Here is a 123,993-nt window from a genome sequence, read left to right on the forward strand (position 1 = left end):
ACCCCCCCCCCCCCCGACCCAACCACCACCAATGTTTCCCCCCCACCCCCCCCCCATCAATTTTAATTACCACTGAATACCATATCTGTAATAATTGAAGCATAAGCATAACAATATGAAGTTTTTGTTGTTCTTCTCCTTTTGAAAATCAGAAGTATGTACATTCAACCAAAGTATGTATTGCATATGATCTGTCATGTAGTTGGCTTATTTTCTGTTAATATGAGATGGAACCATTTCTGTTAATCCATAACATTTCGTTGATTTCTCCATTTTTTATCCCGTGCCCTGTAGTCTGGGAAGTCACTTATGTGTGATGTTGTGGGTGGCAGGTTGAACCAAAGAAGTTTGGAATGCTGGTTAATTGGCAGAGAGAGTACACTATGGAGGACATTCTGACTCAGCTGAGGAAAGAAATGGCTGCACCCCACAACCGGAAACTTGTTCAACCTCCAGAAGGGACCTATTTCTAGTTGAACCTACTTGTTTAGGACACCCCTTCTTAACAAGTTGGGCGTCCTGAAACAAAAGAACCTGAATGGCCTTATAATTCAGTACATAGTTTAATTATGTCTGCTCTTGATATGGAAATATTGAAGGAAAAAAGTCCCAATATTGCATGCTGATTGATTTCTTCAATCGGATTCCTTAGTGTGTGTTCTTGTAAAACAGCTTTTTAACTTTGAGACTTGAAAATGAAAATTCTAGTCAACTGAGCCACTAGTGTCTGTAATCTGTATGGTTAGCTGCTGAGCGAAGTGGTTAATTGCCGGCTTGCTGAAATAATTGATTTACTGTTTTTGATGCCATAGTATGCTTATGTGATTCTAGCTCTTTCCACTCTTAAAAACTGTTGACCATGTCTGTCTGTGTATGATACTACAAAGTATTTGAAAAGTTTGTGAGGAATCTGAACCTGCCTGCTTGCTTGTTGAACGTTTGATTTTTATTCAAATATTGTGAAATTTGAGCAGGATTATCTACTAGTTGATAATTGAGTATGATTAAAAGTTTCAACTTGAAATTTTCGAGTTGCCTGCGTGATGGTTCTGTGAGAACTTGAAAGATTTACAAGTAGAACATAAGGCTAAGTTGTGTTATTGTGTCATATATCACCCAGAGCTTGAAAGAAGTTGAAATGGGTAGGGAGTATATGATATATGAAGTATATAAAAGATAAATCTGGTTCATGTGCCTTGGTGTTAAGAGATAGTTGAAGCTTAAAATCCTGAAGAATGAAGAAAATTTGCGGTGTTTTTAGGGCATAGAATGCTAGTGAGGTAGATAAGCAGGCTACAGATTATACACAGTAGCAAACTATGATAGGAATGGCACTTCTATGTGTTAAGAGTCGGAAAAATGAGCGCATAAATTGCGTTACAGAGTAATTGATTATAACTATGTCATCATCAAGCTGATGCATCCCAGTTAGACATGTGAATACATAGACTTTCCAAAAACTTGGACAAAGAAACCTCAACCACCCGATCAAGCACTGGAGCATCTTCGATTATGGTCACTTGCTAATGCAGTTGGACATGTGAATACATTGACTTTCCAAATATTTGTTTTGTCGGAGTTCACAGCTAGTGTTGTACCACAGACGTTAAACACTGCACCGTGCATATAAAACTTAAGGTAATATTAGTTGATAATCAGTCCTCTATAGTAACACAACAAATCAGAAGCACCATTAACATCAGCAAGCTTCAAAAGCACATTCGCAACTTCGCTTTTCTAATTCAAAAGACAGCTGCTGATACATATATTAGATACAAATGGACAACACTTTGCCTACTTATTGCTACTTCAACACCTATAATCAGTCATTAAGTTTGTACTTAAATTTATTCTTTGGTGCATCATGGACTCATGGTTCAAGCTATGCAGTATGCACCGAGATATGGGACAACGAAACTAGATGCAATCTAAAATAGAACCAAAAGAAAAACAATAGACCAAGGCACAAGTGCAAGGAATACAATCACCATAGTAAGGCCAACTAGTATGGATTTCTTCTGTCAGAGAGTTTACATTGATTTATCGAGAAGCCTCGCAACCATTATCATTCTTCTTTAGTTACATACAAATGATACATCTACAAATCACCAACATTATAGAGAACTTCCTTGGAAGTGATTCCCAAAGAAGAATTGATGCAACACTACACTCAACTTGAAGACATCAAGGTGATATTTTCCTTGTTCTTCATCCTTTTCACTAAGCAAAATGTGTAAAATATACGTACAAGATGTACCATCTACTATCATGGTTCAAGCTTTAGTGATACAACACGCGACTGTCTGTTGCGTTTAGCCGCCTTGACAAAGACTACAGACAAGCAGGAAGGGGCCCACCATGGCCGACGAACCTTTTGCTCCCCTTTCAAGCAAGCCACTGAACAATATATAAAACGTCATGCAGTCAGCACATAAACCTGTACTTAAAAGCATTAATAATGAATTAGTTCGCCTATAATTAAGTTAATGTTGAGAAGAACCTTGTATTCTTGCAATAATTATAGAGCTTCAGCATTTCAATCACGAATTGTTCCAAAAATATGCTCTAATTCACAGCATAAATGATAAGCTAGATTCACATGCTTTTAATTCAAACTGAAGAAAGCAACTAATGTTCCACACATATGGATCGACAAAAATCTAATGATGTGGTTTGAAAAACATGCACCTGATGAAAATCGAGTAAAGTAAAAATAACATAATTTATACTTGATGACAAGTATGGCGAAAACCGTCATTACAGTTTTCTGCTAGTCAAAAGTTAAAGAAAGTTCTAAAAAGGTGAAACCTTTTTTTGACGAAAACTATGAAGATCTGAGAAGGCATTCTTTGCTTAACTAGAGTTAAAAGATATCCACTTTATAATTATGAGTTGTCCTCAATTACTCAAGCAACTAGCAAATGCTTTTCTTTTGCCTTCTTTGCCTCAAACCATGAAGCCAACACATGATTGGTTTTCAGACTTCTGATGCATAAAAGCAAGATCTTGTTACCATTTTGTGTTGCTTCTCTCTCTCTCTCTCACTCTCTCTCTCCCCACACACCCCCCCCCCCCCCGAAATAAATTGGGTGCTTTATGAAAATGGAAGATAAAAGATGTTGGAACCTTTTATTCGCCTCAATTCCTTGCAAAGTGTGATGAAGTCCCCCCATTTCATATGGCAGCGCCTAATAAACCTAAGTATCTGCTCTGTTGTGAACATGGACATTCCCTCCAAGTACTCTCCATTAACACCATTTTCCTTGAAAATTTGGCGGTAGCTACCAAGATTTATTTCTTCTAACCACATACCAACATCCTGCAAAGAAAAACATAAGCTGTATAAGAAGTACTGAGACTCTCTCCGGTAAAAAGAAAGAAACATATTGAGAGCAACTTGGTGTGCACAATTGAAATCATCATCAAAATTCAGCACATTGATGAGAGTAAGCATTAGAAACAAAAGCAGTAAAACATCAAGCAAACAGTCAAATAACAAAATATTTCAAGTTATCTTTATTCCTTGCATTTCTTAAAGTTCATCAATTGAAGCTCTGTGAAAGAGCAGTGCGTAATAAAAGAGAACACTCCAAGAAAATCAAACAAAGGAGAGGAGATCAAGCATTAAAAACGATAATGAATTAGCACAAGAAGCCATGCCCAAAAAAATCCTTGATCAAACCAATGACACTCCAATGAAGAACAAAGACAAATCAGCTTAACAAATTATAATGGAAAATCAAGCCAAACCAAAATCAAAACTTTGACCAGGTGTTTCCAGGACATATCATTTTTACAGGTTTTATGAATGTAATGAATATTATTAGAATTTTGGTTCAATGATGAGAATCATAAATGTTATCGAATACACAAATAATACTGCTTTTGTAAAAAATGGTGCAATGATTTAGTCAAAGAAACATAAGCCTTTTTCCCCAAAAAGTGATAACATTACATACAATGAGACCAAAGCCTAGCAAAGCTGAAATCAAACACGGAGTAGAACCCCATACAAAAAATAGTAAATATTACCAGGTCCTCTAGGTGAACTCATCCAGAAAAACTCAGGACAACAAAAGCCATAATGGAAGGAGATAAATCTGATAGCTCAATTTATAGTAGAATAAATGATGATCACTTTTGTATTCATGCAGTAGATTTACCAGACACTAAAAATCCTCAACAATCACCAAAAGTTAAGAAATGATTTTCTTTTATATAAAAAGTGGGACAAGTGTGTAATGGGTCGTATTCAGTTATTGTGTTTCCAGGTCTATAATCTCTTTACAGAACTGAGAAATCAGAAGTGTGTTGCTAAAAAATGGGGAAAAGGATATTATTGACCTAAAGGTCTAAGGCAAATTGAGCGTAGGAAGGAGAGGCAAGACAGTTGGTAGATAGTTAAGGGGTGTCTATGGCTCCATGCTCTGAAGTTAGTCAGTCATCGATGCTCTTGGCAAAAATTCGAGCAAGTGGAGGTCTACCAAATGATATTGGGAGGTGAAAGATCTAGACTTTAACTAAATTTGAATGGGGAAAGTCAATTCAACATATCCCTAGTACAACACCAGTTTGAAGAGCCAAAAAAACCTCTAATAATGTTCAAAGAATTAAAGCAGCAATATTGACAGCACATAGACATTATCTAACAAATAATCATCTCCAATCAGAAAGAGGCTTCCAAGTTCCAAATGTAATGTCCTTTATTCCAAAAGTTTGAGCTGAATAGACCATATGCATAAGGAAAACAGAAAATCATAAAGTCGCTTTAGAGTCAAACCCTCTTCCATTGTACCTTAAATTGAAAATGGATAAAGAAAGCATAAGCTAAAACCCTTCAAATTTTTTAACAAGTCTTCCATTCCACCTAATGGAACCATTATCATCAACGCGCCAACTAACATTCCTCATTTCTCGTCTCGAATCCTACTGAAGCTTATCAGTCGCCTCTCTTAACCAATAATACAATTCTCAATCCAGAGGTTCTATAATCTAAATTCAAACAACATTTAAACAGTTCGTAGCACACTTCCTCCTTTTTCTTCGGGAAACTTCGAATCATCCCTACTTTCGAAAGGCAAATCAGCTCAATGATCATATATAACATAATTAACACTTCATGTCACATTTTGCCAAGAGTTTAAAGTAGTACTCATGATTCATGAAGCAATGAAATTAACAACAAAGTACACATTAAAAATAAAGAATTAACATGAGAAACTTTATGAACAGTAAAAATTACACAAAAAATAATTCAAGATCCAACTCCAAATTTGGCGAAATTGAACACAGAAATCAATACCTCAACAGTCCAAATGAAGAAATCCAAAGGCTCAGGCGGCCGTTCGTTGTTCATCTCCCAAAAAAACACAAAACAAAAACCACAAACAAACCAGCAAAACCCTAATTTCACAATCACAAAAAATCAAAATTCAACATCAATTTTTTTTTTTTTAAAAAACCTAAAAATCATCGACAAAATCAAAATCAAAGAAACACAAAATCAGTACCAAAATTACCAGTTAAAGTTAGGGCAAAAAGATGATTATCCTCCACTCAACATTTGACGATGAACTTCAGTTGAGCACGAAAGAGGAGAGAGAAAAAAAGAGGAGAGAGAAAGTTAAAGGGAGTTGCAGTTTGTTTGATGAGGAGGAGAGAGAAAGAGAAAGAGTGAGGGAGTTAGGCGCGAGTGGGTTAATTCGCAAACTTCTAAAAAAAAAAGAAAAAAGAAAAGGTGGACCCCACCTTAAAAAAAAAAAAAAAAAAAAAAACTGATTTATATATAGTATCTGAGGAATATAGGATTTTTAAGTTAATAAAAAAAGAAATAAAAAGGTACGCTTTAGGTCCTACCACGTGTTGGTCTAAGCATAATCCTAATATCACGCCCCTTTATATTACACGCGCATTTCAGTTTGTAATTTGTTGAGTTGATTTGATTTACAATCATTGTTATGGAAAGATGCTATGAATATGATCCATATACTAATTGCTTACTTAAAAGGTTATAAGGACTAAAGAGTGTAGACTTATGTAGTTAGTATGCTGTTCCATCATCCAAAATTAAAGTTATGTTTAGTTCGCTTCGTTAAGTTACTAGCCATTGAAGTTGTTATGTATAGTTTGCGTCAATGAGAAATAAAAATTGAGAAGATAAACAAAGAATACAAAAACTTACGTGGTTAAGTTAAATTAGAGGTCATTACCTACTCATTAACCATTTAGGGTGGTTGTTAGGGAATAATGTGTAACAATATTATAAACAATGTAGAGAGAGAAAAATAAGGAGTGAGAAACACAATAACCTGGTTAAAGTTTTAATAGGCTTTCGTAACATGGTTATTGAATAAAATAGTATGCCCCATTTTGCAAGACTCCTCGCCTATATAATAGTTGATGATGTGGTAATGTGAGGATTTGACACAAATTATAATGATCAATAATCCAACAGTAAGATGCACTTGTGGATTTATGTGATTCGATAAAATTAGACATACATGCATCCACACGTGGAAAATTCAAAATTCAATGTAATGGAGAAAGAACAAGATATACAAGTAGTCTTAAATATTAATATTGGCTCAAAAAGGTGTCAAAAGGTGTGATCTCTAAATCTCTAATTGATCACCTAAATGGTCCTTAAATAACACAAGGGAACTCAAATAAAACCATAGAGACATAGAGTAGTCCCCAGTCATCTCTCAAAGAGTCGTGATATGGAGAAAGAGAATAAAAAAAAAACCCAGAGAATTGAATAACCTTGTCCGCTCGGTCTGACTAATCGACTTAGCCCGACCGGGCATGCCAACAAGCAAACCTGATATGACCATATTATGAAGCTTCCCTTATTGGCCTTATCTCGTAGAGAGAACTCGATTTGTAGGGCCTACCATGAACAAAACATATATACTTCCTTTATAACTAATACTTGATCTATAGACACCTATAAATGTCTCCCCGGCCGAAATACGATGATGAGTAAAAAATTTCATCGTCATTTGATTCAAGTAGAGTATTGGCCTGATTCCAATTGACCGAAATACGATGATGAGTAAAAAATTTCATCGTCAAATATTAACCTGATTCCAATTGGGTCGGAAAGTAGGCTTCTAGAGTTTTCCAACGATATATTATTTGTTTTAATTTGAATTCGAGATCAAAAGTTATGATAAGAACAAAACCACAAAAACTAGAATTCCCCCGCGGCACGACATGACGTGGCAGTGGTTGATGTGGCACGGTGATTTCGTGGGTTGCAAGCATCTTTTTCTGCTCTTTCTCCCTAATATATACTCTTATTCTCTTTATCTTCCATCTTTCTAGCTAAACCTTTAAAAATTTCCTATTCAAGTGTTGTTAATGCTTTAATTACTTAAAGCTCTATCGGCGGTCCACATTGTAAAAGGTTAATCATAAATTCTGAGGGTTTCAATCTAAACTCAATTAAAATTTTTTTTATTTAATTTAACGTAGTTTATTTGATTTTTATATTTTTATTGAAATTTACTGACGGTTTATTCATGATGTGGTTGCAAAGGTTCACAATCGAAGTAAGTCGATATAATTATTCTTTTATTTAATTAATTCTACAATATTTATACTTGCTGCTACCATCATGTCTAGGGTTATTTTCTAATTATTAATAGCATGTTTATGCGTTATATTAATCTTGTTAGTATAAAATTCTATTAATAATTTTGTTGTATCATGTTTAGAATGCTTTAATTCGTTCCTTTGATTATATTATCAAGTTGCTTCCAATATTTTTATGCATGCATGCTTATTTAATCTATTTGATTTATTTAATGTATTTTGATCACCCATATTGCATGATTAAGTAGGAATGTGTAATTGAAAATCATGCCTAATTAATAAGATAATTTGGACAACTGGTTTAGATTCCCATTAATTTTGTTGCTTAACTCAGTGATCACAATAATTAAATTGATGTGTGCATTAAATATTCAACCGACTTAGATTAATTAGTTTGGAGCGAATTGAATATTGTTTGTATGTCTTTTTGGTTGCAATTAATGAATTAATATATGTTGCTATAAAAATCGAGTAGAGGCCAATACGAGTGGCATTGGGTTCATGGCTCAATTTGTACTATCATCCCTGAATATCCAATTATGGTTTATTAAGACCACTATGCAGTTAGCTAGTATTATCATGGATTATGAATAGGGTGTAACCTTCATGGATCAAATCGTTTGTCGCCTTCGGACTTTTCGTGGTTGCTTTTAATAATCCATGAACGGTTTACAAGTTCCTTAAAAACTTGTTTTTAGCTCCCTACTTTTTTGTCATGTCAAATCCAACTTCGTTACTATAATTGCCAAACATATTCATGTATGCTCCACGTAGGCGACTTTGAGCGACGTCTACAACCTCACATTAATTGAGTCTCAGAATCTAAAATGCTAAACAAAGTACAAATATTATTTAATAAGCTAATTAACATTACTAAATAACAACTTGACTGGGATGGTAATTAATGCCCATGTTTTATAGAATATCTTTGGTTGTTTAAGTTGAGTATTTGAATCCCTTCCTCCATGTTTTAACACTCATAGTTACTTTCACTTTTATCTTGTTTTGTTTTATACCCATTGACAAGTTCTTTCATATCCTTTAATAAGTTTTTTTTTTTACTTTTATTTGATTTTTTTCCCCTTCATACCATTTGATAAATTTTCACCTTTTTATTAGTATTATTTTAAATTTTAGTGGATATATAAGAAAATACCTATTATTCATTTATATGACTAAAAAATGCAAAGTATTTAATTAAGATTAGAGGAAAATGTCTTCATATTTTTTGGAACAAGGCTCCCAAAAAGTTTAACACGGCCCTGCTAATAAAACCATAAAGTAGTTCCTACGCATATCTCAAATAACCGTCATTTGGAGAAAAAAAAAACTTGGAGTATTGAATAACCATGTTCGTCTGGTCTGGCTCGTCACGCTTATAAGAAAATATGATATGACCGTATATGAAGCTTCCGTTGTTCGCCTTCTCTGCCACGCCAATAAACAAATATGATATGACCGTATATGAAGCTTCCGTTGTTCGCCTGTCTGCGAGAGCAAACTCGCATTGGAGGGAAACCACAAACAAAACATATATACTTCATAATTAATACCTAATTCAAATCATATATTAACAAGAAGGAAAGTAAGAAATTGATCAAGAGTGCAAGTGGAATAGGGAATGGATAGGGTTGAAAGCATGAAACATGCATTATTATTAGAAAAAACCAAACATTAATAAGGGAGGAACGGGGTGAATGGTTTTTTTTTTTTTTAATTAACTTGAAAAGTTTGAAGCAAAGGATGATAAGGGTAGAAGAAACTCACTTTAGATTGATAAACCTATTATTATGTGTGTATTTACAATGTTGTCCCAAATTATAATCATATCCCAAAATAGAATTAGGGTATTATACTATATCCATGCAACATAAATATGTTGAATTGCATTAAATAGTTCATTGATAATGCTATTGTAAGCTAAGTTTTATATTATACGCTTAGCAAAATTGATCATCTTTCTTTTGCGGAAGGAAAAACAATGATGTATCATTATCTGGTAAAAAGTTTTCCCGCAAAAAAAAAAAAAATCTATAAATATGAATAATACAGTTGCATATGTATGAACTAGTTAAATATATTTGTCAACTAATGTAACCAGTGATTTTTATATATCATCCCTTAAAATAGGTGATGATGATTAAAAGATAATGTTCTATATAATCTACACATTATTAAGAAAAATTAATTCAATGAGGATATGCTTGATTTTTGAAATTGAGGCTATAACTAAGTTACCAATTCAACTTTTTTTTTTTAAATTTTAAATCGTGAAGATTAACATTGATATCAATCAAACAACCCATTAAACTTTTGACTTACTTGTTTCATTAACGATACAGTGTATTTTTTCCTTTGCCACTTTTCGATAATAATATCGATCGATCTTCTAATTTGAATTGTTGCAATACATCTTTTAAAAATAATTAATTTTTAAAATTTTTTAATTCAATGTATGTACTTGCTAATACGTTTATGAATTAAGGAGTGTTTTTGCAGTTTTTCGATTTAATTTTTTTGCAGATTTTAGTAAAAAAAATGTTTTCCATATAATTTAATACAAGATTTAGGTTTAGATTGTCTTAGTGTAATTTATGTGATTGTCTCATGCTTAATATTTTGTAGAATTAAGATTGTAGTTGTTTTTTTTTTAGAATTAAGATCGTAATAAATTTATTTGTTACTTCATTTCTTGATACTTTGTTAAAGTATTTAGTAAAATTTGAGATAATTTATGCATTGCATATTTTACTGTTTGTTATATGCCTAATTATCCAGAATTGTGAGTTTAAATGGTAGAAATGTGAGTTTAATTTCTTTATCAAATTGAACTCGACTACTCGAACATTGCATTTACTCAAAAATTTTAATCTCGGCAAAATGTTATAAGAATGTGCATTGAGTTATCACATCAGGTTATTTATAGCTGTTCATTTAATGTGACACACGGAACCAAAAAAAGGATATTTCTTTCTAAAAGGGACAAGTGGCACTCTATACTTAGCAAAAATAAAGAATGTCTTAAAAAATCAAATTTTATACTCCCTCTATCCCTTAATACATGACACAGTCAATGTAACACCTTGGAAATTCCTTTTCTTTTAAAATACATGTTTTGCTCTAGTAAAATACGAAATAGGAAAATCTAAGACATTACCGCCACCGTGAAAATGGCTAAGGCAGTTATCAAAGACGCATAGCGGAAGACTATCTTTAAAATCATTCAAAACAAGTCAACTTAAAAGAAAACCAACAAAAGTGTAGTCAAACCAAAGTCAAATGAGGTTAACCTACAACTTGGAACCATTGTAGGCCCTTAACAAAACCAAAATAAATGTTTAAAACCATTGTGTTAGTCTCACAAGCAAAAAGCGATAAACTATATCATATATATTCTTATAAACGCTAAGCATGATTAGCTATTCACTTATGCTCACATGCATATGCTTTATCACCTGAAAAACTTCTCTTTACTTTTCCTCCACTACTTGTCAAGTTGTCATTACAAATGGGTTGTCGTAGGGCCAAGATAAAGACAAAGCCAAACAAACATACAACACACAACCAACAATGCTGAGTACATAAGCATAAATGGATCACACTAGCATGCTTTAATCTATCATTACACAACTTACCTTATTGCACCTATACACAAGCATACAACATATGACACAACTAACTAACAATTTACTAAATTATTTATTTAGCATGATTACGCATCGAACGGGTTTCCCCCTAACCAACCCTAATAAAGGGGTACTAACACGGGAGCTAACCGTGCCAGTATAAAAGAACTACTCGTAAGTGGCGGAATTCCTGCATAATAAAAAGGAATATACAACGTCGTGTACTCTCAGTATAAGTTATGGTTAAATACAAAACTCCATAACTCCCTTCATATGCTCATACTCAAGGTATATACATACGTTCCAAGAGTTTTGGTGCATAATATCTTTCACTTTACGTTGTTTACATATTTTTTAGACTTGGTGATGACTCTTAAACTATAACACAATCAATCATTATAAATCATTCAAGAAATCAAACATACCAATTTAATTCTTGAATAATTAGTGACCATATAATTTAATATTGAACCCTTTTAAAACTACCTCGGTGTTAAATAACACCTTAAGTGCATAAAGCACCACAAATCCTATCCCTAGGTGTGTTAGAGCACCTTGAGTGCACGTAGACACCAAAATGTAATTTAATCCTCGTGTACATAGACACTTAAATAGCTCATTTCTCATGCTAATAGCATCAATAAAAATTATATGAACCATAATAAAATTTCCTTTCAATATTTAGATTAATTAAACAAGCTCTTTATCATGCCAATAATTAAAGTGTGATTCATATTCAACATGCCAACATAATTAATTCTGAACATCAATTCACCACAAATAATCCATACTTGGCAAATCAATCAGCAACGTCAGTCCAATCAACCATTCCAATATCAATAACTATAATGAATTACCTTGAAATTAATTAAACAAAGCCTAACATGCTTCTATACACTTAAATAATTACCAAGTACGCGAACGTACCTTGAATATGATTTTAAAATCGCCACAACTACACGAAATCTCCTATAACCCAAAATTTTAAAGAGACATTAATACCTATTCAATATAAATTTCTAGCAATATATACACTCTTTAAATCACTTTTAAACCATCTAAAACAAGCTAAAATTAATTTAAAACCCTTACATTTATTTTCAATTAATGGGTAATTAAAAATCCTTTCAAGAAACACAATTCTAACCTTTATATAAAAATGCCATCTTTATAAAAACCTGTTAAATTGTTGTAATTATGATTAAAAATATCTAATTTGATAGTTTCAATCATCTATAATCAATTCCCATCAATATACAATAATTTGGAAACCTAGGGTTTTTAATTTGGGGCTTTTTAATTCAAAAACTAAATATGAAAATTATATGCATAATAATTATAATCAAACATCATAAAAATCATCACACAATCGAAAAACAATAATTTAATCAAGGCTATATTAGGATTAAACAAAAAGAAGATTTTTTTTGTTCAAATACACGCACAACAAGGGGAGGGGAAGACGGATGCCGCTGCCTCTGATGGTTGCTGCCGGCGAGTGCTTACGATGGCCGACCGGTGATGGTGGTGGCAGTCGGCCACCCATGCATGGTGTGTGTGTGTGTGTCGTGTGATGTGAGAAGAGGGGGAGTTAAAGGAGAGAGAGAGAGAGAGTTTACCTTTGGGTATTCTCCACCTTGGGCAAGATCTAACTTGCTCATAAGATGGGTATTTATACCCCTTCTCTAAAACCCTCATAAGCTTAAATTCCCTTTCTATCTTTAATGATCCCTTCTCCAATTCAAACTAGTCATTCTTAAAAATTCCATTGACTTAAAAACTTCCTTTTATAACATTATGTGCCCCAAAGTTTCTAAATGATGAAATAAAATATTTTCAATGTTATTAAATAATAAAAATGGTCCTTTATTTAAATAAAACCTTTTTAAATTAATAAAATATCATAAATAATTCATTTCAAATTATTTAAATACTTTATGAAATACTTATTTAAATTAAAATACATGTAAAAATACGGGGTATTACAGTCAAACATTGCACATACCAATGCACTAGTTTGACTTTATTTTTATAATTAAATATTATTGAAAATTATTTTAAAATTATATTATGAAAATTTATATTAAAACTTATCTAATTAACAACATATTTTATGTTAAAATATATTTTTATTATGTTAGTAAGAAAATATAGTCAAACCTAACGCAATGAATAGTGAAAAAAAAATCCAACGTCTCGGGTATTATGGGACGGAGGGAGTATATGTTTACTCATGATATTCATCCTATTCAATTCTGTAATTGAAAATTTAGGTTCTTCACCTTTTTACTCCCCTCGTCCCTAATTTTCATTTCTATTTCTCTCTATTATGCAAGGAATAAATGCTAAAAGTAAGAATGTAATTTAGGGACGGAGGGAGTATATGATAAAGCACGTCACACCAAGAATATCGTTCCCAAACTTTTACGAAATACATAATGCTCCTCGGCAACTACTTCTCCATTGGTCCATCCTCAAATTTTTTGACCCATTGCTAAAAAATGGGTCAAACTTGTAAAACTTTGACCATCGATTTTCATTAATCTATAAGAAATAATATATTCGTGTGAGATCTGGTTGTATTCGTTACATTGCATATATTATTAATATAAAGTTTTTATAATTTTCATAAAAATAGAGATATATTCTTTTAAAGACGCGTCTTGAATACCGTGAAAAGTCAAATAAAACGAAAAAAATAGGGGCACTTTTTAGCAAGTTGGATACGTTTTTTATATAATTATTTTTTTTATTTTTTATTTTTTTTTCTTACAAGTACCATAAATGATGAATATTCAAATTAATAATGTACCTTAGATTAAATCTAGCTTGTAAGTACATATAAAAACATCAAAATACAAAGAGCAACCTTAGAGCTCCCCTCTAAGATTTAAGAGATTATGAGATCGATTCTCATCACATGCCCTTTGTGGCTCTCTAAACACCAAAATAATAATACAAATAACAACTATTATACATGAACATCATCGTGTTTCATGAAAAAAAAAACTTTAAAATTTTATACAAAAAATTGAAATTCAAACTACCTCTTCCTTTAACAACATATTCAATAATTTTTATTTCTTTCATCATTATTATTAGGGGTATGCCAAAAAGGACCGAGCTCGGAAATCAGACCGGATCGGACCATTGGATTCCGGGTCAGTCTTCGGTCCTCACAAATTGTTGATTCCAGGTTTCCGATCCAGTAAAAATCAGAATATTCTAATCCGAACTGGAATGGACCGAAAAATATATTTTTTTAAATTATTATTTGAGTGAAAATTTTAAATTTTATGTTTCAATTTCTAAAAAAATTTAGGTATTAAACTTGTAATTTATAAGTTCTAGGTGCAAAATAGGAAAGTATGCAAATAAAAACAAGACGGTAAAAAATGATGTATATAAAAAGATACGTTGTATTAAAATACAAAAAATATATAATAGTTTGGATCGGACCGAAATAAACATGTCTAGATCGAAACCCGGACCGGTTGATTATGATCCGATCCCTGGTTCTCAAAAGCAGGAAATTTTGGGTTCTGGTCCATTTTGGTCCGGTCCGGTCCGGTCTAGTTTTGGACCGATACACAACCCTAATTATGATTAATAAAATCATCAAAATTACAAACGAAATTGACAATCAAAATCGCTATAAAATTTGTAATTTGCCATAATCGTGCAGAACATAGTACCAACACTAATAATCTATAATAATAATTAAAACTAAAAAACAACCGCTGACATATCTTTTTTTTAAAATGTACACATGTCAGCTTCTCCTTAAATTTTTTCCCGCATAAACTTTTTTTTTTCTCTTCCAATTTTCTTTATTTATTTATTTTTTATTTAATTTTTATTTATTTTGGAAAAGCTAAATATTAACTGCAAAATACTTTTATGTTAAGTTACATATAGCTATGCTTCAAAAAAAAAAAAAGGTTACATATAGCTAATCTTAAAGAAAACAAATATTAACCATGTGTATATATATGTGATTACTCCATCTAATTACAAATTCCATTGAATTTTGTTGTAAACATGAATTTTTTTTTATACAAAGTACTATTTTTTTTTTTAGTTTGGTGTTGATATTACAAAGATTTTACATATTTTGAGTGATAATATGACTTGAAAATGCATGTATATAACTATAAACTCTTGTTATTATATCCGTTCATCGTGCGGGAGCTAATCTAGTTCTTTCTATAAAAAATTAAAAATTACAAAGTTTTTCTCATTTCAACCCACAACACAGTACGCACTGCTTTTCTCATACGGAATAAACCCTTTTTCATCTCACAATCTTTATTTCCTTTTATTGTAAAAAAAATAAAAAAAATCAATGCAAATGCAACAATATCCAATCTCCCAAGTATGAAGGTAAAATTTAGTTACCCTTCAACTTCAAAATTATTCTTAATTTGGAGAAACAATTAAAACTCTCAAATTAAGACATGCATGTAGAAAATCAAAGGTTTGGGTTTTTGTTTATTTACTCCCTCCATTTTTAAATACTTGCTTCACTTTCCTTTTTCTGCCATTTTTAAATACTACCTCCGTTAAATGTTATCTGCAACTTTTACTATTTTTATCCGTTAAACATTATGTACAACAAAAATATTTCTTTCCTCTTTTAGTAAAAAAAAAAACTAGTCAAATGTCAATTTTACCCTCATTTAAAAAATTAAAACACAATTTACTAACTATAATCAGATTTAATTAATCACTAATTTCTCACCCAATTTCACCCTAATTAACCCAATCTAATTCATCAACTTTCATCTTCAACTCACGAAACCCAAAACCCATCTTCATCTTCATTTATATTCATCATCATTCATCTTCGTCTTCCCCCATATTTTCTCTCTCCTCTTTCAATATCATTATCTCTCTTCATCTTTTTTTAGATCTTCTTTCTATCTCTTCTACTTTCAAAAATTTAAAGTGAGTTTCATGGATTTGAGATCTTCTTTCTCTTTCTTCAACTTTTAAGAAATTGAATTCTTGGGTTTGTTGAATTGGTGGTGATGATTTCGTGGGAGTTAGTTGAATTAGTGATGGGTTTTGTTTTTCAAGAAATTGAATACGTGATGGGGGTTTGTTGAATTCGTGATGGGTGTTGTTTTTCGCGGGGGTGGGTATCGTCGAGGTGGTTCTTGGGTTTTGTTGGGCTGGTGGCGTGGGTTTTGTATAGGTGGGTTTCGTGGGGTTGGTAGTGGTGGTGGTTTCGTGGGGGTTGGTAGTGGTGGTGGTTTTCATGAGGGTTGGTAGTGGTGGTGGTTTCTTGGGGGTTTCGTGGGGCTGGTGGTGGTTTTGTGGTGGTTTCGTGAGAATGGTGGTGGTGGTGGAATCCATCAGATCTAAAATGGTGGGGTATCGTGGTGGTATCGTGGGGTGGTAGTGGTGGTGGTGAATCTGGCGTTGAAGGCGGCGGTGGTGTTGGTGTAGGCGGTGCCGCGGTGGTGTGTTGGTGAAGGCGGTGTTGGATTGTTGGCTGGTCTTGGTGGTGGCACTGGGTGGTGTTGGCTGGTCTTGGGGTGGTAGTAGGTGGTTAATTAAATATTCAGATATTCTCTCTCCACCTTAATTACATACCCCTAAAATACATTAATCATCATTATCAAATTTTGCTTTGTGAATCGCAAACCCTCCCAAAGTTGCAGAAAACATTTAACGGAGATAGTAGTTGCTTCATTTCCTTATTTGAAACGCTTTTACAATATTTAATTAATTTCTCTCATCTAGTGAACCCAACATAAATCATATTTAATTAATTTCATATTCTCTCTCCTCTAATTCTCTTCATTACTTTTACTTTTTATAATATTTTTTCTTCTACTTACTCCACTACCTCCATATTTTATTACTTTCTCCAATTTTTCCAAAAACTCTGCTTTTGGAGAAATTGAGCAAGTATTTAAAAACGGAGGGAGTATTTATTTTCTCTGTAAATAATGGATTATTAATATCTCGATTAATTTAATTTTATTGTATCTGGAGAGAAAGATGATTAATATTTGGCTTTCATCATTTTTGATTCGTCATTGTAATGTTTGTCAATTAAGAGCAACTCTAATGGTTAAGGACTTGCTTGCAATTACAATAATTCCCTATCTATTAGCTTGACCATTGGAGCTAGAAACTCAATTAGTTTGGCAAAGCAAGGCAAAGCTAATTTGCTGGGGAATTAAACTTTCCAAAATGAAAATGCTCATTGCACCAATTAAGCTCTTTCTATTTATTTTCTATCCACAACTATTACTAAGCTAATAGCTAGCCATTAGAGCAAAAAGTAGCTACAATGATAATTAGCTTGCCATTGAAGTTGCTCTAATGGCAAGCTAATTTGACAACTAGCTTGACAAGCCACATAAGCTTTTAAGCTAATTGTTATTGTAGCTACTTTGAACTCTAATGACTAGCTATTAGCTCACAATCTAAATGAATTTCCCATCTTTTATTAACTTTTTATATTTTATTTTATTAATTCTATTTTATATTTTTTTGATAAGTTTTTCTCCAAGCAAATTAGCTTGACAAAGTTTGACAAAACTAATTTGCTTAGCCAAGCTAATTGCATTTTCTAGCTCCAATGGTCAAGCTAATAGCTCAGGATTATTTAATATTGTAAGCAAGTCCTTAGCTACAACCCGTATAGTATTATATTACACGGAGTATTAATATTACAGAGTATTAATAATACCCTGTATTGTATTATGTACTCCGTATTATTAATATTACAGTAGTAAATATACAGAGTAATTTTTAAAATTTTGTTTCAAATAAAAAAAATAAAATCAAAAAATCTTTTTTAACACGAAGTCTGACCTAGTTATTAAAGATATAGACTGTGATTTTATTTTTAACTATATCTCCTAATTATAAGGAATCTTAATCTACACATTGATCTAATTCCATGTAATCAGCAAAGTAGTTAATTTTATTATTATTTTTTGATTAAAAAAATAATAAAATAAATCCAAACATACCATCAAAATCACAAAATTTGCTGACTTGTACCCTTCCAAACTTATTCTACGAGTATAATGTTTTTAAAATAAAATTCTTTAGAAAATTATGTGTGAAATTATTACTGTAATTATCATTATGGGTTTTTGTTAAGGATTTAATGTGTAGACGCTAATTATAGACAAAATCAATTCAGTACGAGTAAGAATATGCAGGATGTTTGAAATTGAGGGTTGTGATTGAGTTGCCTCTTCAACTTTTTTTTTTTGGAGTTGAGAAGATTAATATAAAATCAAACAAGGGTTACATTTTCGGCTTATTTGTATTGTAAGTACTCCATGCCTTTTATTCATCACATTTTATAGTTTTATGTTATAATTTTTTTCAATTTTTAAATTGATTTTGTTGAAGTTTGGGTTTTTTTATGGTTTTGCATTTTTTATTGTTTAGTCTGGTATTTTTTTTTATAATAATAATATAATTTGAATTGTCTACTCCGTGTGTTTTTGCATTTTTAGGATGTAATTTTAAAGAAATTTGGTTAAAAACATGTCAAAATTGACACGAATGTAATTTATATAAAATGTGTTACTTTTCATTTTTTTTTTGATTGGTTAATTTAAGCATGTAGATTAAGATCCTAATTTTTCTTATACTTCATTTCTTGATACTTTATTTTGTATAAAGTTTTAGATGGTTTTTTTAGATGATTTATGCTTACTGTTTGTTATAGGGCTAATTACCCACATTTGCATTCTTAAAATGGCAGAATTGTGAGTTCAATTATATGATGGATTTGTCGAATTCAATGCAAATTGTGTCGAGTCGAATTCAGGAGGTAGAGCCTGAGCATGCCTCAAAGATTGTAGGATACTTGTTGTTACAAGACTTTGGTGATCAGGATATGATTCGCCTCGCGTTTAGCCCTGATAATGTAATTAGAGATGTGGCGAACAAAGTAAAACATACTCTTAGTTTGTCTTTGTCTAACCAACTGCTGCAGTGGCAGCAGCAGCAACTGCAACAGTTGCTACAGCAGCAGCAGCAGCAGCAGCAAATGTCGTTTGCTTCAGTGTCTTCTCAACTTAATAACCCCATTCAGTATAGCAATCCATATCAGGGTTTTCCTGATTTTCGGACTTACTCAAACTCAAACATGCCATTGAGTGCTTCTTGGAATGTTCAGGAGGCCAATGGTCTTGAAGAACAGGTTCCGCGGTCCTTGAAATTCAAGGATGATTACTTAAAGCTGAGTAACTCATTTGATTCAGAGTTGCACAGCAATTATAGTTACCCTGATCAGCCTGGTTTTAGTGGATTTGCTACTGACAGAGTCTCAAGAAGGTCGCGGAGTTTGATTGAATTCCCCCCAAAAGTCTGTCATTACTTCAGCAAGGGGATCTGCAAGCATGGTAACAACTGTAGGTTCTATCATAGTAATCCAATGACCCTTGAAAGTTTTTCTGAGTTGTTGGGTCTCGGATCAAACGATGTCAGGTTTGGGAATGGGAATGGGAATGGGAATGGGATTGATGATCATAGTATGTTCCCAGTAGGTTCACTTGAGAAACTTGAATTGGATCTGATTGAACTTCTGAGATCAAGAAATGGAAGCCCCATTTCAATTGCCACATTGCCAATGCTGTATTATGACAAATTTGGCAGGACTCTTCAGGCTGAAGGTTATCTTACCGAGAGCCAGAGACACGGTAAGGCTGGCTACAGCCTTACTAGGCTCCTTGCTCGGTTGAGAAACAGCATATGTCTCATTGACCGGTAAGGTTTAATATTATGTTCTGGTCTAAGTGATATATATATTTCTCCTGTTTTTCCTGTTCTCCTGATTGATTAGTGAGGTTTATTATGTTCTCTAGGCCTCATGGACAGCATTCAGTGATCTTGGCTGAAGATGCTCCAAAATACTCGGAGTATGCTAGTGATCGAAGTGAGAATGGTGGTATTGTTCCGGGGTCTAGACAAATTTATCTCACTTTTCCTGCAGAAAGTGCATTCTCTGAGATTGATGTGTCCAACTACTTCAAGTAAGAGATTGTTAAAGTTTACATTAGAAATTGCTATTCATGGTTGGAAATTCTTGAAAACTGATTTATTTCGTGTTACTGTATTATGTGCTGCAGCACCTACGGCCCTGTCCAGGATGTTAGGATTCCAAGTCAAGAGAGAAGGATGTTTGGATTTGTTACCTTTGTTTATCCAGAAACAGTTCGGAAAATCTTGGCCAAGGGGAACCCACATTTTGTTTGTGGTGCTCGCGTTCTTGTGAAACCATACAGGGAAAAGTCAAGGCTTGTTGACAGGTAGTGTGCTTTAGTGTTCTTCATTGGTACTTTGCTTTGATCTATGACAGTTTCTGTCCCTAATAATAGACCACATTATTCTTGTAAGTCATCTAAACCTATTGAATCATTGATTAAAAATCCTTGAAAAGTGTTGTCTATTATTATGTATGGACGTACTATTAATTGATTTAGCTCTTATATATATCTCTAATGACGCGATAATTAAGTGATCAATCATACTCATCTGTCAATGTCAATAACATAATTTTGCTCATAAGATACAACCATATAAGCAAAAGCTTTATACTTTATCATCAAAAAATATCTCAGGGCTCAGCTGGCATTGATTGACACAAAAATTGTTGATTTTCCATTTTGAAATTGATATTTAAGGATGACTTTTTGTAAGTTTTCATTTGTTCTGCACTAATTGAGTTTGACATATATGTACTACTTACATAGAAGGGTTACTTTCTCCCGCTTCCACATAGGGCTTCCTAGTGGAAATCTGATTAAGAAAAAGTTATGACATCCTAATATTAATCGCGTCGATTTGAAGTTTGGTGTGATTTAGATGTACGCGCTCTTACAGTCTTACTCCTTATAGTCACTACCGTTTAGACAATTAGATAAATCTGTGCTGTTAGGATATTTTGATTTATATTCGTCATATATATTTTTCAAATGTTTGTCTGTCTTATTCTCCAAATTTGTAGGAATCATGCAGAGAAGCTACAGTGCTCTATGCACGACTCACATCTTTGTGATGGGGACCTTGAATTCCAATCTTGTGAGTACAATGTCATTAAGAATAATCGCGTAACTGCCTCAGTTTGTTCTGACATTTGTTTCTCTATTTGGCAGTGGCAAGAGCCAGTGATTATCTAAGGTTAATGAGGCAGCAATTCATGAATGAACACAAGGAGGCACTTGAACAGGAGAAGCCTTGCTTTTCTGAATCACAATTACTGCCTGAACCATCAGCGCGACTCCAATACTTTGCCAACTCTATTGATGAGTTGAAGCTTGCTCAAGGTTTATACATACTCTTACCAAATCTATCTTAGCCATCAACTGTTTCGGGTCAGTGCATATTTTGTTGTTGCCATTATCATCGGACTGAGTAGTTGATGCTGAAAATGCAGAGTTTCCAACTTTGGAGCAGTTTAGTTCCAGGTTAAACGATCTGAACATTGGCTTTTCCAGTGAGGACAACTTCAGGAATGTGAACACTAATTATGACAGCGGAGAAAGGTACAAACTAATGCACTGCACTCAACTGTTAACTCCTATATCAATATTTTTGTACAACAGGACATATTTGCACTAAGCATGTTAAATAATTACACTCACAATTGCTAAATGTGTGGTTCGCGTTATAATTGGTGTTATGTTTGGACTCCATGCAGCAACCAGGTGCTTAACCTCCCAGATAACCCGTTTGCAACTTCAACAGTTTACGATACATAACAGGAAGATAGAAGTAAGGCATATAGAAGATCAGGTGTTGCAAATACTTAGAAGCATAAATGGCAAGACTTGATCATACAATTACAAGGTTTGTTTGTTAGAAGTGTGGATAAATAATAGGTCGGTAAGTTTCTATTTTTTTTTTCAAGACTTAGCGCCAATTGAGTGGCTTGCTCCCCAGAGAAATTCATCACAATTTTAAGTGGTGCAATACATGCTAATTACTAACTGATACATGGATTTCGTTACTCGTGGAAGGGAGTACTACAGAGTAGATTCATACAGAAATTGTCATACATCATATAAATTGAGAGGTTACATTACAGAGTTTAATTGCTTAGAACATTTCTTCATGTAGAATCATTATCTTGTTGAATGAAATATGAAGCAAGTTTCTTTAGTATACAAATATTATGTTATATGGTTGCCTGCTACCATCTTACTATTATAGATACATCATACATGTGTTACTTACCATTATCTATTGCTCATGTCATTCTACCATACCAATGCAACTTTGAATTTCTCAATCAATCGGCCATTCTAGTGTACCTTTTTAAATTATATTATCTGAACTTATTTAAACTTAATAAATTACGGTAGCAAAACTTGTATGTAAACAGTAAACTTAACATTTTTTATTTGAACTTATTATCTGTCTACTCGGGACAAGTTTGTTGAGAACTAGGGACCGACCATGAACTGATTATCTTATTAGCACAATCTTAGTTTTTTTTTTTAACTAAACTCCTGATATTGTCTCTGGCTTCTTAAAGAATACAGTTCAAAAATTGATAAAGAGCATTTTAAATAAAATGCAATCAATTTGACAGTACAACTGTGGAAATTTATCAACGGACCACATATTTTGAATTTATCTTACTATTTCAGTAAGATATACTACGTAGAATATCCTGTGGACCCCCTCTCAAAGCGCAATTAGAGCATGTAATTAGTGTTAATTATTGTTATCTAGGGGATAATTGCATCAAACTCACATGCAGTTGGCATTGTTATCTTATCATCAATAGATGAAATAAGAGATTTGTTTCATAATTTTGATCGGCTAATGTTGTTGATGTACAGTACTAATTACTTTATTATCAAGTGGAAATAGGATTAATTGATTCTTATTTTATTTTACGGAATTGTGTGGACTTCATGAAGATAAAAGTGGTCCCTAATAAGCTTGAAGCCTTGAATGTTATTTTTAAAAAAAATGTTTAGTGCAGAATTAATTCTTACATGTTTAAGGATTTTACCCGATTACAATAGTTGGTTAGCCATTATATTTTAAACACATGTTTAAGGATTTTACCCGACTACAATAGTTGGTTAGCCATTATATTTTAAACACATGTTTAAGAATTTTAAAGTATTTATCAAGTTGAAAGGCTAATCTGTCAGAGTTTGCCAATAGAAAATCATTTTAGTGGCTACAATAAAATTGTGACTATGGTATTAAATCTAACCACAGCTGGCTATGGTATTAAATCTAACCACAGCCGGTTATTTTTATTGATTAATGTATTGGTGATGGAGTTGACTTTTACTTTCATTTTTGAAAAACATTGGTCAAAAAATTTAAAAATCATACCACGTTTTTTCAGTGTTTACAGAGTAGTTTTTTCCTTTCCCGCTATTCAATATCGTTCGCTTCAATCCAATCCAAAAGAATTTTACAACTCCTCTCTTGGGAGTTAAAATCAGATCGAAATTCTTGCATGATATATTGGAACTGATTCAGTAAGTTTTAGTTTTGTCATATTTTCTTCTATTTCGACTCTCAAATATGTTTTTTTTTTTTATTTTTTTATTTTTTTTATTTTAAGAAAGGATAAATTCATGATTAGTTTAATGTATTAAAGTATTTTTCCTATAATTTTTAATGAAGTTGATTGTTGATGTTGTTTAGTTCTTAATTTCACAAGAGAGGCTATGGAAAATTCTTTAGGATTAGATTGACAAGAACAATATTGACTGACTATTGAGTAGAGGAAAGAAAAAAAAAATACCTATAAAAACACAAAGAACGTGGTATGATTTTTTTTTTTTTTTTTTTTTTATCATTTTTCAAAAATAAAAGAAAAGGTTTAACTCCATCAACATTTTACATTAGTCAATAAACATGAACTGCTGTACTTAAATTTAATATAATAGCCACAATTTTACTGTAATCATTTGAAAACAGTCCTAAAAACTACTCCGTAGAAGTTATAAAAGTTATTCTTCTTTAAAGAAATATTTTGATATTCAAAATCATTAATCTTTGTTGATTTTTTTATACTTTTGTCAAGCTAAACATGGACCGATATCAATATGGTATGATGATGTCACCCTCATAGCCATATAATAAGCTTTATGCACATAATTTATTAAACATTTGGAGTATATTTGATCTTACAAAATTATCAAACTGTAACAAAAAAAAAAAAAAAGAAAAGAAAAACCATCAATTAAAAGTTAAAACATGCTCTTAAGTTGATTCACAAATGCACCAAAAAATTTGAAATGCACCAAAAAGAGACTACATACATTAGTCATCAAATATGCGTGAGTTGATGAAATGAAAATGAATGAACAATTGACAAAAACTAGACAAATAAGGAGCACTTAGGTTCATTAAAAGCCCACGTGTAAGCCCAAAGTGCCCAAAGATAGGAAAGTAGGGACCCAATTAACCCAAGAATTTAGGAGTTGTTGGCCACTGTTCAGTTTGCAGCAAAGCAATAACTAATATGCTTATGTGGATCAATAAGGCAATTTACTTTTCCAAATTAGGTTATTTCTCTCTCTAAAGGTATTCTAGCCCACTATCGACTAATAAATCATTCAAAACATGTAATTATTATTTCCGAAATTAGAAAATGGTTTTTAACCGGTTGTACCTTACGTATGATATAACTAATAACTTATCACTGTAATTATTGTTACTATTATTATTTGTTAGGGTTGTGATTGCAAAGCGAAAATAAATCAAAGACGTGGAGAATAAAAGCAAACAAGATAATAGATGAAATAACGTGGGAAAAATACTCAATAAAGGCAAAGTACCCGTGAAAGACAAGCACCCGAAAATAATCAACTGCATTAAATTTATAGGAGTGTACCAAAAAGAATATTTAAAAAGGAATAGTTGATTTGTAGTAGAGAAGGTGGATGGTGTACAAGGAGGGTTAATGGATGGAAAGACTTGTATATGGGTATGAATGACTTCTTGTGTGCATATTATTATTGAATGTCCATCACCAATTGAAGGTGGCAGGTTGAAAGAAATGGCTAAAGTATTCCAAAACTCCTTTCATCATTATTGTAGTAATAATATTTGAGAATTTTAACGAACCATTTCTTCTAGTTGCTCTCTTGAACGTTTAAGGACCTTGGCGGCTTGCATATTACAAGCTAAGCTGCTAGAAAAATCTAGAGAAATAATGAGCAAAGAGTAACCTTGCTTTTTATTCGAAAGATTCTAGAATACGCATAAGCACTTTACTAAATCAATTGACCTATAAAATTTTGGATTACATACACCAATATTATCATTACTACTTGGTATGATTTACGAAGTATTTAAAATTGATTTGATGAATGTTTCGCGAACAAAGATCAATCTAAAGAGTTCGGATAACCTTGCTTTTATATTGTTTTGTATAAAAGCTTCTAAATAAATATTTGTACTAGTTCCGTTAAATAACTTGGAACTTCTTACATGAATTTCTAGTTCATATGTACCTCGCTCTAATCCACCTTAATTTTGGCTCTCTTGTCATCTAAAATTTTGGCACTTCGATGAAAATGTTCTTTTCTAGTCGTCCGTGTAGTTTCGAATCAAATTCTAATGTCAATCCATGTCTCAATAACGGTGCTCTCCTCGATATGAAAGTTGTCTCGTTGTTGTATTGTAATTTAAATTAAAGAAGGTTTTGTCATAACCTATGATATGGCCATTGGCTAAAGGTAGGGTCTTTATGTTTTGTTGCATGTTTGTATGCATTCATGAATTGTATGGCTTTATTGTATAATATAAATTATTTTTGGCCCTTCTCAACTCATTTAATTCAGTAGCAATAACAATTTAGTAAGAAATGACATTCATGCGTCTAAATAAATAGCCAATTCAGTCAAACATACTTTGTAGGAAGCAGTACTTTATCCCATACAATCAATTCCATTAATTTATAGCAAGCCAAAAAAGTTGTTTGGGTTGGTTTCTCACATAAACTATCACTTGCATTGTTGCATATATGGTTTTTATATGGATGAATAATTATGCAATTTTCTTTTTCGTCAAAAAACTTAGATTCACAATTTCTATTTTATTTTGTTATGGACCAAACAAACACTTATGGTCTGTTCTCTTACGTTGAAATTCAGTTCAGTTCACTTCACTTCACTTCAGTTCAGTTCACTTCAATTCAGTTCAGTTCCTAATTTCCTTCTCTTATAAAATATTCATTTCACTTCAATTCAGTTCAGCTGATTTCAGTCAATGACAACAGACCCTTAATTTCTCTAGAGCTTGTCTTGTTATTTAAAAAATAAAACATATTTTCCACAATATTTTCAAATATAAGTAAAAAAAATTGTCTATTAATACATAAAAGGTACTTTAATTGATTTCGAAACTAAATAATATAATCGATAATTGTCGGAATAAGGACAAGGCAAAATGCTTGAAAAGTCAAAACATATGATAACTTTGGCAGTTGTCATTTTATTGTTTGGAACTTCGATATATAGCTAGGCAAAAGTTTGAAATTTTAATAGTTTAAATTATCACTTTTTTCTTATCTTAGCTTCTTGGATGAAATTACTAACTAGATTAAATGAAATTATAAAATTGGTAAATTGCCGCATAATTTAGGTACACAAGTGCACCCTACGCGTAACTATCCATGGGAATGTTATGTGTGAATGTTTTTCTTGGCCTTGTTGGGATTAGGACATTACATTTTTCTTGTTGTGGTGAGTTGAGACATTATGTTGGCTTTAATTTGCGTTTTATGAATTTGTTTCATAAATAATAATGCGATAGAATATAAGATAATTCCGAAATTCAACCATCAGGTTACAATTAAGTTTTTGGTTGAGATGATCCGTTAACATGGTATTGGAGTTAGCGTGACACAAAGGTTACAATTTTGAATCTCATACGACCCCGCTTTTAAGTGAAATATTTCGCGTCGGATATACGGAGTCCATTAGCTTAAACTTTTGGTTGGATTGATCATTTAACATAAGGATCTTGCTAACGAGCGCCCCGGGGCGTTAGATAAGGATAAATTATATTGGTTGAAATGATATTAAGTTAGGAATTCATGACAAAATCACGCGTCGTTCGGTGTAATTAATGTTAATTTTACTCTAATATTTGCACTTTAATTCTCTTATATAACGCTCCGGGGGCGCTCATTAGCTTTTGCCTTAACATAATATGAAAGAAATACCAATAGGAAAGTAAAGCAAGTGATGAGATTCATATCCTGATATAGGTTATCAATGGGTTCGATGTGTGCAGGTTTATCCGAGATCAATTTTGTTTACCACCCTATCAAAAAAAATAAAAATAAAAATTGTTTACGACAATATATTTTGCGGTTCTCTATAAAATAATTAAGTATAATTAATAGTTATGAAACTGAAGTACGGAGTATATATTATTGTCATCTCTTGTTGAACCCATGAAAAATCCACATGTGAGTGAAAGTGTTGTCCCCATATTGAAAGAATATAAAAGTGAAGAGAAATATTGGGATGTATATCCCACATTGAAGAAAAGAGAAAGTCGTGTCCACTTTATAAGGCTAAGGGGCTACTCCCCTCATTGCCATATGGTTTTGAGGTGGAACCTCCTTGGTCGTATAAAGTGGACAGTTGTGACGGGTGTGACGCAGACCCGTTTATCATCTCTCTTGTCACCGCTCCAGAAAAAATAAGTTCAAATCAGATCGTCATTTTATGTACAATTTTTTATCACTAAATATCTTTAATTTCGTAATAAAAAAATTATGAAAATCACATATTAATACAAATTCTCGTAAACATTATTACGAATCTAGCAAGATTATCGTATATTTAAGGTCAAAGTTTGGTCAAATTGGTCATTCAAGTCAGACCATATCAGATCATACCAGATTAGGTTAGATAAGTAAAAATAAGGTGAACCAAATAAGCCCTTAGTTATAGTGTACTGTTAAATGATAAATAATATGCGCACGTGTGTTTGTTTTGTGCATTGTCTGCTGGTGAATTAAATTGGACTTTAGGGGTATTATAAATTTCATTTATATGAGCTTCTCTATACTTATACGAAGTATATAGAATAGTAATTTTTGTAGGGATGAACTTATACATAGTAGTTAACATGTTATAAGTGTTAGACCTTGTTTCTGTAAGCTTTTGAGTAGATTGAATAGGAAAATCAGTGTAGAGCAGGGCCCAGTAAAGCCGAATAACTCAAAAGAACATAGCCTTAATATGTTTAGCATTAGAAAAATTTGTCAGAAATAACCTTTTAAAGTATCCACTTTATTTAAAACAACCTTTTAAATTGTTTTTTGCAATTTCAGACCACATTATAAATTTTTTTTATCAAAAACAACCAAATGCTACTTTCCGGCGTTGACTCTATTTTTCCCGATGTTGACCACTAGTGTGCAACGCACATGAACTCGTATATTGCTTAATACACCAATTTTCCCTCCAATTCACTCATACTAAAAGAGGGATGAAAGAGAAGCAGGGGTTTTAATAGGAGTTAATTGGAGGGAAAAGGGGTGTATTAAGCAATATAGTAGGTCACGTGACTCGCACACTCGTGGTCAACATCGGGAAAAATAGAGTCAACGCCGGAAAGTAACATTTGGTTGTCTTTGATAAAAAAAAAATAATTATAATGTGGTCTGAAATTGCAAAATAAAAATTTAAAAGGTTGTTTTAAATAAACTGGACACTTTAAAAGGTTATTTCTGACAAATTTTCCATTATTATAGTTGTATATATACTCCATACATGTATTTTGCAGTAATCTTTTTATAATTATATAACTTTTTATATGGTATTAGTACAAGTTAAACTACAAAATTGAACAAATTATACCAATGATTGAGAAAATTACACTTTTAAAAAATACACGCCTTGATTAAAGTCGGTGATGCATTCCCACAGTTGAGAAATATGATGAAAATGTCATAATCATTATGATTATGTATGTTTCAATCTTAGTCTTCATATGGACTTTACACCAAACTACTTAAAAACCTATAGTTCCCTCCAAACTTTAAAAAACTCACCCCTTTTTAGTGCTTACTAATAACCTAATTGCTATTCTAATAAAAATAAATAAATAAATAAAAACCTAATCGTAATCGTGGCATATGTCAAAAAAAAAAAAACCACTAATCATAGCTATAAGTTCATAGGATTTGTTCTTTTCATCTTATTATAATGGCCAAATTAGAAAATAACACCTATTAAAAACCCCGATTTTGATAATAACACCTGTTGAAAAAAAAGTTTTATTATAACACCTACAAAAATCCCAAAATTTTGGTTTCACCACCCACTAACGGACTTTTGGATGGAAACCATTAGTGGGCCCCGCCATGTACACGTGTCAGCTGTGTATTGGTTTAAAAAAAAAAAAGAATTTTTTTTTAAAAAAAAAAAAACCTAACCCAGCCAGCCCCACCACCGGCAACACCTACCCCAGCCAAGCCAGCCGCCGGAACCCTCTTAACACCTAGCCAGTCCCAGAAACCTCCTCCCCTAACACCGACAACCCTTCCCTAACGCCGGCATCGCCCGATATCCCCTCCCCTAACACCAGCACCGCCCTAAACCCCATCCCCTAACACCGATAACCCCAAACCTCCTCCCCTAACACTGGCATTCCCCTAAACAGCCAATTTCGTTCGCCTCCACCACGAAATCGACAGATTTGGGGCTTCTAAGGTCGATTTCGGCCGGTTTGAAGGTGAAGGATAATTCCAAGGGTGGTTTTCGGCGAAGGGGCTAGGTGGTTTTCGACGAGGGGGCGAAGGGGCTAGGTGGTTTTCGTGGGGGGCTGTGGTGGGTGGGGGTGATTTTTCGGGGAGAGGGAAGGGGGAAGGGGATATGCGGGGGTGCTAATGTCGGTGGGGGTGATGGCTGGTGATTCCGCCAGTGAAGGAAGGGTTTCCGGCGGCAGTGGGGGTCTTTGGCGGTGGAGTGACGGCCGCCGGTGGTGGCTGGGTTAGGGTTTAGGGGTTTTTCTTTTTTTTTTTTTTTAATTTTTCTTTTTTTTTATTTATCTTTTTTTTAAACCAATACCTTATTGACACGTGTACATGGCGAGCCCCACTAACGGTTTCCATCCAAAAGTCCGTTAGTGGGTGGTGAAACCAAAATTTTGGGATTTTTGTAGGTGTTATAATAAAACTTTTTTTTCAACAGGTGTTATTATCAAAATCGGGGTTTTTAGCAGGTGTTATTTTCTAATTTGGCCTATTATAATAAGTTTTCTAGACAAATAAGTACTATTACTATCCAAATGACAACTTTGACGCATCCTAAAGTTACTACTCCATATAACTTACATTGTAGCTAGTCCAACATTTATTAGTCATTTTATATGTTCAAGTAACAATCAACTAATTTTTTCTGAACATTTTTATACCACAAGCTACTACGGAGTACAATTATAACTGATATTCATCAAAACATCTACTCCGAGAGAAGTAGGAATGTAATTTAGGGACGGATGGAGTAGGATAACTAGCTAGTCAAATCAGTCAATGCAATTACCTCTTAAGTCTTAACCACTATTACACACTAATTAATTACCAAACATGGCTTGTATTTAAGTTTGATGAAAATAAATTCAAACTAAATAAGATTTAGCTTAGTTAAGTAGAACAACAATAGCTTTTCAAAAAAAAAAAAAAAAAAAAAAAAAAGTAGAACAACAATAAGTTAATTTTTCGCACAATTAAGTGTTTGTTTTTGGACATTAGCATAATTAAGTTGAGGAATATGAAGTTTTATAGTGATGACTGATGAGTAGGTTTCATGGCTTTGTTTTGTAGCCAAATTGAGTGAAGGACGAAAGTATTAAAATTTTGAAGACGTTTAGTTGTAGACTTGTAGCATGGTTTAATTTGTCAATCTCATACATAGATGGAGTAATTGTGGGTCCTTTTAAGTTTAAAGCACTTTTATTAGAGCTATAATCTAATAAGGGTCTGTTGGTTTCGACGTATTTTCAGTTCAGCTCTAAAGTTCGGTTCAGTTCTGTTCTTAATTTCCTTCTCTCATAAAATATTAGTTCAGTTCATTTTAGTTCAATTCAATTTAGTTCAATTAAGCTCATATCAGTAAATCAAAACAGGCCTTAAATAACAAACTACGAGTAATTAATAATAGACCCTAAGGGCCTATTTATTATGACTAGAGATATGAAGCTAGAGTTCACTAATGCAATATTACTAAACCTTAATGGCGGATTTGATAATTGATAATAGTCGAATTATAGATGACAAATTGACAACAATAGTACTCCATAATACTCTTACTTGTATGTAAATTTATAAAAATAATTCCACACCCTCTTTTATAAAAGCTTGGTTTTCTTAAATAAGTTTAATTACAATATATTACAATTTTAAAGTGTATTATATTTTTGTCGGATTGATATCGAGATTACACATATAGAATATTAATGTAGTGTAAACATGATGTAGATTCTTAATTTCACCTTACAACTTTATCAATTAAATTAGTTAATATTTTATATGTGGAGTATGTATGCAGTGGTAAGACCGTATGATATTAAATAGAAATAGAAAAATAGTACAATAAAGTATAATAAATTTATAGTCGACAAGCACTATCATGGCCGATGACAAGTAACTTTTTCATACAAAATCATAATGTATAACGTAAACATATTACAAATCATTGTAACCTTTCTTAATTATCGATTAGTTATTAATTACTGTAGGTATGGACAATGGAGTATAACTTATAACTTTACAAACTCAACGTGTATAGTTAACATTTTGAAGATTTTCTATTCTTTTTAGAGTTGATCAAAATCGGTAATTTTTAGGTACATTGTATTTATATCAACAAAAATGAAGCATAAACTTTAGGATATGATATGAGTGTGAGGTGTGACAATATGATTCTTCTCTCTCTTAATTAACATAGTTTAATAAATTAATCATGTTTCAGATTTAAATTATCGATGAATATAGCTAATTGTAGCAAAAGATGTTTAAGTGGAAGTAGCGAATTTTGTCCGTTGCAAAAAACACCATAACTTGAAAAAGTAAGAATCATATTTAGGACGTCTGAAGATCAATCTAAACGTAATGTGTCAATCAAGTCTTGATTGTGTCGTTTCCTATGTCTAAGGGCGTGCATCTACCTCTTGGTGGACCTTCGTTAGTACACACGTGGAGAACATTGAAGGACACAACCCTACATTTTTTTTTTCCATGTAAACGAAGTTTAAACTTGCTTTATTACTCTATAGAATGTTAAAAAAGTAATAAAGCCCTCTCTTTTGAACTTATGAGCAAAATATACTGCCTCTTTTTATATTATTACAATGATTAGACATACTCTCTGTTAGTTGAAACGATTAATACAAGAGGAGGGGTGAATTGTATAGAGTTCCTAATGACTACTTTTTGCGGATAAATAAACAATGCGTATAGGAACTTAATAAAACACACAGATTTTACGAGGAAACCTTCCAGGGCCCAACTGGAAGTAAAACCTCAACCCTACCTTAGGGATTTCAAACACAAAACACTTCACTATAATAGGGCAAACACCAAGTTACAACCTATTAGACACAGACCTTTATTTCACAAGTTCCTCACTGGACTTGCTACTTGATAGGACCCTATCCTACCCAATCTAAGCACCACACTTAGATTCACTCGTACCACCAAAATACTACACGTACTGTCAAAGTACCAAATACCTGTACCACCCCAGTATACAACTCACAACCTCACCAAGAAGCTAACACAAAACTGTATGTAACACAAACTATAAATTTCACCCAAATAACCCAACCAATACAAATATAAGACGCCTATTATGATAGGTAAGCAATGCACGAAATCCGAAACTAATATGATAAGTTAAAAGCTTGGTAAACTTACTCAATTAAAGCACTGTGATTTCTCCACGCATAAACTCACAAAAAACCTAAATCATTTTGCCCTCTACTATTTATACAAGTAACACTCGTATAGAAAGTAGGTTTTCTGAAAAGATAAATATGTTAACTTAACTTATCTTTTAAACACGGTTTTAGCAAATCAAGTGGAATAAAATCTTTTCCGAAAATAAGTTTAAAAGGATATTTATTAAGAAGACTTATCTTTTTAATAAAACGACTTTAGAGAAAATAATCTTTTTAGAAAATATTTTCCTAAAATCTATCTTTTATTATTTTCCATATTTATTTTATTTACCAAGCAAACTTATCACGTTTCTAATAAATTTCGTGCACTAACCTACTTACCATATTAACAATAATTTCTAAGATAAAACCTTAACTATTATTGCTACGCCGTACTTTGATCAGGTAAATTACTTGGGCTCCAAGCATATCAAGTTCCACCAAAGAACTTAACTGCTAGTCTTCAAGTTCCTGTTAAGGAACGTTCCTGTTAGGGAACTTAGTTCTTGTTAGAGAACTCTTCCTCTGATTTGTTTAACTTCTTCAATAAAGATCTTCTTCATGTCTTCTTAGATTCAGATGGTTCTTCAATCACCAAGATTATTCTGCACCTTGACTAATCACACACTAGAGAATCTTTATTAGTTGAGTTTGCTTTTAGTTCAAGTTCCTCATCATTAAAACCATTATGCTTCAACACTTTCTTTCTATTTTATGTCAAATTGTTGCAAATAATATGAAACGGATGTAACTGTAGATTTTAGCAGACTAGAGTAGAGCTTCTAACACACTGTAGAGTAAAGTAGAGCAGATATCAGTAAATCAGCTTAAAAAAAATAGGACATAACCTATCCTAATTAAAGTTGTTATGGAAACCAGAAAAAAACAAAATGAAACTAGGGCTGTTATAAATTAATGAATGGAACTAAACTGATTGGAACTGAATTGTTTATGAGAAAAGGAAATCAGAAACTGAACTGAAATTAAGTTGAAGAGAATAGACCCTTATCTTGGTGTTGCGATATACCAAGTTAATATATGTCATGTTGTGGCGAATCACTGCCTTAAAAGACGATTTTAGATAATCCAGTGCAATAGATGTCAAATGGTTGCCCTCCAAGATTAGCACAGCATCGAATTTGCTGTACAATTTATAAATCGAATGGAGTTCATAAAACTTGTTTAAAAATGGATGTAGTATTGAGAAAAAAATATTGCGAGATGTTTTATGTAAGTTTTTTTTTTTTTTTTTTTTTTTTTTTTTTTTTTTTTTTTTTTTTTGAAAAAAAAAAATTATAAGGCAGGAAAAATATACTCCCTCCGTGCCAAATTACTCGTGGCAGTTTGAATTTTTGCACTACTTGCACATTTTATTTTGACCATATCTTTTTGAAATCTTTTTCTCTATTATATAAAAGCAAAAACTTTTTATAACTTAAATAAATATTTAACAAAGATTTTAATAGTCAAATATACGAATCAACATGTGTCTAACCTTATGTTTCAAGGACACTGAAACGACGAGAATGTATAAAGAATCAATAAAAGAGTATACAATCAGCCAACAGTTATAAAATTGTTGTAACAATAATTAGCAATCCAAATTAGGAAGTGTTATTTCGGATGATATACTACAAGAGGGGGGGGGGGGGTGAATTGTAGTATGTTCCTAGTGCCTACTTTTTGCGGAATATAAAACTGATTGCTGTTAGGAACTTAGACAATGCAAAGCGGATTTTACGAGGAAACCATCCAGGGCCCAACTAGAAGTAAAACCTCGACCCTACCTTAGGGATTTCAAACACAAACCACTTCACTATAATAGGGCAAACACCAAGTTACAACCTATTAGACACGGACCTTTATTTCACAAGTTCCTCACTGGACTTGCTACTTGATAGGACCCTATCCTACCCAATCTAAGTACCACACTTAGATTCACTCGTACCACCAAAAAAATACACGTACTGCCAAAGTACAAACTACTTGTACCACCTAAGTACAAAACTACTCATACTACCAAAGTACTACCCACTCGGCCTCACACTAGAAGCTCAATCGGCCTCACCTAGAAGCTCACACATTGCACTCTTACAATATAATTATAAAGAGAATCCTCATGAACTCTCACACCCCAATACATAAAACACTCAAAACCCTTTTTCCCAATTACAAGATCTCAAAGAGTAACTCTAAATACATACCAATGAATAAAGAGATAAAACTAATATGCTGGACACTCGAGATCTGTCTGGAACTTACTGGACGAACTGTAACCGGAACCTGACTGGAACTTCGACCTGGAGGTTTGACTTAGCTTCGTGGTGAAGGATGAAACCATTAAGCACGACCACTGCACTTCGTCAACCTCAACTTTGAATGAATACATATGAGCATATTTATAGTACACCCAAATTATTCTTTTCATAAAAGATAAGTTTTATTAAAAGATAGAAATAAAAAATATTTTCCAAAAATAAGTTTTCCAAAAATATATCTTTTGTTAAGAATATATTTCATCAATAATAATAAGATATATTTATCATAAAATCAGATTTTATCTAAATCTTATATTTTCCAAATATACTAATATATCTTTTAACAAAAGTATAATTACCATATCTTTTTACAAAAGATATACTTGCCATATCTTTTTATAAAAGATATACTTACCATATCTTTTTACAAAAGATACATTTACCATATCTTTTAACAAAAGATATACTTGCCATAAAATTAGATTTTATTTAAAACTTATTTTACTGAAAATATTTTCCAAAAATAACTTATCGTTTTCCAAAAGGGATTTATTAGAAAATAAATATTTTTATTCTGTAAAACCAAATCCCTAAAAGATATACACGTATTAGGTAAATATTTATATCATTAAATTCGACCTGCGACCTTTAACGACGTGCAGACCTAAGTTCTGATTAGGTTTCGGAACTCTGACAGTCTCTGAGTTCCCGACAAGTCAGTAACTCTAATTTCATTGACTATCATGAGTTCACCTTGGTTCTTTAGACTTGTTCCAGACTGACTTTTATGTCCAACATAATTACATGAATCCTAGAGCGATATACTTCGATTTCTCCGTCTTCATGTTGTTTCTTTGAAACTCTTGTTCTGGAATCTTGTAGTATTGATGTATTCTAGATCTCGGGGCAACGTTAAGTTCCTGTTAGGGAACTAAGTTTCTTTTAGGGAACTCTTCATGTACCTGTTGGGGAACATGAAACTCTTCATGTACCTGTTAGGGAACATGCTCCGGCTCTCGTGGGAAAGCCCGCCAAAGGTTCCTTCTGCATCTCGTTAGAGAATATCTTCTGGTTCTTTCGTGGTTTGGTTCTTGTGGGAGAACTTGCTTTAGGTTCATTCATTCCCTCTTGTTCCTCATGAAGTCTTCTATGTTCCAACCCATTGACTTCACCTAAGTCAGTTCCTGTCTTCATATGAACACTTAAGAGAAACATTAGATTGAAGTTTGTTTGTCATAAACAAACTTCAAGTGAGAGAACTAATGTAACACCCCAATAATTCTCTCTTAAAACCTATAAATACCCTGAACAAAATCCAAGAGAATTACTAGCGTGCTACCGCCACGTGTTCAAACGTTAAGGCTCTATAAGAAAATAGCAGCGGAAAAACTAACTCAGTTATAAATAAGTTTCAAAACCAATAACCAAAACTAAATTAAATGATACAAGCTGGAACCATTAAGGCCCTTATTCAAAACCCAAAAAAAGTAGTAAATAAATAAAACCAGAGTTTAAATAAATTCAAACTTATGAAAATAAATAAACTGCGAATAATAACCAACTCTCTACTCAAAATCCCACAACCCTGATGCGAATGCTGCGTATCTAAGAACCTGTGGTTAATCTGCTCCCCAATATTACAAGAGTAAAAATTGGATCGTCATAGGGTCATTGAAAATGCGAAGGCCATGACCAAAGAAAGACACATAAAGCACGCAATCAGCAAAGCTGAGTACATACAAGCTGAAAAAACATAAAAGAAATCCCTAACATGCTACTAATAATCAAGCATAAGCATTATTAAATTATAGACTCGGCACATGACTCAACCATCAAATTTATTAAGACTTCACTAGTTAATATTAATTAACTCATTTATTTATTTCATTGGATTTGTCAATAGACAAGGTTGTCCAACCCATGTCCTATTTGGAACATCAATAAAAGAAAAACCCCATGCCTCCTTTCGGAAACATCAATAAACATCCAACGACTACGGGCGCGACTCCGTGACCGTAGTTAGTATGATATCTCATCTAACTCCTAGTTTTGAAAAATATTTGAAATAGGAGACTCGTAGATCAGACGACCTCGATAAAAGTACACGGCTAATACCCCGTGTACCCCAACCCCTTATTGTCATTACTCCAAAAGTGCACCAATCCATAGTTTTATTGCTCATCCATCTTGCACTTTACGTGATTTACAGGTTTAGACTCGGTGATGACTCATATGCAAACAATACAATCAATCCAATATCAATTCAATCAAGTAAAACAACTTTTCTGTTTAGGGTATTTTTACCCAAGACACGTGGACCAATGAGAGGTCGCCACGTGTCTAGCTCAGGATGGCTCATGTGGCTCAGCATCCTCTTGACACGTGGACCAATGAGAGGTTGCCACGTGTCAAGCTCAGGATGGCCCATGTGGCTCAACGTCCTCTTGACACTTGGCGCCCTTAGATATGTTTCTGAAATGGCGGCTTCCAAAGGCCCAAAATCCTAGGAGCGCCGTAAAACGGCGCAGCCCACTAAAATCTAGGTCAAGTGACCTAGGTAGGGGCACTTTTCCCAACGACCCTATAAATACAGGGATATTTCCCCATTTTGGGGACAAATTGAATCATTTATTACACACTTATTCTCTTACATCAGAGAAAGACCTGAGCTTGGATTCCGAGCAGATACCCACCTAAATTTCCGTTCTCTCTATTTCGTTTCAAGTTACTAACTTGTGCGTCGGAGGCGGAGCACCACCCAACCGGTGTCTCCGTTTGTTTTGCAGGTACAGCTCACAGCGGATCATTTTTCGTGTTGTAACTCTCCCAAGGGACAAAAACACCCAAAACATTTGGCGCCGTCTGTGGGGAGAGTACCTCGAATATGGTTCAAGAGTCTGTACGACCCTCTAACCGTCTGGGCGATGACCCAGAAGTTTTTACAGACCATGAGGAGGATGAAGACCCTCAGGTCGAAGCTTTTACAGCCGAAGACGGATCTCTCAGAACTAAACGCATCCGGCCCAGAGACACTCTGGAGCGGGGTGCCTCCCAGGCGGGTCCAAGTCGACCCTCTGGGCAGCCGGAAGGGGAAACCCAAACGGCCGCTGGATCAGCCCCTGTCACTCGAGACGAACTCATGAGATTCATGACAAGTTTCAAGGGTGAAATTACAGAGCTGATCACCAAGAGCCGGGCTGGCCCAAGTAAAGGCCAGTCGGCGAAGAAGACTCCTCCAGAGAAGGGGAAGTCAGTCAGAAACCGGCAGCCCACTCCCTATCCAAAGGAGAAGGCAGCCGGGACCATTGATTGGTCAAAAAATCTCCTTCCTGGAAGGAACACCAATAACACTCGCCGGCCTCAGCAGCCGATGAGAAGTAAAAAATCAACTACTGATGCCCGGGAGATCATCAACTGGAAGAGAAACCTGAGTCGGCTTCAACGTCGAATTTTCTAGATAGCTTCAACAACATTTCTGCAGGGAGTGCACCCTCCTTGCATGAGAGTCAGACAGGCGGTAATACCGTCCATTCTGGCCCTCATATGATTGGAGCTGTCCCGTATGTGCCTACTCCGGCTTACGGGGCAGTATCCTCCTCACTTCATGCAGCCGGCCTTCTTTGGGGGTCAGGCGACATATCCAAATGTCCAGCCATTGGACTGGCAGCTTCGTCTGCTGCGCCTGGGTGAACAACCTTCTGCGTTCACTCGGGAGATAACCGAGGCGGCTCAGCCGACCAAGGTTAAGAATGTGTTGGTTGGTACCTATGATGGTACCACCAATCCGGAAGATCACCTCATGGCTTACACCAACCTCATGTATCTGCAGGGGTTGGATGATGCCACTTGGTGTCGATGCTTCCCGGCTACATTGAAGGGCATTTCCCAACAATGGTTTGGCAATCTGCCAGCCGGGTCCATAGATAGATTCAGGAAGCTTGCCTTCCTGTTTGCTTCCAAGTTCTCAATGAACATCCCTGCTAAGAAAACAAGCCTTGATTTGAGCACTGTTAAGCAGGGAGAGAGAGAAGGGCTGCGCTCATATGTCAGGCGGTTCAACCTGATCAGAATTCAGATTTAGGGGCTGTCTGATGAGGTAGCTTTTATAGACTTTTTTAAAGGTCTGAGAGACGGGTCGACCTTTAAGTTCGACCTAGTCAGAAAAGGGGCTTTCACCCTACAGGCGGCCCTGAGAGAGGCGAAAAGCTACATTCAAGCTACCGACCTCTGCTCTCCTGGTAGCCAGTCGGACTCTAAGAAGTCTGACAAGCAGAAAGACAACCGGCCTGCTCAGCCGGCAAAAAAGAAAGAAGAGAGCAAGAAGAGAAAAGAGGTCTGGGCGGTTAGTGACTCTGACCAGCCGTCCCAGAAGAAGAAGAAAGAATTTAAACCGTACGTCCCAAAGTACGAGTTTAACAAGGACTGCAACTCCATCCTCATGGAGATAAAGGATCGGCTGTCCCTTGAGAAGTCGAATCCAATGAAAAGTTCCGGTCAATCTAGGAGCAAAAATAAATTTTGTCAATATCATGAGGAAGTTGGCCATGACACCAACGACTGCTTCAGCCTACAGCGGACGTTGGACCGTCTGGATGACAAGGGGATGCTGAAGTCCTATATTTCTAAGTCCCCAGCTGGGGCAAAAAAGAAAAACAAGGGTCAGTCCTCCAAGACTACCCCCAGCCTACTAGTAGTTCGGATACCGACAAGGAGCCGGTCTACACTATAGCAGGCGGGTTTTCATGTGGTGGCCCTACCATAAGGGGCAACAAGAGCCATCTTCGTAAGATGGACAAAGATGATGATGAGTAGGCAGAAGCCAGCTCCTCCTTCCCAGACTTCTTGATCACTGAGAAGGACAGGGGCAGCGTTCGCCGCCCGCATGATGACCCGGTGGTCATTGAATGTAAGGTTGCCAACTAGCTGGTTGGACGAATCCTTATTGGCACCGACAGCTCATCAGACATCATCAGCCTCCGGTGCCTGCAGAAGCTGAAATACAATATCAGCAGCATGCATCCGGTCACCCACCCCTTGGTAGGTTTTGGGGGTGGGATGGTCTACCCAGCCGGAAGAATTGACTTACCCATCCGGCTGGGAGAGAATGGCCAAGGGCGACATATCGTCGTCAGGTTCTTGGTCGTTGAGGAGTTGACCGCCTACAACATTATCCTTGGCAGGCCAACCCTCAACGTAGCCAAGGCGGTAATCATCCCATCTCTCATGCTCATCAAGTATGAGAAGGATGATGGCACTGTTGGTTCCCTGAATGGGGATCAGAAGACAGCTCGAGAGTGCTACCTCACAGCCGTTAGGGACATCGTAACCCCAGGCGTCCAGGAACCAATAGACCTTGACAATGTCAAGGATGCCGATCCAGCACCTGCCCCACCAGCAGCCGGTAAGAAAAGAAAGGAACCTCTGCTGGTGGAGGTGAAGAAGGAGAAAAATTAGCAATCAGTGACCGGTGAACGGTCAGATGAGCTCCGTCCCCAACCGGCTGTCGAAAGCATTGATCTCGTTCTGGATGACAGCCGTCCAGAACGTACTGTTAAGGTTGGAATGGTTGCACATGCTACTTTGGGTGCAAGCTTGCACCTCCTGCTTAAGGAATTCAAAGACATCTTTGCCTTTGAAGTGTAAGAGATGCCAGACGTCAGCCCGGATCTCGCTGTCCACAAACTCGTCGTGGATCCCAAAAAGAAGCCCATCCGGCAAAAGAAAAGAAACCACGGCGAGGAAAGAAGTCAGGCGGCATCTGCCGAAGTCAAAATGCTGCTAGACGCCAGGTTCATTCGGCCTTGTAATTTTCCCGACTGGGTGGCCAATGTGGTCCTTGTTAAGAAACCGAATGGGACCTGGCGCATGTGTGTTGATTACACAGACCTCAACAAGGCGTGTCCAAAGGACAGTTATCCGCTTCCAAAGATCGACAGTCTGGTCGACTCAACAGCCGGTCACGCCTTGATGAGTTTTATGGATGCCTACTCCGGCTGCCATCAGATACCCCTGTGGAAGAAAGATCAAGAGAAGACGACCTTCGTCACTGATCAGGGGCTATTCTGTTACACGGTGATGCCGTTTGGCTTGAAAAATGCGCCGGCTACGTTCCAACGGATGATTAATACTGTCTTTGTTAATCAAATTGGGAGGAATGTAGAGGCATACATTGATGACATGATAGTCAAATCCAAACAGCTGACGGATCACCTTGCTGATCTCCGAGAAACCTTCACCACACTCAGGCGGCATAAGGTCATGTTAAATCCTAAGAAATGCGTCTTTGGTGTTGAGTCTGGGAAGTTTCTCAGATTCCTGATTGATCAAAGGGGGATAGAGGCTAACCCTGAGAAGATACAGGCGGTAATTGACATGAAGTCACCCCGCACTGTCAAGGAAGCGCAGAGACTAACTGGTTGCCTGGATGCTCTGGGGAGATTCCTCAGCCGGTCAGGTGACAAATTCCTTTACTTCTTCCAAGAAATCAGGTAGAAGACCAGATTTGAATGGGGGGATGAGGCTGAGGCGGCCTTTCAACGGCTGAAAGAACACCTCTACTCTTTGCCAAGACTTGTCAGTCCATTGCCTAGGGAGGTGTTATACATGTACTTAGCTGTCTCAGATCATGCCCTCAGTGCCGTTCTCCTTGCTGAGAGAGGCGGTGTTCAGCTTCCGGTCTATTTCATTAGCCATGTTTTTAAAAATGCTGAGCTCCGGTACCCCATAGTAGAAAAATTTGGCCTCGCTCTGTATATGGCTTTCAAGAAATTGAAGCCATATTTTCTGGCTCATCCGGTGGTAATCTACACCGACCAGCCCCTCAAGCGGCCAATGTCTACTTTGGAGTCATCCGGAAGAATGTTGAAATGGGCTATTGAAATGCAAAGTCTTGAAATCACTTTCGAACCTAGAAAAGCAGTGAAAGGTCAGGCGTTTGCCGACTTCATTGTTGAAATGACCCGACCGGTGCAACCGGATAATCTTGAACAGGTTTGGAAAGTGTATGTAGACGGAAGCTTAACAAAGAGCGGCTGTGGTGCAGGAATTATATATGAGTCCCCAGAGAGGGACAAATTTGAATATGCACTGCGGTTTAAGTTTCAAGCCTCAAATAATGAGGCGGAATATGAAGCCCTGCTAGCCGGAATCCGCATGTGTAAGGCAGCAGGGGCAACGAAGATTGACGCCTATTCTGATTCACAATTGGTCGTTAGCCAGTATGAGGGAGCATATGAGGCAACTCATCCGGCTATGATCAAATATCTTCAGGCAGTCAAGGAAGAGACTGGGGCACTTGAGGAATTCCGTCTGAATCAAGTGCCCAGGTCAGATAACAACCAGGCGGATGCCTTGTCCAAATTGGCTTCATCCGCCTGCTGTGATACTCCTCGGTCGGTCTTTTGGGAAGTTCTTGAAAAGAGAAGCATATATGAAGAGCCCATTCGAACCTTAGACCGAAGCTCCACCTGGATGGATGCCATCCGGGCCTATCTTTCAAACGGCACACTTCCTGATTCACCACAGGAAGCAGCCGTCCTGAAGAAGCGAGCTGCAAGTTTCGAGTTGAAAAATGGAGAACTCTTCAAGGCATGATTTCTTAAGCCCCTGTTGAAGTGTATCACCCCAGAAAAGGGGAAGGAAGTTCTCAAAGACTTGCACTCGGGATTCTGCGCCTCTCATATAGGCGGCAGGTCCCTAGCCGTCAGAGCCAAACGACATTACTTTTGGTCCACTCTTGAGGCAGACGCCAAGGAATTGGTGAAGAAATGTGACAAGTGCCAAAAGTTTGGTAAACTCATTCACCGTCCGGCTACTGATCTGACGGCCATCCACAGCCCAATCCCGTTTGCAAAATGGGGCATGGACATTCTAGGTCCTTACACGCCTGCTCCAGGCGGAAAACGTTACATTTTGGTGGCTGTGGATTATTTCACCAAGTGGGTGGAGGCTGAGGCGGTTAAAAACATCAAGACCTCAGACGTAATTTCCTTCATTTGGAAGAACATTATCACCCGATATGGGGTACCTATGTCTATGGTGTTTGATAATGGTCCTCAGTTTGAGACGCCTCAGCTAAAAACTTGGTTGGGAGATCAGGGGATCTCAAGCTATTTTGCATCTGTTGGCCGGCCCCAAGCAAACGGCCAAGTTGAAGCCTTCAACAAACTTATCTCAGACGGCATTAAAAAGAAAAAAGAAAGAGCCGGTGGCTTATGGGCAGAAGAATTAATCCATGTCCTATGGGCCATCCGGACAACAGCGAAAGGGGCAACCGGTGAAACCCCATTTCTCATGGTTTACGGTGTTGAAGCCGTCTTGCCCATCGAACATTACGAGCCGACTCTCAGAGTCATGCTGTATGATGAAGAGGCAAACTGGGAAGCAATGCGCCTGGCATTGGATTCACTCCCAGAGCGCAGGGGCAATGCCGCCTTGCGTCATGAGATTTACCTTCTGAGAATGACTAGAGTCTATAACAAAAAAGTACACAAGCGTCCTTTGAAAGTTGACGACTTAGTGTTACAGAAAATGGAGGCAATCGGTAGGGCCAATGAGCTGGGAAAGCTAACTCCGAATTGGGAAGGCCCCTACCAGATTTATGAAGAAGTAAGGGATGGCACCTACCGCCTGGAAACCCCAGACGGCAAGCGTCTGCCTAGAACTTGGAATGTAGACAATCTAAAAAAGTACTACTTCTGAGATTGTAAACTTTTTGTAAACACTAAGTCAATTAATGAAGATTCAGACTTTGTTTGCAAAATCGAGTTATTGCTTAATTATCCATCCGGGTAATACCCAGGCGGATTTTTCTTTGCCTAACTAAGTTTGACACTTAGTAAGGGTTACATTTATTGGATCGCCTGAGTGATACTCGGATCCCTTGTTTATTTAAATTTAATACTTTGTTTATTCAACTGCCTGATTGTCCACCTGGGTAATACCCAGACGAACCCGCCTGTTTAAAAAAAAAAACTAAAGTTTGATACTTAGTGTAAATCCAATACTGACTAAAAACTAAGCACAAAAACGTTTAGTGGCTATGCAACCGGTCCCAAACAAGACCAGAGGCTAAAATAGCCGGATGGTTGCTCATTTTATAAAATCGCCTGTCCCAGCATGGACAAAGGCGTCCGGCGACACCCCTCCGGGTGCAATCGTCGCAGAGAACAAACTATTTGTCGGTTCTACGTACCCATGCAGACGGCAAAAATTGAACGGCCAAGTTGGCCAACTGATATACGTGTTTTATACAATGGTTTTCCCCGGTTTTACTTAGTAATTTTATATGGTTTTGAGCTCTACGGAGCCATTTCTTGCTAACAATCTCTTCTTTAGTGTATTCGATTGTTTTAGTAAGCTTTTCAGGAATATGAAGCGTTTCTAGGCAATTGGACGTGTTTTTAGTAGATTCGGAAGAGTTGATAGCCAAGAACTGCAATTTATGTGGAGTGCCCGACCGGGCATGGCTTGCCCGGGCAGACCGGGCAATGAAGAGTTCACAGGAAGAAGCCCAATTCTGAACGGTGCAACGCGCGCCCGATCGGGCAGGCTTCGCCCGGTCAGACCGGGCGATGAAGAAGTCAAGTTATGAAGATGCAATTCTGGAAACGTGTTACGCGCGCCCGACCGGGCGAGGTTCGCCCGGTCTGACCGGGCAAAGAAGGAAAACTGTCGTATTTTACGCAGCCTTCCTCCGCCCGATCGGGCGAGGTCCGCCCGGTCAGACCGGGCAAAGCTCAAGAACGCGTATTTTCTTATTTTTCCGAAATATTATCTTTTGGGGTATAAATACCCTTTTGTAATTAACTTTTAGACAGTTAGTTTTTCATTAGTTTTCTCCTTAAGCCCTAGAAAACTCTCAAGAACCCTAGTTTTATTTTCTTAAGCAATTTCAATCTTTAATCCTAGTTTTATTAATTGTTCCTCAAGAATTCAAGATCATCAATTGAAGTATTTGGTATTTCTTACTTTCCATCTCTTTTATTTATTTTATAGTTCTTTAATTATGTGTTCTCTATTAGATCTTGATTTTGATTTTATTATGATGTGTGAGTAGTTTCCTTAATCCGGGATCTTGCTAAGCCCGATTATGATTGATGTATAAAGTAGATCTTTAAATTCCCCAATAATAATCCCAATTGACATGCTTAATTGATTGTGTTTATGCCAATACTAGATTAGGGATAATTAGTATTGTTATCATCCCTTTGTTCTTATTGCAACGGAAGTTGGGTATTAACGGGATTAGGTTATTTCAATTAAGGGTTTGAAGATCATCACGGAAGTAGATGATTGAATAATTAGGAATCTAGGCATGGTGTTTAATGTCCCTTATTCGCTTGATTCCACGGAAGTAGGCTTGATAGTTAATTTGGGAAGCCATTGATAACTCGGAAGAGACCTTTGGTATTATTATTAGGGATTGCTTTTCTTCTTGTCAATTGATTTATATATTGGGGGTAGATTTATTAGTTTATCAATCATAATCGTGGTGATGCTTGATCTTGGATGCTTTAGTTTATTGATTAATATTTCCTCTAGTTAATTGTGTTATTTAATAAATTAGTTGATTATTATCATCCATTATTGATTGGTCACGTGCTTAGTGATTAATTGAGTCTGATTAATTGAATGAACCATAGTCTCTTGGGATTCGATCCTTACTTGCCCTACTACACAGTTAGAAGGAATAGTTAGGTTATTTTTGTTAGGTACGCGATAAGCCTATCAAATTTTGGCGCCGTTGCCGGGGACTAACGGTTTCATATTGATTTTCCGTGATTCGTTTTTACTAAGCGTTGTTTGTTGCTTCGGCTATTGCCTCCTGTGTTTTTGATGTTCTTTGCCTAGTTCTTTGTTGTATGCAAACACGTTGCTCAGGGTCAGACGACTTAGTGCCTCTCGATTCAGAAATTGAAGCGACTGCAAGAAGACGAAGAAGTAGAAGAAGAGCAGGTAACAGAAATATGGAAGACCAAGCAACAAAGTCTCTTTTGGAGTACGGTATCCCTGACACAACAACCGGACTCCTTTCTAGCATTGTTAGACCACCTATCACCGCTCAGAATTTTGAATTGAAACCGCAGTTTATTCAATTCATATCCAATGATTCATTTGCTGGCACACCTCTTGATTGCCCAGTGAATCATATAGATGGTTTCTTGGAAAAGTGTGACACTATGAAGCTGAATGGTGTTACAGATGATGCTCTTAGACTTCGCCTTTTTCCATTCTCATTACGGGATAGGGCGAAGGAATGGTTAAGAGATGAGGGTTCTGGTTCCTTTGATACATGGGATAAACTAGTAAAAGCTTTTCTGGTCAAGTTCTTGGGACAAGAAAAGACTGCAAGATTAAGGAACGAGCTATCCACTTTCAGGCAATCAGATGAAGAATCCTTATATGACGCATGGAGGAGATTCAAGAGATTACAGAGACAGTGCCCTCATCATGGCATACCTGAATGGATGTTAATCCAAACCTTTTATAACGGTCTAACCCATGAATTCCGGATCTATATCGACGCCGCATCTGGAGGCTCCCTTTTAACTAAAAATCCAACCGAAGCAAAGGAGCTGGTTGAGAAGATGTCAGCCAATGACAACTATCACCCAGGCGGCCGAAATAGTGTCAAGAAAGGAGGTAAATTAGATGTTGATGCTCTAACTCTTTTAACTAGTTCTGTGCAGGCACTTTCAAGCAAGTTCGATAGATTACAAACTGGATCTTCTAATAATGTGCTAGAAACTTGTCAAATGTGTAATACTCAAGGTCACATCGCACCTAATTGCCCACGAAATTCGAATGAGGTATCAATTGAGGAAGCCAATGCCTTCTACAATTCCAACCCTAAAAGACCATACGATCCCCATTCTAATACTTATAATGAAGGTTGGAAGAATCACCCAAATTTCTCATACAAAAACACCCAGGCTCAGCAAAATCCACCTCCGCCCCCACCTCGAAACAACAATTATAATCCACCTGGTTTTCAACCAAGACCACCCCTAGTACAACAACCCATGCAACCTATGCAACCACTCCCTCAAAAATCCAATCTCGAACTAATGATGGAGAACTTCATCAACACCACAAATAATTCCATCCAACAGTTACAAGCCCAGAATAAGCTCATGGAAAATGAAATAAGCCAACTTGCTCATCAAGTCGGCCAATCTTCAAAAACACCAGGTACGTTTCCTGGCCAAACAGAGCAACCACAAAAGGGGCACATGAATGCTGTAATTTTAAGGAGTGGAAAACAGTTGGAAGACCTTCCCGTAAGGGAACCATCAACGATAGATATTGAGGGAATGAGTGAAAAACAGGGGATTTTGCAAAATTCTTCTTCGCCCGGTCAGACCGGGCAATGTCCGCCCGATCGGGCGCGAGAAGCAGTCGACGAAAAACAGGGGACTGTGCGAATTTCTTCTTCGCCCGGTCAGACCGGGCAAGGTCCGCCCGATCGGGCGCAAGAAGAAATTCCAGACAAACAGAAGAACATAAGCAGCTCTTCTTCGCCCGGTCAGACCGGGCAATCACTGCCCGACCGGGCGGGAGATCCAGACAGCCTAATTCCAAGGAATGATGTTCAAGAAAAGCCACGGGAACCGATCCCACCTCTCGCCCCATACATGCCAAGAGTCCCTTTCCCACAGAGGTTAGCCCAGGCTAAGTTAGAGAAAAAGTACGGTAAATTTCTAGACATCCTTAAGAAACTTCACATTAATATACCGTTCTTGGATGCAATTTCTGAAATGCCTTCTTATGCAAAATTTTTGAAAGACATGCTATCTAACAAGAAGAAGCTTGCAGAGAATGCTACTGTTTCTCTAACTGCAGAATGTAGTGCCATTCTGCAAAACACTCTTCCTAAGAAACTAGGTGATCCAGGCAGCTATTCAATCCCAGTGAAGCTCGGAGATATAGAGATCAATAGAGCGCTATGCGATCTTGGTGCAAGTGTAAGCCTTATGCCGCTCTCCATCTGCGAAAAGCTTCAAATGGGTGAGCTAAAGCCTACAAGGATATCTCTGCAACTTGCAGACAGGTCAGTTAAATTTCCCCTCGGTATACTTGAAGATGTTCCATTGCGAGTTGGTAAATTCTTTATTCCATGTGATTTTGTTGTTATGGAAATGGAAGAAGATGCCCATGTCCCTATTATTCTTGGTAGACCATTCTTAGCTACTGCAGGTGCAATTATTGACATGAAGAATGGGAAAATAACATTTGAAGTAGGGGATGAGAAAATGGAGTATTCATTACTGAATGCTATGGGAAATCCGTCTATGGGTGAGACTATTTGTCAAGTGGATGTCCTCGATGATCTACAACAAGAACAACTTCCCCTGATCAAAAAGGAAGATGCTCTTGAAACGGTGTTGATAGGGAGTATCCATGATGAAGATTGGGAAGTAAGGGAGTACACGAGGCTACTAGAAGACGCAAAAGCTAATCCAATCATCGCTCCAGTCAAGGAAGTCCTTAGTACATCGAGTGTTGGGGAGAGTTCGACGCCTCCCGAGGTAGAGTTGAAACCCCTTCCATCTAATCTTAAATATGCATATCTTGGTCCTAAAAATACATACCCTGTTATTGTTAATGCTGAGCTTAATAACATTGAATTAGAGAAACTTCTCGCTGTTTTAAGAAAATATAGAAATGTTATTGGGTATACCATTGATGATATCAAGGGTATTAATCCCTCTTTTTGTATGCATAAGATCATTCTTGAGGACGATCATGCCTCCTCTAGAGAACCTCAAAGAAGGCTAAATCCAACTATGATGGAGGTAGTCAAGAAAGAGGTTCTCAAATTGCTTGCTGCAGGAATAATCTACCCTATCTCAGATAGTAAGTGGGTTAGTCCTGTACAAGTAGTACCAAAGAAAGGAGGTATGACAGTTGTCAAGAATGACAAAGGCGAGCCTGTTGCCACAAGAACTGTTACAGGGTGGCGGATGTGCATTGATTACAGAAAATTAAATAAAGCCACCCGTAAAGATCATTTCCCCTTGCCTTTCATTGATCAAATGCTCGAACGATTGGCTAACCATTCCTTTTTCTGTTACTTGGATGGATATTCCGGTTTTTTTCAAATCCCCATCCGCCCTTGTGATCAGGAAAAGACTACATTCACATGTCCATATGGCACCTTCGCATATCGCAGAATGCCATTCGGACTGTGTAATGCCCCAGCCACGTTCCAACGGTGTATGATGGCTATTTTCTCAGGTCTCATAGAAAATTCTATGGAAGTTTTTATGGATGATTTTTCTGTTTATGGTTCATCTTTCGATATTTGCCTTGATAATCTAACAAAGGTGCTCCATAGATGCCAGGATGTCAATCTGATATTGAACTGGGAGAAGTGCCATTTTATGGTACAACAGGGAATCGTTTTAGGCCATGTAGTTTCAAACAAAGGGATTGAGGTGGACAAAGCCAAAGTAGAGGTAATAGAGAAACTTCCCCCTCCAAATTCTGTGAAAGAAGGAGAGCAAGTCCTTCTATTCAATTCAAGGTTGAAACTATTCCCAGGGAAACTCAGGTCAAGATGGTCGGGCCCTTTCACGGTCTACAAAGCATATCCTTATGGCACCATTGAATTATGGAACAACACCGGGGGCACCTTCAAAGTCAATGGACAAAGGGTGAAGCACTATCGAACGGGAGATCCTATTGAAGAGAAGTCAGATATCACGTTCTCTTCCCCACCACAAACTCAATGAGGATGAATACGGTCAAGCTAATGACCTTCTAAACAAGCGCTTGCGGGAGGCAACCCGATTCTTTTTTTTTTTTTTTTTTTTTTTTTCTTTTCCTTAGTATTTTATACTTTATCTTTCAGTTTATGTCTGTGTTATGCTGTTTTACAGAGAGTATCAAGCTAAGCACGAAGTGGGATGTCAAGAGAGCAGTCAAAGATCGAGTTACCGCGTTTTTGCTCTTCGCCCGGGCAGACCGGGCAAATTCCGCCCGATCGGGCGCGAGAAACAAAGAGCCAAAAAGAGAATATGAAGTTAAGCTTTTCTCCGCCCGATCAGACCGGGCAATGTCCGCCCGATCGGGCGCGAGAAACAAAGAGCCAGAAAGAGAATATGAAGCTAAGCTTTACTCCGCCCGATCAGACCGGGCAATGTCTGCCCGATCGGGCGCGAGTAGCAGAATCTGAAAAAAAAAAAAAAAAAAAAAAAAAAAAAAAAAAAAAAAAAAAAAAAAAAAAAAAAGTCCAGTCTCCTTCGCCCGGTCAGACCGGGCAAAGAGCGCCCGATCGGGCGCGACGGAATCCTGCGGGCTTATATTAGGGATTTCAGCGTCTTCTTTTCTTCTCCGCTTCCTTTTGAGGAGCCGTCGAGATTCCTATGCTCTCCTTAAGCTGCAATGAGGCCATTGCCGCATTTAGCTTGGGGGAGTTGCTTCGTACATGTGGTATTCTCTCTCCTTATCTCTCTTATCTTTCTTGTTTTATTTTAGTGTAGTTATTTTAGTTGTTTTTATCTTAAAAAAAAAAAAAAAACATACAAAAAATACGATCCAATGAATAATAAATCATGCTTCCCTGTGCCCCATTCATGAAAATTGTTTTAATTCTTGGTATATGATGACGAGTATTGTGGATAGGTTAGCCATGATTTGATGTTTGATTACTTGGATGTCTTAACATGAGTCAATTTTGCCCAACTACTTGTGAATATAGTGCTTGACTAGTTGATTTGGTTAGGAATGTGTGTTAGTTCCTGGTATGTCAATGAAGTTGAGTATTGGTTTATAACTTTGAGTAATGTTTGCATGACTCATTAATATGCACATTGAGGAGGACGAAGGCATTTGTTCCTCTAGGTGGCTTTCAGACGATATTAGATACATTTGTTCCCTTCTTGCTACCCATGTTGTTGCTTGTGCCCTTTTATTGTTTATTTTGCCACATTACAAGCCTATTTAAGCCCCATTGGTTACTAGTCCCAAGCTTAGCTTGGGGGAGCTAATAGTGAGTGAGGCGAGGGAGTTGTAGTGTGCATGTAATTTGCACAATTTTGGGTGGATTTGAGAAGTTTCTTATTTGTTCTTATTGTTGTGGATTGAAAAAAAAGAAAAAAAAAATTGAAAATTTATTGTGCAAAGAAAAAATTCCAATGTGAGATGAAAAAAAGGGAAAAGAAAGAGCAAAAGAAAAAATTGTTTCAATGTTCAAGTGTTCTAATTGAAGGCTGCTCAAGAAAAAAAAAAGGAGAGTTCAAAGTTTGTTTGTTCACTCAAGTTCTATAATTTTATATTTTGTATATATGAGTGAAATTTTAAGTGTTGGAAATTTTTAATATAATTGGATGTTTGGTGAATTTTTGGTAGAGTTGAGTTGTGTTGGAGATGATTTGGTCATTAATTCATTTTGACCTTGGTTTTATTTATTAGGATTTTGGCTCCCTTAAGCATAGCTTTACTCTTACATTTTCCCAAATATTTCCTACCTTTTATCCTAGCCTTACATTACAAGCTTTGAAGACCTTCTGACCTTTGTGCATAGAGTTGTGTGAATGTGAAATTAGTTGTTTTCCAATGCAAAGAATGATTTGATATATTTCGAGTCGACTGCTAGGTTGAGTGCTTGTTTTCTTTAAACACACGAGTGCGTGAGTTTGGGAGGGCATTGTTCACATTTAAAGGAGTTGGATGGAGAGCGATCGAGTATATCTTTTACTCGCCACATAAATGAGAGTTGAGTGTGTGAACACTAGTCTTGAATTCTATATGCTCTTGTGGTTTGCTCTATTTGACTATTGTCAGACAGGATGAGTAGTCAGATGGATTTGATTGGTTGACTTTGATGCATAACTGTCGAGTTTACCTTTAATCGTATTTATTGATTTGAATTGCTTTTGGGGTGAAGTATTGATTTATTTATTCATTGCTTTGCTTAGGGACAAGCAAAGGTTTAGCTTGGGGGAATTTGATATACGTGTTTTATACAATGGTTTTCCCCGGTTTTACTTAGTAATTTTATATGGTTTTGAGCTCTACGGAGCCATTTCTTGCTAACAATCTCTTCTTTAGTGTATTCGATTGTTTTAGTAAGCTTTTCAGGAATATGAAGCGTTTCTAGGCAATTGGACGTGTTTTTAGTAGATTCGGAAGAGTTGATAGCCAAGAACTGCAATTTATGTGGAGTGCCCGACCGGGCATGGCTTGCCCGGGCAGACCGGGCAATGAAGAGTTCACAGGAAGAAGCCCAATTCTGAACGGTGCAACGCGCGCCCGATCGGGCAGGCTTCGCCCGGTCAGACCGGGCGATGAAGAAGTCAAGTTATGAAGATGCAATTCTGGAAACGTGTTACGCGCGCCCGACCGGGCGAGGTTCGCCCGGTCTGACCGGGCAAAGAAGGAAAACTGTCGTATTTTACGCAGCCTTCCTCCGCCCGATCGGGCGAGGTCCGCCCGGTCAGACCGGGCAAAGCTCAAGAACGCGTATTTTCTTATTTTTCCGAAATATTATCTTTTGGGGGTATAAATACCCTTTTGTAATTAACTTTTAGACAGTTAGTTTTTCATTAGTTTTCTCCTTAAGCCCTAGAAAACTCTCAAGAACCCTAGTTTTATTTTCTTAAGCAATTTCAATCTTTAATCCTAGTTTTATTAATTGTTCCTCAAGAATTCAAGATCATCAATTGAAGTATTTGGTATTTCTTACTTTCCATCTCTTTTATTTATTTTATAGTTCTTTAATTATGTGTTCTCTATTAGATCTTGATTTTGATTTTATTATGATGTGTGAGTAGTTTCCTTAATCCGGGATCTTGCTAAGCCCGATTATGATTGATGTATAAAGTAGATCTTTAAATTCCCCAATAATAATCCCAATTGACATGCTTAATTGATTGTGTTTATGCCAATACTAGATTAGGGATAATTAGTATTGTTATCATCCCTTTGTTCTTATTGCAACGGAAGTTGGGTATTAACGGGATTAGGTTATTTCAATTAAGGGTTTGAAGATCATCACGGAAGTAGATGATTGAATAATTAGGAATCTAGGCATGGTGTTTAATGTCCCTTATTCGCTTGATTCCACGGAAGTAGGCTTGATAGTTAATTTGGGAAGCCATTGATAACTCGGAAGAGACCTTTGGTATTATTATTAGGGATTGCTTTTCTTCTTGTCAATTGATTTATATATTGGGGGTAGATTTATTAGTTTATCAATCATAATCGTGGTGATGCTTGATCTTGGATGCTTTAGTTTATTGATTAATATTTCCTCTAGTTAATTGTGTTATTTAATAAATTAGTTGATTATTATCATCCATTATTGATTGGTCACGTGCTTAGTGATTAATTGAGTCTGATTAATTGAATGAACCATAGTCTCTTGGGATTCGATCCTTACTTGCCCTACTACACAGTTAGAAGGAATAGTTAGGTTATTTTTGTTAGGTACGCGATAAGCCTATCACCAACTCATAGTCGTCTGACCAAAATAACCTATGAGGAACGAACACGTTTCCAGATACCGGATGCCCATAGGCATCAGTCGGTCATTGATGGAAATTCTTACTTGGGTTATTTATTCCAAAGTTGCACTCACTTCCCCTATTGGGGCAAAGAATTGTGTAACGGCTACGCGTTAACCCCAGACAGAATATAACCGCCTGGGTAAGAAGCTCAAAGCACCCGCTTTTACGGCCTGCTGTGCACTTGGTTTGGGGCAATCACCATTGTGATTGATTGGCCTAAAAACACTCCATACTTCTCCAAGTATCAAGTGTTTTCAAGCCAATCAATCAGCCTGGCATAAAACCAACCACACAGCCGCCCAGGGGCAAGAGCACCCGGATTGCAAATTGCCGCATGCTTTTTTTTTAAGTTGGGCAAAATACTAAAGAATTGCATACACATGAAAAATTCAAATAAAAAAAGCTCAAAACAGACATATATAAAATCCGACTGAGTCGGAATACTTCATTTATATTTGAAATGGCACAAAGGCCAGAATAGTTGTTAGCCGGACACATCCGGTGAAGAAAGAAAGTAAAATGTTAACCCAACCCCATGGTTGGTAAAAAGATACAACAAAACACGGCATGCAAGCCGGTAAATAACAAGGATTGGCATACTGCCGCAGAAAGGTGGGAGGCTCGCCTAAGGCTGAGGCGGAGTCTTCTCCGGCTGAGTTTGGCTGGCTTGGCCCTCCTGATGATCGTCCGCCTGCTCCTCATCATCAGAGACTTCATATCCCTGCTCAGAAGCCCAGTCTTTGAAGCGAGGCGGAGGAGCATCACCCAGTTGCTGGGCATCATACACCTTAGTGGCGTAATCATACCTCAGCTTATAGACCTCAAAGTCTATTTCTGGGTAGAGGAGGCCCCAGGTGATCTTCAGCCGGGCCAAGTTGTCCCATTCATTCTCCTTAGTCAGCCGGGTCTGCTCCCGGGCCAGCTCATCCGACTGCTTGTTGCGCAGGGTCATGAGCTCGAGCTTCAGGCGGTCGTTGTCAATCTGGAGTTGGGCATTCTCCTTGTCAGCGTCTTCTAATGCCTTGAGATCAGACTTGGCATCTTTCAACTGCTTCTCAAGACCATCAACCCGACTGTTAGCTTCATCATTTGCAGCCGTCAAACTCCGGATCAGCTCTTCCTGTTTCAACTCTACTGCTTTAATCTTTAAATTACACATATAATCAGAATGTTCAGCAAAGTTGAGGTTTTCTAGGGCCCTCCGTTTGGCGTCATTTACCTCATCCTGTTTTCGCCTGAAGGGGCCCCGGAGACTGTCCACTCTCACCATAGCCTGAGACAATGACAACCAGTTTGTGAGTTACTTGGCCAAGTTAAAGATAAAAGATATCAGGGTAAAGGGGTTTTTTACCTCAGCCAGGGAACCCATTATCCGGTCAAAGTCCACAACCTGCAGATCAGGTTTGGAGGCTTTCTCAGACCGGGTGAGGGTCCTCGCCATCCGCTTTGCGAAGCCTTCAAGATCCGGCGGGTTAGGAGTCAGATCTGCATCAAAAGTAGTTCTTTGTGAGATAGAAGCAGCGTAGCTGGCATTCATTCGTTGCCGGCTACTGACTGACCCTTTTGAAGAATCAACCTTGGTCTTGACTCTCATAAAATCAAGTGGCCAAGGTACCGCATTTTGTTCCTTACCGTGAATTTTCGGATGGGTCTCCGGCTTGTTCTCCTCCCCAGTGGTTGCCGCACCGCCTGCAACCTTAGGTGTCTCGCCACCCTTCGAAGCCGTAGAGGCTTCCGACGCTTTCTGCTGTTCTGAGCTTTCACTCAGTTTCTTCAGAACAGCAGGAGACTTGCCCCCAGTCGTTGGACGACCGGATTGGACAGAGCTTTGTTTTTGGGGGGGATCCTTCCTTGCGGCTTTAGCAGCCGGAGCCTTCTCCAGGTCATCTCCCTGCCTTTTGGGAAGCTTGGAGAATGATCGAGGGATTCTCTTAGCGGACTCCTGAGAAAGAAGCAAATATAAGCATACCCAACCGGTATATATATATATAAAAAAACGCAAACATTAAGTCAGGCGGCCTTACCCCGCCTTTCTTGTTGTCCTTTGCCTCGACGGCTGCCTTTTTGGCAAGAGCCGCCTCCTTGCGCAATTGCGCCGCTGATTTAGCAGGAGTCTTGTCCTGGTCAACCATCTTCAGGGCTTCTTCTGCAAAATCAAGAATTTCAAGTTAGAAAGAATTAAAGCAAGTTTGCAATAAAAAGAAAACAATTGTTTCGGGTGAGAAGTATTCTACCCTTGGGAAACATTGTGCTTAGTCCGCAGGCGGACAAGAAGCATTCATCTTTGAAGAAGTCCGGGTGGGGGATCCAATTCTTAGGAACAATAATGTGAGTCCCATCCCCCATGGACTCAGTTGTAGTTTCAAAAAATCCCGGCTCCATGATTTGCTCCCGGGCTTTAGTAGATAGTGCCGGGAGAGGGCATTTGCGTCCAAGAAGAGCCGGCTCGGTGTTGTACCGGCGCAGTGTCCGGTTGTGTCTTAGGGTGGGGGAGGAAATCAAATAAAACTTGTCCTTCCACCCGGACCATTTGGACACTTTGTCCAACGTCATCAAGTATAGGGGCAAGGTAGTCAGAGTATACCATGCCCCATGGCCGCCTGGAGCCTTGCTCAAATAGTGCATGTGAGCGAAGGCAGAGAAGCCGGGGTTCAAATTTTGGAACTCGCAGGAGGCAATATAACTTAAAATGTTCACCCACGAGTTTGGGGTGAGCTGCCAAACCCCCAGATCGTACTCCTTAAGGATTTTCCTAATCCCGGGGTGGAGGGGGAACCGGAGGCCGACTTCTATTACCGCCTCATAGCAGATGAAGTAGTCATCTGCATGATCTATGTCGTACCCCCAGGCCATCACAGCATCAGCCAGAGGGACAATAACTTCCCATCCCCTTCCAAAGGGATGTTTCTCTTTAAAGGCCCTGAACCCGCTGTTAAGAAGGGCAATGTTGCTCGGCAGCATCCGGGTTCTTTTAGGGTTTGGATTGTCAGCTACTTTGGGCGGCTGCTGATAGTCAGCCGAAAAATCCCCCTGGTCAGAGTCGGAAGACTCTGCTCTTGATCCCTGGCCGACCTCAGCGTCGCCGGCTTCCTTGGAGGAGGCGGCTCCCTCGTCGTCTACCACTCTTACTCCAGAGCTCCCGGATGTAGAGGGAGCCTCCTCGTCGGAACCACTCTCCTCCCAATCCCTCTGATCCCCATCCGGGAAAACCTCATCGGCTGACACTCTCATGGTGCGCTGGCTCTTAGACCGCCTGACCATTTGTTTCGTTCTGGCCATTGTGTCCTGCACAGACACAGAGAGGGAGGAATTCGGAGATGAGCATATTGGTTCCGACAGTCCAGAAGAGGCACCCCCTGTTCTAGACTCAGCCGTTCCGGGGGATCGGCTGAGTGTCCTAGGCAGTGCCGAGTGGGAGGATTGGGAACTCATTTATATTTTTTATTTTCTAAAGAAAGCCGGGCATACAGGCGGAAAAAATGGTATGTAAATCGAAAGGGAGAAAAGCTAAAATGGTACAGGCGGTTACCTTGCTTTGACTCTGAAAAATCTGAAAACCGCTATAGCCGGTGAACCGGGTGATGAACTGCTAGCACTCGAAAGCTTGAAACTCGCTGGTTATGCAGGCGGGAGCAGAGAAAACTCTCTCTAGAATCTCTCTTTTTCTCCCTCTATAAAGTCAATATGAATGTAAAGTGTGAAAAGGAGGGGGGGTAACTTTCCATTTATAGAAAGTAAAAATGGGGGGGAAATTTTGATTTGAAATTCAAAATTTTACCTGTTACTGTTCACCTATGAAAGGTGGACACGTGTCACAGGCCCCACGTGACATGCACGTGCGACCTGTGAGGGGCAAATGTTTAGGGTATTTTTACCCAAGACACATGGACCAATGAGAGGTCGCCACGTGTCTAGCTCAGGATGGCTCATGTGGCTCAACATCCTCTTGACACGTGGACCAATGAGAGGTTGCCACGTGTCGAGCTCAGGATGGCCCATGTGGCTCAACGTCCTCTTGACACTTGGCGCCCTCAGATATGTTTCTAAAATGGCGACTTCCAAAGGCCCAAACTTCTAGGAGCGCCGTAAAACGGCGCAGCCACTAAAATCTAGGTCAAGTGACCTCGGGAGGGGCACTTTTCCCAACGACCCTATAAATTGGGGGATATTTCCCCATTTTGGGGACAGATTGAATCATTTATTACACACTTATTCTCTTACATCAGAGAAAGACCTGAGCTTGGATTCCGAGCAGATACCCACCTTAATTTTTGTTCTCTCTATTCCGTTTCAAGTTACTAACTTGTGCGTCGGAGGCGGAGCACCACCCAACCGGTGTCTCCGTTTGTTTTGCAGGTACAGCTCACAGTGGATCAGTTTTCGTGTTGTAACTCTCCCAAGGGACAAAAACACCCAAAACATTTTCAATTTCAATTCTTGATTTATTAGTGACAAGCAACATTTACTAATTATTCCTTTACTACCTCGGTGTATAAACACCTTGAGTGCGTAAGGCACCCCAAAACCTTAACCTCGTCTTATAAGACTTGAATTCTTCTGTTACTCATTTTATTTCAATAATCATGAATGAGTAATAAATAAATCATTCCACAAATCACATACCTTTGCCTCTAAGTGCACCTTGCATAATTAGAGCACAAATAATTCTTGCAAAATATAAAATAGTGCACGTCATACGAAATTCACAATGTATAACCAAACAATTTAACTTAGTCATCCCTATACATGATACTAAGTTCTCGATCCGTCCTTAAACATGCACCTACAAGCAAGGTTTCGTAACTTGTACGTACCTTGAATAAACGAATTGGTATGCCACTTTACTAACTAGAAATCACCTTCAATAAACTCCTCTCCTAAACCAAACAATAATATCTCAATCAATACCCAATCAATCAAATTTACAGCAATACTAACTTACTTTAAAACCTTCAAAATCCGAATCAAACAACACTTTAAAACCTTCCCTTTAGTTAAAATTAAAGGCTTATATATAGTTCTTTAAATTTTCTTCATAAAAACCTTAAAATACATTCTTATATATGAAATTACAGCATGCTTAAAGTTTAATAAAAATCTTAAAATTATGTAAAAACCCCGAATAATCTCCCTTTTTAATGGGTGATTAAACCCTCTTTATAAAACATCAAAAGTAGTACTTAGAAACTATTTCCAGCACATAAAAATTCAATAGAAACATATATTTATGCTTAATTAACTTTAAACATAATTAATTTTATTAATCAAACTCAAGGATAATATTTTAAGTATAAAAAAACTTCGTTAAAATCAAAAATTGCCCGAAAATCATATTTAGAGGCTGAATTTGGCCACGAAAGGGTAGTGATCACTACCAAAGGTAGTGTATTTTTCTTAAAACGTTGTTTCTACATGAAAAACACTACCTTTTCATCAAAATCGGATGAGTTCAGAACCTGATCGGGATTAAAACGGATTAATATTAATGAACGGAAATCTTAAAATTAAAACACGAATTTAAGTGTTTAAAATAATCTGGATTTAAGGTAAACTAATTTGTAGTTATAATCACCAAAATTTAAAAACATCATTACTATAAAAGCCCTAAATCAATTGTTCATAAAAACCCTAAAATCATAATTTTTGATAACTTGTTATTTGGCATGATTTTAGGGTACTTTTGAACCTTGTTTTCGTTATTAATCGACATCAAAGTTCATTTTTTATCCTATTTTTATGCAAATTTTGTACCATCCATGCTTCACCGGTTGTTTGTGTTTTTGATGTAATGTAGCTATTTTTAGCACTATGGACATGATCAAGCATGAGTGAGCAAGGATAAGGGCAAGCTTGGTTGATAGAGCCATGGAGGAAGAAGGAGGAATGCCTTAAAGGGAAATGAAAAGCTTTTAGAGAACCTTGAAAGGTCGTTTGCGTAAGCGTCAACTTCAACTAACCATAACTTTTGATCTTATCAACCTTTTGAAGCGATTCAAATTGGAGATTAAAGTTCGTCTCAAGAGCTTTCCAACGACTGGTCACAAGTCCATTTCCGACAAGAAACGTAGAAGTTACAGCTTCTCAAAGTTAAGCAGTCTAGGCAGGGCATCCTGCACGGACGTGCAAGATGATAGCACGTCCGTGCAAATCTGCACGTCCGTGCCAAAAGCTGCACGTCCGTGCAGACCTTGGCAGAAGCTTCTGCCTCCATTTTGGCCCTCCTGCACGTCCGTGCCAAACTTGGCACGGCCGTGCTTAGCCTTGCACGTCCGTGCCAAATCTGGCACGTCCGTGCGGACCTGCAGTCAAGCCCGATTCTTGTTTTCTCCGTCCTTTTTATTTGGGGGTCTTATAAATACCCCCTTTGAGCTCATTTGTACGGGAGGCAGTTTTTTTAGAGCTTTCCTCTTAGTTTGTAGTCTTAGAACATTAAATTCTCAAATCATTAGTTAGTTCTCAATTATTAGCTTGGAAACATTCAAATTCAATCATTGTGGAAGACAAAATCCACCATTGTTGCTCACTTTGAAGCTTCATAGTAACCATTTCTTACTCATCTTTTCTACTTCTCTTTACTTTGTTGTTAATTATTTGCTAGTTCTTGCATGTTTTGGATTGTTAATTAGCTTAATCATTAGTTTGAACTTGTTCATGAATTGCTTGAAATCTTTAATTGCTTTAACCCCCATGGATTGTGAGTAGTCTAAATTCTAGGGTTTGGGCAAAACCCTCAATGTAGTCACTAATTACTTGTTGCATGTGCTAATTTGGTTGTTGTGGGATGTTAATTAGTTGAGCTTAAGTGGTTTAATTGCTTAGTTCTTGTATATGGTCATTGCTAGAACTATTTATCCAAGCTTTCTCAACGAAGGATCGAGAGATGAACTTGAGTTAGCTCCCTTATGCTTGATTGACCCGAAATGCCATGAGAATAGGGATTACTGGTCAAGGGAATGTTTATGTCATCGTGATTATGCTTTAACACTTGTTTTATGCTATGTAACCACGAGAGTAGGTTGTATTCATGATTCAAGTAATCCCTCTAGCTTGAGAGAGTAGTTGGGTGCTTTAGATGACTTCCCCTAATTTATCCCATTAATTTACCTTGATTGTTGCATGCTAATTGTGATTTGTGATGAAATTGAGTGGTATAACCCAAGCCCTAGATTCCTCTTAATATTGTTAATCTCCTCTTAGCTTTAATTGAATTGAATTAGAAGAAGTTACTCAAAACAACCCAATTTAGAATTCATTTAGCTTATTTAAACGGTAATACTCGGTGGTTGATTCAACGCCTCTCTTGGGTTCGACCCTTTCTTACCCTTACTATTGCTAGTGAGACCAAGATAGGAATTATTATCTTTGGTAGGCTCGACGACGGCCTATCAAATTTTGGCGCCGTTGCCGGGGAGGCAAAGTCACATTGAATGTATTATTGTTGAATGAGACTAGATGTGTGTATATGTATAGTAGTTTTCTTACCTTAATTTTTGTTTATGTGTGTTTAACTTGCGATAGTCATTGCTAACGTTTTTCTTAGCTTTGTTTGACTTTGCATGACACGAAAGAGTAAGCAATCACCGCTTATTCCCGTTGATCCAGAGCTAAATAGGACTTTGAGAAACGTGAGGAGACTCTTGCAAGGCACACCCGAGTTTTCCATTGTATATTCTGATTCCGATCCGGAAGAGGTTTTTGGAGCTAACGAAGAAGATAACATGGGAGAGAATCCTCCTCAACCATTGTTAAGAGACTATGACCACCCCAACGCATTCCAACTTCGGAGTGGCATACGTCTTCCCACCACGAATGCAAACAACTTTGAGCTTTCACCTCAACTCATCCGCATGATTCAAAGCGATCAATTTGGGGGTAGTCCTTATGAGTGTCCTTTTGCTCATTTGGACAATTTTCTTGAATTGTGTACAACTATCAAGCAAAACAACATTTCGGAAGAGTTTATTCGGATGCACATGTTTCAATTCTCCCTTCGAGACAAAGCAAAGCATTGGTTGAGAACGGTTGAAGAGGGATCGTTGAGTACTTGGGATGAGGTGACTAGAGCTTTTCTTGGGAAGTATTGCCCTCCCGAGAAAACCGCTGAATTAAGACGGAAGATCACAAACTTCAACCAAGAGGTTGATGAAACTTTGAGTGAAGCATGGGAGCGGTTCAAAGATTATACTAGAGCATGCCCTCACCACGGTTTCACCTCATGGATCATAGTGCAAAGCTTCTATGATGGTCTTACTCCTACCTCAAGGGCTAACCTTGATTCGGGAGCCGGAGGTAGCCTTAAAAAGCTATCGGTTGACGAGGCCTACAAAATGATTGAGGAAGTGGCTAAGCATTATGCTTATGGAGGTGATAAAAGGCAAGGTCAACCCAAGAAGGGCGGTAAGCATGATCTTGAAGTAATAGATCTTATTGCTTCAAAGGTTAATATGTTAGCTCGAAAGCTAGATCAAGTGAACAATGTGCCTGGTAGCTCCTCCCCACAAGTCATGTCTTGTGAGACTTGTGGAGGAAATGACCACTTGGCATCCTATTGCAACACTACAACGGAGCATGTGGCTTCACTTGGTAGGAATGATCCTTACTCCCAAACTTTTAACCAAGGTTGGAAACAACATCCAAATTTTGGGTGGAAACAACCCAATCAAGCTCCCCCTCCTCAAAACAATTACAACCAAGCTCCTCCTTACAATCAACCCTCTCCACAACAACAAGCTCCCTATCGCCACCCCAATCAAAGAGACAATGTCCAACAAAGACCCCAATACAATCAAGCCCCTCCTCCTCCAAAATCCAACATTGAATCCGTTTTGGAAACCTTCATGACCCAACAAATCAAGATCAATGGGGAAGTTAGTAGCTCAATTCAACAACTCCAAGCACACAATAAGATGATTGAAAGTCAATTATCTCAAATTGCACAACAAGTTGGGTGCACCTCTAACCCCGGTGGTCAATTTCCAAGCACAACGGTAATGAATCCAAAAGAGCAAGCGAAATCAATCACCTTGATTATGGAAGGGGGTATGAAACTCCAATTATGAGAGAAAATGTTGCCAAAAAGGGAGATGAGGGAGATAGTTGGGTAGATGAAAGTGAGTTTGAAAATGAAGTGAGTGAGGAGGCGAGAGGAAGGTCAAAAATGAGTGATAAGGGTGCCTCAAAGAGAGATGAGGGAGAAGTGAAGAGTCAAGCTCCATTGAGAGCATATGAGCCTCATATTCCATTCCCTCATAGAATGATAGAGAAGAAGCTAAATGAGAAATTTTCTAAGTTCCTTGATGAAATGGAAGGACTTCAATCAAACATTCCACTTCTCCATGCTTTGTCTCAAATGCCTACATATGCATTGAAAAATATTCTTTCTAACAAGAGTAGGCTTGAGGAGAGTGATTCTATCTCTCTTCCAACGGAGATAAGTGCTATTCCTCAAAATGAGCTTCCCGAGAAGTTTGGTGACCCCGGTAGTTTTGCTATACCGGTTAAGGTTGGAAATCTTGAATCAACAAATGCTTTGTGTGATCTTGGGGCTAGTGTTAGCCTTATGCCTCTCTCTATGGCAAAAAGATTAAATCTTGGGGAGATTAGCCCCACCAAAATGTCAATCCAACTAGCCGACCGCTCGGTTAAAGTCCCATTGGGAGTCTTGAAGGACATCCCAATTCAAGTGGGGAAGGTTCTTGTGCCTTGTGATTTTGTAATCATGGAGATGGATGAGGATTTCAAAATTCCTCTCATATTGGGTAGGCCCTTTTTGAAAACTGCGGGTGTTAATATTGACATGAAACAAGGGCGGCTTACCTTACATGTTGGGCATGAAAGAATCTCTTTCTCATTTCCGGAAACGTTGAATGACCCCATGGTTAAACAAGTTCATCGGGTTGATGTTTTGGTTAATATTTTGAAAGAAGACATGGAGGAGTCACAAGATGAATCGACTCATGCTCCGGAGGTGAAAAAGCAAGAGAGGGCCAAGAAGAAAAAGAAAAACAAGATCAAGTTGATAGACAAGATGTTTGGTTGCATTTCTAGTGATGATAGCAATGTGATTATTTTGCCTAAGGAAAATGGCAAGTGTGTGGGAACAATGAGATGGGTCAAAAAGGTGTGCCTTGACCCTCCCTAATTTTGGATAGCGTAATGTCGTCAAGCTAGTGACGTTAAAGAAGCGCTTCCGGGAGGCAACCCGAATATTTTTGTAGTGGATTAACTTAAAAAAAAAAAAGAAAAGAAAAAAAAAAGAAAAAAACAAAAGAAGAAAAAAAAAACAGCACAAAGTGCATGTCTTCCAACAACAACCAACAGGAACAAAGGTACCAAGGAGGTTCAAGCGTCGAAGAAGACCCGATCCTTGAGTTAGTCTTCTTTCTCCTTTTTTTTTATGAGCTTTTATTGCTTAACATTGAGGACAATGTTTATGATAACTTGGGGGATTCATTTGCATGCCTTCTTGACATGTTGGTTTGTTTGGTTGCGTTTGTTTTGGTTGTTTCATTTCCCTAATATCCAAGGCCCTTAATCCAATTTAGCTTCCTTGAAATCCAAACCTCTTGTCATGTGAATATTAGTGTTCCCTCTCTAGTTAGTAATGTGAATATTTTCGCTTTCTCTTCAAAAAAAAATGATGAAAAAATTGAAAAATGAAAAAAAAAAAATTCCCAAGGTTGAGACTCAAATGACAATGCTTATATGTTTTTCTTGCTTGACTCTTGAGCGATGAGTACTAGTTCTCTTAGAAGGGTGTATGCAAGAGATGGGGTCATTTAGAGGTCTATTAATCTTGATTGCATTAGTGTATATGAAATGAAAGCCAATGAATGCTCAATTGCACACCCAGTATAGGATATTGTCTAATTCGCTCAAGTAGGATATGTTTGAATTGAATTGCGGTCCCTTGTGCCCTTAATGTGCCTCCTTTCCTCCCCGAAATGAAACTCTATTAGGGAATTGGTTATATTTGTATCATGTGTAATAAGTGGCATAATAAGTCACATGTTCTTAATAAAAGAAAGAGCCGCTCACAGTTAAAAGAGGCGAGAGCATTGAAAGTTGAAAAAAAAGAAGAAAAGAAGAGCATAGAACAATGAATAAAAAGGGAGACTCTCGAAAATTATCAAAATTTTCTTCTTTAGAGGTCAACTAGTGGATGCCTCCCACACCTTGTTTACATCATTGTTTCTTATGAAATTCCCGAGTTAGAGTGTAGTTAAGAGGCCTTGGGTGTGCATTTTGGTAAGTGGACTAGCATTTTGAGATTTTATAACCGAAAAAGGGCTTGTTGAAACTTTGGAATATCTAGGTGTGCTCTAATGAACTAGTAAAATGTCTAAAGAAGTATCCTAGTGCAATCTTGCTTAGTCCTCCTCTTTACCCCCAACTCATGTGCACATTTGTATGATTGGTAATTCTTGAAAGTCGCTCATTTGTCTTGCTTGCGATTTATATCTCGATGATTTGACTTGGGTGATAATAACATCGGAACTTGTGTAGTTTGATAGTTTTGTTGTGGTTTGTGTGAGTTGTGGGTTAAGCTCAATGGAAACCCTCACGAGATAAAAACTCGTCCTCTAAGGCGACTTAGAGGTTTAAATTGCTTCTCACTTGTGCTAAAAGTGATGATGGCTGTCACCATGTGGATTTGTGTATTTATGCTTCCTCCTTGTTGCCTTTCCTTGGATTGATGTTAGCAAGTCGTTTTCCTCCTTTGATTCGACATGTTTGTTTTGCTCGAGGACGAGCAAAAACTTAGCTTGGGGGGATTTGATAACTTGTTATTTGGCATGATTTTAGGGTACTTTTGAACCTTGTTTTCGTTATTAATCGACATCAAAGTTCATTTTTTATCCTATTTTTATGCAAATTTTGTACCATCCATGCTTCACCGGTTGTTTGTGTTTTTGATGTAATGTAGCTATTTTTAGCACTATGGACATGATCAAGCATGAGTGAGCAAGGATAAGGGCAAGCTTGGTTGATAGAGCCATGGAGGAAGAAGGAGGAATGCCTTAAAGGGAAATGAAAAGCTTTTAGAGAACCTTGAAAGGTCGTTTGCGTAAGCGTCAACTTCAACTAACCATAACTTTTGATCTTATCAACCTTTTGAAGCGATTCAAATTGGAGATTAAAGTTCGTCTCAAGAGCTTTCCAACGACTGGTCACAAGTCCATTTCCGACAAGAAACGTAGAAGTTACAGCTTCTCAAAGTTAAGCAGTCTAGGCAGGGCATCCTGCACGGACGTGCAAGATGATAGCACGTCCGTGCAAATCTGCACGTCCGTGCCAAAAGCTGCACGTCCGTGCAGACCTTGGCAGAAGCTTCTGCCTCCATTTTGGCCCTCCTGCACGTCCGTGCCAAACTTGGCACGGCCGTGCTTAGCCTTGCACGTCCGTGCCAAATCTGGCACGTCCGTGCGGACCTGCAGTCAAGCCCGATTCTTGTTTTCTCCGTCCTTTTTATTTGGGGGTCTTATAAATACCCCCTTTGAGCTCATTTGTACGGGAGGCAGTTTTTTTAGAGCTTTCCTCTTAGTTTGTAGTCTTAGAACATTAAATTCTCAAATCATTAGTTAGTTCTCAATTATTAGCTTGGAAACATTCAAATTCAATCATTGTGGAAGACAAAATCCACCATTGTTGCTCACTTTGAAGCTTCATAGTAACCATTTCTTACTCATATTTTCTACTTCTCTTTACTTTGTTGTTAATTATTTGCTAGTTCTTGCATGTTTTGGATTGTTAATTAGCTTAATCCTTAGTTTGAACTTGTTCATGAATTGCTTGAAATCTTTAATTGCTTTAACCCCCATGGATTGTGAGTAGTCTAAATTCTAGGGTTTGGGCAAAACCCTCAATGTAGTCACTAATTACTTGTTGCATGTGCTAATTTGGTTGTTGTGGGATGTTAATTAGTTGAGCTTAAGTGGTTTAATTGCTTAGTTCTTGTATATGGTCATTGCTAGAACTATTTATCCAAGCTTTCTCAACGAAGGATCGAGAGATGAACTTGAGTTAGCTCCCTTATGCTTGATTGACCCGAAATGCCATGAGAATAGGGATTACTGGTCAAGGGAATTTTTATGTCATCGTGATTATGCTTTAACACTTGTTTTATGCTATGTAACCACGAGAGTAGGTTGTATTCATGATTCAAGTAATCCCTCTAGCTTGAGAGAGTAGTTGGGTGCTTTAGATGACTTCCCCTAATTTATCCCATTAATTTACCTTGATTGTTGCATGCTAATTGTGATTTGTGATGAAATTGAGTGGTATAACCCAAGCCCTAGATTCCTCTTAATATTGTTAATCTCCTCTTAGCTTTAATTGAATTGAATTAGAATAAGTTACTCAAAACAACCCAATTTAGAATTCATTTAGCTTATTTAAACGGTAATACTCGGTGATTGATTCAGCGCCTCTCTTGGGTTCGACCCTTTCTTGCCCTTACTATTGCTAGTGAGACCAAGATAGGAATTATTATCTTTGGTAGGCTCGACGACGGCCTATCAATTTTCAATAATTAAAAACCCTAGGTTATAAAATTTACAAATTCCGAAAATTATGACATTATAAAATTTGAAATTATAAAGTTTAATCATCAAAATACAACTTGATACTAAATAAGTTACTTTCAAACAATAAAATCAAAATCCATAAATCAATAATTATAATTATACAAATTAATAAAACAAAGGAGAGAGAAAATAAGACTGACCTTTTTGTGTGGGAAATTTTTGGGGATTAATTGGGTATTTATAGGTGAGAATGTTGTAGGGTAAGTAAGAAGATTGGACCTCATAAAATTAATGGGCCAATTAGGTAAATGAAATGGACTAGGCTTTGTTTGTATTGAAATAAATTATAAAATGAAGGTTCATAAAATAATTTGTACCAAAATAATTTTTGACCCAAATTAATAATTTGAATATTTTGAAATTAAATTACGAAAAAATACAAAACAATATTATAAATAAAATTAAATTTCATTTATAACATATTTAAAAATACGGGGGATTACAACTAATTAAACTTAAAGCTTATGTAAATACTCCTACACGACTCACGTATGTATAGAGTACTTACCTCATGAAGCTAACATATGCAAACACCTATTTACATAGTTACCTTCATAGTTCCTTAGCCATCATCATGCTTATCAACCATAACACTCATCATTGTTCTTGTTATTCTATTGCTTATCAGATATTGCTTAAGTTCCTTATATACATACTTGTCATTGCTCAGGTTCCTTGTATCCTGTTCCAAGTATAACTTGTTCTTTCTATGCACAACTTAACAAACACATTAGATAGATAATAATCATTAGTTTACAATCATCAAAACCTAATTACTCAACAGGAAGGTCAGATACTAAATACTCCGTATTCAAAAGACCCACACAGCGCACCCAAGCCCGCGCATTGCATCACCCAAGGTACAGGTACTAGGGCCAGCGCTCATGTACGTGTATGTAGTCCATCATCCCTCTTATCACTTCTCAAACAAGTAGAGTAGTACTCCGTAATAAACTACTCTCGTTTACAAGGAAATTAAAATGTTCGATATTCTTTGGATGTAGGACTTTTCTCACTTGAATCTCTCTATTTTATTTCATCGTGTAGTTTTCAATGGAAAAAGCTTTACCACAAAGTTTATGGTTAAAGAGTGTATGAGAATTGAGGATTGAGATTTTGGAGAGATCTCATTAAAAAAATTCTTAAACTATATAAAAGATTTAAGACCAAAGTTGAATCAAATTAGACCATCATATTAGATCTGAAAAATATGTTTTAATCAAATTAAGGGTCTGTTCTCATTGACTGAACTTAGCTGAACTGAACTGAACTGAACTGAGCTGAACTGAACTGAGCTGAATATTTAATAAGAGAAGGAAATTAGGAGCTGAACTGAACTGAACTGAACTGAATATTTAATAAGAGAAGGAAATTAGGAGCTGAACTGAACTGAACTGAGCTGAGCTGAACTGAACTGAACTTAACTGAATTTCAACGTAAGAGAACAGACCCTAAGTGAACTAAATATAGCCTAATTTGAACATTATTTTAATTATGGAATTCTAATCAAAAGTGGTTGTCAAAATGCCTTAAATCATTTTTCATTTTGTATCATTCATCCTCTCTACACACTCACAAAATTGAAATAAACGAAAATGACTTACTCCATATTATAAATGAGTTCAATGAGTAATTAATAAAGTGTGTTTTCTCTTTGTTTGGATTTCAATGTCTAAATGTACGTATTGATCATTGTCACCTCAACTTAACTTATTTATAATGACAGTGAAGTGAATTGAGCGAATTTGATTACCATGAATTCGACTTCAGCATTCATCATTTGTCACGAAGTTAATAATTTATTTGAATTCAAGTGAAACTTGACCAATACCAATACGGTCAATACATATTCGTAATTTAGTTTAACTAGTTTGAAGCTATATTTTGAATTTTTAGTAAGATTAAAATAATAAAATTAATTATTTGAAGGTATAGACCATATTTGTAATTTTTTTAAACAATTTACAAATAACTTAAATCATGTGAATTTATGTTAATTTAAGCGATACCATCTTACAAAATGTTGATCAATAGTAAATCATACATAAGAAAATCTTTGTAATACATTCTTGTAATTTAGTTTAACGGACTTAAAAGTACTACCTCCGCTACATATTATTTGCAACGATTTGACATAAAGTAGAGAGGAAAAATGTCTAGTCGTTGCAAATAATATGTGATGGAGATAGTATATTTGAATGCTTGCGAAAATGAATAATAAAGTACTTTACATGTATAAATTATTTTTATTTTATCGATCCTAGAGATCAATCTAGCACTCTAACCTCATCAAGTGTGCAAGTCACAACATTAGTAACATGTATTACATACGTATGCAACAATGACAATTGAAAAACCTTAGGTGGTCCATACTCCATATGTAAGTATGTAACAAATCATTAAGTCATCGTACGTATATAAAATCTGATGATTAGTCTTACATGCGTAGTCGGTAATTAATATAGTTGATTCGATTTTTATGGACAAAATTAGCAACATTACTAATCAACCATGACGAACTTAAGCTAAGAAAGATTCGCAAATATAGCAAAACTACGTTTAATTAGTCAAATCATAGCATGTAATCACCTACTTATTCGTGGAACGACGTGCTAATAAACAAGGATTAATTAATAACTAATCAAATCCAACTTGTACTTAAAAAAGAAGCTATAATAAGAAAGGCGAATCATGAAGTTCACTTTGTCTCCTCATTATGTTAAAAGATTAATGAAAATTTCATGACCCCACCAAAATTCTTATCTTCACAAATACTAAACACCCCCTTTTTTTTGTCGATCCATGCATATATATATAGAAAGCATATGTTATAAATTTTAATTATTTATGTATGCATCAATGCATGCATGCTTGATTAAATTTTAATGACAATTAATTAACGGTTGTCCTACAATTAACGGTCGCTTTTAACTAAGGAAAATGTAGGGCTTCCTATTAGGGGTATGCTACAAAATTTCACATGGTAATTGTAGTGGTTAGAGTGTGATATTTGATCTTTAGATTAATTTTAATGACATAATTAATGCTAAGCTAGTTAAATCATGCCCTTTTGGGTATGGATCAGCTACGCAAGTTCAATTTGAACAGGAGAGTTGAAGACAGTAGGATCCCTCTGTATCGAGTTGGACTAGGTTATATAATACTACGTATAACATCTTATCGCTAGAGACTAATATGCGATATGATCTATAAGTGTATAACACATGACGTTTCCTTGGTTTCTAATTGATAGTCATGTTTGAAATCTTTATAGCTTGATAAATCACATTTATATTAGATTTTTAGGTGTATTCAAGTTATTTTTTTTAGTCTTATTTGCATATTTAATCTCTATAAAGCTCATGATTTCATGAAGTCTATGGAGTGTCTAGTCTAATTCACCATACTTTCATTTATCTTATAAAATTCTAGAGTTATATGAAACTAAGCTACAAGCTTTTATTTTATCATATTTGGACTTATTGGTTCATAAATATTGCCCTCATTCTATCTTATTTAAAGCTATTAATCCTAATTTTATATTTCGAACCTCGTTAACCTAATCTTAACTTAACCTAACCTGAAGGTAACTAACTCTTAATCCTAAACACATCATTCTCCTCCCATCGATATGGAATACATTCCACAAAAATATATTTATTAAATACTCCATATTTATTTAATCTCATCTCTAATAGGGTTTTGAGCGAGAACTAAGGGCATGTTCTCTTACGTTGAAATTCAGTTCAGTTCAGTTCAGCTTAGCTCAGTTCAGCTCAGCTCCTAATTTCCTTCTCTTGTAAAATATTCAGTTCAGTTCAGTTCAGCTCAGCTCAGTTCAGTTCAGTTCAGTTCAACTGAATTCAGTCAATGATAACAGGCCCTAAGAAAGCAAATTGATACTAGTTACGGAAAAAAAAATGAAAAACAAAAAGGTTACCACGTCACGAAAGACTAAAATCGTACTGAGATCTCTATCTCTTCATTCCTAGCGATTGATGTGGGTCACCTTCCCCAACATCTATATTCTTACGCCTTTGTTTTTGTACGTTTGTGCAACTATATTCTGAATTTCTTTGTGCTCATCATCTCACTCATTTTTATCATTTCTAAAATATGATTTCATTATTTTTAAAAAGCTCTACACATAAATTATTTACAAAATAAAAAAATAACTCTATTAAAAAGATTGTAACTATTTATATGAGTTGGATTAAATTCCAAATTTGTAGGAACAAATTGGGTTAGGTCAATAGGTCAACATGGAATTAAATAGATATACATCAACGCTTGCAAAATTAACTTTATTGTTCAAAATGCAAATCTTCAAGACTTCAAGTCTTCTCTCTCTCAAAAAAAAAAAAAGAAAAGACTTCAAGTATTCCAACATTTGCGGTTCAAATAGATATATGCACAAACGTAACTCTTTTATTTAACCAAAACTTATCTTTATTGATTTACCCTTAGATTTAAGGATTGTTTTTAAAACATTGACTTATCTCCTAAGTCCTAATTAAACTATGTACCATAAGTTTATGATGAATTTCCTTTGCTCTTGTAAAACTATGTACCCTTGTTGATGTTTGCTATCGGTTAGGGATTTCAGCTAGAAAGGAGGTAGACATTGGGTTATCTGGAGGGAACGACGGGGATTTCATTGAATATCATCCTCGCTTCTATTCCCGTTTTCATATAAATGTCTTATTTCATTTGAAGATCCAAAAATGGAAGTGGAGCATTATAATCATATCTATCAATACTATACATTAAAGGCATTTCAAAGGATGTTTATGTGCCACATGTCACTCTCCTATATTGGTTTCATAATGCATGCGCCACGTGTTGCTCTCTTCTATTTGTTTCTTATTACATGCATGTCATTGCTGGAACTAAAAATACTAGTTAAACCTATAGAAAGTACGCGTAATAAGAATAATATGAAAAGAACAATATCAATTAAACCTGGAAAACGGGTCGTTCGGGTCGGGTCAATCAATATACGGGTTGGGTCAGGTCAATTCGGGTTTCAAATCCAGATTCGGGTCGATGGTAATTCGGGTCGGGTATCGGGTCAACACTTCGGGTGAAGTTCGGTTCGGGTTGAGCCATTTAGGGTAAGGTCAATTCAGGTCGGGTCAGTTTTCGGGTCCAACTGTCGGGTCAAATATCGATCGGATTGAGTTTGGGTTGGTCAATTATGGTTGGGTCAATATTCGTCTAGGTCAATCTAAAAATCTGACCAATAATATAGTATAATTATCGATAAGTATAAAGTATAACAATTGAATATTAATAATATATTAATCAGACAATTCCAACAATATTATATACACAAGATAGTATTGTTTCATATGTATGATCACAATCATTGATTAATTGGTCAAAAATCAAATTAGATAAAGTGAATAGTGGAAAAAAATTCAACGTAACACTTAAAAGAAGTTAAAAGTAATAGTAATAATAACAATAACAAGCTAAGACCCTGTTCTTTTGAGCTTCTGGGTAGAGCAGAACAGAGCAAAGCAGATTTCAGCAGAGCAAAGCAGATTGAAGTAGAGCAGGGCAGAACAGAGCAGAGTAGGGCAGAGCAGAGCAGATTGAAGCAGCTATTTTTAAGTACTATTTTTAAGCAGAGCAGAGCAGAGCAAGGCAGAGTAGAGCAGAGCAGATTGAAGCAGAGCAGAGCAGAGTAAAGCAGATTTCATTTGAGTAGAGTAGAGCAAAGCAGCTCTAAAGAACGGGGCCTAAGTGTTCCTAATTAAGTGGAACTCATTATGAATTACGAGTACTAAATTATACTCACATTCCAAGTACTATACACATTACACACAAGACTATAATGTTTAATTTAGGTTATTTTCAATAAGTGTTTATTAGTAATTAGGCCCTAAATCACTTAGATCATTTTGAGTATTTGTTAATTTTAAGCCGGGTCATTTCGGGTATAGTTCGGGTCGCTTCGGGTATCGGGTCGAGTCACTTCGAGTTTCGGGTCACTTCGGGTCAAGTCAACTTTGAATCGGGTCAATTCAGGTATCAGGTCAACTTCAGGTCGGGTTAATACGGGTATTGGGTTAAGTTCCGGTTAACTCCACATCAGGTTGGGTATGGGTTGGGTTGGGTCAATTTTGTGTCAGTGTCAATTTAGAATTTATGTTTTCGGGTCAATTTCGGATCACAGGTCGGGTCAGAATTGTCAAGTCTAATTTTTATACAAGGTAGAGAGGGGCATTTAAGTAGTTATGTGAGAAACCAAGGGTATTATGGTTAGAAGGTAATATTATAATCCACACAGGTGCTATTCTTACTCATAGCACTCTGCAATTGCTGTCCCTCATCACCTCTCTCTTTTCCTCTGCTTCTCTCTCTTTCTCTCTCTCTTAAAACAACATATTCTTCTCTTCAACTAACCAAGGTATGTCTTAGAAACATCTGATTATACAATTTTATTCTAAAAATGATGTATTCTTCAAAATTCTGGGTTTCTTTTCAATTATTTTCTTACTTCCTTTGAGCTGATGTTTCATGCTTTGCAATATTTTGACTGATAAAAAAGTATTAATTTTTTTGTTGTTGTGTAACATACTGTTAAAAGTACAAAAATTTAAGTCCTGGTTTCAATGTTATTATCACACTCATCTTACTGTACTTGAATTATTTTATGTTAATATACGAGATTGATCAATCTCACACACACGAAATAATAAAACCCGCTAAAAGGGTTGCTGTTAGATCCTGGGTTTATGTATTTGTATATGTTTATGTTTTTTGTTCATATACTAAACTTTCTGCTTGAACATTTGTTTTTGAAGCTTACAACATCATGACATAATCATCACCACCTTAGATCCTGATTCCTGGAATGTCAGTTTTTCTGTAGTATCAATGGTTGCAAAATTCTATGTACATTGACAAGAATTTGGTAATTTTTGTTTCTAGAATCCAGATAATTAAAGGGTATATAAAGAAGCTAATGAAGTAGAAATGTTGATTTTGATATTCTGATTCCTTCATAATTATGTAGAATTTCCACTTTTTGTACAAGAAATGGTTGATTTTGTAGGTTCTTTAATTGGTGGATTCTCTTAGCCCCTTTAAAGATAAAGTTCAATGAAAAGAAATTAAAAACCAGGAAAAAAAAAAATTCCTTTGGTTCAAGTATTTCTAAGGTATTTTTGACAACATACAACAATACTAAAGCCTTATTCCTACAAGAATAGGTCAGCTTCTAGGTCAATTTTAAGTGTAACGAAAGTTTAGTCCGATTATTCTCTTGCTCGAGTGGACAAATCGATCACTTTCGATCATCGTAAGAATTGGACAAGGAGAGAATTTGGAAAGATTTTGATGAGATATAACCTGGCATCTCATAAGTAAATGGTTGGTAATAGCTAAATTTAGGTGCCATTTTTTTCTAATTTTTTTTTGGATTTTTCAAGAATTTTTGTTCTAGAATGGAGAGTCCGAATTGTGCGTGTAAGATTGGTTGTTTAGTCATAGTAATACATGTTGTCTATCAACTTGACTTCAATGGAAAGAGAATACAGGACAAGCACATTTGAGGTTTAAGTCAAATTGACAGGTTTGTGAATAATGTTGGTCTATAGACTTTGTAATTGTATACTTTTTCTTAAAATTGTTACTTTTTGATACTTTGCTTTCTAGTCTTCCTTTGATTGAGTACCTATTCTAGACATAACTTACTTGCAAGTTACTGTTTTTTTCTTCTAATTACCCCGTATCTATCAAATATCGGTATGATGCTTCTAAGTAGTTAGAGTGTTGGACACATGGAATCTGATTCCTCTTGTCCCAGATCAAATTCGTCTGTCCGACAAATGGAACATTAACAATATGAAAGACCACAGATTGGTATTGGGTAGGTGGGCAAGAGGGGGTGGACCGGTGGAGGTAGGGGTTGTCTGTTCGAATTGACTAATTAGTGTTCTGATTTGGACATGTTCTGCACTTCATGGTTTTGCATTGCTTTCTTCGTGTTCTATATGCTATCTTACAGATGTATTACCTTTCATATGTTATATTTCCTTAGGTCAATGTACAATATTTTCCACTCTGGAGTCTGGATGGATAATTAAAAATGTGTATTTCTGTTCTCTGCAGGTTTCGATTACTTTCACAAAGATTCATGAGTTTGAGTAGCTTGAAAGCGAGAGGGACATTGGCTGGATCAACCTGTTGACATCCAGCAGGATGAGCGCGTGAGTTTCTGAAATAAGATTTGTTGGGGAGAAATTTTGGTAAATTTTGTTTTTCTCACAAGAACGAGCAGTACATTTGTCTGGCAGTATTAAGCTCATCGATGTCGAACAGTTTGTATTATCAGCCTAAGAGAGAAGTTGATACACATTTCATGCTTCAGTGTCAGCCTTTGAATCCTCAACTTTATTCTAACCTCAACACTGAAAGTTATGCAACCTCAAAAACTTCCCCAGGTCAGTACAACACTTTGGAATCATCCTCTGGAATCGGCAGCTATATGATGCTTAGCTCCGCGTCTACTCTTACCTTTGCATCCAGTGGAAGCCCTGGATCACTACTCGATTCCAGTTCATACCCGCCAGATCAACACTGCTCTCCTGATTACGCCAATAACTCACCTGTGACTCCTGTGAGTAACTCATGTGTTACAGATGATTGCAGTGACTTGAAGTGGAAGCTGAGGGAGTTGGAAAACGTGATGCTGGGACCTGATACTACTGATATTACAGATGGTTATAGCAACATGATCAAGAGCGGGTCCCATGTAACCCCACTGGAGATGGACAGCTGGGGTAAAGTGATTGAGATGCTCGCTTGCAAAGATGTGAAACAGGTTCTTGTTGCCTGTGCAAGAGCAGTTGTCGAGAATGATCAGTTGGTCGCCCAATGGCTGATGGATGAGCTGAGACAGATGGTATCAGTCTCTGGTAGTCCAATTCAAAGATTAGGAGCATACATGTTGGAAGGGCTGGTGGCGAGGCAGGCCTCCTCAGGTAGCTCCATTTACAAAGCATTGAAGAGCAAAGAGCCTGCGAGTGCAGATCTTTTATCTTACTTGCATATACTTTTTGAGGTCTGTCCATACATCAAGTTTGGCTACATGTCCGCAAATGGTGCCATTGCTGAAGCTATGAAAAATGAAAGGAGAGTCCATATCATCGATTTCCAAATAGGTCAAGGGACCCAGTGGGTGACTCTTCTGCAAGCATTTGCAGCCCGGCCTGGTGGAGCCCCCCATATCCGGGTAACTGGAATTGATGACTCATATTCAGCATATGCTCGTGGAGGGGGGTTGAATATAGTTGGCCAGAGGCTTTCAAGGTTAGCTCAGGCATTCAAGGTTCCGTTTGAGTTCCATGCTGTTGATATCTCAGGTTGTCGGGTTCAGTTGAAAGATCTTGGAATTCAGCGTGGTGAGGCTTTGGCAGTGAATTTTGCTTTCATGCTGCATCATATGCCTGACGAAAGTGTAAGCACTGAGAATCACAGGGATCGGTTACTTAGGCTGGTTAAAGGCTTGAACCCAAAAGTGGTGACACTTGTGGAGCAAGAATGTAACACAAATACAGCTGCTTTCTTGCCACGTTTTCTTGAGACATTGGACTATTATATGGCAATGTTCGAGTCCATGGATGTGACTCTGCCAAGGGTTCATAAAGATCGAATTAATGTTGAGCAACACTGTTTAGCTAGGGATGTGGTTAATTTGATAGCTTGTGAGGGAGCCGAGAGGGTGGAGCGCCATGAACTACTTGGAAAGTGGAGATCGCGCTTCACAATGGCAGGGTTTAAGCCTTACCCTTTGAGCGTTTTGGTAAATAGCACAATAAAGACACTGCTGAGGAATTATTGTGATAGATATAGATTAGAAGAAAGGGATGGAGCTCTTTATCTTGGGTGGATGAATAGGGATTTGGTTGCTTCTTGTGCATGGCAATGTAGTTAGTTGCCTATTGATTTCTTTGCATAGTATCCGAAGCCGAGAAATCACGTCGTAACTTGTACTCTTATGCATTTTCTTAATTAGTTTCTACTGCTTATTGAAGTTGCAGGTTTGCAACAGCAGCCCTTAAGCTCCCCTTTGTTTCGAGGAGGCAACTCCCCTTTATGTTATTTTGCTTGAATGAAAGAGCAAGGAAAAAAAAATCTTTTCCATCTCAACGTTTCAGCCTCAAATTCAGCACTCCAATCTAATAGAGTGAACTCTGAAGTCCCTTCCTAATTACGCGAAATCATTGCTTATTCCATTACGATCATGCCATTCCGAGGGATGATAAGAACATCTCGGACCGAGGATTTCTTGAGAGTACCTTGGTCATTTTAGGGAAACTTCAAAGAATATTTCAAAAAACATGGAAAGATAGAAGTATTGTTGGAAAATTTGAGGATGGGACATTAGAGGAACCGAAAAATAATACTCGTATCGCATCAATTGTTTACCATGTTCAATCCAAGCTTATAAAAACAACCCAAAAATTATTGAATTGGTCCTTAATCTGGAAATCCAAAGCAATGGTCTTTCCCATAATCAAACTATAGAGAACTTACAGATTCGTCCATTTGGTACATATCCACAGGAAATACACTAAATACAATCAAATAGCACTTCCAACTATGAGACACTTTTGAAGGGAAATCTATGATATTTTTATTCTCAATAATTAAATTAGACTCCTCAGGCTATGGCTGCCCCCCTTTGTCTAATTAGATTTATTTACAACGTTTAAAACACCTCCAGAATACTCCCTCCACTTACAGCGTTTTCTATGTCAATGAATGCCATTGTCTACAACAATCCTCTATCAGCTATGACTTCAATCAGCAACAACAACGTATTCAGCAGTTGACAGCTTCTGCATTAGGCCTTTGTAGTCCGTTTGACTTTGCTTCAGCACGAGAGCTTTCAACTATTGCATCAGGTCTTTTTGCCTCAGTTGATGCAATTTCTTCCTTCTTATCAACGATTGTATCAGGTTTCGTGGCCTCAGTTGATACAACTTCCATATTAACTATTGTATCAGGTTTTTTTGCCTCAGTTGATACAACTTCTGGTTTCATATCAATAGTTGTATCAGTCTTTTTTGCCTCAGTTGATACAATTTCTGGTTTCATATCAGCGATTGTATCAGGTATTGTTGCCTCAGATGATACAGCTTCTGGCTTCGTATCAACATGAATTGAAGCAACTTTCTCTTGTTTGATCATCTGATCTTTACTATCAGTCTGATCAACTTCCTCCTTAGCAATTTGAGACTTATGTTCAGATCTCTCAGCTTTATGATTGGCTTCTTGCTCAGTGGATCCAGTAATAGCATCCTCAGTCCTCACCACAATTGCTAAATTGTTTTCTTTTTCATTGGTAATAGGATCAACAGAATCACCTTTTTTGGGTTTACCTGTAATTGCAACATCTTGAACTGCATCCCCTTCTTCTGACTTGGATTTACTCATGCCATTTGACTCTGTGTCACCCACAGAAGCTCCGGCAGTCTGGGGAAGAATAGTCCTTATAGGAGGCATACTATGATCATGTTCACCCTCGTACGTGGTGATCACTACTTTAGGGTCATGCGAGGCCCTTTCAACGTGCTTCTTAACTGGGCAACCCGTAGTTGAGCACCGGTAGTAACTCCTAAATCATAACAGTCCAGAAAAATGTAAAAGAGATTAAATCCAAAACACTACAAATACTCCGTATGAAAGAGGTGGTGAGGATGAAAAAGAAAAGGCACTACATAATTATTTACATGAGAATCCCCAAATTGACCCTTGTCAATTAAACAGTAGCTAAAGAGCAATACTAAAATTAAATGTGTTGCAACCAAAAGCAGGACAAGAAATTACTAGAATGAAAATTCGGCAAAAATTTGACGATAATTCATAATAAATTTGCCAATCCCACTTATGGGATTAAGGCTTTGATTGATTGATTTATAACTAAACTAAATTATATGAAATTATAACCCATTTCCAAGTATTATGATTAAAAAAAATAAAATTATCATGGCTATATTTGACAAAGAATACAATAATTTACAGATTTGATATTTTGAAAGGACAAGAAGTGAGAAGTTTCTCATCTTTTGCCTATGGATTGCAGCACACTAAAATAAACTGTTGTGAGTTAATTGGCCAATTAATTGAATCCAGATACAAGGAATCTACCAGATGAACTCTTTGCCATTGTATGGGTGGATGTAAGACTAAGAGCCTCCTTGCAATTGTACAAATATAGCTGTACACATCAAACTTAACCCATCCAAATTAGAGCCTAGTAGGAGGCAATAGGTAATTCTCTATATACTCTATTTATGCTACATACTACCACAAGGGCTAAGCAGAGGAAAGTGTCACAAAATTTACAGTAGGAAGAAACCGAAGTGACATAAGCAGATGGTAGAGCATTATTTACAAGAAATTGTACTGCAAACAAAGAAAAAAAAGAGGGGGGGAGGGGATATGTAGACAAGAAAAAAGGGTCAGATCAATAATTTGGGAAACAATATAAAAGGGATCTAGAGTTCCAAACAGCCCATGATGTTCCTAATTGCAACAGGATTCTTCAGAGCTAAGACTAAATGAGGAGCATAAAAAAAACCGAGTAAGCTAGCTAGCTAGCTTATCAAAGTTGGATGCTTTCTATTTAAGATTAAACTGACCGTTTTATAAATATAAAGTACATATGATGCCTATGTATATTTTAATGAGATATGTCAGTTTTTCTAAGATCTTCAGGACAGCAAACTTAAAAGTTACTACCTAGAGCGCCAAGTATTGAAAAATAGTCCTAATATTTCCCTTCTTAGTATCTTCACGACTCTTTTAAGAACAAAAGCATAGTAAAAGACAAGAAAATATTAAAGCCATATGTAATAAGGCAATGAAAACACTAGGACCTACACGGTTGTGATATTGTACAGTTAAATGCAGTAGAGCTCATAACACTATAGTACAAGATCATTCAATCAATCAATCAAAGCCTTAATCCCATAAGTGGGGTCGTCTATAGTACAAGATCATTGATCAGAAAAAATGCATATCATTTAATTAATTTCATTTCACGATCTTACTGCAATTAAGCATAAGAAAAAATAGATAAGCAGATCAATTTCATTGTTAAACTGACTGGACTATCTATCACCGTAATAAAAAAGAAGCAGGAACTCTAATTTAGGTGACAATAGTGATTATCAGTTCTTGATTTCTCATGTTTGTGTCTATTCTAAGACTCACATGGATCATGTAACTGTAAAGAGTATACAGTGTATACCTTGGATTAGGGTTTCCCTTGACCATTTTCTGTCCATACTTCCGCCACCTGAACCCATCATTGACGATATCAACCTCACTAACTGTGTGAACGACAATCCTTGATTCATGGCTGGGTTTCTCTGCTGAGTTATCAACACCATCAATGCCTCTCTTCCTGTTTTGGTTCATGATTTTCATAGCATAAATTGCAGATGAGTAAGAACTAACACAATATTACCAACAAAAGCAAGCATAAGGATGAACCAGATGTTCCAACATACCGTCTCTTCAGGGTAAAGTTTTCACTATGATCATCCCTTGATTGACTTGATGGTGTGAGAGGTATAGGTGTAGCATCATCAGCCACCTTAACTATAGCATGCTCAAATAAATCCACTTTCTGAAAATGACCAGTTGCACGGGCTTGCACATCTGATGGTTTATCTTCAGATTGGAGAATATGAAGAGGTAATTAAAAAAAGTTCACCAATTCTTAAGCTTAAGAAATCAAATATTATATCCTCTTTACCTTCAACAGCAGCTGGTGGACAATCTGGTATCTGTACTTTAACGGACAGAAGAGAGGGAACAGGAACTTGGGGATCAGAATGAGGTTTAGCATGTTCATGCTCTCCCAGGTAATTAATATCTGTGATCCGCCCATCCTGGGATCGCTCCACTTGTTTCTTCACCTGGCAGTTTGGATGTGAACATTTGTAATAGCTTCTTATATATTCATTTCCTTTGACATTTTTCTGCCCATATTTTCTCCAATTATATCCATCTTCAGATGGTTTTTCAGGGACAATAGCTTCCCGATCAGTACTGGAAGCATTTATTGTAGAATCAGGGCTCAATCCCTGCTCCAATTTATCTTTAGGAGATACAAGCACAACGTTTTCCTCTTGTGTAACCATTGGGAGAATTTTAAAGAAGCAAGTTTGGCAAGTTGATCTTAAGGCATTCCAAACCAAGGATTTATGCTGATTGTCAACAAACTAAATTGACCACTGAGATGGTTATCTTCTTGGACACTTACAAGCTGCACCAATTTACAATCATATTTCAGATTATAGTCTCAAAAACTCAAGAATCTCTCAAAAACTCAAGAATCCTATACCAATATTATTCAGAAATTCAAAAATAATACATTTCTCAAAAAAGCTACTATATCAGAAATCCTGAATGTGGTGTGACAACACAAAGTATGTTGGAAACCAAGACTCAAATGATGAAAATTTTCCAATTTAGCTGGCACACAATTGAAGTTGTTATCTACCCAGCAAAAGCTAGTGTTTCTAACATCCCAGCAAAGTCTAGAAAAGTGCAAGCATCCTAAACTACATTTTGCTGAAATTTAGCCAGGCAATTTTGCAATCTTTCCCTAAGAAAAAGGTTATGTACTGAAGCAATTGATTATTTCACACAACCCTTGTTTCAATCCTTATTGTCAAAAATCGATTGTACACCTCTATCCATTATAGTACTGGCTTCCAAGCATGTAATTCATTACAGCCTAAACCCTGAACCACCTCGAAACAACCTTTTATAAAATCACAAGCCCCAAACATCTCGAAATCGCATTTAGTAACCCTTGTTGCTAATGTTGTATCCATTCAAAGAATCACATCTAAACTCCAAAGTCAAACAAAGAATACGCTCAGTTTTTGAGCAAATTCCTCTTCAAAAAATCACAAAAGTCACCTACCCAGAGATTTATTTCTTTTCTCAAGTAAAATCCCAGTTCATCCCATACATAGAATCAAAACCCACCATTTATCAAATCCTAATTCTCCCAATTAAGGCATAAGTAATGAACATTTTTTTCAATAGTTGGGGAAAAGGGGCAAATTCTTACAAAGTCTCACACTTCATAAGCTGAATCATACAAAATTAAAATATAATTTTAACATTCATCAAAATAATAACAATCACTCCAATCTATAATTTGCCTTCCAAAATACATTAAACAATTAGCACCAAAAATTAATAGGGATTCCCAATTATTACAAAGAATTCATTTTTATATATAGATATGAAAACCCTTTTCTCACATAAACCCAATTTCATTGAAAAAAACAACAAAAAATTACTAAATTAAGAAATAATATAAATTAAATTAGCACAAATTCCAAAAGCATTAAACCCAAAACAATTAGTAAAATTAAAACTTACCCAAAACAAGAAGAATAAGCTGATGAAGAATTAATAAAAAAATTACGATTTATATGAGAAAAAATCGAAGAAAAATTCTGGGTTTTTTTGGGGAAAAAGAAGAAGAAGAAGAGGGGGTCAAAGTTGAGGCAAAACCCTCGAGAGAAGTGTGATGATCAGAGGAGAGAGAAAATTGGTTTTTTCTACAATCAGGTGGATTCTATTTTTTTTAATTTTATTTTTTTATTGGGATCGGTGACAGATGTCAGGTTTGTTTGCCGTTTGATTATGAGTTGTCAAGTCAAAGGAGAAATATGAACCGTTAGATTTGATTAGAGGAGAGAGAAAAATGAAAATTGCCCACCATTTTTTTAGCTTTGCTTTTGAGTGTGTCAGCAACTGCGGCTGACCTGACCTTAGTGGTTGTTAGTGCATAACTCTTAACTTTTCACCTTTTTTTACCAAAAAAAAATTAAAAAAAAATTTAACCAAAATTTTTTATAAATACAATAGAGGAATTTTTAAAGAAAAGTAGATATATTCTCTAATTATCAGTTTATCACTATATATTCGATTATTCCCCTCTTACAAACAGGGTTCTGTGACTTTTGTTCCTATTATCATAAATAAAGGTTTCACCCCAACAAAATTACAACTTGTATTAATCTCAACAAAAAAAAAAACTTTTATTTTTAAATTACTTTGTAAATAATAATAATAATAATAATAATAATAATATAATTTGAGACAAATGATAAAGGAAATTGTTTAAACTACTAATGTTATGCTCGGTTCTTTTGAGAGCTCTGCTTTGTTTTGCTCAGTTGAAATCTAATCTATTCTACTTGTCCAAAAGCTCAAAAGAAAAGGGCCGAAGTTTCCTGTGAAATGTCTTACTATATAAAGGTATTGCCCCATAACTTCAATATAGTTAGTTAATCAATATATATACATGCATATAACCTCATTAAAAAAGTAATTAGACAATAGAACTCTAATATTTAAAGAAAAAAAATAATAAATTATGTCAAAATATGACATAAAATTTAGAAATAGGAATCTTAAATTTTTATATACGTATTTTTTTTTATTGAGTTCCATGCACTTGCATCATCTTTTAAGCTCTATATAAAAAAATAGTGTTGTTTTATACTGTCCTTAATTGTATGTCTCCTAATTGCTTATTCTTTGTCATCTATCTATACTATATACTAAACGTGAAATCAGAAATGACACATATCTTATACTCGTTAAAAAGTAATAGTTATTGAAAATTACCGGGACCTAATCAAGTTCGACTCTATTCGCATGCAAGTCCCAAGTCCGAATCCACCACAATCTAGAGTGAAGACAAACGGCAATGGTGACCGGCAACAACAGCCGGCAGTGGTCAACGACTCGACGTGGATGAGTTGAATGGTCACAATGACAATCACTAAGTTACAAAGCCACGATTGAAACCAAACAATGTTTGCCAAAACAATTTGCTTAGTCAACTACTTTCAATGCTTCTCATTTCTGACCTCGCTCTTTGCTTAAATAGCCCAACAGTAACACTAATCTTGTACTCCTGACAAAGTCCACATTATGTGGCCAAGTCTAGTTTTAATACCATGCTGCCTAACTGGACCCTAATTTCGTAATAAAAAGTACAAGTAATTCGTAATTAAAAAACTTAGGGGGTTTTTATTATTAAAAAAACAAAAAAAAAAAAAAAAAATACTTATGGGGTTTTTATTATTAAAAAAAAAAATTAAACAAAAAATATCTTTGGGTTTTTCATTCGTCTCACCAATTTTCTTTTCTGTCTTTGTTTGTTTAGTTTAGTAAATAGAAAGATTCCTGTATAGCCTTTCTTGACCTAAGGTCCAACAATCAATATTGCAACTATACAAGTAGGCTAAGATTAGATTGCCTAAATTGATCTAACGTTGTAGAGTATAGCATGTCTAAAGTCACAAATGTAGCAACTAGCAAGTGATCAAGCCGAGGGAGTGGTGATTGTGCATTTGGAGATCGTGATCTTGTGTGATCATACATGTTAAGGAGGGTAGTCAAAATTTAGCGAAGCCATTAACCCTTAAAGAGATTTGGGATAGCAAATATATACAATCTTGGGTCGTTATTAGAGTTTGGTTGGGTTAATTATGTTAATATTGTATTTATGTTAAGTTTATCTTGTTAGGAGTTTTAGGCAAGTTAGGTTTCCGTTTGTATTGTGTATATATACGTGAGTATTACCAATGCAAAGGCCAAGCCGTTTTCTCCACAATATTCTTGAGTTTAACAGTCGTCGTCTAATTGTGGTTTATTGGTTGTGCTTGAACACAATCCAACTCCCAAGTGTAGATCAGTAATAGACTGGTGTGCTTGATGGCATGGGTGTATGTAAGCCTTTAGAGGTGACGTTATTGTATGGTATGGTACGATGTTTTCGAAATTAGATGATTGCGTGGAGCCTACTTGATGTACACACAAGATACCTACGTGGTAGAAACGTTTCTTTGAACATGCCTATAGTATGAAGTGGAACATATTGATGACTTGGTGTGGCTCAAACACACTATGCAATACATAGATGAAAGGTCGGAGAGATTATTGAGAGATTTTTTTAAGTCAATGTGAATAACAATTGTGTTGCGTCACATTAAAGAGCGAGTGGTAAATGCATGTTAATTAGACAACAATTATCAAGCTAAGGATAATATATAAGGACTTTTAATATTATATATATATATATATATATATATATATATAGATATTTTATACTCCGTAGTAGTTAAAATATCCCTTGCTTCCAAGGTGTCATTTAAGGTTTTGCCACCATATATTTAGACGATGATAAACACATTAATTTTTTTTAAATTTTTTTTTGTGTAATATTCTCAATCTTTTCCTTGATGGATGAAAACATCAAATTTAATACAAATCAAGTAAAATTAATTGTATATTTTGTAAAAGGCCAATTAATCTAAAAATTCATGCATTGTTCATTATCAATAGCTAGTTACTTATAGGTAGTACAATACACCCTTCGTTCTTATAATCTTATAATGTGATGATGCATATGTTGCTAAGCTAAACTCTTATTTCAAATGAGTTTGCCTAGTTGCAAGAATTGAAGACAATGATGATACTATATATAGTAATTTATACTTGAGATTTGAAGGGTTGTTGAATTTAAGTTAAGAAAGAGTTGGTTGGAAGAATTAAAACTTGAGATATGATGAAATTCAAAGTACGTTAATAATAATGGATATGTCATAAAAATGGTTGTTTGTGATTCAATGTTAGCAAACCTTAAAAAGTGGCAGATTTTTTATGCATTTATTATTATTATTATTATTATTATTATTATTATTATATATATTTTGCTGTTTTTTTTTTGGGTCCAATTCATAAAATTGGATATTAAGGGTTTTCCGGTATTTGTATTGTGGGGATGTAAACGGTAATATGGTATATAATAAAAAAAAACCGGTTATTTATTATTTCTTGTATTATTTTTCTTTTTTATATTAATAAAATAATAAATTTATAATATACACAAATCGACTTAACTTAACAACTAAACCTTTCCATGTCTCTAAGAGAACCATGCAAATTTTGTGCCATATATATATAAAAAAATTGCACCTTTTTTTTTGTCCAATTATATATATATATATATAATAAATTTGGTCGTTTAAAAATTTTATAATTTATATGCAACCGAGTGTAAGATTTTATAATTTTCTTGAATTTGGAAATATGATAAACCATTTTTTCCTTCTCATCCAATCTTGTAGAACAAACGTTCTTAAAACATTTATTTGTTTCTATCACATCCCTTGATCACCCAACATGGAGTTATAGATGTGCCATCTCCTTAATTAGTTAGTCTCTAAATACATTTCTATTTTTAGTCGATCATACCATTGATTTCATTGTACATCTTTTAAGCATGCAAAATAACTCTTTGCATGTATATGAAGCATGCAAAATAAAGACCGAAGATCTTATGACGTATTGACATATGCGCATGCAATGCTAGCCCCCCTTTTTTCTTTGGAGAGTACAAGTAGTAAACCATGCTAATATAATTAATGAAAAGTAACGTACGTGGTATCATATTTAATTAATACGAAGTAGTTGTATATATAAATGAGTTCATCAAATTAAACCATGACTTCTTGTGAAGTGAGCGAGGTGGCTGAGGACGACGATACTTGAGAGCTGTCGATCGAATTCTATAGCTTACACCGTATATACAACCACGGTACACTTGGTGTCGATTGCCACGGTGCAAATTCAACAATGGATAATGAAATTCACTTCTACAAAATTATGATTTCTCCTTCTACTCAAACAAACAAACTAGTAAGTTTTTTCATGCATTTTTCTTAATCATATATATATATATATATATATATATATATATATATATATATATATAATTGCACCCTATAATTTTATTTTATTTATTTATTTATTTATTTATTCTTGTTTGATGGACAGAGAATACCGGAAGAATATGTGAATAAAAATGGACAACGATTTGCGTATGATTATGTGAGGCTAAGAGTTGGCAAAGATGGTAGGGTTTGGAGAGTCGAGGTTTATAAAGAAAGTGATCAAATTTGGCTAACAAAAGGTTGGGAAAGGGTTGTGATGAACTACTCAATCAAAGGCGGTGATTTTCTATTGTTCAAGTACGACGAACGCGATTCTATGTTTCAACTCAACATTTTTGACACCACTGGTTTTGAAATCGAGTATGATCAACAAGTAGAACAAATTTCATCGGCATCCGAAGAGATGGTTCTAATTGATGATAATGATCACGACCACATTTCTCTTTCAGGTAAAATAATCTCTTTAACTAATTATAAAATAATTTAACTATGTGTTATACTTTAGTTATATTATTTGAGTATGTTTTTCGTATTACTAGGTTAAACCCGTGCCATTCAGGTCATAATTAAACTTTACAACAAATTTTATAAAGAATGGTGTTAATTTAACAAATTTATCCAAAAAAAATATTTGTAACAAAATAATAGTCTCTAATTAAAGATATTGATGGTCAAAGTTGTGTCTCAACAAATGTGCAAATCCAACCATAACTTATAAAAAAACGGAGGAGTATAATATGATAAAATGATTTTGTTAAGTTGTTCTTATAAACGTTATGCATATTTGTAAGATTTATACAAATTATCCTACCAAAATTATTATTCCTATTTTTAATTAAAATAAATTTTAAGTTGGAGGAAAAAAATTATAATAATATTATGATAATCTTGGATGATGATATATGTCAATACCTTAATTTTAAACTATGTTAGTATATTTTTAACTAAAAGATTTATAGTATATAAAATATATGTTGAAAAAAAAAATAAAAATTAATTGAGTATGATTGGATTAAATGTGTTGTCAAAATGGAAATAAGTATTATTGTAGGTTATAAAATGGAAGTCATCAAAATTTGGCAAAAAAAAAAATAAAGGAAAGAAAAAAAGGCGGGAATTTTTTTATAACATCGTGACAAGTGCCACTTTAGGTTCGCTTTTAGTATAGGTTAATTGATTGATGATTGATTGATTGATGATTATATTGGAGTATGTTTTCGTATTAATTAATTAGTTAATACAGTTTCAATCACCTTTCGTTTAGGATTACAACTATTACATTTACATGCTTAAATCTATTAAATCATTCGAGTATATGTATTTCGTATTAATTAATCAAATACATATAGTTGTAATTTAGTCGTTCTTCATCTGTTGTATGTGTTGCATGAAATTGTATCCTATAATTAAATAAATATAGTTGTAATTAACTATATATAATTTTTAGACAAACATGTTATTAAAAGTGAGATTATTACATATACTAATCAATGTCTTTATTTATTTTTTCTTTTGTATAAAGAGGATGATGATGTAGCAGTCTACGAGCCCATGGATCCGACAGATGTTGAAAGTAGGGTCGAAGCTTACAAAACGAAAAACCCTCATTTCAAAGTTATCATGCAACCTAGCTATGTCTCTAATGTATTTCGATATGTAAGATCATACTTCATCGATTAATTATTTAATTACTCTTCATTTCATTAATTATTTTTCTAAAGGATCTCTAATTAACTTTTTTTTTTTTTCATATGGTGTAGTCATTTCCAATTCGTCACGTGAGAAAACATTTGAGGCTTTTGGAAGTACAACAAATTCAGTTGAAGGCAACGGATCGTGAAGGGAGCTACCCCGTAAGGTTGAATTTGCACAATAAGAATAGTCAAGCAGCCGTCGGCTTTGGATGGAAAAAATTTGTGCTTGAGAATGATCTGCAAGTAGGCGACGGTTGTGTTTTTGAGCTAATCTGCCCTCAAACCAATGCATACAAGGTTACCATCTTTCGTGTACCGCGATTTTAGCTTAACTAGCTAGCTACATCCATATTACTAGCTACTTGGTTTTTAAGTTTATGTATGTGAAAGTTAATTAATTTGAGGATTAATTTCATAAGCAATAATACGAATGGAGTAATATTTTATTAGGTAATTGGTACCGAGTTTATACATAGTAGGTCGAAATAAAATGCATGTTTGTGCAATAAGACATTATTAGTCGCAGGGTCAGCCCGGAGGGGTAGGCCTCGAGTGCGACCGCCTAGGGCCTACATCAGAAAGGGGACAAAAATAAAAAAAAATAAAAATTCAGTTTACATAGCTGTAGAATTTAAACTGTAGTTTTTACTCATTAAAAAATAAGCCACTTTTAAAAAAGATAATTAATGCATTTAGTTAGCAATTAACAATAAATTACTTAGATGTCAATTAGGTGGAGATAACTATGCAATATAACCTCTTCTTCTTCTAATCTTCCGAATTCTATGAGTATCTGCTTCAAAATATTAATCTTTTCAATTACACCTTTTCATATTTATTCAATTACCGAAATATTATGCAAAGTTATTACTCCAGTATTGTGTATGGAGACTTACTATTCAAATAATTTAAGTTATTTTCATTGTCTTATATTTAAAGCTATTGCGTGTAAAAAAATTTGTTTTTGTAAGGGGCCCTTTTCTTACATTATGCGTAGGGCCCATAAATTTCTAGGAGCGGGGCTGATAAGTGGTCACAATGGCTGAACAACCTCACTTTCAATATAATTATTTAAGATACAACTAACATATTTTTGTATGATTTAGCCATTTAGGACAATAGTGTTGTTTATTTCTATCCTATATGCATGGTCTAAAAATAAAATCCATGTTATGCTTTTTTTTTACAAAAATTATTACTATTATTAATTTTTTTCAAATTTCAATAGTACGTAATTACTCAAAAATTAAGTCTACTAATTTTAATTTTAATCCCAATTCAAACTACATGACATGGTTATTTTTAGAAATAAAAAGAGCAATATCAAAATGCATTTAACAACTAACCCAAGACATTACCCGAAGCACAATGATTTTTTTTTTTTATTTTTTTTTATTTTTAATATGATGCTTATGCAAAGCGTGCATTTTTATCGTACTATATGACATAATTGAAGAGTATTTGTGCAGCATATATATACGTCATCAGATATTCAAATCTTCAATATTAAGAGTGCAACAATGCTATACATGCAAAGAGTACAAGCTAGATAAATGTCAAAAATAGGATGTACGTTTGTGTGCATTAATTACCTAACTAATTAAGCCCTTCTACATTATCTACAACTTGTACTTAATGAAGGCAACTATGCCATAATGGATGTACGTAGTAAATGATTTTAGTAAAAATACTAGCTTATGGTCCCGTGCAATGCACGGATTTACCAAAATTTATAAATATTTTTATTGCAACAACTTTTTTATGATTTTTTTTTTATAATAAGTATGAAAAAATTCGATATTCTGCTAATTATATTAAAAGTTATGCATATCTTTTTAAATAATACTATTATTTTGCTTAAATTTTCTATAAGTTGTTACAAAAATGTTTTATTGAATTTGGGACGGAAAGATTGCGTTTAAGTAGGAAATAAAATATTATAGTGTATTAATATTGCCTAATACAATTTGACAAAAAAAGGAAAAAAAAAAAGTGGAGGGTAATTATTTAACCAGATTTTGCCACGTGTCATTTTTTATTCGCCTTTAGTATATAGTTATTGATGATTGATGTCCAATGGATCGTATCGGATAAATAATATATGATCTATCTCCCTTTATAAACTTTTCAATCAGTGTCCAAAAAAAAAACGAAAAATATACGTAGTATAAACTTTTCAATCTCTTAAAAAACATCACCTACTGCTGCCCTGTTTATCCTACACCACACCTTCCGATATCCTACACCACAACACCAACTCTCCCTCGCTCAAGCCACGCACCAAATAGTAGTCTATGATGATTAAGAAAAGGCAAGCGATAGAAGAAAGTAACGCTAGGTGTAATCCAGAGAAACCAAACCACCATTATTTCTACAAGATCATTGTTTCTACCCTTGCTCAAAAATCTAACCTTGTAAGTATTACTTGTATCCATTTCTTTTACGTAGTAATATTCTTATTATTACATTCATTATTAATTTTTGTTAGTACTTGTTACAATTGAATGTATAAAGTGATTTTTGTTAGATTATTGCTGTGTAAATAAAATATACGCATATCATAAATTGCAGTTATGATATGCCATATGCGTATATTTTATGATTTTTTATGCCTTTTGGTTGAATTATTATATGGTGTACTGAAATTGATCTATGTGGTTCACTAGTTTACTTAATATTTTACAAATTTTACAAATTAATTTTACAAATAAAATATTTTACAAATTTTCCTAAAATTAATGACTGTAGATCAAATTTATTTCTGAACAAATTACGTAACATATATGGTCATTGTTTCACCTAAACCTGGGCACGGGCCGGGTTGGCCCGCGTGCCGCCCGGCACGGCCCGCCGTTCGGAGCAGCCCGGCACGGCCCGAAGTCAAGCACGGCACGGCACGAAGTTCGACTTCCGTGCCACGGGCCGTGCCACGGACACGGTGGAGAATTCCCAGGCACGGCCCGGCACGAGCACGGGCATGGCCCGCCGTGCTGGCCCGCCGTGCTTGCCCGCGGGCCAACGGCTAGTTAAACGGCTATAAACGGCTAGTTTTTTGCCAAAAATTCTATAAATACTCACCTCCATTTCATTCTCAAATCACAAAATCACAATCTCTTCTTCTTATCTCTTATATTCTCTAAATCTCTAATAATCCTTATTTTCTTAAATTCTCTAATTATTCTCTTAAATTCTCTAATTATTTTCCTAATATCGGAAAAAATTAAAAAGTTCGTAATCGTAATTAGTGGAGCGTTGAAGCACGGTTGTAAGATCTAAACTAATCTTAAATTTATTATTGTTTTATTGTTATTATTAGAATAATCTTGTTTAATTATTATTGTTGTTAATTGTTATTGTTGTTGTTATAATTGTTGTTATTAATTATTATTATTGTTACAATTGTTGTTATTATTTATTTTTGTTGTTATTGTTATTGTTATAGTTGTTGTTATTAATTATTATTATTGATATTTTTATTGTTAAAATTGTTGTTATTAATTATTATTATTATAGTTAACCACTTTTTATTAAAAAATTAATTGTTAATTATGGCATCGAACAACCCATCATCTAGGTCTAGGGGGAAAGGCCGACTTATCCGTAGTAGTAGTTCTAGGGAACCACCAAATACAACGAGCCCCCAAATTACAAGTCAAACCAATGACCCCATTTACTTCCCCCCGGGCTATGAGCCATATAATACGTCGGGATTTCCAGCACCACCACTAAACCAATTTCCACTACCACCATACCAATTTCCACCTAATTATATCGGTAATCAACAAAACTATTGTTCTAGCCAAGGTAGCCAAGAAAGTACCCGAATTCCCTCCGGTTCTACCCCTTCTACTGCCACTCCCACTAGTCCCCCTACTAACCATCACACACATCATGAATGGTTAACCGAAACTGAGATGCTACTTTTGAAAAACCGAAGGAGTGAGGTATGGCGTTATTTTGTCCTAAGTAAAGATGGTGAACAATGGGCAAAATGTAAAACATGTAATAGTGTATTCACGGCAGTTACCAAAAACGGGACGGGACACTTATCTAGACACATGAAAGCTTGTGCAAAACCAGCTAGTGATCCAACCCAGCCCAAAATTTCCCAATTCCATCCATACGGCTTTACATACAACTATGAGAGGGATAGGGATGAACTAGGAAAAATGATAGTACACGCCGAACAACCTTTTCTTTTCTCGGAAAGTGACGCATTCAACACCTACATTAACAAAGCACTACAACCCCAACATAAAAGAATCTCTAGGAAAACCGTTCGTTCCGCCGCAATGAAAAATTTCCTAGAGTACAAAGTCCGGTTACAAGCCGAATTGAGTAACCTTAACTGTAGAGTATCTTTAACAGCCGATTCTTGGGATAGTGGTTATAAATATCACTATTTATGTGTGACTTGCCATTGGGTAGATGATCAATGGATGTTACAAAAAAGAATAATACATTTCAAAATGCTGGAATACCCACACACCGGCATTAACATTGCTCACCATTTAATGCAAGCAATAGACGAATACAACCTTCGAGATAAAATGATGTCTATGACTTTTGATAATGCAACCTCTATGACATACACAGCTAATCTTATCAAACAAAACTTAACCGATGTACTATTAGACGGTGAAGCTCTTCATACTAGATGTGTTTGCCATGTACTTAACTTATGTGTACAGGATGGAGTTCGGGCAATTGGCCCATACTACAGCAAAATCAGAGATGCTATTATGTCTATTAATAGCTCTAACATGAGATACCAAGAATGGAAGAGTTTTCTAAAACAACAAAAGATAAGGGTAATAAAAATTAGAACCGATTGCCCAACTAGGTGGAATTCCACCTATGACATGTTAACAAAGGCAATTGAGTACAAGGGCCCGTTAACATTATTTTACAACCAAAAATTTCCACAAAATGCTTTGTATGATGATGATTGGAATAACTGTGAAAGATATATGCAATTTTTACAGTTATTATATAACATGACGTATTGTTTTTCTACTGTTTACAATCCTTGTGCTCAAAACTTTCTTTCTAATGCATGCTTACTCGCCCAACTTTTCGCTGATCATCGCGATCAAAGTGATTATGATCAGTATCTTCCAGCAATGGAAAAAAAGTGGCTTAAATATTATAGTCAGATTCCTTTGATTTATATTTTTGCTTCCATATTAGATCCTAGGCAAAAGTATGAAAACACATTTATGTTAGTTGACATTTACTTTCAATGCATGTTTCTTGACGATGATGTAGAAAACTATAAGACTAATGTGAAGGATCAGTTTTTTGCTTTATATAGAGTCTATGAAGCCAAATATGGCACCGTTCCTCGCTCAGGGCCTTCTCAACCATCCAAAAACGTAAGTAAGAAGACCAAACATTTATTTTCACAAGCTACTAACTTGATTTCAAGGTTTTCAGGTGATTCATCAATCAGGAGAACGCAAAGCGACGTCTCGGAGTTGCAGATGTACCTGAGTTACGAATTCACCAAAGGCATGGACGACGATGAGATAAACAGCCTCGACCTCCTTGCATGGTGGAAACAACAAAGCTCGAAGCATCCAACTTTGGCGGCAATGGCACGAGACATTCTTGCTATCCAAGTTTCCTCCGTCGCCTCCGAACGAGCTTTCAGCGCATCCGGAAGGGTTTTAGATGATAGAAGAACAAGTCTAAAACCCGAAACACTAGAAATGTGCGTGTGTTTCAAAGATTGGTTGGATGCGGAAAATCGCTCACAAGACCGTTCTTACGACCACAACGACAACGAAGAAGGAACCTCCGCTTCCGGTTCGGGTTCGGCTAGTTCCCAATCTATGCAACTAGCCGATGACCTTGAAGGCGAAGGCGAAGACGAAGACGAAGACGAAGACGAAGACGAAGACGAAGACGAGCAAGAAGAAGGAGAAGAAGAATAGACAATTATTGTATATTGTACGATTTTAAAAATATCAATTTTATCATTTTCCAATTTTTGTTTAATACCATCATTGTATGATTTTTATCATTGTTATCATTGTACAATTTTCTCAACTCAAGTAATAATAATATAAAGTACGCATTATTCACATCCAAAGTCCAATTTGCCTTTTTTCCCCGTTTTGTTACAATTTGTAAATTCATATTAAAAAAAATAAAATTATACCAATTACTAATAAATCATAAACATTAAATTTTAAAGTAATAGTATAAAGTAAATATATAAATATAAATATTGAATATACAAATTATAAAACATAAATATTCAACTTATAATTATAAAATTCATAACTTAATAACTTATAACTTATAAGTTATAAACTTATAAGTTACCTTATAAAACTTATAATTATAATTTTATAACTTATATACATTATAAACTTATTAATTAATAATGTTGTCATTAAAAAAAAAAAAAAAAAAAAAAAAAAAAATGAAAACTGCACCAGCCCGCAGCCCGGCACGTGGCCGGCACGGCACGAGCCCGCCAGGCACGAGGGCCGTGCCGTGCCGTGGGCTGGCCTGTGAAAATGGCCGGCACGGCACGGCACGAAATCCTAGGCCCGCCGGCACGACCGGCACGGCACGAACCAGCCCGCGGCCCGCCAGGCACGGCCCGCGGCGGCCCGGCACGGCACGGTGCCCAGGATTAGTTTCACTTTCACCCTTCTGGCATGCAGAGGATTCCGGAAAAGTTTGTGAAGAAATATGGAGAACAATTATCTGATGAAATATACCTAAACGTACCAAAATTCTGAACAAACATGGAAAATGGAATTACAAAAAGAAAACAATAATGTTATGTTCTTAGGAAAAGGTTGGGAAGTTTTCATGGAGTTCTACAACTTAGAATATGGTAATTTTTTAGTATTCAGATTTGACGGGGGTTTACTATCACATTTCCATGTCCTTATATTCGATAAGAGTGGTACGGAGATATACTATCCTCGTGTTCGAAGCTTCCGAAGTACTAGTAACGACATACGAGTACATCTTAAGATGGATGTTACATTGAATATGCTTGAGTGAATTTTATACAAGTATTATATGACTAAGCTAATGTTAGTTTTGCTTGCTTGAACGTCTTAATCCCATAAGTGGGGTTGGTTATATGACTAATGTTAGTTAGTGATCCATAATTAGTAGAGCAACAATCAAGTTGATCAGTTGTTAGTGGCATATTATGCTATTTTTTATTAAGTTGTTGAGTTATTATTAGTATATACTAAAGCATAAGAGTATTTATATTGTGAATTTGTTATTTTTTTTTTTAATAGCAAAAATATTTCATTAATTAAAAGTCATACGACATCTACAATAGAGATTCAACGTTAACAAATACATAAGATATTTAATCAAATAGAATTTTCCTTCATAAAAACTACGATCGTCGAGTAGATCTTGCACTGCGGAGCATCTCCCGCTTATATCGCTGAAAATTACAGCCTTGTTGGAGAGACAATCTAACGATCCTTTGTAGCCGTGAGAATGTTTTCCTTCTGATTCATTTGTTCGTATTCGAAAACTTGATAACTTTTTCACCAACGAAATAATTGCACGACAATCCATTAGATCTGCTACCATGGATTCAAAACTAAGAAATTTCTCCCTCGATAAGAGGAGATAAACCTTGTCTTTCAAAGGAGGTCGAAAAACCCTTGTATTTCGAAGGAGATCGGAAACCCTTTCTTTCGAGGGAGAAAAGTTCCTCCCAAAAGGAGAAAACATTATTATAAACCTAAAAAAACAATAAAGAAACAAGGATTGGGGCTTTCCACCGATTAAAATCGATGGAAGCCCCTTCAAAATTCAACAATGGAGGCTAGGGTTTTGGAGAGAGAAAGGATTTTAGAGATTTTTTTTATTCCCTTTTGTGAATTTGTTACTTTATATACGAAGCACTTGTTAGTTTTATCTGCTTCAATATGTTCATTTCAAGTATGTAATGCACTTCAGAGTAATTAAGCATTTTTTTTTTCTTTATTGCGTGATTGCTTCTCTATATTTTTACCAAAAACTAATGGAGTGAATTTTTTTAATTTTTTTTTTGAGGGAAAACTAATGGAGTGATTGGTCAACTTGAATTAGGTTAAAGTCAATAATGGGTTTAGTCAATGCCATCAATTCATCATCACTAACAAGTAACAATTCACTAGGTTAACTAATAATTAACAACAATTATTAGACATGCATGTGATTTAAAGTGAGATTACATACTAATCAATGTCTTTATTTTATTTTTTTCTATGTATATAGAAGATGATGATGTTGCAATCGACGAGTCCATGGAGCAGACAGATGTTGAAAGTAGACTCGAGGCTTACAAAACTAAAAACCCTCATTTCAAAGTTATTATGCAACCTAGCTATGTCTCTAATGGATTTCGATATGTAAGATTATACTTCTTGGATTATTTAATCACAATATATTTCATTATTGTGATTAAATAATAAAACGTCACGTGACCGGCGTTCACCAAGTCATGTGCCGGTCACGTGACGTTTAATTAATCTTTTCTCATTTTTTCCCCTAATTTTCCCCGAGCCTATCCATATAATACCCAAGATGAATTAAATGTCATGTGACCGGCACATGACTTGGTCAACATCGGAAAAATTTAGTCAACTCTCACTTTCCAACCAAGGGTAGTATCTTACAACATTTAGCTTTTATAAGGTAGTTTATTACAACATTTTTTTTATAAAGTAGTTTCTCGCAAAAAAATTGCTTTAAAAGGTAGTTTCTCACAAAATGTCCAAAAAAAAATTGATAATATTATGGATCTCTAATTAATTAATTTTCATATGGTGTAGTCATTTCCAATTCGTCATGTGAGAAGACATTTGAAGCCTTTGGAAGTTCAACAAATTCAATTGAAGGCAACAGATCATGAGAAGAGCTACCCCGTTAGGTTAAATTTGTACAATCACAACAGTCAAGTTTTCGCCGGATTTGGATGGAAAAAATTTGTGCTTAACTATAATTTGCAAGCAGGCGACGGTTGTGTTTTTGAGCTGGTCTGCCCTCAGTCCAATGCTTACAAGGTTACCATCTTTCGTGTTGCGGCAACTACATGATCTATCCAAGTACATACTCTAGCTACTTTCATTATTAAGTTTATGTTAAAAGTTATTGTACTCCCACTGTCTCTAAATTACATTCCTGTTTTCCTCTATTATGTGAGGAATAACTGCTATAAATAAGAATGTAATTTAGGGACGGAGGGAGTAGTTTATTTGGATGCGGTGAATTTAGAGTATGATTTTGTAACACCTTAATTTCGGTTGTACTTATTACTATTGACATGATCGGTATATGTAAGATTGTATGAAAATATGATGAATTAATTCCGCAGGTATTATTTATTATTAGCTTCCCTAGAAATATTAAACCGTAGGATTCGTATTTTGTACTCCGTATGGAAAATACAGTACGGAGTATAAGAGAACTTGGACTTGTATTAATGGCTCCCTAGAAATATTAAACCGAGTAAATATGTAGAATTATGTAAAAACATACGGCTTGACCTTTCATTCATTGGGGCAAAACATATATATACAATACTAATTCCTAGAATTACCTTAATTAGGTTTCTAGTAATTAGGAAACAATATAAAAGATAATATCAAATATTCCCCTAAAAATATCCTACCAAAATATATCCTCAATACCCCCCCTCAAGTTGGAGCACTAGGATCATAAGTGCCCAACTTGGATAAAACATGATCAAACTGTGACTTCCCAAGGGCCTTCGTGAAAATGTCGGCCAATTGAGTAGTCGTAGGAACATAAGAAGGAGAAATCAAGCCTTCAATAATCGCATCTCGAACAAAGTGACAGTCGACTTCAATATGCTTGGTCCTTTCATGAAAGACCGGATTCTTTGCGATGTGCAAAGCAGATTGACTGTCACAAAATAACTTGATTGCCTTAGGATGATGCACACCCAAACTCAACAACAACCCCTTAAGCCACTTGAGCTCACAAGTGGCGGCAAACATAGCCCTATACTCGGCATCACAAGAAGACGTCGCCGCATTTGGTTGATTTTTAGTCTTCCAAGAGATAGGCGAATGACCTAAAAACACCAACCAACCAGTGACAGAGCGACGAGTTAGTGGACAAGCCGCCCAATCCGAATCGCATTAACTTTCCAAGGTGAGATCACTAGTAGCACTCTACAAGATACCCTGACCCGGAGTACCTTTCAAATAACGAACTACACGAAGAGCTGCTTCCCAATGCTCAATGCGCGACTCTTGCATAAACTGAGACAAGATATAAACGGAGTATGCTAGATCCGGTCTAGTTACCCCTAGGTAAATCAAACGACCAACCAACCTGTGATACACTTCCGGATCCGCGAGAAGCTCACATGTGGCACGACCAAGCTTGTGGTTTTGCTCCATGGGAAAACCACTCGGCTTTGCCCCCAACAAACCTGCTTCAGAAATAATATCCAACGTATATTTTCGTTGACATAAAAATAAACCTAAAGCACTACGAGCAACTTCGATGCCCAAAAAATATTTCAAAGATCCTAGATCCTTCATCTTGAAACAATCACTGAGATAAGCCTTGAAACCAACAAGTGCAGCGGAATGATTGCCAGAAATGATAGGATCCTCAACATATACTAAGACATTAATCTGAATTGTGCCTTTAGTATACGTGAAAAGAGAATAATCAGAGTAAGATTGAATGAAGCCGTACCCTTTCAAAGCCGTAGTTAGCTTTGCAAACCAACACCTCAGTGCTTGCTTCAACCCATACAAGGACTTCCTCAAGCGACACACTAAAGTAGGATCTTCACCTTCAAACCCGAGAGGTAATTTCATGTATACCTCCTCAGCAAGATCACCATGCAAGAAAGCATTATGCACGTCCATTTGATGAATTTCCCAGTTCTTTGATGCTGCAATTGCAAGAAAAGTCCGAACTGTTGTCATCTTTGCAAATGGAGCAAATGTTTCACTATAATCTATGTCTTCCTGCTGATGATTACCAAAAACAACCAAACGAGATTTAAGTCGTTCAATATCACCATTAGACAAATATTTTGTCTTAAACACCCATTGACTCCCTAGAGCACGTTTACCAGGGGGAAGGTGCTCTAAGGTCCAAGTATCGTTATCTTCCAAGGCTCTTATTTCTTCTTGCATAGATTTTCTCCAACCTTCATGTTTCATGGCCTCTCTAAAAGATTTCGGATCATGACCACCAACAATAGCTGCCAGAAACTTACAATAATTCGCAGAAAACTTGTCACAATTTATATAATGTGCTAAAGGATAAGGAGTACCTAAAGGAGTATTAGAGGACGGAGAGGAGAGAAACGGATTGTTAGCAAAAACTAAGTGAGTGACATAATCCCGACGATGAACATTGGGAAATATTTCCCAAAAACCTCGCCCCAAGGGCTGCTAATTTGCTGTCCCTGCCCCGCCATTTTCATCATGGCCATGTGGCTGTTGCACGCTAGCAGAGCTGCCAGCGTTCTCCCCCGCGGCCAGGGGCTGCTGCACGCTAGCAGAGCTGCCAGCAGGCTCCTTCGCGGCCAGGGGCTGCTGAGCGGCTGTCCTCGCGCCCGCGGACCCCTCCTGCGGGTGGGCAGTAGCCATGCCCTCAACACCACCATTATCATGCACCTCTTCACTATTACCCTCCTCATATTCCACAAAATCATCATGCACATCATAATGCAAATCAAAACCATGAGACTCAATGTTAACGTCTTCCGGAGTAGAAAACGGAAACACACCTTCAACAAATTTAACATCCCGAGACACAAAAAAAAACTTTGGTATCAAGATCATACAAACGCCACCCCTTCTTCCCGAAAGGATAGCCCACAAAAACACACTTGCGACTCTGACTAGCAAACTTATCACCATTTGTTTTCTAATTATGAGCAAAACATGAACACCCAAAAGTACGAATGGCATTGAACATAGGAGGTTTACTAAAGAGGACTTCAAAGGGAGTTTTATTTTGTAGCAATGGAGTAGGTGTCCGGTTAATCAAGTGAGCCGCGGTGAGAATGCACTCACCCCAAAAATAAATTGGCAATTTGGCTTGAAATCTCAAGGCCCTCCCAACTGACAAAATGTGTTTACGTTTTATCTCAACCCTCCCGTTTTGTTGTGGAGTGCCTACACAAGAGGTTTGAAAAAGAATACTAGTAGTTGCAAAAAAAATCATGCAAACAATTAAACTCCGTACCATTATCACTTTGCGCAATTTTAATGGTTTGGGAAAATTGTCGTTCTACCATAGCTACAAAAATCAAGAAAGTACGAAAAACCTCTGTTTTATCATTCAACAAATAAACCCAAACTGCTCTAGAGTAGTCATCAACAATAGTAAAAAAAATAACGAGCTCCGCACGACGCAACCTGTTGATACGGGCCCCACAAATCACAATGTACTTTCTCAAATATTCTAGATGATTTATTATCACTCAAAGGAAAACAACTTCTAGGATGCTTAGCACGCATACATACTTCACATCCTTTATCTAAACAAGCTTTATTACTAGCTGTAGGAAGCAACTTAACTACTTTCTCGGAAGGATGACCCAGACGACGATGCCACAACTCCAAATCTGAATTTGCAGCAAGAGCACTCACATGATGAACCGAATCCGATTTGCTAAAATAATACAATCCGTCCCTCCTAGTTCCCGTTCCAATCAGCTCCTTCGTTTGGTCCTGTATAGCACACATATAAGAGTTAAATTGGACTGTACAATTACGATCATCATTAAGTTGCGAAACAGAAATCAAGTTACAACTCAAGTTAGGAACATAGAGAAATCCTGTGAGAGTAATCACATCCAATAAACAAACAGAGCCAATAAGAGATGCCGACACCGTTTCTCCATTAGGCAAACCAACCGGACATTCGAATCTTTTTGTGTCAAAAAGCCAAGATTTTTCTCCGGTAACGTGATGAGTAGCTCCGGTGTCAATAATCCAAGAAGTATCATCAAACTTACCACTTAACCGATTATCGGAAATTGTTGCATTACCCATCAATCCCGTAATCGCCTTCCACTGTTCACTTGTGAATAAACGACCCGAGGCAAAAGTGCTCTAATCATCCGAGCCTGAACCACCACCAGTGACCACGTTGGCCTTCACCGGACCTCCACGACCACCACCAGCAGCACCCTCCGGCCACCCATACTTGTCATAGCAACGAGTTTCTTCATGTCCTCGCTTTTTACAGAAATTGCAAATTTTATCGGACCAGCACTTCGCAGTTTCATGTCCCATCTTCTTACATTTATCACACACTAACAATTGACGATTAGTACCTCCACCACGGCCCCTTCCAGCACCGGTTCGTACAGCAAAACCGAGAGCAGGAGGGTCCTCTTTCTGCCGGGAAAAACCACGAACCTTCTCTTCTTGAGACACCTGCTGAAACGCCCTAAGCAAGGAGGGCAGAGGATCCTGAGAAAGCAAATTAGACCTGATAGACGCATAATACTCGGAATATAATCCGAGCAAAAACTGCTGGAGACGGTCCCCATCACGCCGATCAGCATGCTGACGGCGTGCACTTTCCACAAATTGCAAGCAATTAAATTAAAGGTTCTAATTTATCAAGAGCATCCCACAATACTGCCAGTTTGCTATAATACACAACAATTGTCATATTCTTTGTTTGTTCACAACGATTAATATCCGATTTTATTTGTTGTATTCTTGGACCATTAACTAAACAAAACCGTTCATGTAAATCATCCCACAATTTCTTGGCATCATCATATTGAGAAAGCATTGATTTTACCTCGGGGTCGATTGTGTTCATGAGCCAAGAAACGAGCATACAATGAATTGTAACCCAATTATCCTTCGTACATGGCGGTGAGAAGGTAGTGATGCTGCCATCGAGAAATCCGAACTTCCTTCGAGAAGACAAGGAAATTCGCACAGCATGAGACCACTCATGAAAATTATTAAGCTTGAGACGTTGTGAGGTAATGTAATCCCCTAGCCGATCTTGCGGTCCAAGGTAAAACGGTGAATTCGATTCAATTTTTGGTGGAGGCGGTGGGGGTTGTTCATATCCTCCAGCCATTGTCAATTACACAGGGAAAGAAAGCAGAGAAAAAAAATTTAACGAGGCTCTGATACCATGTAGAATTATGTAAACATACGGCTTGACCTTTCATTCATTGGGGCAAAACATATATATACAATACTAATTCCTAGAATTACCTTAATTAGGTTTCTAGTAATTAGGAAACAATATAAGATAATATCAAATATTCCCCTAAAAATATCCTACCAAAATATATCCTCAATAAAATAACATTGACAATTAATAATTTGGGAGTATTTATTCAGTGTTAAGTTTATACGGAGTACAATGTAATAGGAGTAAGTCAAAAATGTGTTTGCAAATAATGGTGACAACGGCCCAACTAGGCAAATACACACGTTAACTTCAAACTCAAGAGTCAATTAAGAGAGAACATATAATAATTTAGGACATTTGAATGATTTGATTTGATATAGTAATGGTACTCCGTCTATTGGAAAATTTAATAAGGCCGAGTGTATAATAAATATTGTACATTAGGTGTTAAGTTCTCCTTGATTAAATAAAACTTACGGAGTATGTATTTTGATATTGATAATGTTGCTTTCAATCTTATAATTTACCTCATAAACACTCTTAATGTGTAGAGGTAATCATATTACCCGTACCTGTTATAAAACAGATTTATTTAAAAATAAATAAATAAATAAATAAAATAAAAATAAAACATCAGAAGGTTCAGGTATCTATTGATATAGGAACGAAGGAATAGCAGTAAGAAAACTAAAGTTTTCAAAATCATAGTGTGCAACATAAAAAGTTAATCTATATAACTGAATAATAAGGTTAAAATTATAATTTCCCAAAATTAATTTAGGTGAAAGTTACTATAAATTGGATAATATGTGGTAAAATTACATACAAATAAAACCCTATTCACTCATAGAGAATTTGTAGATCGAAAAATTTATCACAAATTATTACAAGACACCTATGCTATTACGCTAATTTAAGGATAGTAACCAAAGATCTAAGTATTACATTCTTTCTCTGTTTCATTAAAATGCTACGTATTACTGCTTAAGCCGAATAAGTGTAAACTTTGTTGTGGGTCATGACAATGTACAGAGTACACTACGAGTATATACACATAATAAAACTGTAAGTAATAGGCTTGAATAATCAAATCTAGCTAGTTTAGCATTAATTATGATGAACTACTAGCTAATATTACTAGTACTAGTATTAAATTTTCCTACTGGCTTATCTTTAAATAAGTAGTACGTACCATTACAATATATTACTATAGTTATCTCTTTGTAGTTGTACTTAGCTCTCAAGACATACTTGAATTGAGTAGCCATATATGGCTAGTAAAATGAAGGTACTTGAAGCAATTAAGTTTCAAACATTTAAATCATATTTCTACAAAATCATGGTGGCTCCTTCAACTCAAAACCACAAGCTAGTAAGTTACTTTAATTTGTTTTGTCCTTGTACATACGTACATAATTTAATATTTTGTTCGGAATCAATTAATACGTGAATAATGTATTTATTTATTTTTAATACAAACGTTTATAATGTAATTTTACAGAGAATTCCCGAAACATACGTGAAGAAATATGAAGAGCAATTAGTAAATAATGATTATGTGAAGCTTAGAGTGGCCGATGGTAGAGTTTGGAGAGTGGAGTTATTTAAAGAAAGTGGAGAAGTGTGGCTTACCAAAGGTTGTGAAGTGTTATTCTCTAAAATATGGGGGGGCAGACCCCATTGATATCTTATATCAACCAAATGATGTTGATATAATGGCATTTCTTGTAATATTCTTAATTCCACATGAACACTAGTGGATTGCTGAGTCACATCCCGTTATTGCAATATTTTATTCAAAAGTGAGAACGGTAATCAAATTAACAGTTGTAAGTTGGACCTGTTCTTGCCGCTGTAGTTGCTGTGAAATTTGTGCAGCGTAGGAGATTGTCTGTGAATTTTCGATAGCGAAGCCTTATGTTTGGATCCTGTAACCCGAAATTCAGGTAAGTAATTTAAACTGAGTTTGAGTGTCCTTTATTAGTTAATTTTTGTTTATTTAGTTCAATGCTTCATTGTTTTGATTGGTTAAATTAGGGAAGAATCGAGAAATTATGGTTGTCCTTGAATTAATTTATTTCCTTGAAAACCTTAGTCGGGTATATCAAGTAATTGCGGACCTGTCTTACTTTGGTTTGAATTATAAAAATTTATCCACATTCTATTTTTTGTTCTATGTTGTTTAATGGAATCTTAATGTTGTATGTGAATTGTATGTGGTGAGAATTTTGAGTTAAGTGTATGTAAAATCTCTGTACATTTTGGTAATTTGGTCATTTTGGGTCAGAATTTTGATGTTTTTCGATTACCCTTGTGATTTTTGTTGTTTTTCCACATTGCAGACCATAGTTGTAGTGTTTAGTTCTGTCATTGAACTATGGATGACGATGATGTTATCATGAATGAGCTCAGTCTCTGTGATAAAAGTTTGGATGAGATTGTTGTTAATGAAACTCCTCCTCAGTCCCTTGTTCATGAAATGTTGTCCTTAAATTGCATAGCACCTTATGTTCAACTACCTAATTCTACCAAGGATCCCCTTACCATGACATCACCTATCAAGACTTTGGAGACGGTGGAGACCATTGTTTCTACAAACAAGGTCTCTGTGTATTCCACTGTTGAACCACCTAGAGAAGGGATGGTGTTCAAGCGTTGGGAGGATGTTGAAATGTACTACAAACAGTATGCCGAACAACATGGGTTTGGAGTCTGTAGACAAGCAGGTTCATTTAGACAAGCAGGTTCATTTTCAAGGCAAAAGGAAAGGAGGTCTGTAACGTGGCGATGTGAGTGCTGGGGGTACCCTGATATGAGGGCAAGGTGGGAAGCGAAGAAAAGGGCTAAAGCAATGGATATATCTGGTACGGTGGCCACAAAGAATGGTGAAATTGGTGAGAATGAGTTAAGTCGCTGCAAAAGGACATCAAAGAAGTGTGAATGTTTGGCTAAAGTTTATGCAAGTGTGAATTCTGATGGTGATTGGGTTTTGAGGACTGTGGAACTAAAGCATGTACATGACTTAGACCCTAGTGGCTCAAAATTGGTGAAAGAATATCGCATGAAAAATTACACATCAACTGTAAAGAAGAAGCTAATGGATTACTATGATGAAGGTGTGCCTGTGACTCAAATCCATGGTTGCATGGCTGCCGAGAGAGGTGGTGATGATGATCTCCCTACTGTGAAAGACCTTCAACACGAGGTTTATAAGAAGAGGAGATTAAAGATGGAAGACGGTGATGCGGTAGCCATGATGTCTTACTTTGATCGAATGCAAGCTGATAATCAGATGTTCTTCCATGCACATCGGCTGGACGAAGAAGGCCGTCTTAAGGATGTTGTATGGGTAGATGCTCGTAGCCGGGTGGCTTATCAGGAGTTTGGTGATGTTGTGTGCTTCGATGCAACATATTTAACTGATGAATATGAGCTGCCCTTTGCAAATTTTGTAGGGGTAAATCACCATGGACAATCAATACTCTTGGGGTGTGCCCTTGTATCCCATGAAACCACAGAAACCTACTTTCGGGTATTCGAACAATGGCTGTCTTGTATGGGGAACACACCTCCCGGTGCCATCCTGACCGACCAAGCCGCTGCATTGAGGAAGCCTATTGCTCAACTGATGCCTACAGCGCGACACCGGTGGTGCATCTGGCATATTATGAGGAAAATTCCGGATAAGTTGGGCAAATGCAAACAGTAAGTTTCAGAGCCTAATTCCTTAAGCACTGGTGGTCAGTTATAGTTTTTTGTGGTAGCTTCGAGCAGTTTTAATGACATGCAAAAGTCTTCCTGGTACCTCTATTATAATGTTATGTTGTCGTTTGATTTTGAAATGCTGTTTGTGAGTGTATTATTTGCCCAATTATGTATTTTTTGTTTATTGTGCTGTGAACTATCTGTGAAATTATGGTGTCCATTCTTGCCCTGTGAAATGTTGCATCTTATTCCTATATGCAATGATTTGTTAAATCTAATTCCTTTTATTTAATGATTTGTTGTTATATTAATTGATTTGCTGAACTCTGAATTGAATATGATGGTCTGCCTAGATGATTTTGTGTTGTAACAGTTGATAATTTTCTATACCCTTTGTATGGTCTGAGTTGAAACATAAGCTGTCCTTCCTTCAGAGATTCTGTGACAGACTTGTATTTACTCTGTATCTCTGCCCGGATTCTTGCCTAAGGTCTGGGTTGTTGAGCTATTGCTGTTATACTTGTTTTTAGTGTCGTTATTTGTTTGTGTTAATAGTTATGCTGAATTCAAGAGCCCTTTGAAGACCTTGGTGTATGAGAGCTTCACTGTTGAGGAGTTTGAGAGCCGATGGAAAGCGTTGCTGAAAAAGTATGAGTTAGAGGAAAATGATTGGTTATGTGATCTCTTTGATGAAAGACACATGTGGGTCCCAGCCTTTATGAAGGAGTACTTTTGGGCGGGAATGAAGACCACACAACGTGTTGAAAGTATCAATAGTTTCTTTGATGGCTTTGTAGATAGACAGACAAAGTTGCACGAATTCCCGGAGAAATACACTAGGGCAATGAAGAAGCGTGTGAAAACTGAAGTGGCTGCTGATGCTAGGTGCAGTAAATATGTCCGGAGGCTAGTTAGTGGGTTTAGAGTGGAGAAGTTTTTTCAGAAGATCTACACCGACACTAAATTTCAGGAAGTACAGAAAGAGTGTGCTAGAATGGGGTACTGCTATCCCAAGGTAAGGCGTGAGCTTGGAAATGACATGACTGAGTATGTACTTGAAGACCGGGTCTGGATTATACCGGAAGGCAAGAGTGAGGACATTATAACCGACAGGAGAATGTGGGTTCGTGTAGTTTTCGATCACTCCACGAAAGAATTTTGTTGTGATTGCCGGAAATTTGAAACTTTTGGGATCTTGTGCAAACATGCCATACGAGTATTTGAGGACAATTTGGTTTTGGACATTCCAAAAAAATACATTCTGGATAGGTGAAGGAAGGACGTACCACGAAAACATACTCGAGTCAAAGTGGCTTACCATGATCCCGGTGAAACACCTCAAGTTCGGTATTATCGTCGTATGATGACCGAATTTGAGGGAATATGTGATGAGGCATCGGCTGTGGATGATATTGAAACAGTGGACCTAGTAATTTCCAGTCTACAGCAGCTCCGGTTCAACGTCAAAGAGAGCCGCCAAAAATTTGTTACGAAACAAGCGGCACTACCAACATTGCCTGCAACACACGTCCCTCCCTCTGAGATTGGTTCCAACAGTTTGCCTAATCAGGTTCAAACACCTTGCTCAGTTGCAAAGGATTCTTCGAAAGCTACAGCTGTGAAGGATCCTCTACAGCGCAGGAAGCCTCGTGGCAGGCCCAAAACCACTAGGTACAAGAGCGCAGCGGAGAAGGGGTACAAGACCCAGAAATCAGCTACCAATTCAAACAAAACGCAACAGGTTACTTCCCCATCTGGAACCCTGATGTTATAAATTAAGTTTACTGCTGTTGTCTCTGTATTTAATCTTTCTAATTCATTTCCTTTTTGGATAGGGTAAAAGAAAGAGGACAACTAGACCTCTCAGTGCGGTGTATGAGGACTGCATCGACCCTGATATGCTGACTGATTCCGGGGAGGAATCGGATCATTCTTTTGAATTTTAACAGGTGGTACAGCATTGTGGTAGTGGCAGCACCTGAACTATGATAAGCTTGCGAGGCTTGTGGTCTACCCTTCACACGCTTTTCATTGAATGAGCATTTCTGTATTCGAGGATATACTGGTGTTGTGCCATACTTTGCTGACTGAATGGCAATGCGTTTAAAAATCCTAGGAAAACACTGTCAACAACACTGTTTGGAATTTGCTTTCGGTGATTAAATATGTACTAAACTTCCTTCTAAAAGTATATGTGGCAATGGTGGTTTTTCATAGTCCTTTCTTTGAATCTGGATGCAATGAGAAACATCATGATTTAACTACAGAAAAATGTTGATGCCTGAATTCACTTTTTACATACTGAAATTATAAGGTGTCCAGGTATTCTACATAATCAATTGCAATTTAAAATTACAATACTAAGTTTGTGCGTCGTAAAGTAATTAGTAATGTTTGCTAGTAATTTTTTCGGATTTGCTATCAAATAATTTAATGCACAAGAGTGATAAAGTAATATTCTTCGAAGCCTACATTTTCTTTGTAACCCAATATTCAAAGACGCAATAACCAAAAGCCCAACATATGCAAACTGGACTGGGCTTTTGGTTGTAACCGTGAATACTGAACTGGTTCGACTATTATATCATCATATTGGACTGTAAATCTTATGTAATTGTTGGTCTTATTTTGTCCAATTTTAAAGTTGTTACCTATTAGATTAGAATTTCAATAGGACCTATTACTAGTCTTGTAGCTCCCAATTGTTTGCTAAACATCTATAATTATGAAGAGAGAGTTGATCTGATGTTCATTTTTTTATGTGTAACTTCAACAAATTTGTTTTTGGAGTCATGAACAACATAATGGTCTATGATGTACATTACTTGTGTGTTAGATAATGGCTAATAACACTTCTTACCACCAAACTTGGCCCATTCATTAACTTCATTACTAGAACAACAATTCTTGAACACATATAATACATCATCAAACCACTCCACCATCTAACTCTAGCTTAACAACACATAGAGATACAATAAGTTACAACACATTTGAGTAATTAACTTAAACTCATAATAATCCTGAGAATCAGATACTGAGCCACCAAAAGACATAACCATTACATCACTTATCACACAAAAGGTGTCGGTGGTGAAGGCCAATTGATCGGAGCAAACCTAGCGGACGAAGTTAGGGAGCACCATAACTTTGTCACCATTTTTTATACCGGCGACGCGAATAGTTTGCTCGGTTGAGAGAACATTGTCTTCGTGCATGACCAGCAAGGTGGTTGGGTCTGCATTAATCTCATGAGCCAAAATGTGGAACAAACGACACATTGGGGTGTCCAATTTGGAGCTTTTTCTTGAAACGGTGGCCGGTGTTCCTGATGTAGAAGCGCTTGATTCGGGTGTTGGTGTTGATCAGGCCCGCCTATCATTATATTAAAACAAGAAATTAATTAACATTCGGCATTAGACTAAGCAACAATATTCACCCCTAAACCATTCTTGAATACCAACACAAAACGAAATACCAACACTATTAATCCAGTAGTTACTATTTGTGGAAAAAATGTATATTACATGTAAATCAAGCATTTCAACTCCAATAAACTTTTAAAAAATTTAAATAAACTAAAAACAAAGTAAATCTAGGAATGAGAAGTTAATTTGCGTACAATTGCCTTTGCTAAATTAAATTAAGTCCTTTAATAACATTTTCCTACTTAAACTCGTAATGAAACAAAACAAGGACAATTGCCAGTTTACTAAGAAAACAAATTACCAATTAATATTTACGAACTAAAAATACTCCTTTCTGTGCTAGGCAAAATGACATTATCAGGCAAAAATTTTAGGTAAAGAAAATTACCAAACCAACGACAGTCAACAGATCACCACTTTCAACCCCCACCTCAATAGGCTTCGTCCACTCCGGGATGTGGTTGTGATTTTTGTAGACCCTAATCCTTGAGGTCTTTACGTCGATTTTCCAACATAGTCTTTGAATATTGCCTCAATGGCTGTTTACCGGCACACCGTAGGTGGTAGTCCCCACATTTTGTTCTATAAGCCACCACAAGCAACCCCGAACATAAGACCAGAATTAGAGGAGAACGCTTATCAATATTTCTGGCAATCAAATGCTCGAACTTATCCGGCCACTAGAGAGTCACTTTACCGCATTTATCTAAACCCGGATCAACCCCTCCAAGAAGGATTGAGCCTTAGGATGGTTCCTACTGATCGTCGTGGAAGTTGTCAGCCCGGCCATTTGCCGAGCGTATACGACGCTGCATCTTTGTCCACTGAATTTGAGTGCCTAATTAATAACCACATTGAAGTAGCCACTGTCGATGAGAACAAACCCCTTTTCCCAGGATACCTGTTGCATCTGATCGATCCCTACCCCACAATAGATCTAATTCCCAGGACATCCGTGTTTCAATGGCCTGCTTCTCAGACGCTGTCCAAGTCATTTACCTCCCTACTGCATTCCGTGTTGTTGTTAATGTCATGGTTTTTTCACAGTTTGGTAATGACTCACCCAAGTACCACTGTGCTGTAACACAGACTTTCAACAACGCCCCCCTCCCCACACTCCCCTGTGTTCCACCAAACAGCTCTATAGTTTGCTTTAATGCTAGGGACGTTGCCCGTCCTTCCTTTAAGCCCAATTTCCAAGCCATCTACGACCGCCACATGCCTGAGATTGTAGTTCTGTTTGAGGTTAGGAACACCGTCAGTAATCTTAGCGAGGTAATTCACACCCTACCTGGGAATTATATGTTTGTTCCCTCTATTCTCCGGTCACACGCTAGTGGTGCTGCGATCCTGTGGAGGGCGGATGCAGTTAGAGGAGTGTCAAGAAATCAGCAAGCCGCTCTCAATGTTTACTTGATGTTAACATTACGGTGAGATTATGTCATAATAAACATTTTAGATTCGTAAAATAAGACTAATACTGTAGACACCCATTTGTGTCTCCCCAAAACCAAACCCAGTGATGTGTGTCTTTCACGTCGAATCATAATCGAATGAAACGAAAGTGTGGAAAGGTCTAGTGTTGCGGGAAGTTTTATTTTTTTTCTCTTCTCCCTGATTTTGAAAACTTTATTTTAAAAAAAACAGCCAATCCAGTTTGGTTGGTCCATGATATGGGTTCAATAGGGGTGTAGTTGGATGGGGCTTGCAAAGGCATTTCCAACGATATATTATAAGCCCAATTCCGATGAATATTGAGTAATTTATAGCCAATTTACTAAACTGGGCTCGGTATGAGTTTTAAGTACGGCTCAATGATCTAGGGGAGGGCCTAATATGATTTATCATTCCTAATGCAATTAGGAATGGTTTTAGTCTTCTAGAGTATTCTAGAAGGTTCTTTTCATTCCTAATTCAATTAGGACTCTTCAGAGTTTTAATCAAGATCAAATAGCATTTTCGGCTGAAATTATATTATTTTATCTTCCACTACGGTAAGTTTATCAGATTTTCGAAAACGCGTGGAAAACCACTTTGGCGTCCAACCCCAGGCCTTGGCGCCTGGAATCAGGATTGGCGCCAGACGCCAGCCATTGGCGCCTGACGCTAGCCACTGGTCCTGGCGCCAATTAGCCAGGGCTGGCGCCAATGTGTTTTTGCGGTCTTCAGACTCTGTTTTGATAAATTATCTTTTTGGCTGATTTTCTCTATAAATATCGTATTAAAAACTCCGTTTTCAATGATCATCTACAATCGTCATTCGCCAATTTTCCTGATTTTTCATCAACTCTCTTTATTCACCAACTTCCTTCATCATCTACAATCATCATTCGCCAATTTTCCTGATTTTTCACCAACTCTCATCAAGATTTTCTTGATTACTCTCTCTCTCTCTCTTTTTCTAAACTAGCCTTTTCTCAAATAAATAATTCCGCATTCGCAAGATCTAGAAACACCTAGCCATATTCGAAGTTGCCTTCGCCCTAGACGTGAAAGGTTTTAATTTCTGAGGGTTTGGTCCCAAATCTCTCTTTCAATTATTTAGTTTAATTGTTTTTATTATTATTTTCCTTGAAATTACTAACGTGTGTATTTTGTTATTAGAAAGAGGTACGAGGCGTCCAAGTAAGTACTTTAATGGTTTAATTGATATAATGATGTAGATATCATGTTTACATTGTTATTATGATATTCCTAGTATCATGTCTAGGGTATTTTTAATATTAAATATGATTGTTATGATGCTTCCTATTCTCTTCCTAATATTTATGATTGTTAGTATCATGTTAGGGCTAAAGATTTGATTTTTATTGTTTAGTGACATGCTAGGGTTTGTTATTAATCTTGTTAGTATCATGCCTAGGATCTTGCTATGCTTTAACATGATTATTATTGATCATGATTATGATTATGATTGATATTATTATTATTAATGATGTTGTTATTTATTATGTTGCTTGATATGTATTATATTTTATATTGTTATTGCTTGATCACCTTTTATTGCATGTTTAAAGGGAATTGGTACTTGCAATCACGCTTAATAAGATAATTAATAATCTTGGTAGGTTAATTGTGATTATAATTCAAGTGATCGTCAATAATAGATTTGTTTGTGCGTTAATATTCAACCAACATAGATTAAACAGGTTTAGGGTTAATCCTATTGATTGTATGTTAGTCAGAAAGCGCACATGAATACGAGCAGAATAAAGTAGAGGCCTATTATTAGGGCAGGTTCAATCTCTTTTAGGTTGGATTTGTACCATCATCCCCGAACCCTTATTTGGTTCATGACCTTATGGATTTGACGATCTCTTGGATCGTTAAGGGGTGTAACCTTCACCTCGTGAACGGTTTACAAGTTCCTTAAAAACTTGTTGGCGACTCTTTTGCTCTATCTTCTTCCCTTTTGAACGCCACCGTACTTTAGTGTCTGATCACAGTAGGGTTCAAGCTAGTGGGATTTTAAAGGCTTGAAACTATTCCCCACAGTTTTTGGCGACTCCACTGGGGAGGATTTCTATTTTAATTCCTGAATTTGTTTCGGCAATGATTTAGAATGAGTTGATGAGACTCGAAAAGTTCTAAGTATTTCATGTGCGTAATTTTGATTAACATTATTGGCATATGCATAAAAAGGTTCTCATTGGAAAGACCATCCGTAATGAGTCAAAAACATAGGATTTTACACGTAGGAAATTTGAGAAATGTCTTTCACAACTAGGACTGAAATAACACCGCGCGAAACTGGATGATTTTATTGAGCACAGAAAGCTGCTGAGGCATGTAGGAAGTAGCGTCAGGGGCCAGAGCTTGGCGCCAAACTTTTAGCCGTAGCGCCAGACGCCAGTATTGGCGCCAGGCGCTACAGTTAAAAGTTGGCGCCAGTGTCTGTTTGCTGGCGCCAATTTCCCCCAATACCGAGCCAGAAATATGCGTTCTAATTTCGACCGATTTTTCGTATTGTTTGCTCGATCCTGCTTCCTGATTGAATTTTTTTTTCTCACTTTTCTGAAACCCATATGTGTTCTACATATGGACATAACCCTCTGGAAATTCATGCTCTATCTACCCGATTGAACGCTCCTGGCAACAAAGGGTACATTTGAGAGGTTGAATTCACCAAACCATGGAAGTGAGTTTTTTTCTAAAAACTCGCGGTGTCCTATCCACACGCGTTAACCCTTCACAGTTAGGCTTCTACGCGGTAGATCTGGACAATTAACCATGGACCCTATTGACTAAACCATATCCCGAAATTTAGAGAACTAGAGCCATGGTTAGGTTGCGAACTCATTGCATCACATTATCCCTACTTGACTAATTGTGCATTATTTGTTGTGCATATATATTCTATGCTCCTCTTAACTGTTTGTTGATTTGTGTTGAAATTAAAATTAATGACTTAAAGAACTTTGCCTAATTAATTAATTAATTAATTAATTTGAGTCAATAAAGTTTCTTTTTAATCGAAATTGACCTATTACGACTTTAGACATACCCCAGTTGACTAATAATACCGAAAACAGTCCCAGACTAAAGCTCCAATGTTGGTGCCAAAGTCTGAGCTGTAGCGCCACTGTATGGTGTGTAGCGCCAGACATTTACTAAAAAGTCTGGCGCCAATCACCATATTGCGACGCCAGTCCTGTCGCTTGGCCGACAGTTCGGATTATTTGTCGAGTCATAACCTAATGTCTAATTAGCCAGTTTACTAATTAATTCGGTTAATTTTCGCTGTCAATAACACCTTATCAAGTCATTAATCGAGTCTTGGTCACATAGTTTAGCCACATGGTCATGACACGAGTCTTAACATGTCACCTACACTTACTAGTCTTAGCACACACTTTGAGCACATATCACCATGACCATGTCTTAGGTCCATGCATGAGTCCGTCTTTCCGTCATTTGAGTCGGGGGGTACATTCTAGTCCTAATTCTTCACACCCCTCCACCTAAATCATTCTTCTCCACATTCTTCCACTTTTCTTCACCTCCTCCATCCATTGCATGTTGAATAAAGTTTCAGTCAAATAATTAACAATAAGTATCCCCAAATTCCTTTTCCACAGTACTTGGTCGAGGAGAGAAGGGCGATTAATCAAGGACAACCTTTTTATTCAAGTCTCGCTTTTTTGATAAACCGATTCGTCAAAAGAGGAAGGCTAAGAAGATAATGGAAACTCAAGAAGAAGTCAATGAGCTTAGGAACCAAGTGGTTACCATGACTGAAACACTGAAGCTACTCACCCTCAAGGTTGATGATCCCGTGAAACAACAACAAATGAAACTCATGCAAGAGGGTCTAAGCAAGCTATCTAGTGACTATAAATTTCAGGGCATGAGTTCGCAAGGGGTCTCGCTGGACAAAGAACTTCTTCCACATAAGTTCAACGCCACTGACATCCCTAAATTAAAAGCGACAGATAACCCTTACTTCCATCTAAGAGCTTTTGAAACTATAATGAGCATTAAGGGTATCGATAAGAAGATTTTCCCCTCTCTATTCCCACTATCTCTCGAAACCTTTTGTCAACAATGGTTCTTTTCTCTCGAGAAAGAAAAAACTTCTTCTTGTGAGTCGACAACAAACGCTTTTATAGATAGATATAAGTGCAACATTCAAGACGAGACAGACCATAGACAACTTGAGATGTTAAAACAAAAGGAAAACGAAGGGTTCACTTCTTTCTTCAATAAATGGAGGGAAACTTCTGCTAATATGGTCAAGGCTCCTACCGAAAAAGAATCTGTGAGGATGTTTATCAAGAACCTCCAAGGGAAGTATTCAAAGCAGTTAAAGTACCAACACAACTTGAATACTTTCAAAGCTGTTTATAATATAGGCATTGACATTGAAGATTACCTTCTGAAAGATAATAGTGCGAGAGGAAAGAAGAGCGACCATCCTTCTTCTTCCTCTAATGAGGTACATGCTACAAACACCTCTAAACCACGAATCCAAAGATCAAAAAGGGTGTTCACTCCACTTGGTATAAGTTATGAAACGGCTTTCGAGAAGCTACATCACAAAGGACTAGTCATGCCCATAGGGCCCATCAAAGATCCGATTCCAGAAGCCAGACCACCTAAGTGGGATCCTAATAAGCATTGTAAATATCACCAAGGAAAGGGTCACGACACCGAGGAGTGTTGGAAACTCAAAGAAGTTATTCAAGATCTGATCGATAACAATGAAACTTCCGAGATTCTAGCCATCGAAGATGACCAAGCATCCTTTGATCCATCACTTCTTATCACACCTGTAGGAGAGCCTATGATCGAGACAGCTTATATGACCTCTCTCGATGAAGTGGCCATAATTGAGGAGGATGAAAGTCTTTTCTTAGATAGTACCAAGGAAGACTCGTCAAGCCTGAAAGAGGAAATTCGAAAACTGCAAGATGTCATTGCCATGCTCTTGAATGTGGTAGAAGGATTAGCAAATCGGGTGATAGCTATCGAACAAAATTCTCGCCAAGAGTTTAATGAAGAACTCAATGCTCCTAAGCCACAAGCAAAACGGACCATTAAAGAATACACACCAATAAGAATGACTTACAATGAAGCTTTCGACTGTCTTCAAAATCAAGGATCTAAAAGGAAACCCAGGCGAGAGTTCACACCCGTTGGAATGACCTACGATGCTGCTTTCGATCGTCTCTATGATCGAGGATTAATCAAACCTATTGGCCCTATTGAGGATCCAACACCAAAAAATCGATCTTCGAGATGGAATCCAAGTTCCTATTGTAAGTACCATCGAGGAAACGGTCATACCACTGATGAATGCTACAGGTTTCAAAATCTCATTCAAGACCTCATAGAAGCAAACAAGGTCCCATTGCCTCTAGCTAGCGAGAAGACTGGGTGATGATGAAGCGAATGACACAAGACAAGAGGCGAGCTGCAACGACAAGATTTCATGGCATCTTCTTTTTTTTTTCTATTTCTTTTTTATCTTTTCTTTCCCCAATAAGTCTAGCATAGGCACCTTTTTCCTTTCCTTAGATTAACTTTGTAGATTCTTTATTTTCTTCTAATAAAATGAGCATCTATTTCCTTGCACATGATCATCACATTGCATTGCATCAAAAAAATAATAATAAAAAAAAAACCATGTCGAATTAAGCACAAGGTATACTAATGATTTGAGGCACCCCTTGTAGCCACATAATATTTCCTTTCGCCCTTCAATTATACAAATCCTTTCTTCATAAACCACTTTGAGCCTCGTCTTACGATAGACCTTTCTTTTTTCAACCTACATCTACCTAACCTTGGGATGGGATAGTGTGCAACTTATGCAATTCTAAAGAAAGCTTGAGTAAATTCAAAAGAAAGCAATAGCAAAAAATAAGCAATAATAAAAAAAAAAAACCAAAACAAGTGTACAAAAGGGTAAGTGTTCCAATGTCTTTGATATTAAAATATCTTCGATAAGAACACGTCTCAGATTGCGTCTCTTATTGAGTGCTCGGTACCGTGCCTGAGAAACATGAATGCCAAGTGAGTGATAGACCGCATGATCGAGATTGCTCACACTTGTTAAAATAAAATAATTGCTAAAGCAAAAGAAAGAGCTAAAAAAAAAGAGTAGAACCTCAAGCATGAAAATACAAATATTCAAAAGCGAGGTTGCACACCTTGGGGGCTTATCTAGGGTCTTGAGCCTTTATCCCCTTCTTCTTTAAACCTTTAGCCTAACCACGTTACAACCCTTAAAAAGACCTTTTTGAGGTATACACACTTGTGCGAGATTCGGCTAGAGCTACGTTCGGCCTGATTCCTAACAGATACGTAGGCAACCTCACATTGAGGTGCGGCCGTAATAAACATGCATTTATATTCACATTCACACACTTACACCATGATCATATCAAGGGATTCCCTATGCTCATCCCTATTCACTTAGAGCTAAACTTGGGGGCTTGATCTCTACATCATTAACTTACCTAGCCTAAGAGTCACCACCATTTGACTCTTTTCAATAATATATTTTTCCACACACTTAGCTCTTGCGGCCTAACTTTAGTGTCATTATCACACACTGCACACATACATGACCAAATATACTTCCCTTAGGAAACCCTTTGTCATGAAATCTTAACACAACGTTGAAGCATGCCTTATCATATCAACATCACTCATCAATCGTAATCATCATTGCATCACGAAGTATGAAGTGCTTAGCCTCCGTGCCTAAGTTACCCAAATACTTTCATTATGGAGTCAACAGTTGAGATAGCCTAGGATGGATTAATCCTTGTACCTTGAGAGATAGTATCAAACAACATTTGACTAATCTCATTCAACATGCATCTTCAAACTTTTGATTTTCTTTTTCGCGTCTTTCTTTTTCGGGAGAAAGTCGGTACCCTCCACAAAATTGACGAAATTTTTTTGGTTTTTGCATTTTTCGAGTCGCACGATCACATTACAATGCACACATGAGTCATGTACACATTGAGTCATGTCGTGCCATATCACTTTGATTTGAGTCACACGTGTCATTTTACTTCGAGTCGAGTCAACCTCGAGTCAGTCAATCACATCGAATCAAGTTTATACCTTGAGTCGTGTCAAGTCAATGAGTCAAGCAACATTAAACCTTAGGTCAACCCTAAGATAATTAAGCCTTAGGTCAACCCTAAGATTATTAAAGAAATTGGCAAATTTCTATAGAAAAAATAATTACAGATGTAGCAGAACAGGGGAGACCCTATCACAGCGTTCGGCGACAGAATCAATTCTTGGCGCCAGAAATATCTCAGCAACGACAGAGCTCGAAGCCTCCCAGAAAGGTGATTTCGACCTCATACATCAATTTCGGGTTCCTTGGTACGCCAGTTAGCCCCTATAAGCAATTTGACATGATTAAGTAGTCAGTTTGATTACAATTGCAATAAGTGATCGACTTGATGAAAGATCGTTTCACTTAGCTTAAAGTGCCTAATCACGGAGACACCGACATACTGGTTTTAGCGAAAGCAAAGTTCAGGCGAGCTTTAGAGATTGACAAACGTTGGTCTTAGGAAATTTTTCTTCAGAACATTATCGCAACAAACATTCAAGCACCGAAGCTCTTTTGTTCAGAGACGCGTGAACATTTCCATCAGAAGCTCTTTTGCTCCAGAGACGCGTGGGCATATCATCAAAGCTCTTTTTTTCAGAGATGCGTGGACATTTCCTATTTTCAAGCTCTTTTGTTCAAAGACGCGTGGACAATCCTTATCAAGCTCTTTGTTCAGAGACGCGTGAACATATCAAAAAGAAGCTCTTTGTTCAGAGACGAGTGAACATCGAAACAGCAAGGTGGCGTTCCCTGGATTATGGAGAGTTGTCACAAACAGCTGAAGATTGTTTCAAGAGAAGCAATCTTCGATAGTATTCCCTTGGACGTGGAATATTATCAATGCGGATGAGGATTGTTTCGAGAGAAACAGTCTTCGATAGTATTCCCTTGGACGTGGAATATTATCATTGCGGAGGAGGATAGTTTCAGGCGAAGCAATCTTCTAATTTGGAAGCAGTTACGGGCGTAGCGGTTTTCAAGCGGGATGACATTCTCTAGCTTGCAGGAGGTCATCAAAACAACAGTAAAGCGGCAAAAAATCGGTTACTTTCAGAGACATGTGCTCGACGGTGCAAGATACGCGTTTCTTAACTCTTTTATCTGTTTAACTAACGCTAGTTTTGCAGGTATCGGCGTTAAAAGATTGATTTAGGATCGCAGAACGTTCTAAATCATTCTCTGTCCCTATCGATACTTTGGCTTTCGTTTTCGAAACTTGCGTTTCTCCAAACTCAGTCAAAGTGGGGGCTTCTGTAGACACCCATTTGTGTCTCCTCAAAACCAAACCCAGTGATGAGTGCCTTTCACGTCGAATCATAATCGAATGAAACGAAAGTGTGGAAAGGTCTAGTGTTGCGGGAAGTTTTATTTTTTTTCTCTTCTCCCTGATTTTGAAAACTTTATTTTAAAAAAACAGCGAATCCAGTTTGTTGGTCCATGATATGGGTCCAATAGTGGTGTAGTTGGATGGGGCTTGCAAAGGCCTTTCCAACGATATATTATTAGCCTAATTCCGATGAATATTGAGGAATTTATGGTCAATTTACTAAACTGAGCTCGGTTTGAGTTTTAAATACGGCCCAATGATTTAGGGGAGGGCCTAATATGATTTATCATTCCTAATGCAATTAGGAATGGTTTTAGTCTTCTAGAGTATTCTAGAAGGTTCTTTTCATTCCTAATTCAATTAGGACTCTTCAGAGTTTTAATCAAGATCAAATAGCATTTTCGGCTGAAATTATATTATTTTATCTTCCACTACGGTAAGTTTATCAGATTTTCGAAAACGCGTGGAAAATCACTTTGGCGTCCAACCCTAGGCCTTGGGGCCTGGAATCAGGATTGGCGCCAGACGCCAGCCATTGGCGCCTGGCGCTAGCCACTGGTCCTGGCGCCAATTAGCCAGGGCTGGCGCCAATGTGTTTTTGCGGTCTTCAGACTCTGTTTTGATAAATTATCTTTTTTGGCTGATTTTCTCTATAAATATCGTATTAAAAACTCCGTTTTCAATGATCATCTACAATCATCATTCGCCAATTTTCCTGATTTTTCATCAACTCTCTTTATTCACCAACTTCCTTCATCATCTACAATCATCATTCGCCAATTTTCCTGATTTTTCACCAACTCTCATCAAGATTTTCTTGATTACTCTCTCTCTCTCTTTTTCTAAACTAGCCTTTTCTCAAATAAATAATTCCGTATTCGCAAGATCTAGAAACACCTAGCCATATTCGAAGTTGCCTTCGCCCTAGACGTGAAAGGTTTTAATTTCTGAGGGTTTGGTCCCAAATCTCTCTTTCAATTATTTAATTTAATTGTTTTGATTATTATTTTCCTTGAAGTTACTAACGTGTGTATTTTGTTATTAGAAAGAGGTACGAGGCGTCCAAGTAAGTACTTTAATTGTTTAATTGATATTATGATGTAGATATCATGTTTACATTGTTATTATGATATTCCTAGTATCATGTCTAGGGTATTTTTAATATTAAATATGATTGTTATGATGCTTCCTATTCTCTTCCTAATATTTATGATTGTTAGTATCATGTTAGGGCTAAAGATTTGATTTTTATTGTTTAGTGACATGCTAGGGTTTGTTATTAATCTTGTTAGTATCATGCCTAGGATCTTGCTATGCTTTAACATGATTATTATTGATCATGATTATGATTATGATTGATATTATTATTATTAATGATGTTGATTATTTATTATGTTGCTTGATATGTATTATATTTTATATTGTTATTGCTTAATCACCTTTTATTGCATGTTTAAAGGGAATTGGTACTTGCAATCACACTTAATAAGATAATTAATAATCTTGTTAGGTTAATTGTGATTATAATTCAAGTGATCGCCAATAATAGATTTGTTTGTGCGTTAATATTCAACCAACATAGATTAAACAGGTTTAGGGTTAATCCTATTGATTGTATGTTAGTCAGAAAGCGCACATGAATACGAGCAGAATAAAGTAGAGGCCTATTATTAGGGCAGGTTCAATCTCTTTTAGGTTGGATTTGTACCATCATCCCCGAACCCTTATTTGGTTCATGACCTTATGGAGTTGACGATCTCTTGGATCGTTAAGGGGTGTAACCTTCACCTCATGAACGGTTTACAAGTTCCTTAAAAACTTGTTGGCGACTCTTTTGCTCTATCTTCTTCCCTTTTGGACGCCACCGTACTTTAGTGTATGATTACAGTGGGGTTCAAGCTAGTGGGATTTTAAAGGCTTGAAACTATTCCCCACAAATACGAAATTATGTGATTTTATATATTTATTGTCCTGTTAGTAATCGTATCTTCTTTTTCGTTCAAGGGCCACCATGTTTGAAGGTTGAATTATAGATCAGAAGCTCATCGAACGTGGCATTGGCTGATTTGAATTAGGTCGGCCTGTGTTCCTTTATTTGTTTGATGTCTGATTAAGGGATTATTAAGAAGGAATTCTTATGTATTAGGGGTTCTATCTTGCTATGGTTGTTTTATTATTTAATAGTATATTGCAGTAGATTGTGTTGTTATTGTACTTGGATATTATCTAACTGTCTTTGTCTGCCTACTAGTTAGAGAAGTGTTTGTTTAATTTGCATTATTAATGTGTTGTACTTCCCCTATCTTTTAATTTATTTTTCGAAGAGGCATAAGGGCAAATGAAAGAGCAACTGAAAGAACATGATCTTATGTAAGTGTTATTATAAACAAAATAGTGTTTTAAGATGTCATTCTTAAATACTACGATAAATTGGTTGTAGTCGTAAAAAAAACGACCCGTACCGGAATATAAGAACCTTATCGAACTAATGTGAGAAGGAACCGAACCGCGTAAAACCTGTTTAATTTGTATCGGTAACCTACTTCAGTCAACACAATAAAAATAGGGTTGTGCGTGTTGACAATTTCACGAAAATGAATTATGAAAGACGGCCTAGTTATGCGACGAGCATTCCATAACACGAATGTGGCACCAAATGGCAGCAGATTGCTTCCGTTTTCAAGTTCAGGTTGCAAACGGACTCCTTGGTAGCGACTAGAAGGATCCTCCTGGATTAGCATGTCCCGAAACACAGAGAAATTGATAGCTGACATGTCACATCTTACCTGAAAATTTTACATAATATTATAAAATTCGTACTTGTATGTATGTGTAGTAGAACAAAGTCAACGAAATCCTAACATCTAAGTGAAAGGGTGTAGAAAAGGAGATTATATAGTCACAGACGGAGTTTTACCTTCAGGAACTGAACAGAATCAGAGTACGAGCCGAAGTGGCTATTAGCGTTGTGCATTTTGAGGGTGTAAATGGGTCCTTCACGTCGGATCACCGGCTTGGGATCGATCTTGTTGAGGGATAATCTTTGTCACACCTTCGTACACAATCTCAGGATCTTGCTCTAGTTGCACTATTGCTTCTTGGACATCAGATCGTCCCACTACATCAGATATGTTCGGCAGATGGGCTGGGAAGATCACTCCAGCTTCATTCACCATCATCAGGTTATTCATGCGGTTTTGCCTCTGCTGAGGATTAGCAACCAAATCTCGGAGACAAAGCTCATTCACTACATGTCTTCGGTTTACTCCAGTATGGTAGAAATAAACAAACTGGTTGAAGTTCATTTCAGGCTCTTCGTTGTAGTTGAGCTCAAAGAAATAGTGGGTGGACTGCTCCTCCATGGAAGCCTCGTAAAATCCAGGAGGATAAACCAGAGCCATTGAGAAATTGATTACACTGGAGACAAGGAGTTATGCAGAGTAAGTGTTTCTTGTTGGTTTTTTGATAGGTTTTGTGATAGAAATTTGTTGTGAAGAGGATACTTAAATATAGTAGTTGATGGTGTTTTGATTTAGGGTTGGAAAATTAGTGCACTATTAGGTCATAGTAGGGGTGATGATAAAGATTAGCTTTATCAGATTAGATTCTTTTATTACTCCCTATGCAAGAAATGTGTTAAAGTATTGTAACAATGGAATTGGTATTTGTGATCAAATAGCTGTTTCGAACCCTTGTCCTTTACATACTTACACGCTTGATTCAGTAATGAAACGAGTGTTAAACATCTTTATTTGTTTAATTCTTGCAATAATGTAGATTAATGTCATTGTAATAATATACAATAATGATCGGAA

At 36.5% G+C, this 123,993-nt stretch overlaps 10 protein-coding genes across 12 annotated transcripts in view; 8 read left to right on the forward strand and 2 right to left on the reverse strand.

Annotated features, from left to right (window-relative positions):
• Nucleotides 1–915, forward strand: part of LOC110701894 (ubiquitin-conjugating enzyme E2 variant 1D-like) — a 3,273-nt gene extending 2,358 nt beyond the window's left edge. Inside the window, exon 4 of the mRNA XM_021879498.1 lies at nt 333–915. Within this exon, the coding sequence (XP_021735190.1) occupies nt 333–473 (141 nt within the window). The 3' untranslated portion in view covers nt 474–915. The remainder of the gene's footprint in view (nt 1–332) is intronic.
• A 1,055-nt stretch (nt 916–1,970) lies between these two features.
• On the reverse strand, nt 1,971–5,689 carry LOC110701895. 2 transcript variants are annotated; one of them, XM_021879499.1, is made up of 4 exons: nt 5,520–5,689; nt 5,303–5,403; nt 3,127–3,319; nt 1,971–2,397 (listed from the first exon to the last, which is right to left on the reverse strand). In XM_021879499.1, exons 2-4 carry the CDS (start codon nt 5,354–5,356, stop codon nt 2,267–2,269), a joined length of 378 nt encoding a protein of 125 aa, XP_021735191.1. In that variant the 5' UTR covers nt 5,357–5,403; nt 5,520–5,689; the 3' UTR covers nt 1,971–2,266. The 2 variants fall into 2 exon arrangements, with proteins under 2 accessions (XP_021735191.1, XP_021735192.1); XM_021879500.1 differs by having other exon boundaries at nt 5,511–5,689.
• An 11,408-nt stretch (nt 5,690–17,097) lies between these two features.
• On the forward strand, nt 17,098–22,434 carry LOC110701896 (zinc finger CCCH domain-containing protein 18-like). The gene is made up of 8 exons (XM_021879501.1): nt 17,098–18,521; nt 18,964–19,970; nt 20,069–20,236; nt 20,333–20,512; nt 21,211–21,284; nt 21,359–21,529; nt 21,640–21,748; nt 21,904–22,434. The coding sequence occupies exons 2-8, from the start codon at nt 18,982–18,984 to the stop codon at nt 21,962–21,964; spliced, it is 1,752 nt and encodes a 583-aa protein (XP_021735193.1). The 5' UTR covers nt 17,098–18,521; nt 18,964–18,981; the 3' UTR covers nt 21,965–22,434.
• Nucleotides 22,435–48,036: 25,602 nt separating this feature from the next.
• LOC110701833 (DNA damage-inducible protein 1-like) lies at nt 48,037–48,657 on the forward strand (the record flags this gene model as incomplete). Its single annotated transcript, XM_021879454.1, has 1 exon — nt 48,037–48,657. A coding segment is annotated over one exon (621 nt), but the record flags the coding sequence as incomplete, so codon positions are not given.
• A 12,974-nt stretch (nt 48,658–61,631) lies between these two features.
• Nucleotides 61,632–62,972, forward strand: LOC110701790. Its single transcript, XM_021879418.1, has one exon. It carries the CDS (start codon nt 61,632–61,634, stop codon nt 62,970–62,972), a length of 1,341 nt encoding a protein of 446 aa, XP_021735110.1.
• Nucleotides 62,973–73,790: 10,818 nt separating this feature from the next.
• On the forward strand, nt 73,791–77,660 carry LOC110701897 (scarecrow-like protein 21). Its single transcript, XM_021879502.1, has 2 exons — nt 73,791–73,914; nt 75,621–77,660. The coding sequence occupies exon 2, from the start codon at nt 75,820–75,822 to the stop codon at nt 77,443–77,445; it is 1,626 nt and encodes a 541-aa protein (XP_021735194.1). The 5' UTR covers nt 73,791–73,914; nt 75,621–75,819; the 3' UTR covers nt 77,446–77,660.
• A 240-nt stretch (nt 77,661–77,900) lies between these two features.
• On the reverse strand, nt 77,901–83,319 carry LOC110701898 (probable WRKY transcription factor 58). The gene is made up of 5 exons (XM_021879503.1): nt 82,926–83,319; nt 81,280–81,792; nt 81,032–81,194; nt 80,770–80,925; nt 77,901–79,131 (listed from the first exon to the last, which is right to left on the reverse strand). The coding sequence occupies exons 2-5, from the start codon at nt 81,665–81,667 to the stop codon at nt 78,336–78,338; spliced, it is 1,503 nt and encodes a 500-aa protein (XP_021735195.1). The 5' UTR covers nt 81,668–81,792; nt 82,926–83,319; the 3' UTR covers nt 77,901–78,335.
• A 4,070-nt stretch (nt 83,320–87,389) lies between these two features.
• LOC110701791 (B3 domain-containing transcription factor VRN1-like) lies at nt 87,390–89,904 on the forward strand (the record flags this gene model as incomplete). The annotated part of the gene is made up of 3 exons (XM_021879419.1): nt 87,390–87,747; nt 88,821–88,954; nt 89,059–89,904. Coding segments are annotated over 3 exons (753 nt in total), but the record flags the coding sequence as incomplete, so codon positions are not given.
• Nucleotides 89,905–97,090: 7,186 nt separating this feature from the next.
• LOC110701792 (B3 domain-containing transcription factor VRN1-like) lies at nt 97,091–98,066 on the forward strand. Its single transcript, XM_021879420.1, has 3 exons — nt 97,091–97,130; nt 97,246–97,379; nt 97,803–98,066. The coding sequence occupies exons 1-3, from the start codon at nt 97,091–97,093 to the stop codon at nt 98,064–98,066; spliced, it is 438 nt and encodes a 145-aa protein (XP_021735112.1).
• A 6,895-nt stretch (nt 98,067–104,961) lies between these two features.
• LOC110701899 (protein FAR-RED IMPAIRED RESPONSE 1-like) lies at nt 104,962–109,113 on the forward strand. Of its 2 annotated transcripts, XM_021879504.1 has the most exons (4): nt 104,962–105,083; nt 105,480–106,842; nt 107,398–108,583; nt 108,678–109,113. In XM_021879504.1, the coding sequence occupies exons 2-3, from the start codon at nt 105,515–105,517 to the stop codon at nt 108,113–108,115; spliced, it is 2,046 nt and encodes a 681-aa protein (XP_021735196.1). In that variant the 5' UTR covers nt 104,962–105,083; nt 105,480–105,514; the 3' UTR covers nt 108,116–108,583; nt 108,678–109,113. The 2 variants fall into 2 exon arrangements, with proteins under 2 accessions (XP_021735196.1, XP_021735197.1); XM_021879505.1 differs by lacking the exon at nt 104,962–105,083 and having other exon boundaries at nt 105,101–106,842.
• The last annotated feature ends 14,880 nt before the right edge of the window (nt 109,114–123,993 follow it).

Source organism: Chenopodium quinoa, unplaced genomic scaffold (assembly GCF_001683475.1).
Source record: "Chenopodium quinoa cultivar QQ74 unplaced genomic scaffold, ASM168347v1, whole genome shotgun sequence".
Lineage (NCBI taxonomy): Eukaryota > Viridiplantae > Streptophyta > Magnoliopsida > Caryophyllales > Amaranthaceae > Chenopodium > Chenopodium quinoa.

What these genes read in the sequence shown, in the direction of transcription:
- LOC110701896 (XM_021879501.1), top strand. Translation starts at nt 18,982, where the DNA reads ATGATGGATTTGTCGAATTCAATGCAAATTGTGTCGAGTCGAATTCAG. An exon ending in AAGTCAAGGCTTGTTGACAG is followed by an intron (nt 20,513 to 21,210) that starts GTAGTGTGCTTT and finishes CCAAATTTGTAG; the next exon opens with GAATCATGCAGAGAAGCTAC. An exon ending in TGAGTTGAAGCTTGCTCAAG is followed by an intron (nt 21,530 to 21,639) that starts GTTTATACATAC and finishes CTGAAAATGCAG; the next exon opens with AGTTTCCAACTTTGGAGCAG.
- LOC110701895 (XM_021879499.1), bottom strand. Translation starts at nt 5,356, where the DNA reads ATGAACAACGAACGGCCGCCTGAGCCTTTGGATTTCTTCATTTGGACT. An exon ending in TCTTCATTTGGACTGTTGAG is followed by an intron (nt 3,320 to 5,302) that starts GTATTGATTTCT and finishes TTTTCTTTGCAG; the next exon opens with GATGTTGGTATGTGGTTAGA. An exon ending in GGAATTGAGGCGAATAAAAG is followed by an intron (nt 2,398 to 3,126) that starts GTTCCAACATCT and finishes TATATTGTTCAG; the next exon opens with TGGCTTGCTTGAAAGGGGAG.
- LOC110701899 (XM_021879504.1), top strand. Translation starts at nt 105,515, where the DNA reads ATGGATGACGATGATGTTATCATGAATGAGCTCAGTCTCTGTGATAAA. An exon ending in AAGTTGGGCAAATGCAAACA is followed by an intron (nt 106,843 to 107,397) that starts GTAAGTTTCAGA and finishes TTGTGTTAATAG; the next exon opens with TTATGCTGAATTCAAGAGCC.
- LOC110701790 (XM_021879418.1), top strand. Translation starts at nt 61,632, where the DNA reads ATGGGAGAGAATCCTCCTCAACCATTGTTAAGAGACTATGACCACCCC.
- LOC110701897 (XM_021879502.1), top strand. Translation starts at nt 75,820, where the DNA reads ATGTCGAACAGTTTGTATTATCAGCCTAAGAGAGAAGTTGATACACAT.
- LOC110701898 (XM_021879503.1), bottom strand. Translation starts at nt 81,667, where the DNA reads ATGGTTACACAAGAGGAAAACGTTGTGCTTGTATCTCCTAAAGATAAA. An exon ending in TCCACCAGCTGCTGTTGAAG is followed by an intron (nt 81,195 to 81,279) that starts GTAAAGAGGATA and finishes TCCAATCTGAAG; the next exon opens with ATAAACCATCAGATGTGCAA. An exon ending in AAGGGAAACCCTAATCCAAG is followed by an intron (nt 79,132 to 80,769) that starts GTATACACTGTA and finishes GTTATGATTTAG; the next exon opens with GAGTTACTACCGGTGCTCAA.
- LOC110701792 (XM_021879420.1), top strand. Translation starts at nt 97,091, where the DNA reads ATGGGTTTAGTCAATGCCATCAATTCATCATCACTAACAA. An exon ending in CAATTCATCATCACTAACAA is followed by an intron (nt 97,131 to 97,245) that starts GTAACAATTCAC and finishes CTATGTATATAG; the next exon opens with AAGATGATGATGTTGCAATC. An exon ending in TCTCTAATGGATTTCGATAT is followed by an intron (nt 97,380 to 97,802) that starts GTAAGATTATAC and finishes CATATGGTGTAG; the next exon opens with TCATTTCCAATTCGTCATGT.